Raw genomic sequence first — 144,179 nt, 5'->3', positions numbered from 1 at the left:
GAGTCATTGCCAGGAATAAGATGTTGAAGCAAAAACTTTATTCTTTTATTAATTTAGTCTATATTTGATGTCCTGAAAAACAGGATGACAGACTGACATTTCTCCAAGAATTAAAGTCAGGATTTTACCAAATTATTCTGTTGAACAACTATTCTAAAATATTCAGATCTTTGAAAAACAATAGGACAGGAGCTGAGTAAAGTAACTCCAGCCGTGGTCATCCTTCCACAACATGTAAACCCTGTGTCAGGTGAAACTCAGGTGGTTACTAACAGCATACCCAAAAGCATCTTGGTCAGAGCATGGAAACCTAATTATCTGTGTTAATAGATGGGACTTTTCGATAGCTTAAAAATATGATCCAGTTCCTGTGGCACAAAGGTTCTGGCAAATGTTGTAGCATTTCTGATGCAAATATTGAATTTAATTAATATATATTAGTTCTAACAGCTAAACAAAAATTTACACTTTTTTTTAATTACAGCTCATTTTTTTTTCCCTAATTTCTCAAGATATGGCCTGTCCTTTCCTCCAGGTGACCATATTACAGAATTACATTATCCATTACTGAATTCTCTTTTTCCTTTCATTAATGATTCTTTTTTCCAAACTATCACTCTTCTTCAGACATCACAGATTTTGTTAGCATGGTTCTGTCTGCTGGCAAGAGTGTAAGAGTGTCACAAGCAACTATTTTCCTCATTTTTCCATAAGTTTTCACCCAGAATGTTAACAAAACAAGATTTTTTAATGACATTCAGTGGCCATGTAGACCAGAATATGAAATAGATGTAATGCTACATCATTAAATTTTCAATAGGCTGCAATGTTAGGGGATAGGACACAGACCTGTCATAATCGACATTCTGCCTAACCCTGAAGAATAGTGGGACAACACGCAAGAGTGCCCCATACTTACTGCACAGGCCATTCCCATCCTTCTGGTAGAAGTGTTTGCATACACCAAGAGGAGTCTTGGTCATCTTGTACCGGAAAACTGAAAATTAATCATCAGCTCTACTTTTATACCTGTAATTTCACACCCCTTGGAGATATGTATGCATGTTTGTTGTTTATTGTAATGCCTACTAAATCTAAATATTTATCATGGAATGGTGACCTGAACTGCTTCCTTAGGGCACTGCATCTATTATCGGTTAACAAAACAAGTCAAATATATAGAGACATATATTTAAGACGCCAGTCTTAAATCCCTTCTTTTTGCTTTGCAACACAGAGATACTCAAAGTGAACCACCAGTTTCACATCAGAAGCAGGAGAGCTGTGTTTCTACAGTGCCATGCTCAGATCAGCAAAGTACTCTGCTTGAAATGCTCTCAAGCTGCTCCTACCTCTTTTCAGAGCTTTTTTTTCCTCCTTAGACATGACACCTAGACAACATATACACATGTAGACAGCTATGATGGAGTCTTTCAAATATTAATTGAGTGACAACACATGGTAATGATGTTGGTGCAGATACTTAGCTCCTGGAAGTCATCCTAACTGAGGCAAGAAAGCCATCTCAGTCAATGCTAAGATGTCAGCTCTGTCTGTAAACTGTACTTTTTGGGTACTCCTCCAGCTCTCTTACCTGCTGGAATAACAATTGTAACTGGTCTTCCAATTTCCCCAAAAACTGTTAAGAGATAATCTGGCTATAAAGCTTAAGTTTTCTAACCCCAGCAACTTATTGGTGGCACATCCCATGAAGCAAAATATTTTTTTCATGTGTTAAGAAAAAAAAATCATAAAGCTGCAACATTTATTGTGCTGATAAAAACATTTTTAAAAAAACAAACAAAAAAACCTCCTTAATTCTTATGCATAATAATATCTTGTAGTAGAGAATTTCAAATGTTAACGTGTAAGAATAAACCAAAATTCATTTTCTTCTTCTTATCTTACTTTCACTTCAAGGGATTTGCATGCCAATATACAAAAAATACACTAGATTATGGAATCTATCAATACGTGATTCTTTTTCAAAATCAAGGATTCAAGCAGAGTAAACATCTCACACAACTTAAGGTCAAAAGTGAGTCAAGTGACATAAACAGTGTGGTATTTTTGAATGCATAGCTGAAGTCAGTCTGCTTGGTTTGTTTATGGTAATAAATTCACAATAGAATTGAAGAAGAACAAAGCATGTAAGCAGATCACTGAGATTAAAAAAACAAACAAACAAACAAACAAAACAAAAAAAAACCTTTCCTAACATCAGAACAGTTGAATCCCAGATTTTGAAAGCCAGTCACATGTTGATAATGCAAACTTGATATCCATCTGCAGATTTATTAAGCAAATCTATAAACCTTTAGATGTCTATCAAAACATATAGACTTCATCTCAGATCCTTTTCCTATGAAAGAAACCTGCTTCAGGAGATAAAATTGATCTTATTTGTGTGAGAAATCGTCTCCCCACAAAAGCCAGGGCATTATATCATAATTAGCAGAGTACTCCAGCAGTAACTTCATGTTAATAAAGGACAGCCTGGCTGTAGAGCACCCCTAAGATGAAATTTCCCCTTCTACAAAAGCCTCAGGGACCATTGTACATGAATATAGAAACACATACATAATCATGCTCTACAGCACTATTGAAGACAGCTCAAGATTAGCTAATTCAAAACTGACCTAGTTCTAGCACCAAATACAATAAAGTGTCTTGCTAAGTCCTGACCATTTGGTGATTTACCAGCCTCAGCTTTAAGCAAGGTAGTCCAAGTATCGTACATTAGGACCTAAGGCTTAGACGCCTGCCCAGAACAATTTGTCCTGGCTCTCAGATCGCTTCCTAAATGCGGTGACCATAAGCAGTATCTAGTCCTCCATTTCATCATACCATCGCCAGGATCTGTCTACATCGCTGGCAAGATGCAATGCTCCATCCCAAACCTGCAGCTTACGAGGCCTAGATTTCCCTCCATTTGAGATCCCACAATTCAGCCAAATAGTCCCAGCTTCTCTTCCCCCATCAAAGATGGGGAAGATATTCCCAGACATCCCCAGCCTGGTTTTCTTCCTCATCACCCTAAGTATCCTTTAACTTAGAGCAAGATTTTTCTCTCCTTCCCACACCAGTTCACATCTCACTAGATTCTTTGCCCTAGCCTGCTCCTCTCTAATTTTTTTCTTAATTTTTCTTTGCTCTCCTTCCTTTTTCTTGATCCTGGATGCCAAACAAAGTATCAGTCTATGCAGTAGAAAAAGGGTCACGGTTATGTTGCCAACTTGTCTTCACTCTAGCAGTCATTTCGGAGAAAACCATTTTAGTCATGCTCAGTGTGATAACAGTACGTGGACTTTCTGGAAAACAGTAAGAGCTAGGAAAAATGTTCAGTGAACAAAATTTTCAAGTCTCTCTTGAAAATGTCATTTTGTGGCACTTTTAAAAGACAAACCTGGACAGATTTTTAGTTATGGCAAGTGTCATGCGCCTGACAAAGACACACTGACACAGTTCAGGTTCCCAGCCCAAAGCCTGAAGGTGTGGTAGCATTTTCCAAAGCAAACCCATCCATTTGTTTTTTAATGTAGTATAACAAACAGTATTTTTCCCTATTCTCCTGGACAGAAACAGTTTAGTCATTTGGGGTTTCCAGAAAAAAACAAGCCGAAACACTTACCTAGCATACAAAACCTCAGCCTAACCATGACAACAGTGAAACAGTCTTGCAAGATGTTAGACAGCAATTTCCAGAGTTTTAATTCTAAACAGCAAAGGCAGTGAGCCATAAGATAGAGTCCAAGCAGACATATTTTATGTAGCCTGAAAGAGCTCCATGGCATAACAGGATACGGCCATGTAATGATGTGCAGACCAGGTCCCAAGATGAACAAAGCAGCTGAATCAACAAAGCACTCCATATTTTTCTGCTCAAACCCCTGCACAGCTCTTCTGTGAGTCACACACGTTCACCAAGGCTTCCCCAGGCAGTGCCACAAGCACACCCCAGCACAGCCCTCTAGTTTACCCAGACTGATACAGTTTTGTACACTCTGCAGCTTAGGGCTGAGACAAAATTAATATTTGTCCCAAGTGCTTAGGAGACTGTAGGCAGAAAGGCAGGTAAAAACAGCCTGCCAGTGGTGACCCTCCTGGCCTGGACATGAAGGAGTAGAAGTCCGTCCCTCCCTTGGGCTATCAACCACCCTGACTGCCAGCTGCACGAGCCACGCTCCACCACCGTGTCTGCCCATTTATCAGTCTTGCCTTTCCATAACCAGTGTTTTTCCCATTGTTCAGCCTGCTTATCCCCATGAAACAGCTCTCAGCCCTCTTCCTCATGGTATTTACAAGCTCAGACTGTCTCCAGGCTATAGTATCATGGCCTCAAAGTACCATGTGAGGGAATGAGTCTGCTCCAGGCTCCAGAAAGCCTAAGTCACAGCCAGCCTCCCCTTCCAGCATGACACAGCAGGCTAGCAGCGTCTTCTCAAGCCCATCTGTTCATTACTGGTGAGAACAACAATATAAGAGTAGAAGAAATTCCTTCATTAATCATTCTGCCTTCACAATTCCATTTTTCATAACAGTCTGTTGAGAGTTGTTTCCCATAGTGTGTGCGTATAGCAGAAAAGCTGTAATTTGCATTATAAAATTAGACTTATTTCCATTACTGATGAAGAAAAAATAGGAATAAAATAGTAACAAAACAGATTTTTAAAATGTTTTGTTATTAATGAGCACCAAAGCGAATGTAAAAGAGAGTGAGGCAACAGATTAAAGCAGCACATTATGTTGACTAATTTAAGTTCCTAGACAATAATAAAAATTAATGTCAGCTTGACATTTTAGGGATTTTTTTTTTAAAGTAATTTCATTAGGGTTTTAAAGGACAGTAAAATGGTTGTCTCAGTACCAACCTTATTAGAGGAAAAGAAGTTAAGAAGTATTGACATCAGCAAAAACATGCAATTTCACACTATTTTCAAGGTTTTCAACAAATTATGATAGCCCCCCCCCAAGGCACTCTGTTCTTCATACCACACCTCCTGGTCTTTTAAAATAAAGGAATTAGTGTTTGTAAGGCTATCCTGGTTGGTTTTTTCTATTAATTAGGATAAAGTGTTGTGGCTAGTGTGCAGTCTTTGGTAATACTGCTTAAGCACAGCACAATTTGTAATGGGTGCATTATCCCAGGGCAGTACAAAGTAACCTACAGTTACCCAATTTTTTCAGAAATATTTTCAGCATACAATTAATTACTAAGATAAGCTTCCAGCAGGGGAAAAGAAGAGAGACGTAATACACTTTACACAAACTCTTCCAGGGTGAAGTAAAAATTATTTCTCACATACACTCTTATGATTGCTGTTTGATTGCTCAGTAGACACATAAAATACTAGGTGTTATTTGGAGAACCTGATTTAACATACATAAAATTTCCTACATTATATGTAGGAGAGCCATATACTATAATTAGAACTTGAGTTGTGCAGAACTATCATGTAGCACCAGTAATATTAAGTGCATATATGGAGTTTAACAGAAATTTTTTAGCAAGGAATATGGTAGTTGAGCTCATCTGAGAGCTAAACTTCTTACTATGGTTTAAATTTTATTCTTACTTATGCAGAACTTTCATTCTAATCCACCAAATTTTACTCTTGGATTAGCAGCTAAGCTTCATAGTCTTCCTACTAAATAAAGTCAATTTTTTTCCTTGGTTTAATGCTCTGAGGCTTGGGAAAGCCAAAAGGACTACAGAAATGCTTTCCCCAAGAATTCCTTTTTAATTTTTAAAATCCTTGCACATACATTTCCTTACTTGGTTCTTCCCACAACATCTGTATAGTTAGCACTGACAGTTCAATTCTCAATCTTCAATTTTATAAAGTATTGAAAATAAGAATGTTATTATGGCTTGGGAGAAGCCAGAGTGAAACTGGTAAACAGACACACCTTTCATCTGAGCCCAAGGGAACAGTGAAATGTCCCTTTGATTAGAGATGGTGAAACAACAAAAGCCATCACACAAACTGCATGACACACTGAAAGTCCTTCAGGAATTTGAATTATATGGGTTGATGTTAAATGCCAAAGTGGGAGGACTGACTTGGTTGCAGTTTTCACATTTGTGCACATGTGCAGAGAAAATAAAAGAGATGCAGTAAGAAAAGAATAAAGCACAAGGCATGTCAGAAAAGACGGGTGGAGTAACTCTGAGGAACGTTCTGGTGCTGAATACTGGTTGACTTAGGTGTGGAACGTTGAGAAAAATTGAATTATTAATTAACTGTTTCCTGGTGTTTCATTCCTATGTGTTTTGAGGCGCTCAACTGCATTTATTTTTTTCACATGAATAGGATTGTATCTAATACCTGAGTACACCACCAATTCCTCTTAGCCAAAAAAGTATTTGACCACATCTTCTAGGCTACATGTGAGATCAGATTTTAAAAAGCCTCCTCTCCTCATCACTTTTAAGACCTTCTCTGGAGGAAAGTGAATGTCAAGTCACATAAAGCAACAGCTGCCAAGCACTTTCCTAACTCTTTGATGTCCATGAGCCAGAAGTAATGGTGTGAAGAGCACAGAAGTGCCCATGCAGAAAGGGGAACCTCTCCAGAAAGCAGAGTGTTGGTCTGCAAGAACTAACTGGAATTAACACACCAGAAATAACAGGATGCGAGTTTTCACTTTTTAATATATTCACAAATGCAAATGATGAAATTACCCCATTACAGAAAACAGTGCAGTGTAACCCAAGCAAAGTGAAAATCAAACAAATCCATTTGGGGTGTCAGAGGGAATGACACTGTAATTCTGAAATGTTATGCAGAATCTTTTAAAAATTTGAAATACCATTTGGGATATCAAATCTCTGCATTAGAAATATATTGCAAAAGTGTTCACAGCAATGCAAGATTTAAGACAGGTTTTCCTTAGACAGGCACAATGCAGTACAAAACAGTACATCAATGGATCGCATTTTGTGATTAGAAACCTCCAAACTTTCTGCATTCTGTCATGATACAAGGAATTACTGCCAAGTAAGCAAATGTGTTCATGTACTCAATCTTCACCGTTTTTTCTCCTGCAGTTCAATATATCTCCCCCTTCAACAAAAGAGAAAGGCTGTTTTGTGTACTGTCTCCTTCCTTACAGTGACTTTCTGTGCCCAGCATTTCTAACAGGGAAAACAGCAGGGACATTAACAGGATCCATGGCTTGGTCTGAACGCTGTAAACTGCAGCCAGTTTATCTTGTGGCACTTGGTCTTTGTGGTCTATTTCTCATCTCTCCTGTCAAATTCTTTGCTCAAATCACCCCAAACTTCTCAACACAGTAGTTTTTCGTTAGCCTGCCTTTTCAACATGCAGTCATCACTCCAGCATGCCCCCAAATGTCTCCTTTACTTATTTTTTTCCCTTTTGCCTGTTTCTTTCCCTCACTAGGAACTCCAACACCCTGCTGCTAATTTCCAGCAATCTTTCTCCCACAACACAGCATATGCTTATCCAGAAAATGACAGTGGTATGATACAAATAGCCTCCTCCCAGTCAGTGCTTCCTCCTTAAAAAAATCTGCTGACTACTCTTGTTAAAAAGCCCAAAGAAGCCTAGGCAGTTAGTTCTTAACTATATGAAAAAAACACTTATAGAAACGTCAGCTTGATTTTCTACAAGCTATGACCATGTCTAAGACTAAAAGCAGATGATCTCTTGTGATCATGTCGGCATGTTTCAACAAGGCCATTATTTCACAAAAGGCTTAAAGCACTGACCTAAGCAGCCCAAATTAAGCACTCAATCAGTACGATCTCACTCTATCCAAGTTTCTTCAAAACATTTTGAAAGAGTTTTGACAAAACGGTTGCTTGACAAGTACTTTCTTCCAGCACGTTACCTATTCTCCCACAAGCATCATGGTGTTACTTGAATTTTTGCATAACTTATAGGAATGTAGCCATGGGCTTATGGCTACATAAACCTAATAGTGCAGCCAGGTGACCTACTAATGCACAGACCTGATATTAATAAGGATGGAATCATAGCCTGTATTACCACCTTTATGCCAAAATGCAGTGGCAAAGCATTGCACACTATCAAAACCGAATTACATTAGTGAAAGGACCTGTCTGTTTGTGCCATTAAACTAAACTCAGAACAGTTTTACAACAGTTTAAGTCAATATGTTGTTACTTTTCTAATTTACAGCTGTTCTAAGGCCAATTTTAAAACACCACTAAGAAGAAACCCACAAACATTTTTTGGAACTGTATATTGGTTTTATTAGTACATTTGTATAGAACACGTATTTCTAATGTTTTCCCATGTCATCATACAATAAATGTTACACAATAAACATCATGCAATCATTACAGTCTAGCAGAAACAAGTTCCAACAAAGGCAAGAAATACGCAACAGCTAAATATGAGATTCTACTTTGATTTTGCACACTAAATGTAACAACTCAGTATTTCTTGAAAGAAAGTTAGAAAAATGTGCTGATAGTAAAAGCATACCTAGAAAATAGAAATGGATTCAGGAGTGAAACCAACAAATGATTAAAGGAATTCACAGTATACTGCTAACAGGCAGCCAAAGGAACAAATTGTTCTACTAGTGCAACAAATGCAAATAGCCACTATCCCATTAACTGCTAGTCCTACTATAATATTATAGCTTTCTGTGCCCTTAGTACAAATTGATCCTAGTGGTTTGAGCATCCTTCACAGAGCTCAGATAAAATAGTGTGGAAAATGGAGGGCTGCAAAAATGATAATGTGATAATTCAAAGCATCTGTGACTGAAGATGCATAAACAACAGTAAAATGGCTTAGAAACACAGGCTGCCAAGCAGCTCTGAAGCCAAGAGAAAAGAGAGGAGGAAAAATCTCAAAAATATGACATGTCTTTTTTTTTGCCCATAGTAGGGACTCAAGTGTTCTGACTACAGCTGTACTCCTACAGGTTTGAGAGCGCATTATACTTTAAGCAAGTAAGAAATGTTGCTGAAGTCAAAATAATGGATTGACTAACCTAGGCATCACTTAAGAGGTAAAAGGAAGAACTCTAAGTCTAACAAAAATTTATGCAAAGCCAATTCTGTCCAACTACAAACATCTTATCTTATAATATTACATATACAGCTGATATAAGTATGTATTGGGTTTATGTTGCAAGGTTTTGGTAGCGGGGGGGCTGCAGGGGTGATTTCTGTGAGAAGATGCCAGAAGCTGCTGCTGCTGGCCAAAGCTGAGCCTATCAGCAATGCTGGTAGCACCTCTGTAAAAACATATGTAAGGGGAAAAAACTGCGCAACATCAGCTGGCAGAGAGGAGTGAGAGAAAGAGTGAGAGAAACAACCCTGCAGACCCCCAGGTCGGAGAAGAAGGAGGGGGAGGAGGTGCTCCAGGTGCCAGAGCAGAGATTCCCCTGCAGCCCAGGGAGGACCCCACGCTGGAGCAGGTGGGTTCCTGAAGGAGGCTGTGACCCCGTGGGAACCCTGCGCTGGAGCAGGTTTTCTGGCAGGACTTGTGGCCCTGTGGGGGACCCACACTGGAGCAGTGTGCTCCTGAAGGACTGCACGCCATGGAAAGGACCCACACTGGAGCGGTTCGTGAAGAACTGCAGCCCATGGGAAGGACCAACGTTGGAGAAGTTCATGAAAGACTTTCTGGCATGGGTGGGACTCAACGCTGGAGCAAGGGAAGAGCATGAGGAGGAAAGAGCAGCAGAGACAACGTGTGATGAACTGACTGCAACCTCCATTCCCCATCCCCCTGCACCGCTCAGGCAGAGTAGGTAAAAGAATTTGGGAATGCAGCTGAGCCTGGGAAGAAGGGAGAGGTGGAGGGAAGCTGTTTTTCAGATTTGTCCTTATTTCTCATTATTCTATTCTGATTTTCACTGGCGAGAAACTAAATTAATTTCCCCAAGTTGAGTCCGTTTTGTGACAGTAATTGGTAAGTGACCTGTCTGTGTCTTGACCCATGAGCTTTTCATTATATTTTTCTCCTCTGTGCTGTTGATGGAGGGGGAGCAGTAGAGTGGCTTGGTAGGCACCTGGCAGCCAGCCAAGGTCAACCCACCACAAAGTAATATCAATGCAATATAACTAGACCTTTTGTAAAACACCTAACATAACACCACAAAAATTCCAAACTAAGAAATGAGAAGGCGATAACATACCATAACAGAAGTTAAATAGATGAAAAATCGAATGACAGCTCATAACACCATGGAGAAAACATCATCATGTAGGAATGCCTCATCTTGGATTGCACGAAATCACAGAGTGTTTGCTGCCACAGAGACCGCTGCTACAGTCTGTGTTTTATATTACCCCAAACTGAAGCAATGTGAGAACACAGTAAATATTTACACAACGGGGCATCATCCTGGGAAGATGCAACTCTAAACAGGACTTGGGAATCATGGCAGGTAAAAAGCTGAATATCAGTTTCTAGGTCAAGAGGACAAGTCCTCTTTCTGATTGGATTAACAGAGAAATCCCGAGGACTTCAATCTCCCACCGCAAGCACTCTACAATTACATTCAAATTTGGTGTCAACACTTGAAGATGAAAGTTGATAAATCAAAGAGAAATTGAAAAAGCCACCAAAAAAATAATAAAGTTGTAAAGCACATTTTATGAGAAACTGCAGAATTTCAATCTCCTTTACTTCTCAAACAGAAGGGTAAAATGTGATAAGTACCTAACAAAACTTACATAATCTCCATATAGCATAAACAACATAAACATAACATCATCAAGTGGATGCAAGATGAAGCTGTTTAAAGTCATATCAGACAGTACACAACTGTGTTACAAATCATGACAGAATCTCCCTGGTTGGCCATTTCAACTCAGAATCAGGTCTTTTCCCCTAATATTTAAATTCTAATTCAGAAAATTACTTTAGTCTACACTGAGAACTGTTCAGGCTAGATGATCAAATTTGCCAAGGTCTTACAGGCTGTAAATCTACAAAATTAACCATGTGTCAGTGTTGGCAGCTTTGAGTTTTCAATATGCTAACATTTAGGATGCCCTGAAAAGTGTAAGAATGTGCTAAGAAAATAGCTATTTATTTCAAGACATTTTCATATGACCTTTTCTCAAGCATTTTTCATGCAGGTCTGACAAAATATATCTTCCCCCTTGGCTTTCTTATAGACAAACTTAATAACACACGCTTTCACTGTTTCATGTGTTTCATTTCATTTGCAGTTCTTGCTCATCTTAAAGCATAAAAAACTCCAAAGATTTTGTCTCCAGAAAGAGGCTTATTGAAATTTCAGTGTGGAATACTTTAATCTTATTTTTTTTCTTTGCTTTTTTCCCCTTCTTTATTTATTACCCCCTGAAAAGAGGAAGAATGGTCAGAGTGAGCACTTGAGGGTGATGGTTTCTATATTGGCAAGAGGCAGTGAGCAAAGATTTGAAACTGAGGGGGAAACGTGCCAGCTGCAGGTTGCTCTGATAGGAAATAAGAAAGAGCAGAAATGGACAAAACTCCTTGTGGGGCTGCTCAGATGCTGCTTGACATGTCTGGCTCCTGCTCTGGATGGGCAGAATGTGGCATCAGCAAATCAACCAAAATACTGAATGTGGCATCAGCAAATCAACCAAAATACTGAGAGCAGATAAAACACATGCAGTTCAAATGAAAAGGACCACAATTTAACAATATTCATCTCTAGATTCAACCAAGGTATGAATGAGGCTTTTCTGCAAGGCAAGTATCTTCATTGATTCCTAATGAAAGCTTGACAGAATAATGGTTCCTTTTATATGCTTTTAAATGTATTTAAATTTACATCATGAACTTGGAATTTTCTTTTTAAAGTTATAAAATGAAGTATAAAGCAGAAAACACCCCCTTCCTAGTACAAAAGAATTATTACAGGAATCTGGTATTGGTCAAGCAGTTAAGTAAAAAGCAAACTTATAACAGCTCTCCCACTGTTAAAGTTAGCATACAAAATAAATCAGGCTCTGCTTGGTCTCCGGAGTTGAAAAGAGAAATCTGACAGAGATAAAAGCAGCTGTAGGTCAGATCTCTTCTCTCCAACTTCAACCCTCTCTCTGCCCTCTTGCAGTTGCTTAGATAGATGATCTTCAAAGTTCTGCTAGGGCCTTGAAAGACAATATCTTGCTGGGCAGCGCAGCAGAAACAGATTTTTTCCTGTCTTGTTATACTGATGGGGGATATAATCCGGGAGTAATATTTTATAATCCCACTAAAACTAGTAAATCACCTTTGTTGAAGGTATTTACATGAGTGAGAACATTCACAAGCACTACCTGCAATATAAGGTAGAGAATCAACACTGATACAGAGAAGGCAGCTCAAACTGGCCAAGGATACAATTTTTAAAGACAAGCCAGAGGATGGCAGAGATTACAGACACAGAAGACTAATACCTACTGAACAAAAGGTGAAAACTAACGAAAACTTAAAAGTCTTAGAAAGAAACTGCTTGCAGTAAATTTTTAAGTCCCCCAAAAGCCAATAAACACACACACAAAAATATTTGGAAGGAGATCAAGTTTCATTTATAAACAATGAAACCAAAGTAAAAAAGGCAAAAGGATGGAGGCTCTAGACTCCTAAAATACTTTCCATAGCTCAGAGAGGTTATCCTTCCTGAAGCAGTCCACTCTGTCATTGATCAAAAGCTACACATACATCCCCTACTAAGCTTGAGGAGTAAAGGGTCACTGGGCTACAGCTGATTGATATTCTTCACTCTCTCCTGCAAAAATCCAATCGCCCCAGAAAAATATGGCTGACATTTAGCGTATACACATACTGTGGTATTTGCTAAGGTTTTAAACAGTTATGAGTCTCAAATTCTTAGAAGGTGGCTTTTTTTTCTTTTTTTTTTTCTGAATGCCTGATTAGCAGACAGAGGAAAAGCTGTATTCTGAAAACTTCTGGACATACTTAAACACTCAACATATTCCAGGGCTCACCTACTATACAAAGAAAAAGTGATTGCTGCAGTGTTCAAGTTCAAAGCAACATCATTCCCCCTCTGCACAGCAGTCTAAAAGGGCAGATGCTGAGAAGCACTTCTCACCCTGAGACTTGACTGTCAAATCTAAGACTTGGAAAGGAGCCAGAGGTAAAGTGGGAAGACACTGCTCAGCTCCTCCTCAAGTTTTAGGAATTTCATCTTTTCTTTCATGTGGCTTTGGGTAACTTCCCTGACAAAGGCAGGCAGTAGAAAGGTCAGGTTTTTTCTTACAGCATTGGCATTCAAAAAAGGATAGTCAGATTCAATGGCTGTAAAGCTATTTTATGTAGCATAGGAAGCGTTTTCAATCTATTTAAAGAAAGCTTTCAGTAAGATCTCTTTAACTCCACAAATTTTTACACTGTATTGTTAAATTGAGCCTCATGAGACTAAAGCTGTTGAATTATAAATCTGTAATGTCCAGAACAGGAATAACAGTCAGTCTGAAACAGGCAGGAATGCAAAGTTGGCTTCCTTAAGTGTGGACAGTGGGAACTACTGTGCCTTCTGCTTTGCTCCCAATTATATTCCTCCAAGCATGGTCCCACAGGGAGCATTAATTACAGTGTGTTCGCCACAGCTGACAGAGAAGGAGCATGTCATGAAACATCAGGTTTGAGGGGGAAGGGGAAGGGGAAGGGGAAGGGGAAGGGAAGGGAAGGGAAGGGAAGGGAAGGGAAGGGAAGGGAAGGGAAGGGAAGGGAAGGGAAGGGAAGGGAAGGGAAGGGAAGGGAAGGGAAGGGAAGGGAAGGGAAGGGAAGGGAAGGGAAGGGAAAAAAGAGAGAAAATAGGTGTATACTGTGGCCATGAATTTTAAGACTTTGCTAATGGAGAGAGAGAGATTTCATGTTATGAGATAATTAAATGCAGTCAGGCTTTTTCTCCAAACTGCTCCTCAGAACTTGATCATGCACTTCACCAGTTTTCCCCTCTTTGTCCCATTGTTTTTACTATTCTTTTTAGACACTTTGTCTTTAATGCCTTCAATCTTGTTTCCTGTTTACTTATTCTGTTTGCTTTATTTCAGTTTACTTAAAAAAAAAATACTGTCGTTACATCATAGATCTAGAAATCCCCATTATAAAAGCCCGGACTAAAACCAATCTACAACCTTCTGCTTTTAAATCTAAGGAGAGATAATGTTTAAGGTTCCCAGATAGTTATATAATAATTTCAGGGAGTAAACACCAAGTATATAAACCTCCTGCTAATTTATAGCTCAAAACTGATCAAGAGACGATTAAAACCTGAAGATCGTTTCTGGTTTACGACATTTTTTAAGTTCCACTGAATTTCCTCTCTTACAGATGTGACTTCACAACATAGCATGATCATTTAAAGGGAATGCAAGGACAGAGACATCTTGTGGTAATAACAAGAGGTATGCAAACAAATGCACTTTTATATACTGAAAATGCCATTTAGATACATGAAATAAACTGGGTTTACTATAACTTTTCTAAATAATTTCTAAACAAAAAACTTTCAAATTAAAATATCAAAATGTTTCACAGGTAAAAAAGTTTATTATTTTAAAGAATTGTTTTGAGGTTTTATTGACCAAAGCAACATTATTGAAATTGTATGTATGGTAAAAAAAATCTTTAAAAAAGATTCAGCTCCAATTGCAGTAAACACAAGCAGCTTCTATAATTTCAAATTACCTAGAAAAGAAATTTAACCAAACAAATATAAATGAAATCACTGTCCCCTTACAGAAGAACACTTCAAAAAGTCCCTGGTAGAGGGGAAATGAAATGGTGCCTCTAGATTGCAGCAAGGAGTAGTCAGGACAGATGTTGTTTGTCCCTGTGGTGGTCTCTAAAAAAGACTACGTCAACATTAGAAGCGATGGCTTGAAGTGATACAGGTATATCAAGACAGTGTGGAGTGTCCTCCTGTGGTTGGTCTCCTTGCTGCTTTTCTGTCACTCAGTTTCTTCATCTTAAAAAGAAAGGTGCTTCTTATCACCTCCATGAAATATTTGGAGTTTCTGCTGGCATCATTATCCTTTACTTTCAACACAAATGGGATCCAGAGCACTATGGAAAATACCTTCTCGCTGTTGAGAGGCTTCAGTGAGGTTTCTCAGGTAAAAATGGATAAATTAAGAAAGGCATTATTTATAGGGATCCATGACAACATTGAATACCCTAGAAATGCGAATGATTACAGCATTTGTAAATCTCCAGGAATCTAGATGAGCCTGTCCTGTTGGTAAATAAATGGTGTTGATCAATATTCCTTTAATTGAAAGGAAAAAATAAATATATTAAACCTGGAGGATTACAGGAAAATGTTTCAGTGCTACAAAACATTTCTCAGTGCTGAATGACTGAGGGGTCATGAGGTTCAGGGAGGTTAAACACTTCAGCTATGATCACAGATGGAGGTCAGACAACAGCTTTGGAAAAACCTCTCATACCCCAAGCTGCAGCTTTTAACAGCAGCTGACATAGTCTTATATAGGCATATTATCCGTTAGTTTACTGGTATAAAAGCATCCATGCAGGAGATGCTAATTGTTACAAGTTACCATAAAAATAGAAAGGACTATGTCCAAAAATATTTGAAACAGATGTTGAGAGCAATGTAAGACATAGGACTATATTGCCCTCTGGAATGTGAGAAAACAAATACGGTAGTGTCTTCAAATAGAGTACTAAATACCTGTGAGTGGATTTACCACACCTTATCAAAACAAGATCTCTTGCATGATACCAGATTAAAAAAGGACAATATTGGGTCTGAAATGCTGAATGACGTTGCAGAGTGACAATGGAGGAGGTTGCTATTAACTGACCTGGAAGACATCACAGGCTGTTTGCCAGCCGTCTAGAAAGTCAGACATTTATGTAACAGGCAACATACAGTCTAGGAAGTGTGCTGGTCCTGTTGCCATTATTTTTTATTAATATTATTTCCTGTCTTCTGAAGACAAAAATCTTGGTCTAATGCAGCTTTCTGAAGATTGCCGAGGACGGAGAAAACAGATATGATCAAGATTACTCATTTCTGCTTTCATGAAGTTTTACCACAGCCATTTATATTTTTTAAAATACTGTTAAAGGAAACATTTTGGTTCACCTCTAACCAGGAGACAGTAATTTTTCATATCAACAGCTTGATAGTTTTAACCCAATTCCCAATTATGAGTACAGCTTCAAGTCAGAACACACATATTGATTTTTTTTAAATCAAATATAACAGATTTAAAAAAGATAAAACTTTGTACAGAGAAGGCAGTCATCCTGTCACCTACTTCAGGCTGTAAACTATGGTAACAAGGAAGAATGAAACGTAACAAAAAGTTCTGAGATCCACCATTGAAGAGATAATTAGTAAGGAAACAAAGCCAAATTAAACGCTGTGCTTGTGACACAGCAGGTTTTGGAGTCATGCTCTCCTCTCTCACAATTGTTTTCGGCTAAGCCAGAGCTTTCACATTAATCATAAACCAAAAGAATACTGCCTAGGAAAAATAATGGAAATGGAATAAGGAGGAAAATAACTGATTAATGAAGGGGTTATGGAAGTCAAAAGTTCCTGAGGAGTGGTGACTGCCAGTGCTGTCGATGGCCAAGGAAGCTAGAAGAATTCAAAGGTTTTGCCAGGAAGCGCTGCAGGGATGGCTAGCAATAATGAGCTTCTCACCTGGCATGAGTCCAAGTAAATGCAAAGTTTCAGCTAAATGGGGTAAGAATAATGATGCTGCTGTTAGTGATAGAAACATTACATGCCTGTGAGTTTGAAAACTCAGAATACAGTATATACATCCTGCAAGGGAGTTAAAACAGTGACTAGTAACTCAGACATGTTGAGATGCTGTAAAATTGATGGAATTGGGGTGTTCTGGCTGTCTACTTTTCTACTGCAGAGATAATCAAGGAAACTAATCTAACTCACCGCTCTTTCAAGGTGACAGAATTATTTATTTGTGTAACAGAAACACAATACACACAGTATGCATAGTGGAAGACAGTTTAACTCAGATCACCCGTGCGATCCAGATGTGCACACCTGCACACAGAGGTGCAGACCCAGCCAGTCACCCTTCCAGCATGGGGTGGTTGTGACCTGTAATCAGTACCCTGAGGGCATGTAAGGTGTGAAACAGTCTCTCTCATCCCACCTCACTCACAAAATAACCCTTGTCTTTGCCTTCAACAAACAGCTTCTTTAAGATGGCAGAAAGTAACCCGAGGAATAGACACACACTTGCTGCTTTTTGGCCGAATGTCCTGTTACTGCCGGCGCTGCACGTCCCATTCAAACTACCCTATGTCCAGGAAGCATTTTCCCCCTCTGCCACATTGAAATGTTGAGTCTGTCTTTGCTTGGGAACCACCTTCTTCAATGACTGTGTCTCAGATTATCAGTTTTTCTCTTGCCCTTGCACCAAAAGAAATCCAGAGGGACTTGCTTCTTGCTTCTGTTTGAAGACAGGTTTAAGAGTAGATGATCTGTGTCCTTTCACATTTTCTGTGTTCATCTGTGTTCTCCCCTCTCTAAAAGAAATAATATTCACAGTAACAGCCCAGTTACCTTGCATATTTTTCAGATCAGCAGGGAGAACAGTATTGTGCTGCAAGAACTGGACTTGCCCAGGGTTCAGAAGAAAGCTAACTTAAAAGACTGTTCAAACAGAATTGATTACATTTACATTTTACTGTAGATAAGAAAAATCTCCTTTTATGTAATCTCTCAGGAATAACTAAAGCATGAGGGAAAAAAAGCAAACTGAAAGAGCCTAATAGGGTCATCCATACACTTCTGCAATGGTTGTAAAGGAACACAGATTTATCCTTGGAAATCTATAGCTGGGCCTATATTAAAAGAAAGCTTTCCATGCTGATATTTTGTGCTGTCACAGACATATCGTTGAAAGCAGAATATTTTAACAGAAAGTGCAGATATTATTCTGTGTCATCGTCTTCCTTAAGCACACCCAATAAAACACTTGCAGGGACTTTTTACAGGGGTGACAGAAGGAAAAAAATCTGAAATATTATTATGGACCTTAACAGTGTACTACTTAGGTAAGTACTAATAATGCTTATTCCCTCACAGATGGTAACCAGGTGTGTTCAGAAAAATAAACCTGCTAGCATTTCAACAGATGTATATATGGAACAACATCATAGCACTGTCAAGGCTGGAGGGAGTAAGAGAAAATTGAGGAAAAAAATGGTTCAGGCAAGAGAGAAAAGCAGAAGATATGAAGAAGAAGGAGAACATAGAGGTTTAAAAAAACCAACCTGGACAAGAAAAAATACCTCCCCTCCAAATGTACTTATTGCTATTGGCCTTCAGGCAATGTGTCAATATTAAGAGTAACCTCTACCAATACCTTTTTCTCCTCAAAGCAGTATTTTATCACTAATGCCCCTGCTGCAAATATTGTTTGATATATAATCACTTTGTTAAGCTTTTCAATAAAATACTGGCCATTCTGGGTGGAACGAGGTATTAACAAATTTTATGTCACAGCTACCACAGTAATCCTACAACCAGCACAAGCCTACACACCACCCCTTCTGAGGCCTTACAAGAGTCAAGATAAGATAGCCGTGCATTGCCTAGCAGTCCTGCTTACCCATACCAGGTGCCTAATCACCTTTTTACAGCAGCAGCATCTCATTGGCTAATATTTAGTTAATGGCTTATTACATCCAACTCCTTTTCTGCCATATGGTTGTCTGATGCTGAGTTTAGAGACAAGCAAAGCAGAGGACTGCTGGCTGTGACTGTATGCCAGGGATGGTGAAATAGACCCTCTTACCTTCTGTTGCCTGGGTTGTCTTGCAAAGGAAAGGATGACTGCATGTTCCAATGCTCCCAGGTAAGAGAGGGACTTAGGATGACTGTATTTGTATAAAAGATCAACCCTAACCATGCACAAGTATTTAGAGGGCGAGTAGTGAAAACACAGCAAAAATAAGAAAGGCTTTCACCTGCAACAGCTGTGCAACTGGAGACAGCATTGAATGTAGCAGCTGGCCTGGCTATCATCCACTACAGAATGACTTCTACAGCCTCTGTAACTGCATAAGAGTGTTCAGAGAAAGATATTTAAGACCAAGCTTTTGCAGAAGCTACATTATCCGAGCCTTGTATGAGTTATTCCAAATACCAGAAAAGGTAAAGTGGTGGATGAGGAAAGCATCTGGTATCTGGCTCTGCACTCAGATCCTTCCTCCAGGCTGAAACATCTGCTTCACTCTTGGCTGGATAAATTGAGCAAGATTTGGCATAGAACTGAACTAGCACCACCACCTCTCTGCTGTGAATACAGTGAAACACAGGCTGTGCAGGCTGTAGACAGACTTTACTCCACTAATGGGTTAGAGTACCTGCATGTTTTTCCTGTCACTAAACACTGAGTCTTTCACATCATATGTAATTGGCTACTGAGGTACTACTTATTTAAAAAAAACAACCAACCAACCAAACAAACAAACAAAAAAACCTAGAGAAAACCACAACTATAAAAACTGCCTATCCCATTGTAAGAACCAAATTTTTAAGAAGCATAAAGGATCCCAGCTGAATTTTTTTCCCAAGCATTTAAGTTGTTGAACAATTCATGTTACCTAGCATCACTCAAATACTAGTTTATCCTACATGTCATGCCAAATTCCTTTTTAAAGTGTTTTGAAACCTTCAATTGCTTAACATGTGCTTTTGCTTTGTAAACAATTACCATAGTCTGGATAATTCTTAAGTATTTTTGACAGCCAGAGCGACAAAATGTCTGTATCAATCTACATGCTTTTACAGACCCTTTTTAATGAAGAACCTGTGTTTAACTGCTGTTTAAAACTTACATTGTCAAAAAGCACAAGCTCATTGTGGTAGGCACAGGATAGATATTTAATAAATTAAAAGCCCTGCACAAATGGATTTAATTTTAACTCAGTCAAATATACTGGATAAATGACTTAATTCTTCTCACTTTCTCAGAAACTGTTTCTATTGTTCTACATATACCATTGACAGAACTGCTACATAATGCTATACTTGATTTCATGAGGTAAACAGTTGCACAGGACTACTCAAGTAAATGCACCTAATTCACAAGACTTGAATTTTCATTAATTATTCTAAACAATTTTTATGTTCATTTGACCTTGGAAGCAAAGGTCTATGCTCTAAGGTATCCACACATCCTGCCCCAAATAAACAGAGACATTTTTGGAGAAAACCAGTTTGGAGGACAGAAAGCAAACAATTGTATCAAAAATACCAACACTCAACAGGAAATGCCATTAATTTCATTCATTTTGAGTTATGTTGGGTTACACACAATTCCCGGGCATGGGTAGATGTTGCTATGTGCAGGGACGTTCAGATATCTCTGCAACACAAGCCTGAGACCAAAACCAACTGGAGGCATGTGGAAAAGACCTAATACTATAACCACACCTTGTACTAGTCATGAGTTTTAGCTGGACTAACCTGGAAGTAAGGTGGGATCACACAGACATAGGTAGCAACCAGATCCAGGAAAAGCAAGCAGAGAGGAGCTGGCAGCCCTGATGAGTAGATGGGGTGGCATGAGCTGCAGCTGCCAGCAGCCTACTCTGCTTCACTAAGATGGAAGGGGCTGAGATTTTTGAGCAGTTTTCACTCTCAGGCCAGCAGTCTGCCCACAAATTAAGATGCTACATGGACTGTCAGTTTGCTCTTTGGCTCTCTGAGCAGCTATGGTATAGCTCAGTTCACTGATAATGCATATTAATTAACAACTGGAAAATATGCTGTGAATTATTGCCACTGTTGTATGAAATCTTACTAATTGTTTCTAAATCGAAAGACATTGTCCAGGTTTACAACAAAGCAACAGTAATATGTGCTATTTGTTATTGTTAAATACCGCCAACCTACAATTACATTGAACTCAATGTGCTTTACTTCTTTGACTTAGAGGAAACAAATTGCCAACATACTTGCCACCAAACGACATTAATCTGAGTAATATTCAAGGGGCGATGTTCACTTTGTGACCAATGCTGATCTAGTCATTATGTCTGTTGGGCTTGCCCCAAATGTTTTGACAGTTACATCAACATCTCCCACAGTATGATGCCATAGTTAACCACTTCTCTTCTTGACATTGCCCTAGGTTTGTATGACTTACCTCAGCAGCAGTGCTGCTGGAACATTTTGTCCCTACTGCTCTTTAAGAAGCAAAATTTTCATCTCCATTGTTTAAAGATCAGAAGACTGAAAGAGACCTTTACATTCATCTGGTCAGCAGAATGCAGGTAGGGAATTTCACCCAGTAAAATGGTCCTACCAAAGGCTTCCTCCTTAATGGTTAATGTCAAGGAAATCATTAATAACAAAATTGGACAGTTAAAAAGTTGTAACAAAAAACAAAATTAGCATCATGAAAAACAACCTGTTCTTCCCATTTCCAGGTCTCTGAACAAATACCTGACTGTCAGATGACATGCTGACCATTCCATCCTCTGAGTAGCAAGTAGTTCACAGATACACGGGTAGCAAGTAGTTCACAGATACACGGGTAGTATCTGAGACCCACATTAATGCTGAATGGATGAAACTGCAGTTTCCATAGTCAAGCAGCAGAGCAGAGCCAAACCACGCAGCTAATGCATGTAAATCTCATCAGCTCCACATAGAAAAGCTTCGTTGTGGTTTCAGAAGCCTCCACCAAAGCCAGTAGAGCAACTGCAGTTCAGCGAAAAGACACCAAGTTAGCTTTAACCAAGATGCTGCAGGTGCTTGCGAAAGCACAGTGCTCAGCATGAGCTGCACGGCCCACTCTGAGCTCTGCTTCCCACCACCCCGCCATGCACTGCTCTGAAGTCCCTGGAAGTCCCTCTGCCAGGCAGCTCTGCGGCTGCAGGAACGACTGCAGAGCTTCACCCACTGAAACTGAATCTGGTCTTCCCACAAGCCTAGTAGTTCAAACAGAAAACACAGAAGAAAAGGTTGCTCTGAATGAAAGATACCAAAAGACATAAGGAGGTCTGGGGCAGCCAACACCAATCTCACTAAGGCTCCCTCCCAGTATGAAATAGCATTAAAATTTCAAAGAGGTTTCCTACACATTCCTTAACTCTAATGCCACAGCTTCCTCCTATCTATCTAGTGAGTTAAGCAAGCCTGAAATAATTCATCTTTGTCATCTGAGTCATCTTTGAAGTAAATATCAACAACCAAACTGCTTGGCAGTGTGGTGTGACCGCAGAAATCAGCATGAGAGAAATGCATTTTACAGGCAGAGCAGATGCATCTTCAGATTTAGACTAAATAACCAGAGTAGTCGACACATGAAAGCTATTCAGAACACTAGTTGTACATACCCAGTTACCATGTTGAGACTTGCAGGAAAGGCAGAGACGGAGAAGAGTGCCAGGTAAGCAAAAGAGAGTAGGCACAAATAAATTCTGTATGTACAGTGCCAAGTTGACCAATAATCTTGAAACTCAAGACATTTGTGCCAGATCCTGAAATGAGTGCCTTGAAAAGAAAGAGCACCACAAATTGCTAGCAATTGCTATTGGATATCAGACTTCATTGCCGCATAGCTGCTACTATGCACTAGGTTAACACTGAGGTGTTGTTTTGCCTCTCAGTCAATTGACAGAGCTTCACTTCAATGTTGAGATCATATGGATGTGTGTAAGAAACATTTTTTAAAAATCAACTCTGAACTGATTTCAATTACACTTTTCCACATCCAGAAAATACAATAACAAGGAAAGAAATGTTACTAATGAGAGAGAGACTTACTTTGTTGGCTTACAAACTTGGGAACTTCTGACTTGCAATAGCATTTAAAAACACTAATTAATTTTAACACACTCAGTAAGAAGATTAATAGGCCCATATGCTTGTATCAGAAATCGTGTAGCCAGCAGGAACAGGGAGGTGGTTGTCCCCCTGTACTCGGCACTGGTGGGGTCGCACCTCGAGTCCTGTGTCCAGTTTTGGGCCCCTCACTCCAGGAAAGACATTGAGGTGCTGGAGCGTGTCCAGAGAAGGGCAACCAAGTTGGTGAGGGGCCTGGAGCACAAGTCTTATGAGGAGCAGCTGAGGGAACTGGGGCTGTTTGGCCTGCAGAAAAGGAGGCCGAGGGGAGACCTTATCGCTCTGTACAACTACCTGAAAGCAGGTTGTAGCGAGGTGGGTGCTGATATCTTCTCCCAAGTAACAAGTGATAGGATGAGAGGAAATGGCCCCAAGTTGCACCAGAGGAGGTTTAGATTGGATATTAGGAAAAATATCTTCACCAAAAGGGTTGTCAAGCACTGGAACAGGCTGCCCAGGGCAGTGGTTGAGTCACCATCCCTGGAGGCATTTAAAAGATGTGTAGATGTGGCACTTAGGGACATGGTTTAGCAGCGGACTTGGCAGTGTTAGGTTTGCAGTTGGACTTGATGATCTTAATGGTCTTTTCCAGCCTAAATGATTCTATGAGTCTATGATTTTGTTCATATAAAGAATGCAAACACATTAATAAAATGCTGAAAAAGAGCCACTAAAAAAATTGATTCATAATCCAGATCAATATGTCAAAAAAATATTTCTAATGGCTTCCAAATTTTTCACCAAAGTAGTGCAGAGACACTGGAAATATCTCTTTGCATTTGGAAATGATTCATTCATAAAGATCATCATTTTATATGACCTAATGTTTTAAAAAATTCCTGCATTGAATATAGATCCATTACACAAAAGTTTTGAAATGACAGAATAGAAAAGCATGCATAATACTGCGATAAAAATATGCCTATCATCTAAAGACTTTAAGGTCTTCTTCATGGCTGCTTGGATTTTCGCAGCAGTGATGAATCATATTCATTCTCCAAAACCAAAAGCAGAAAATTTTCCCTTAGTTGTTAGGAGCTTGGACAGGTATATTTTAATCACACCACTCATTCCGTGACACACAGTCACGTGTCTAACCTTGTTCGGTAGAGAAATGTTCATCATGACCAGCCAGGCTGCAGGTTCAGTAATACTTCAGATGAAAAATACAATTCCCTAATGGAAGTATTTCAAATATGAAAGGGAAAGGCATTAAAACACAGCATATAATTTTTATGGTTTCTTACTCCTTCAGATAAGCACCTTTTCTTTCAAGCAATGATGATTCAAGTAATTTAACAGTTAACATAACAGTAATGTTCTATACATCACTCTGAAGCAAAGATGGCAAAATGTAACCATTTCTCTATCTTCTGATATGGTTAGCTATGGGAAATGTAGTGCCTTTAGTAAATGTGATTATAGCAAAGCAGAGGATGATAATAGCACAGATATTGTTACCACAAAGCCACACAACAGTTTTAACTTGATTGTTTCCATTTGCTCAACACATAAGTCAATTAAATGGATGTTACTGGAGTCAGGGATTATTAATACTTTTCATGTTAGAAGAATAGCACCGTACAGATAGAACCAATATGTTGTGGCTGCACCTGGCAACTAAACACCATCTCATGACAGCTCATATTATTATATCCTCATCTAGTTTATTTTGGGGGTTTCCTAATTTGATCCAAATTTGGATTTGTCTCTCCTTAATTTAAAGTGCTGGCTTACCACTGACCTTTGGAAGCCATGAACTTTCAATGACTTTAAAGTCATCAACATAATTCTTAATCCTTGGCTTTTATCATGATGAGAGAAATCTTCTATCAAGATACATCAATGAGAAAAGTAATTATTCAAAAGGTTACTTGCAGCTTCATAAATCTGAGAATTACCAACCTAGATTTTGCTCTGGAAACACCTCAGCAAGTCAAAAAAGTGCACCATTATCTCCTTATCAGAAAGAATAAATATCACTTCAAAAGGGCAGTGTTAAATGTTGGTAAGATACCCCCAGAGCTTATTGGCATAGCTTCCTCGGAATAAAGCACCAGATATATGATTTGCAGTGTTCACTCTAGGAATAAAAAGGCCGCATCTCAAGTTCTCCCAGTTAGGAGATAAAAGGAAAGAGAATACCCAGTCCTGCTCTGGAGATTAAGACACTGTGGGATTTGATACAGTATGTCTTTAGTATGACATTCACAATTCTGCAACAGAAAGGAATGTTGTTATTAATGGAGGATATTTGGAAAAGTGTAAGGTTGTATGTTTGTTTGTTTTCAGGGCAAGATTACTCATTCCCAATGCAGCTTCTACCTTACTCAATTTAGTGCAATAAAATTATAGACTGGTTATCAGCAGATTTCTCTCATACAAGCACTGAATCTTAAGTAGGCAAAACTGGATGCCTAAGAAGACAAGACAGAAATGCCACAGACTTTATAAAAGACACTATAAAAGTGAAAATCTTCCCTCTGACTCACAAAGCATGTAAGCTGAGGCTACTCAAATTTTACCAAGATCTAACAGGGAATTCTTCTGAGCTCAGCAATGTGCCAGCTCCAGTTCAATCAGATTATCTAAATTTTATTTGCTTTGTGTGAGTGCAGATGGTGGCAGTGCACTACTACTGTTCACTAAAATCTGGAGAACAGTGAGAAATGTTGAATTTCCTGCTGATACGCAGGGGGACTTGCCAAGATCCAGGTAAAATTTACATAACGTGCACATCTCAGTGCACCATTTTAACACTCTGGGTTCAGCTGTAAAATGAAAGTAATAATTGATGGCTGCTTCAGTGAGAAACTGACAAAAGGGAACAATTTGTCATTATCGCCTACTCATGGCACCTACAATACCACTTGAGAGAGGAGAATCCAACAATTATACATGCAGCAGGAAGAAATCCTGGGGCTCTTTAGCACCAAGACAAACCAGTCATCTTGACTAATACATGTAGATTTTTGCAAATTGATCTATCATTTAAATTACTCTAGAATTGTTAACAAATTAGTCTTTCCAACAACGTAGTTATCATCTTTGCCTTTGCTAAATAAACACTACATTCATGCCTAATGAGGGAATTTCCATTTTAGCTCTTAGAGGATACGCAATGCATTCATGTTATTAATGATTTATAACACTTCCCTCAGATTTCACTCATTCTGCTGCTGCAGATTCTCTTTAAAATTACTTCTTCTGTGACAGATGTCTATGCATGACTTTAAAGAGACATTCAGGGGACTGCCATCAGCATATTGGGGAAATATTTTAAATATTTAAGAAGCATTATTAATGCAACAAAGAAGATCAGAATAATGAATGAAGAAACACAGCATTGGAACCAAAACCTAATTTTTTGTTATTAGAAAGAAATTCCAGTCCAAGCATTCCTGATATTTTCAGACGCTCTAGACCCAGTTTTATAGAAGTTATTACATACCCTCAGACTTACAAAAGACTGGAATTCTTACACAGTTCTGGTTTGGGTACCTTTAGACTACAGCTCTCCTGAGGAAATGGGAAATGGAAAGAGAAAGGAAACTTCCAGTTGTTTGCACAGTACAATAGGACTTTGGAAACTTAGTTTGAGACTCTGCTCTACTCATCTGTTACATGTCCATGAGAAAGTCAAGTAGCTTCTGTGTGCCAAATTTGTCCATTATTCTGATGAGTTTAAGTTATGAAAATGGAGGCTATGTAAACAATACCAGCAGGTAGATGAGTACTGGGCAAGTACTGTCCAAGGAATATATCAGTACCAAATCAAAACCAGAATCCCCATGCAAAAGCTTTTAAAAAAAATCCACCAAAAAAACCTAGACACCACTCCTCTTTAAGGTCTTCTGAAACCAAATACTGTAGAAAATTTAGGATGCAAAATAACTGTTTTATCCAGTAGTAACTTTAGCCTAGAAAAACAACAAATATTGTGGTTTAATTGCTTCATGTTAAGAGGTATGCATCTGCCACTTTTTTTTCTCTCCTTAAAGTTTTTTGTTGCTGTGTTTGAATGAAAATGAAGTTTACCATAATCACATATAGAAGTACTGGAGAAAGATACCGATGGTTGAGCCTCCCAATGAAAGTGTTCCATCTGACTGTATTGCCAGAATGGAGTTAATATTCACCTATGATCTGTAAGAAGCACTCTACAGAATTGTTGATGATTTCATTCTCCTTCCTGTCTGGCTGGATTTTCAATTAAACAAAAACTTTCAAGGAACTTACTATCAGAGCCTATTCTGGTTCTCTGAAATGATTGATTAGCATCACTCCACTTACTTTTTAAGAGTACTAGCAATCAATGAAAGCAATTATGCTCATAATAGAGTACACAGAGAAACATAAGATTTGATGACCCTTTAAAACTGCAATTATCCTTGTAGCTAAATAATATTGCTAAAACACTCCATCTATATTAATGATTTATACTGCTGACCAGTCCTACCGTGCTTAACCACTTGCTGTGCTAATTAGACAGGCTACCTGGAGTTTCTGGCTTTTGCCTCATTTTGGATTACAGAACATTACCTTCACATAACAGGTTTTTCGTGGGTAATGATAGGTAGTAATGTGCCTGCAATTTTGGTTTTATCAGAACATTGTTTCATTATCTGGCTACAGAGAATACTATGAAAACAACATTGATATTCAAATTGCACAAGACATAAATATTGCTTGACAAGCAACACATTTTCCATCTTCATTTAAATGTAAACTAGCAGTTACACACAAGGCAGCATTGAGATGTATGTTCATCTGAAAGATCTACATCTTAGAGTACTTTTGTGATGTTTTTTACCACATGGATCTTGAAAGTTTAAGCAATGTATTTGTTGCTTTCCATACATCACGAACCTGTGGTAGGACCATAGCAGAAGCACTTAATTTCCCATGGACAATAAATCTGTGTCTGAAACAATGAAAATTCCAGCTTCATTTGTTGGAAGAGTATACCCTCCTTCCTGCCAGCTCCTTGCCCTTGCCTCATAGGCCCAGAGGAACTCCCAGATCATTGAACAGATGAACCAGAATGGGTTTTAACTGGCAGCCTAAACTGGAGATCGCCATCCGAGATTATCAGGACTCTTTATATATATTTGAATGCCACTTCTTCATATTATAAGTGTCAAAGGAGGAATCAGCAGTTTCAAGAGGCAGGGTGTGCACAAAGTTAATGTAGTGTTTAATTAATTCCAGTCTACATAACAATGCTTGTTAATCTAATCAGAATTTCAAACTGTGTATGCATTTGCATATTCCTTCAGGACCACAAAAAAGAAAAATAATAGATTGTTTAAAGGTGCTTTGTTGCTTGGAGTTAGAGTGATGATACAGTGTTTGTGATGAGCAAACCAAGCATTATTGATAGCACTGAATTTATTAATTACTCATAACATCCATGCCCATCTTTCTATCAGAAGAATTTCACTAAATATGAATTACCTTACATATTTATTTGTCAACTGAGAAGTTTTAAATTGGTGTTTCTCAAAGTGCAGTTTCTACTGCCATGGTGACTTCAGCTACTTGATACAACATTTGTCTTGCTCCAAAATAACCTTAAAAACCCACAAAAATGCTAAAAATCCAAGCAAGAAAACTACCATTATGAAGAAGAAACTAAACAGAACAATTTCTATGTCTGCTGAAATCACTGATTACAGGCAGGAAACATAGCAAAGCTGCTCTCAGGAAGACACAGCTACTGACAGTAAAATGAAGGAGGCTGGAATGCATATGCAGCACATCTGAAAACACAATTCACAGTCAGGGACACAAGGGACTAGTGAAACAACTACGTTGACACAGTGTATGGATAGCATCTTTTCTTTTCAGTGAGAGCTTTCAATTTCCATAAAAGGCATGTGCTAAGGTCTGTTGCAAAATGTAGTTAGAATTGCTAAAATTCATAGATTACTTTTCCCTAAAAATAAGATTTTCATATTTGTTGCATGTAACATAGGACAACTACTTGTGAAAAAGGACAAAGAAGAGATCGAAATATGAAATTAACCAGCATTTAGCAGCTAAGGTTACTAGAAACTTTGCATTAGTCAACCAATATCTGTAGTAAAAGCCAGAAATATATCCCAGCACATTTTGCTATTTCATATACAAACCAGGAGTAATTTCGAGCTAAATGCAGAACATGAATAATTATTCTGAGTTAATGCAACCACGATAATTAGAGCACTTGAAACAGAATGGTGACTGTCACTGCCAGAGCATAAAGTGCTAGTAACAAACATGGGAATTCATTAACTCTGGTGGGAGGGAGAGACACAAGTAATTACTACCTGCAGATCACTGAGGAACTGGTTGAGATATATTGTGAGGGAAAAGGCAATGTATTCCAAACCCAGTGTTTTTATTAACTCTATAATTTCAGTATCCAGGGTTACACTCCAGTCTGGCTGGAGTCAGGCTCTCCACTCCCAAGCATGCCTGCAGAAAGTACTGCCTCTGCAAAGTCCTCTTGGGGAGCAGGACCAAGAGGCCAGGAACCACACAGCTGGTTTTAAGACAAACATTTCTTCAGTCCATTATCAGTCGTGTGCAAATTCATTAAGAGTCACGATGATCTTTTGTGGTCTGCTTTTATTTGCTCCTCGTAAAACAACTCTAAGGCAATCAAACCAGTGACTACACCATTAAAGTACAGCCTGGTTCCTTCAGGAATTACTTAAAAATAAGTGAAAAAGCTGTAATGTAGCACATCTTTTGGTTGTTGTTCCTGTCAATCATCTAGCAACAGAGTGACAGAGTGTTCCATCAAATATACATGTTAAAACTCTTGGAGTACAGAGAACAGTAAAGATGTTTACAGCCAGACTCTGTTTTCATGATGGTTAAATTTATATGTAAAGAACAGACTCTGCACCTACCACCTAGCAGTGTTTCAAAACCTAGAACCCCACTGCCGCTTTCATTTTTGGCCTCTTCTGAGGGAGAATGATTTGGCAAGAGAAAACTGTGTGGGAGTACTGCTCTCCCCAGCTCGGTATGGGTTAATGACTCCATTTTGGTCTACTTAAAATACTATTTGTACCAGCCCACGAAAACAATGTTTTATGTAACTTTTCCCCTAACTACAAAATCCCAGTAACCACAAAAGCTCCTTAAAGACTTCTGACATCCAGAAGGCACTTTAAAAAAATTACTTTCTAACTAGCACATGGCAGCACACTTACTGGCAGAGCTTTGCAAACAGGTCTAAAGAGTTGAAACACACTTACATATATTTTACTACAGTCTTCTGAGTCCAAAGCTACCTGTGGCTCTGTTCTATGAGAAAAAAAAAAAAAAAAAAGTTAATTTTTCTTAGGTCTCCTTGATCTTCATTAGAAAGTTTTCCCAAATACCTGTGTGCTGCAGACTCTCAAAGTCTAGCTTAGTAGGCCTGGCCACTATGCTTGTGGGAACTGCCATAAATAACCGTAAGAATTCCTTCACTAACCACAATCCTGCTAGGAAATAGCAAGAGGCCATCATATGATCTCACATCATCAAGCAGGCAGCTGTTTAGCAGAGCACTCAACCTCTGAAGAGCGGTTTCACCATTCCTTTTGGAATACTGAAAAATTAAATAAAAGCATGCCATTCTGACTGTACATTAGTATTTCCTTTCAAAATAAGGTATTTTGATAATAAACAACACTGGCCTCTGCTTTTAGGCTGACCACGAAAGCTACTGAAATTGCGGACTCATTAAGTGGCCTGGAATTAATCACCAAGCTTGAAGTTGCAAAAGGCACACAGATAAAGACCTCTTTTGAAAACAAAAAAAAAAACCCCAAAACACCATGCTAACTTTGAATGACTGCAAGTGATCAGATGTTTGATTTTATTTCAGATGTGAATAAGACGATCTATCAAAAGAAATTTCCTAAAGCCAAACTGGAGCTTAGTCAGTGTTGACCATTACCAGCCTCACAGATAGATGACTTCTGGGCATTTGCTTAACCCAACTGAATCGGTGATGTGGGTCACGAACCACACAAGGAAGATACTTCCTCATTTAAAATTTTTGTTTTCCTCAGAAAATGAAAAATAACAGACAGTGGTTTTTTGTTCTTTTTTTCTTCTTCTTTTGTGCATTTATAGTTTTCCCTGCTGCGCTTGGTCACATATGTGAAAAACAGCACTGAAGAACCAAATAAACACAAATTCATTTAAAATATGTTTTGAGCTAGGAAGGTTATGTTTTCCCTGATATAGTCCTCAGGTGGCCTCATTTTATCTTTATGAAAAAAGAAACACCTAAAAACCCACATGTATTACATTCAGTCAGAAACTTTGCTACCTTTTATCAACTGTTTTCTAACAGGATTACAATGCTCTCAGCACCATAGCTATTATGAGCTCTGATAAGGTTACAGCAGATACCCAGAATTGCATTACCCATTGTTCATAAAAATCAGGCCGAGCTTCACACAGCAGAAGGCTGAACTGTGCAGAGCACAGACCAGTTTTGACCAGAAAAGAAACAGACACAGGGGAGCAGAAAACAGGAGGGTCAGGCAGCTTCATGAAAAGGTCGAGCAGCTTCATGAGTCTCATGCACTTTACCTCAGTGGAGAGACTAGCACAAGTAAAGAACAGTACACAAAAAAGCAATGTAAGAGCAAAATACTTGTATAGTGCTTTGAGATTTAACCTAGGCATGTTGATTGATGTAAGCAGCAATTCAATTTCTATTTTCTATGGGAACCTGCTGTCCTAATAACATTGGAAACACTAACCAGATTGTAGACTCTTACACTCTAGTATGAAATTAATTCATCCTTTTCTTTTTTTTTTTTTTTCCTAATCCTACAGAAACAGGAAAATTTTGGGGTAAAGTTAGAGGATGCAATCAAACCTCAGCAATTCACTGTCATTGGTTTTTTTTGAGTGGGCTGCAGATAGCAACTTGGATAGAAACACAAACGCAAACTTATATCTAGTTATTCCATTTTTTACTGAGTTCACAGAAGCCCTGGAAACACAACTGCAAGACTTTTCTGGCAGCTTCATTTCTGTTCTGACTCTGACCAGACAAAATCTAGGTGCCACAATAGACTGTTCTTTCCCATTCCAAATCCAAGTCTTCATAAACTACCGACATTGCTACACTAACCTATGCTTGCGGTCCTCCTGACATGCCTTCACAAAAGAACTGGAAAAATGGGAGAGGCCACAGGTAGGGAAGGGGAAAGAGGAAGTATTGCTTAAAAAAGATGATTAATTCAGTACAGTGACTTGCTGAAAGTTTTAAAAAATGTTTTAAGATTGTATGAGATTATATGCCTCCATAACTAGAGATTTTAAAAAGTTTAACCTTAACATAAATCAGGTATTTCTTTAAATTTGGGTATTCTCAATTGCTTCAGCTTATGAGATGCCCATTTTTGATTAAAATAGTATTAATTCTAGTGAAAAAAGGCACTCATCATCATCAAAGGCATATGTAGTGTAGGGAAATGTAAGAGGAATAATGTTCTAACATGGCTCTTAGCAAGATGCATAGACATTACATAATATAATTTGGACAACTTTACATATTCTTGTACCTTGCTTGGTTCTAGCTTTGAGACACAGTGACCTTAGAACATTTGATTTAATTTAGCAGTCTATGTGAACTTTGACAGTGAGAGACACAAAGAGATCCACTTCTTACAGAACTCAGCCTATCCACTGATCTAAGATCCTACCATGTTAATGCACTGGTTTTTAGACGGATGACACATTTGAATTGTACGATGAGGGTAATCTAGAAGTCATATACATGCAATCACGTTCATAGTCTACTATATTTTTCCTAATTGACTTCAGATCTACTGACGTCCGATGCTGTCTAGCTCAGTCTGCTGAAAATACAGCCAATGGCCTAAAGAAAGGAATTTCTACTGAAGAATCCTCATGCAGAACTCATTCTTACGAGGGTAGAAAGATATCTGCACCAACTGAAGTAGAAGAAAAAAACATTGCAGGAATTGGGAGATATTAGTATTTCCTTTCTCCCTTTGCCCTTTCAAAGATTATGATCAGAAAGAAAACACTGCAATGAGACTTGTCGTTTCTTTACACAGATCTTTGTTCACGCTAGAGGGAGGCAATGTTATGTAAAGACAAAGTCATCATCCTCCGAATGCTGCTCTGTCCCTACGGTTTGTGGAGGGTAATAGAAGATATAATTTCAGTGACATTGACCTCTGTCAGGGTATATTGCATTATATTAAAGAGCCTTATTTACAAAAAAAGAAGTACAATAAACTCTTTAAAAATGTTTATTTATCCAGCTTAGAATACTTTATTTGTTATACCACTGAATTCTTCCATTTTACAAAGCATTTTAATTTATCAAGGTGGCTCTTGAGCAATGAAGGACAGTGGTTTTTACAAGTAGCACAGCCCAACAGACTAGAATATAAATAACCCTTAGGACTGTGGTGCTTGTAGGGAGGTGGGAATAAGCCTTAGAAGAGACAGCATGTAAGTTTCTCTGTCTGAAGTTGCTCAAGTTCACCTCTTCGCATACCTCCACTCCTCCCCCATTTTACTTATTTTAATATCCTCTGATCAAGAATGCACTTGTCAACATTTAAAGAGCTGTTATCTGTAATTATTGATGACAGCTGGAAGGCGTATTGAACTCCTCTGAAATAAACTAATTAAGAACAATTCCAGTGACTAGAAAGCATAAAATTCAGCACAGGCTTCTCTGAAGCCAATATGAATAGACAGAAAGCTTATATAACTTTCCCCACCCATTATTACTGCTCTCCTGCTTTAGAGGAACCATAAATGACTGAAGAGGACATACGTCAGTGGAACTGCAATTTACTTGTTGGAGGATGGACATAATTGCAAGCCAGCAGGAAGACTGTAATGAATGTAAGGAGAAGGAAAAAGAGAAATAAAATAATACTGTACGATGATTAAAAATCACACCAGTTTACACGACCAGGTTTAGCACTAATTCAATTATTCCAGAAAGACAAACAGCTGAACTCTTACTTACCTCCAACGGCTACAAACTCTGATGTCCAGACTTTACACTGATGTCCAGACAGCACCTTATTTACTTGTATACAGAATTAATCAAAACACCATAAAGCACACATGGCAATAAACAGCAGACAATGTTGCTCTCCTTCACATTAAATAGAGTATATGCACCATTAAGAATTTTACTGCTAAGATGCTTATAAAAGCGTCCTTATTTGCTAGAGAATTTAGCAATATCACTAAAGAGCTATCTGAGATGTTTGGCAAACAAGTGGGGCTTTGCAATCCAAGGTAATGGCGCTTATCCCTAGCAAAGAAAAAACATTCAAAGCAGCAGCTATCCTGAAAAAAAGAATGTGGTGTGTTGCTGTTGCATGTCTCTAGGTCCTCTGTGGAAATGGATGCAACACTATACTGATACTGTTGTGGCTGGATGACAAAAAAGGTCCCCAAAACCCCTTAAGATGAAAGAGGTATGGACAGGTTTGAAACATAAGCTCCCGAAACAGAATGACGCTGTTCTAGATGAAAGCAGCTGAGAATCATTCAGACTGAAACTGATACCAAACTGGCTAACATTCCCTTGCATGGATTCTCCTACACATATTTGATTTTATTACTTGCTTCTGAGAATACTACTCTTAAAAGCTAGCAACAACGAACAGAAGGTTTTTCACATACTAGGAATTAAACAAAACCCAAAAGCTCCAAATCACTTCAAGTATATGTTCAACATAGCAAAGTGACCTTACCTTCAACAGTTAAAGGTTAAGTTACTAGTTAGCGGGAGCTAACTAGAACATTCTGAAGGTAAATACATTGGGGTAGGGATGAAACCAACATGCCAAAATCATTAATAATGGCTATTCAGGCCACAAAGCAGATGAAAGACTTAAACACCTGAATTGTGCTCCTAGAAAAGAGCCTACCACAATACTGAGAGGTGTGCTCAATTAGCCTGGAAAAGGAGAGCAAAAGGAAGAGCCTTTTGCAGTAAATTAGGGAGGACTATCTGTTCCACCCAAGATTAACACCTATGACCAAGTCATAGTGCAGGAAAAAGCTGAAGTCAGGCTAAAGTCTAGGATGTATATGTCAAACATCAGTGTAACTTTGGGGTGTATCTTCCGTGTTTTTAAGGCCAGTATTGGGGATGTAACTGAAGCATGTGGATTTTGTGTTCAACTGAAACCATGCAGGATATAAATCAGCACAAGAGTACCTATAATTGATATGATTCTTGGGTTATTCTTTCATCCTCACCCAACACACTTAGTAAACTGAGGTTCTTTACTAGACTGAACTCCAACCTGTTAAATCACAACAGTTTCAAACATACCAACTTCCCTTGCCTGAATATTTTTGCTTTCCACTTCCAAAGGGGAGGAAAAAAACCCAGTCTGTTCCCTCCTTGCAGAGCAGTGCTTTAAGGTTTCAGACAACCTATGGGGCTGAGAAAAAAAAATCACCTGTTGTGAATTTTCAAGACCTTGTGACCTACAGTAAATACCATATTCTTAAATGGATGTATTGATAATTGCTTTCCTAGACTCAAAGTTAGTTCCTCACAGTTCCCTTTTCTTAATACACATATTTTTATGGCATTACATATAGATTTATAGACAGGAAGGATATATGTAGTAGAAAACTAATTCTTTTTGGTGTAGCATGTGTATGTGTAAACATACAAAGCTGAAATCAATCTGTCTTTCTGATACAGTTTCTTAAGAGAAAGTAATAGAAGACAGCTTTATCTATTTGTCACAAAGTTGCTCGGTAAATAGAAGCTGGGCAGTACAAGCAATGACTACGTCCTACTTATATACAGCAATGACTGCTGCAGACACAGAACAAGTCTGAATGAGGAAAAAAAGACACTGAGCACACAAAATGTTGGTCACACTGGTGAAATCAAATTTCCAGGTGTTCATGTGGCAATCAGTGATTAAGAGCATACTTTCTTCAGGAAAACGTATGGCCACAGCTGCTACCTCAGTTCTGGCCATAGGTACAAAATGAGGAATTCACTCTTACATCTTTCCCTGCTGCCATGATGCTGGCCTTCATGAGAATGAATCTACATGAAAAACAATTTGGCTACAGTGACAGCCTTTGGTGCAGTGTAATACCTCTCACATGAAGAAGTTTCCCCTAAAGAATTAATGCTTACCACTTTCCATGTAATTAATGAGTAACTTGTATAAAAATGACTGTCTAAATAAGGTGGGCAGAGCTAAAGTTCAAAAGTTTTTTCCTGTACAGAAAAAAACCCCATAATGACAAGATGTAAATAAATGGAACTGACTTCCATCTTCCAGTTGTTTTAATGGGATCATGAGAACTTAAGACAAAAAAAAAAAAAAGTTAGTTTTAATAACATACCAACTAGATTCATAGAAATTAGACAGTCTATCTAAGGCAATATAAATGAAGACTGACAGACACAGAGAAGGAGATATCAAAGAGGTGTAGTGGTTTAATTTTCTTCAGAATTAATATAGAAATATATGCATCTTTGTAAGAACTACATACATTTTATTTAGATAAACATGTGCAATGAGCGAAGTATGATTCTCTACCATTGCTGAGAAACAAAAAAGGGACAATAGTAACAGTTACATTCATTTCATAACTTTCTGTCTACAGCAATTAAAACAGCTTGTATATTAGCAGTATAATGAATCAATACATTGATGTTAAGTAGCCTGCAGATGTTTCAATCATTCATTCTGAACTAATTGGAAGTTTCTATCTGCTGAAGTTCTTCACTGCTGTGGTAGATGATCAAGCAGTTCAGAGTTTGGCATAATCTTTCAGGATCGTTTCCAATTTCTGGCTCAGCATGATGTTCCCCTTCACTTTTAGTTTACCAGAGAAGAATGCCTACAAAAAGCAGAGGGGGGAGGGGGGTGGAAAAAAAGGGTATTCAACTGTTCCTGCCACAATCCACAGAGCTGCTAGAACCAAACAAGAAGCCAAAGATAAGTGTGGTTGTTTAGCACTCAGGAAAAAGCCTTCAGTGCGCAATGCCCATTGGTTATAGGTTATTAACAGAAAACCATCCAAGTTCAATTTTAATAGCATCCAGAATCACAGTTTTCTATCTAGGGTGCAGGCACAGCAAAGTCTATCACTCAGGGGAAAAAAACCATAAATACAAAGCAACTTCAGTGGCCTCCATTTCTTTTCTACATGTAGCAGAGAGGACTTCTCCTGGGATAAGACAAACTTCTTCACAGAAGTTGATGGCAAAACTTACCGGGCCACAAAAATAAAGTTCCCAGTCCTCCCCTCCCTATGCTCTAGATATCCCTATATCCCTGTATGAAATGAGAAAATGGAATGAAAAGGCCATTTAATGAAAATTAAAGGCCTAATGAAAAGGTCAGCTACTCACTCGATTCATAACAAATCCAAACAGGAACTTGCACAATATAGGTACACACATCTTCCAAAGAAATGCACTGGCTTTATACATAGCATATTACAACAAACAGGAACTAAGCAAGATTTTGCCGCATTTGCAGAATCATAGATCAACCAATATTTTCACTGAAATGCTGGTATATTACATTTTTATTGTCCCTACTTCAAAGAGCTGTATACCCTGTTTCAATCTAGCTCAGTATTTTTTTAAAACTAGTTTTGCTTCACTGTGGCTTTGCAATTTGAAAGCTCTTTGAAAGTTCTCAAACAACATGCTTTTGCATAGTTCCATTAACTTGAAATACATTCAAATAAGGAATAGAGAGAGCCAGCAGAAAAGAATCTTAATAGATGAAGCTTTGAGCTTCTTTATATGAAAAACTTCACAGAAACTCAAAGGAAATATTAATGTCTAAGAAGAGATAATGTTCCTGAATTGCAATCACTGTTCTTTAGCATTCTGAGGATTACATGTCAACATCTTGTTTGTTTATGCTTTATGCCTGCTATATACAGAGGGTCACAAAGGATTTTACTCATGTGGTATGTAGTACTTATAACAAACATTTGGCATCATCGCTAGTCTCCAATTTTACAATCGAAGTCTCCAACAATGTCTGCTTTGGATGAAAGAAAAAGAACTGTTTGATATATGATGAGTTTAATTAAAGTTTTCATTTGCTCAAGCTTTAATCTGTAAGCTGACATATTAAATTTGTGACAGTTTAATTGACTTTTACACAAGGCATTTTTATTAGTAAAATTAGTAGTTTTAAGCAGTTGATTACTCCAAGAAGCTAAAAATGCAGACCCAGATTACGTATCTTTCTTAAATCTTTCTTTCCCTTAAAGATCTACCTAGTTTGGGTGAATTTTGATTAGTTTCAATGGATCTACATGCACGCATTGTCTGAGATTTCTCTTTGCTGCAGTAGTAGCAGTAAATCAGAATATTGCAACAAATACCAACTTCCTGCAACAGGACCAGTCAAAACAGCCTGAATCATCAAACCAACAAACCTTAACCTTGCAAATCTTATATTGTGAAGTCCCAGGAAACAAAAAACTGACTTCGTACTGCCAGGCTTTATGTCATTTGAGGTATCTTTGTCTCAGGATGATAAAGATGGCATAAATTCTCCATCATGTCTACTGACTAATTAAGTATAAGGTAACAATGCGCTTATATCTCATCTGACTCTCGTTTGCACTGTCAAAATATCCAGTGTTGTGGATTTCGGAATGCAAACAGTCATGAACCAGAGCTTAATTTAAGGCAAATGTGTCCCCATGCAAGTGAGTATGTCTGTGATGCACGGATTTTTACCTTTTGGGGGTTGGTCTTTTGTTGTACCACATCCATGAAATCCTCGTCCGAGAGAGTGAAGGTGGTATCAGCCGAACTTCTTGCAGGTCCTTGATACACTGCTCCAGAGCCATTCTTTAAGTCAATTGCTGAGAAGAAGCAGCAAAGATAAGTTTTATTTCTAAATAAAGATAAAATTTTCAGTCTAAAGAATACTACTCTCCTTATCTATTTTTATAAAGCATCCAGTCTAAATGTAAATCTTGAGCTAACAGCCACTTAGAAAATGAAAGTGGTTTAATTCTTCTTCTTTAATGAAAGAAAGTAATTGAGATTAGAACAGAAAAAAAAACCCTATTCCTGTACTAAGGGGGAGGGTGTTTACAGCAAGGACTGCCATTTGAATATTCTTGTATAGATGGCAAAAACCACTTTTGAACAACACATAAGATTCACAAGATATTAATAGTGCAATTACTGCAGAAATGTTAAAGTTAGTAATAAAGCTCTGATGTTTTAAAACAGCATCCTATGTTCAGACAAACCAAATGTGGTAGTGTTCAAACATGCTGCTACATTTTCCCTGTTCTGCCCCACAGGCAACATAGGCTGTTCTGTTTCATGCAAAGAGCATTCAAAGCCTTGCCAAATATCTGTCTTTCTCTTCTGGAAAGCCAAAAATTCCTCAAAGTGTCTGGAGCTTCAGAGTGTTCTTTTCCCACACCAAATGACCTGCCAAAATATTCTACTACAAGGCTAACTCTATCAGGTATTGTGTCATTTGTTTAGAAGAATATTAGAAGTATATTTTGACAAGATGTGCTCTGCCAAATCATTCTCAGATCTTGCAGATTACCAGTCTTCCCCTTTACATCTTTTCCTCTTGGTCCTCCCATGCTTTTTAAGCACAAAACAAAATCATTACTCAAGTGGATGTTCCCGTAAGGACATGACATCTCTAATCACAGAATCATGGCTGCCTAGCCAATACTAATACTGTCAGTTGGTTTCTCTTAGTTGACAAATTTTAATACACTACCCTAACTATGGAGACTTATTTCTGCATAAACTATCTCATGTATTTTTTTTCCAAATAATTTTTCTGAAAGGGTAAGGTGAACTATACAGACTGGGAACACCTTTTGTCTGTTTGTGTTAAGTCTTTCATTTTCTGAAATGTGTTCTAAGTAATATTCATCCAGTTATAACAAAACTAGAAGGGGAATTAAATGTACAATGATGCTCAGTGAGAAGTGACATACTGGATTATTACTATCCACTTGATTTTAAGGTAAATTATAATTTCAGGAACAGGTTTAATGGACATCACTAACTTGATGCAGTAAAAGAAGAAAGAAAAAATAAAATTGCTAAGCACCAGGTGAACAATCTATACCTTCTATGTTTGTGGGTAGGAGCTGCGTAACATTCTTTTGATCCAAAACAGCTACTATATAGTCTAACATTGTAAGGGAGCCTTTAAACATTGCTTCTGTAGGTTATGCAGGCACAGACTATTATTAAAAAAAAAAAAAACAAAACCAAAACACCCCATATTGAATCATGAAATGCAAGCTTCACAGTGGATACCAGCTCCTCTGATTATATTAACCAAGCTTAACTGTCAATGTGCTTCTAAAATACACCTCTACTCAAATGCTAGCAATGTTACAAACCATACCAATGCAGCCAAACTGAACTCCCTTTGAGCCAAATAGCACTGGTCAGCAAGCCCCATGACTAAATTCACAAAACACACACATTGTTTTCTAGGTTGCTTACAGTTCTTGATTATTTATCTTTAATTAGTTCTGAACCTTAGAAATCAAAAGAGCAAGAGTCATGAGTCCCTTCTTGTGCCTCAGTTTGCATTCATTAATTTTTTTGGCTGTCCCTACCTCTCCCAGACTGTTCCAGAAGGGAACCCAGATGCTGAAAGGCCAACATAACATCTCCCAATACACAACAGACCCTATTCTTCTCTACTAAGCACTGGCTGGAAAAGCAGTTTTGATATATCTCATTGATAATACTCATCCATCACTCTCAGCAGTGTAAAGTTTAGATGACAAAAAGTTAGAATTAAAAATGTGTAGTGACTCAGGCAAGTTCTAACAACTCCTAGATTTTAATCTGAATATAGTACATACTTAACATTGTTACAATCCCTGTTCTCCATTTCCTATCCAAGTCTCAAGAGCATCGCTTATCAGTTCAGGTCTATAATTAATTGTAAGCTCTCAAGGCACAAATATGCCTGTAAACATTGCATAATCATGGTACCATTGGCAAAACTGTTATGTTTAATCACATCAAATCGTTAACATATCTCAAATTAAAACTTATTAGAAATTCTGAAAAAAAAAAAGAGGACCAATCTAATAGTATTCTCTTTTCCCAAAAATATGAAAATACCATTTCCATTTCCTCTTTATTCTTTTTAAAGAGCATTAAGATTTTTGCTAAGGAAGAAAAAAAGGGAAAAAAAAAAAAGAACAGAGCAGCCACAAAAGAGAAGAGCTCTGTGACAACAAATAATGTCTTTTTCACAAAAACATGAAGGACATTCTACTGTTACTTGACCCACCCCTTTTTTTAAGCTTTATCATAAATGAGTTATTACATCTGTAATGCAAGCAGTCAAAAAAAAAGTAAAAAAAATGCCACCCAAAACCCCAAAGGAACTAGGAGGCAAAAATGAAATCCCAAAACTTCATATGTAAGCCCTAGTGGGTAAATTCTGGTGAATCACACTGGAGAAAGAGTGATCCAAAATACACCATATGTTGGTATTTTAAAGAGGGAAAGGAACTCTCCTCCTTATAGAGAACGGAAAACTACCCCCAAAACTTGCTCGTTCATCTTTTTGCGGGGGGGGGGGGGGGGGGAGAAGAAGAAGGATTAGAAACGTATACGATCATTTTTCTTGCCTCCTGAAGTACACCTAGCCTAGAGTACTCAGATGACAACTAAGACTAAACTACAGCACTGGCACACAGACAAATGGATATAAACTAGCAATGAAAGAAATGAGCCGAATACCAGAACAGATTCCAGCCTTCAGAGCAGAAAAATTCTAGCTTTCCAAAATGACCAGAGAGGGTGCCTTATTGTAAAATATGTCTTTATGAGATAAAGCTATGTAACACAGCTGCCTGCTGTAGCAGGAAACAGTCTTAATGCAAGTCTCCTATACATGCCTTCACATATCTCCTGGATACACATCTCTATGGTTATAGCTACCATCTCGCCACTGAAGCTTGCACGCTGCACTACAATTGCAGCAGCCAGCTTGATAATGACTTGGTACTAGTGTAGCTATTTCAGTGCTCAGGTGGCTGGTGACCTGGGCAGCTCCCAGGCAACTACCTCGTGCACTGTTAGTGTGGCTTCACTGTTAGCAGTAACAGATGAGTAGCCTAAAGGTGTCTCTGGTGCTCTCTGTTCCTGAGAACATGTAGCCCTCCATGGCTGCTACAGATACAGCTCTTCTCCTAGCCATTCACATGGCTGATCCACTCCATACAAAAACAGACATTTGAAACACAGGCATGGTACTCCTCAACACTGTGTGTCACAACACAAATTAAACTGAACACAAATTAAGCTGAAGTCCCTCTTAAAAATCAACCAGCTTCTTAAATATGTAAAATTTTAGTATTACACACCTAGCAGAAAAGCAGAATCAAGCAGTTTCAGTGGATGAAACAATAGTTATCCTTCAAATGTTTGTTTTTACTTGTACACATAAGTGTTATATTACAGTAATTAAATATCTATGAATTATTATCATCCATAAGATGCTGTTGTCAGAGACATAATAAAAAGATCAAAAAAATCCTATGTATACAGGCTAAAACACTAGACATTGACATTCCATAGCAGGTAGCCAAATAGCCTAAAAATCTAAGATTTGGGGCACAGGTTTTGCTTTGCCTTCGAAGAGTGCCTTACCATTTCTAGGAGAGAAATATTAAGGGGTCAGACTATTTTTTGTTTGGTTTGGTTTGGCTTTTATTCTGCTTTACAGAGGGTAAGTAACTGCAATACAAGACTCCTCCTCAAAGCAAACGGAACAACATGTCACCCACTCTTCATTGCCTGAAGTCATATCGCATCATAAATTATTAAGCATTTTCCTCGTCATTTGTCAGATATTCATAAACAACTGTACATAACAATTTCTCCCCAGTTCTCCTAACACAGTTTTATTCTTCTGAGAACTGGAAAGGAACAGAAGTACCTTCTGCCTTCAGCAGTGCCTTCAGAAGCATGATGAAAAGCAACAGATGGGTAAACTCTTCTGAGTACTGTTCTAGAGAGCCATTAACTATCAGCCAACAAATCTCAATGGCAATGTCTTTTCTCTATGGAAAGCGAAGTTGAAATGAGGTAGCTTAATGCTATAAAAAAAATAAATATTTTATACCCATTGAAAACAAAGGCAACTGTTGTACAGTAATAATAGGCATCAGAGAGCAAAGTATGGTTTAGGTAGTGTAGACAACTGGAGAAGTCAAAGCTGAGGGGTCTCAATTAAGAATTTTGTTAAAAAATAACAGAAGATAGCTCAAGTACCGCTATGCTTATTCCTTAGGTTTTGATACTGCCAAAATCTGTATTGCTTTATCTTAAGAGGATTTTCAGCATCCTCTTAAATTAAACAGCTTGCTTCTATAAAGAAATACCCTAATTAAGACCCGTTGTCAGTGGCTACAGTTCAACCTTGTTTAGACAGTGAATGAGCTGTCCAAAATTTCACATCTTGAATCCAAGATCAATGGTTCTACTCCTCCCCATGGCTTCACAGAGAACTACATAAAAGTAAAGATCATCACTAATTAAACAGACTAGTGTTACTAATATTAGTGCTACCATCAAGAAGTGTCTCTGTAACAACAAAAGCTAAATCTAATTCACAAATGCCACTCCATTTAAAGTAATAAACAAAAATCTTGGCTTACTGCAGAGAATAGAGATCAAAAGATTACAGTTGTAATTAAAACAAAATACTAAAAAATAATACAAATTTTAAAAAAACCTTTTGGTTCCTGAAAGTCTGGAAAACACCAGCACAACTGCGTATATGAGAACGAATTTCACACTGGTCCTTAATACTGCTGCTTTCTCTCATTTGCTTCCCTCCCAGCCTCCTCCCAGATCTTAACAGGCTCCAGGACATTAGCAGAAGAAGATGGAGCTACAATCATTGAGTAAGACAGCAATGAGCTGCAGGGCTCAGATTGTTTCTACTGCTGTCAATTGCTGCAGTTTTCACAACAGCACAAAGCTGTGCAAAACTGACAAGTTAAAAAATTAAGAGACAAGCCAGCACAACTATGTAACAAATTTAATAAGGGAAAGAGGCCTAGCAGGTAGCGCAAGAGAACCACAAACACTGCCTGTAAAGGGCTGGGAGGCCCTTAGAGAGAGGCCTAAAAAGAAGATAGATAATGAAACAATTAGCATCAACTCAAGGCTTAAATCAAAACAGAAAACTCCTCCAAAATAATCTACCTCCTCACATTTCAGTTGTTTCAGTGATACCATGTCAAGAATTTGACCATACATGGTCAAGGAGTATGTAATATTTATCCATAGGAACCAAATTCTAAATTAATTTTAATGTCAAATTTTCCTCTTTGCTTTATTGTAGCTATGTACTTTGCTTTATTGTAGCTATGTATGTTATGGGATCTAGCTCTCAAAACAGCAATTTTACTTCATGAAAAGAGAGAAAGATAACACAAAATTGTTATAATCTAACTTAGCGTAACATTTACAAAACTGATTTAAATTTATTGTACGCAGAGGATCAACTAATAATCAGTGGGCCAAATTTATATGTAGTGTAAAGAAGTACGATTCTACTGGCAGAGTTGACAAAAATGACACATAATTAAATTAAAGCTATAGCAAAACTAACATCTTACTATCATCTTCAGTTTTTAAAGGAAAACACAAATTTGTCAAAGGCTAAAATTTTGAATTATGTACAGAAGCTTCCATTCCATTAAAAACAGAAAAAGTCAAGCATTCAAGTCAGTAAATGGCATTGTCAATGTTACATATTCTAAATTGGCTGTCATCGTTCACATGCATTACAGAAGCCTTGGTGATGACCATATAAATATCTGTCAGAAATCTTCTGGGTTATTGACAATACCTTAACTGCAAGAAAGCTGTCTTCCTTTGAATGCAAAGCCACAAACTACTCTCTTCTTCCACATTCACGATGCAAAATGAATTATGCTAGCATCTGGTAGAAGAGGCAATACATGATGATGCTCTTGAATACTGAATAAAAACTTACACAAACAAGCAAAAAGAATTAAGCTGGCAATTGCTTACACTTCTTGAGTGCTTGCCTGTGGAACGTCTTTTTTTTGCTTTGTGTTTGTTTGGGTTTTTTTTAATGACCAGAATAGTGTTTTAAAAAATCCCCAAAATAAAAATTCCATCATGCATATACATACACCTTGCCATTAGAAATCTACCATTAGAGTTAAATACACAGCAATAGCAGCATGCTATTAATCCACATAAGGACAAACTGTGACAACTACAGTTGTCACAACCGCTAACACTCTGTCAGTGAGTTTACATAACTATTTTGATATTCTAATATTACAATTTAATAGTTAAGTTATTAACATAATTAATTTTAATTGGTTTATTTTAATATTAACCAACCCCTGCTTTCTTCATCCTTAAACCGCTTGAAATTTCAAAGGCACACAAAAATATTCAGAAAACCATTAGATGTGTTTTTGGTTTGTGTGGTGGGGTTTTGGTAGTGGGGGAGAGGCTGCAGGGGTGGCTCCTGTGAGAAGCTGCTAGAAGCTTCCCCAGCTCCAAGTCGGACCTGCCGCTGGCCAAGGCTGAGCCCATCAGCGATAGCGGCAGTGCCCCTGGGAGAACAGATTTAAGAAGGGAACCAGTAGTGAGTAGTGGGATTGGAATGTGAGAGGAGCCCCTCTGCAGACACCGAGGTCAGTGAGGAAGGAGGGGGAGGAGGAGCGGGGGAGGAGGGGATGCCCCTGCAGCCCATGGTGAGACGGCAGGCTGTCCCGCCCCAGCCCATGGAGGGGAGCGGGGGACCAGATGCCCACCTGCAGCCAGAGCAGGTGGATGCCCCCAAAGGTGGCATGACTCCATGGGAAAGCTCGCGCTGGAGCAGTCTGTGACTGAAGGACTGCAGCCTGTGGAAAGGACTCACATTGGAGCAGTTCGTGGAGAACTGTCTCCTGTGGGAGGGACCCCACCGCGGAGCAGGGGAAGAGTGAGGAGTCCTCCCCCTGAGGAGGAAGGAGCAGCAGAACTGACCCCAACCCCCATTCCCCATCCCCCTGCACCGCTGGTGGGGAGGAGGTGGAGAAAATCAGGAGTGGAGCTGAGCCCGGGAAGGAGGGAGGGGTGGGGGGAAGGTGTTTTAAGATTTGGTTTTACTTCCTATTATCCTTGTTTTGATTGGTAGTAAATTGAATTGATTTTGTTTTTTCCCCTAGCTGAGTCTGGTTTTTTGCCTGTGACCATAAGTGGTGAGTGATTCCTCCCTGTCCTTGCCTTGACCCATGAACGTTTCTTTATATTTGTTCCTCTTCACCCCACGGGGCGGGGGGTGACATGAGTGAGTGAGCAGCCTCATAGTGCTTTGTTGCTGGCTGGGCTTAAACCACAACAGATGACACGGAAAGTTCTTTGAAAAAGTGATATACAAAGGGAGTACTTGCATACCAATATTCCTGATGAGAAAAGTAAGGGACATATTCTACAGACACCCTTCTTGTCACCTAGATATTTACATTCAGCCTCATATATTTACTACACCATAGAGACTACAGTAATTCATAAACACTAGCCACTGTTTTGACACCTAAGCTTGAAGGAACTGACCACACTATACAAAAATTAGCAGTAACTTTTCAAAGATTTTGGAAATGTTTCATTTAAGCTCCTAATAGTAGTCAGCAACAGGAAATGTTTAAAATATTAGATTACCTCCTCCACCTTCCATACCACAGGGAGCTTTAAGTAGTTCCAAATTCATATAGACGTACAGATATTGTTCACTGCAACAGAAGCAGAGGGAACAGGACAAAGAAAATTTGTCTATTTAATCCCTTTTAGCTAGGGAAACAAGCACTGGAAGAAGGCACTACTTTCCTCCCACTGCTTCAGTAGGAAACAGAAGAGAGGACAAGCTTTGTTTGAAAAACAGGAAAGGCTGACTATTTATTCAAAGCAGGAGTACTTTCTCTCTCTGGATACAACAGCAAAAACATCCACCAGTTTCCCCTCATGAGGCAGGTAAGGCCACTGCTCAGGCCTAAATCTTTACGTGTGCCTGTTCTGTGTTCAGCAGTTTGCAGCTTAAGGTCTTCCTGTGCAAGAAATTTTATTCATGTCTTGAACACTGCACATCAGATTTTTCTTCCATTGATTTTTCCCCTGCATCCTTTGAACACACGTAATACTGAGTTTAGGTGACAAATAAAGCAGTTCCAAAATTAAAGACAACTATAATTCATCTTGAAGATAGTTTTCTGGTTGTTATTATAAACATGACCATCACTTATATTACATTTAGTTACACATGAAACAACAGACATGACTGATGTAGTGTACAGAGTGATTCTCTAACAAACACAAGTATTCACTTTAAGTGTTTTGGACTTTAATCTATGTGCTTCTAATATATCTTCTAAAAATGTAAGCAAGAACACAGGAAAGACTTCATAAGCCTTCTGTCCAAGTTATAAGCATACTCATAATTTAAATTACTGAGTGTAAAAGTGGAAAACTGCAGACGGTAGGAATGATTAAGAGCAGTAATGAGTTTTAAGACAGATCTTCTGAGCTGAATTATGCAGTATTTACCCTCCTCTCATTTTGATGTATAGGTACTCAGCCTGCATAATCTACATGGGTATATTCAACATATCAGTTAACTGCTATCCAAACAGAAATCACCCTTTATCCCTCAAAAATTGCTTAAAATGCAATACAGGTAAAACAGAACTATGTTAATCAATCTACATACGGTATTTTTCCTGAAACTTAACAGCAGTCTTGCTACTCAGAATCTCTGCTGGTTAACATTAGGAAAAGAGAAAGTGTCGTTATAGGTTTCTAAACCACTCTGTAAAAGGAAGAGCAGTTTCTTAAACACAATAACCGTTTATTGAGAACAGACATTGCAAAGACCTAACAATAGTTTAAAAAAGTCAGTCTATGTGACAAAGCACAACACAGACCTCATCTGACCTGCCAACATGTCAGTCTCTCCCCTTAGCCTGTCAAAGTGCAGCCCACCTCATCTGTATCTCCCCCAAAACTGCTCTGACTGGATCCAGCCACTGAGACCAATCAAAATGAGGCAGTCTAAGTGACAGACTTGACTGGAAGACTTGCATTTCTCCACAAAAAAAGCAAAGGCCTGGAAGTTACAGCCTGACTAAGGTTTATCCCTTTGGAAAAACTTTACATTCCACTAATAGACCATTTAGGACACCTCAGCAAAAAAACCTGAATAAATCCAAAGACAGTGAAGTATATCCAATTCCTAAAATTAGACTGTTTTTTGCAAAAATACATGTCCTCAGAAACTGAGCACAAGAGAATTTAAGAAGAGAATTTTTTTGAGGAAGCAGTTTTGCCCACGTCAGACCATTTCACACACTTGTGTAATCTGCTTTACCAGGAAACACCTCCCCTCTGACCCATTGCTATTACAAGCTTTAGCCCCTCTTCATCAACCCAGTCCCATGCTTAAACTGGGGGTAAGCACCATTATACCTTCATTAAACCTTGATCTCTGAAAATTTGAATGGAAACAAATTGGGCTATATTTTCAGTAAAGTGACAAAACCAATGCAGTAGAAATAAATACCTATTTGTTTTGGATTAGTTCGCATGTATGTCACCAGCAGACTAATTACTGTAACACAGAGCTCCTAGTAGGTTAATTTAGCCTGCTTTTCTAAGTGCAGTGGCAATCCATTCTGGAAAATGTGAATAGAAATGAAGTTATAGAGGATTGTTTGCCTATGCCTACATCTAAATAGGCAAGTTACAGATGTATGTTCCTACAAAGGTTAGTAACTGCCATTATGGAATGTTATCGGACCTCCTTGTCACTGGTGCATTCAGTATGCTTTCAGAATTTTAGGTCCAGGTGAATATTCATCTACTACCTTATACTTATTGTCAAGATATCTTTTTAATTAGAATGAGTATAATTATCTCACTTCATTAAAAAAATGCATCAGGGCATTATATAAAAGCTACAGCTTACTCCACTGCATTGCTGTTTTCCCATCTTTAGTGATGTCCCATTGGAATACGGCATTTACTTCCTTTACCAATTTATTTCCAATCTCTTTTACACGACGACCAATTTCTTCAAACACAAGGTCACTCTGCAGCCCTGCAGTCTTAAAAAAAGAAAGTCAGTATGAAGAATTTAAAACTGAAACTCAGTTAAAGAAGTACTAAATATGTCTATTAGTTCAAGCACTGTGTCCAAGAAAGTCTCTGTTGCAGAATTATTAAATGCAATTGAGATTTCTTCCACCACAAATAATCACCTCTAGCAACTGTCAGCATTAAAGAGTACATTCAAGCAGAAAATGCTTCGTGGACTCTTCCTTGAGAATTATTTCAAATCTTGCTTTTGCAGTTTTTGTCATTTATCACTACAATTCAAGATATGTTTTATAATTAGGGCTCTAAGGGCTTCTAAATTGCCCTTTGTTCCCTCTGGAGGATAACCATTGCCACTTTTTCCATGGCGAATGGCATGTTGGTTTTTAGAACACAAAAATATTTTTATGAGTACATTACTTTATCTTGACATGGAAGATGTTCAAAACATACTGCACTACGAACACAGTCAGAACTCCAGTGTAGACACAATGTGTTTATCATTTAAGACTGGGATTAGCTCCATTTACATTTTCAACTTTTCCAAACATGTATTATTTTGCAAGCCTTTCACTGTCTGTCTTTAACAAATATTTGTACTGGATAAAATGCTACACTTCAAGAAGCTGCTCCAGTGACATTTTTGATCTAACTGGAATCAGAGCAAAGAAGCTGTCATAGTTTTAGTTGTTCTGCTGCACCTACCTCTACACCAGAATGCAATACTCCTCACACTGCTCTCTTGTCACTCTCCTGTTAAGCCTAACATTTTCCACTGTATAACAGAGTTCCCAATGACATCTAAATTTGCCAATCTTCACTCACTCAGGCTAGTTTCCCCTGGTGGATGTCTGCCTGTGTCAGCAAAGTTCTGCCAAAGCACCTTAATTTCTCATAGTAAGCTTAAAGAAAAAAAAACTTGTTCTGCCCATATTAAAAAAAAAAAACACAACAAAATCTCTGTAATTATTTCACTGAAAGTTCTAATGCTTACATGTTTCAACTTCAAATACAGATTTGGCAACCGTTCAGAATGTCAGAGGACTAAACAGAACCAGCAAAAAGAAACAGGTTCCAGGAATGTATCACAAGCTTTATATGAATGTCACTATCTCAGTATTTCATAAACTTCAATGCATTAAAGTTTCATCCTTCGCAGGCAGGAAACAATGGGGAAAAAAAGATATAGTTTATTAAGGCAATGCACTGTGCACCTGTGTCATTTAGACCACATTAAGATCCCAGGACATCCTCAGAATTGCATGTATCATTCTGTCTTTTGTGGCAAGTCCAGTACCCAAGGCTTAATGCATGCTTGCAGAGAATTTTTTAAAATATACATAGTATAAAGTGTGTATCATGTCTTAGGCCTAGCCACGTGCAAAAACAGCTGCCAGAGCCTTCTTGCAAAATGAATCAATGACAAAACTGTTCTTTTCTATGAGTACACTATCTCATTTTCATTTGTTCTGTTCTTCAAACACCTTCCTGCCACTCTCCCCACGTCTCTCTGAAAAAATTGAGAAACAAAGGTCACACACTTTTACAACTTATATTGAGTTTGATCTTCAACATGTACAAAATAAAAAAAAAATGCTCCTTTCACAGGTACAGCCCCAAATTATAGGGACTAATTTCAATCTTAAATTATGCAAGTGCTCAAAACTTGTGGCCCTTACTGGCACATGCCTCAGTTGTTTTGTAACATACAGTGTGATGCTTATCCTAACAGTTCAATTGGCATCAAGAACTTCAAACTTCATCAGCCATCTTGTTTATCTTAAAATGTCTGTATTTTTCCCCTCAAATAGATGAATGAACCTCTGTACCTTAATGTGTGTGTTCACGTCTCTGAACTCATATACTCATCTAAGTACTGCAAATAAGACCGGTAAGTGATCTAAGTATTTTTCCTGTGTTTTTCACAAGAGTAAAGCCTAGCTATGCTGCTTTGAAAGTTAAGACTTCTACTGCTTCCTCCTACCTTCATAACCTCCTGAGCAGAAGGCTTATCCAAGGCTGGTACTACATCCACATAGCCCCCTGCAATAGCAACTTCTCCAGTCTCTTTGACCTGTGGTGGGGGAAAAAAATTACATTAAAAAGGTCACGTATTTGCAAAAAAGTCACAAAAGAAGGGCAACAAAGGAGTATTTCTTACATTTTAAAATCAGAGATGAAGAAAAGAGAAAACGTAAAAGTTCCAGAGCAAAAAAACCCCACCCCATAAATGCATTGTAGTCTTGAGACAAGTTAGTATACTATGCTTTGCAAACAGCTCTTCAAACAGAATAATTATTTGCTTCTGGAGAAATTATACCAAAATATATTGCTGATTTCTGTTCACAAAGTGGTAGAAAAACCTTATTTGTCTGAAAATTTACCTCCAGTGTTATAAGTTACTGTTAATGTTACTTCATAAATAGTTCTGAGAAATACATTGTTCTAGAATGTTTTTCCTTGAGGTAGAAAAGTAGTTGTCAAGAGTTCATCTAGACAGTTTCACTATGTCCAGGTGCCTTACACTGCAACTTGTACTAGAAACAATTTTTTTAAGCATTATAAAACCAGAAAGATTATAAGAAGAAAGATGAAGAATACCTGAATTCCCTTCTGTTTAAATTTTTTGAAATAGTTAAGTCAGAGAAGAAAATGGGTTTCATTTTGGCATTGTCTATTTAAGGGGTCTGACAAACCGTTCTGACTTATGGCAGCAAACAGAAGATGGCAAAATGATTCACTGACAATGCATATAGAGTTATATGATTAATAGCCAAAGCAGAGGAATATGCAGTATCACAACCTAGCTTACTGCACAGGTGAAATTAATACAGAAAAACTACATAATAATGATTACTCAAATCATGCCTAACAGCTTGTCACCTGCTGCCACTGCACTTCAGACAATGCTGAAAATGGATTTAAACCAGCATATCAAAGTTATATGTCTACATATAGTTTGATTTAACCAGAGTTTATTACAAGTACAAAGATGGCTTTACTTCAGACTAATCCAACATGCAATAAGAAATGGAATTCTGCACAATTCATAACTGTTGAAACAAGGTGGCTTTCTATAATCCTGTTAAATATTGTAATTTCTCTCCAAAATAATTTACTCCACACTTGTGGAAAAAAAAAACTGTAGCAAAATCTCCTCAAACTCTACATATTACAATGACTAAACCAAGCATAATAACAAACCCAGCCTTTAAACACAACAAAACATCGCACTCTGTTTACAAATTCCAAAGGGCTTGGAAGCGTATCCTGAATTCTCTTAATTGACACTGAACATGCAAACCCTCAAAAGTAAATACCTGAAGTCTAGAAATTCAGTTAGGACTGAGTGGTAGTACCTTTTAAATATAGCTACGCAATCTCCAATACAGTAATCTCCAAAGCTCATTTGAGGCACCAAACTGTCTTGTTTACTACTAGTAACCAGACATGGAGAGTTGCTACATCGTAGCCTCCATGTTGTTATCATTCTGAAATTCTACAGCTGCTAACCCTTATCAGGTCTGCAAACAAAATTTACCTCCTTCAGTCAACATTTATTCCACAAAGCTGTACTCCTGTGGAAACAGCAATCCTATGTCTTTATGATGACTCTCATTTGAGCCTGCCCAATCCTCCCTGCAGCTGTAACTATCCCTGCTGCTGTACTCACTAATCAACAGCTGGCTAGCTTTTTACAAAGATGGGGTTGCAAAACTTTGGCCAGCCAAAGCAATGTAAATTGCATCTGCATAAGCCAACGCGTATCGACAAATACCGGTAGCAAATCATAGTGTCGTAGGATGCTACAAGAGAAGTGATGAGAATTTACTTTTTGCCTCTAGCTGGAGTATTCTACCCTTAGCTTCCAGTAAGTATCCTACCAAAGGTAGGAGAGGATTACAGGATGCCCACACAAAATGCTAACAGCAATGACAAAGAAAATAAAATAATCCAAAAACTGCATTTATAAAAGTGTAAACTCTGTTTCATTGTAGTTACTATGTCCAACTGCTGTGAAACTTCTATTTTTAAGTACGTTGTTCTGTCTGGACGCAGCTTAAGTTTTACTCAATTTAAGCTAAATTTGTAGTTTACCTGCATAAACTAACTGTCAAGAGTTGATTTAAGATAAACAAATGTTAAAAAAGGATGCATACACAAGGTTATGATTAACTGCAGAAAACAAGTACAAGCTATGCTGACCTGTGAATGACTGCTTTTTGCTCTTCCACAGTGGACAAACACAGAAAATGCAATACAATGAAATGAGTTCTCCTATTATTTAATATAAGGAGTGTATTAAGTCCTATGAGTATAATGGTATTTTTATTAGAATTTTAGTGACACCATAAATAATTAAGAATACTTCATTCTATTCACTTAATTTCTTTACAAACCCTTCTTCAGTGGTGTGCTTGATGAACCACTTTTTTTGCTTCCCCTTAAACCACCAGTCTTTTAACCAACAGATCTTTCTCTAAAGCCCACAATGGTGAGTGTTTTCTGACCTTGGTCTGAAAATGGATTCTATTTTCTTCCTTCCACATTTCTGTTTGTAAAGTTTGCCCTGGAAAGACTGGTTTCACAAAGCGAACCTAAAAAGAAAAAAAAAAGTAGGGGTGTGAATGGATCTGTCATACGTACACGCAAAGCTCAAAAGCATAGGCTCTACGAAAATGAGAAAAAGCAAAGAGAAAAATCAGTCAACTAGCAACGTAGAAAGCCTTAATATTTAAGTAAACATACTAGATAGAGGCAATAAAATACATGCAGCAATAAGTAAAAGCAATTGTGGCAGTTAAGACAGTGCAAAAGCCTTTTCCCACACTAAAGATTTTTTTTTTTGGCACTAAAACCAGAAAAATCAAGAAAATTAACTGCAACGAATGAACACACAGACCTTGATCGCCTTGAATCTGTTCACATCATTATTTGCAAACTGCTTCAAAACGTTTCTAGCAGCAAACCCAAAGGAGCATAGTCCATGAAGTATAGGCTTCTTAAATCCTATTTCAAAAAGAAACATTTTAGCATTTGTAGTATTAAGAGTTTGCATGTTGCTTCTACAAATATCTATATTTTATTCATAGTATTTTCCTCCAATAATATCATTAATCCTTTTTCTTTTTAACCTAATTTATGCCATGGAAAAAGTGTCTGTTACCACTTACTGTTTCCTCTTCTTTGAGGCAAAGGAAAGTGCTCACTGACAACTGGCACTCCAACACTGCCTATGCTATGTAATACAAGTAAAATTAGCCCCTGTCTGTAGAGGTGACTGTCTTGGTTTCAGCTGGGATAGAGCTAACTGTCTTCCTAGTAGCCGGTACAGTGCTATGTTTTGAGTTCAGTATGAGAAGAATGTTGATAACACTGATGTTTTCAGTTCTTGCTAAGTAATGTTTAGTCTAAAGTAAAGGATTTTTCAGCTTCTCATGCCCAGTCAGCGAGAAAGCTGGAGGGCACAAGAAGTTGGGACAGGACACAGCCAGGGCACCTGACCCAAACTGGCCAACAGGGTATTCCATACCATGTGACGTCCCATCTAGTATAGCAACTGGGGGGAGTGGGGGCATGGGGATCGCTGCTCAGGAACTAACTGGGTGTCAATTGGTGGGTGGTGAGCAATTGCACTGTGCATCATTTGTATATTCCAATCCTTTTATTATTACTGTTGTCATTTTATTAGTGTTATCATTATCATTATTAGTTTCTTCTTTTCTATTCTATTAAACTGTTCTTATCTCAACCCACGAGTTTTACTTCTTTTCCCTGATTTTCTCCCCTATCCCACTGAAGCGGGGGGAGTGAGTGAGCGGCTGCATGGTGCTTAGTTGCTGGCTGGGGTTAAACTACGACAGTGACAAAATGGAAAATAATGAGATTGACTGTTTTAATATACATGCACAGGCACACCAGATACACAGTTACATGGAAGTATGCATATCAAGTGTAAGAGGTTTTGTAATGATTAAAAAGTGGTGATACTAAGATTATTTGATGCTTCCCATTTTTAACTCCTATTCATGATTGCCAAAAGTCTTCAAATACAGTGCACACTTCAGGATTAACATTTTTTTATTTAGAAGTGGAAAAAACCCTGAAAAGATTTCAGGCATTTTGAACACATCTAACAAAAAAGAGAGAAAAAAAAAAATTACAGTGTGTTGTTTATACTGACATTTTTGGTCAGATTTCCTTGCACTTCTATGCTTTGGAGCAGGAACTGAATCTTGGCAGAGGATAATCTTTGTATTAGCACTGAATCTTTTTCCAGTCCTGTCAAAGTCTGACAACATAAACCTTTGAAAACTGGCCTGAGATCTGCTAAATGGCTAAGGTTTAAAGATGCAACGGTTAAGTTTTAAAGATGCTGCTTGTACTGAGTATGTTCTGATCCCTTAACAGGTTGCTCTGACCTGACAGGGCATATGAACACTAATTGATCACACTTGCAACAGACCATGGATTCGAGACAGGTCTGTCCAGGTTTGGCTCTGAAACCAGTTGCTTTGCCTGGAACTCATTTGCCACTCTCAGCTGCCAGAGTCTGTTTTTCCTGAGCTCTGAACAACTCCTCATAGCATGTACACAGCATGAAAAGTTGTCCCAAGGTACAACACCTGGGAGAAAAAAGCAAAAGCAAAAGCAAAAGCAAACAAACAAAGAAGAGGAGACAGGTGAAAGTCTAGCCTGCAGAGAATCAGGAGATGTAGAAGAAGAAGAAGAAACGACCTTCAAGACAGAGACAAAAAAGCCACTAGGACTCAATGCTGGGAAAGATGGGACTTCTGAGACATGGCCCAAAGGGAAGACAAGACTAGCAGGAGTAAGGATGAGAAACAGAAATTTTGACTCATTAAGTTAGGAGAAGAGATGTGGCATGAGGACAGGCTAAAATGAACATGAGTCTGTTTTCTTGCTGCAAGTATTCCACTCTGATCATTCTGCCATTTCTTTCCTGTAAAATATTTGAATATACACACTTTTAATAGCACTTTCTTTTTTGTATGCTTGTACAGAGTATTTCTGAAAGCAGAAAGATATGGTACAGTCAATTTTTAAACAGATTACGGGCATTATTGTAACAATATCAGTATTCAGTATCTCTCTTACAGAATGTTATAGTGACATTTAGCTCTTTAAAAGCTTAGCTCAATTCACCATACAAGAACCAAAACCCACCACTATTTTCAGAACTCAGAAACAGACAAATATATACAGTCATGTTCTCCCCAGTATTTTCTTTATAGAACTTATGCATACTCAAAGAAAAATCCATAAGGCAATCAAGTTACTTTTTATCCAGGCTAAAATGAAAATAAAATCAACGTTGCTTTCACTTTCTAGTATCTTGGAAATACTCACAAGCTACAGGAATAAAGGCACAAGAATATAAACAGGTGTTTTCATGTAGTATATCTCCTCTGAAACATTATCCACAGGAAGGCTTAACAATAACCCTGGAACAACCTAAGCACATTACCCTGAATGCTTACTTCCAGTGCACACTGGTGAGAGCCAGTCAAAGAGAACATTTACAGAGATTAAAGACAAGAAGGTGTGTGAATATGTGCAAAGAAAAAAGCTATTGTATAACTAGAAGAAATACTTGTGGAATATCTCTACAGTAATTTTCTTCTTTGTTTGAACCTACATTTAGTATAGGTATTTGTGTATGAGGCTGCCACAGTTCCAAAATCCAGTGCAGCAGTTTTCTGTTCAAAGAGACTACCTCACCTACAGAGTTAATTTCATTTTTCACTGTGTCTAAGTGCCAGTGCTCTTTGTGTGAGCAGGTAGAAGATTTCTACTCCTCTTCTTTTGTAAGGTTTTCATAGGATTACCATTATTATTTTAAACACTGGGGTTTCAATTATAAACATGTATTTTTCTCCTCCAGCTCCTTCAAGAGTAATTGGGTGATTCCCTTGAAATATTTATCCAAAATCATCAGCTGAACAAACAAACAGAATGGTTTAATAAACTGGGGAAATCTCTTTATGGACTCTTGTATTTGATTATCATTATTTATTAACACAAATTTACATAGAATCATACAAAACAGAGTTAACCAAACAATTGGTATGTATTTATGAAAGGAGACAATTTGTGGAAGTATGTTAAGTGTGATCTGAACAAGGAAGTATAGCTCTGCTCTATTTATCTTGGTAAGAACACCATACAATGAAACTCCTACATTAAAAAGAAGTCACTGGAAAACTGCAGACCAATTATTACAGACCAGTATTTTCATGTAAACTTTATGATGATAGCATACGTATTCAGGAAAATTTCTTAAGTAAATGAAATTGCTGTCTGCCTGGAGTAATCACACCATACTACTAGCAAGGCCTGAAAAGAACTCAAAAAAATACCTTTAGGACAGAAATTTAAGAAAACAGACCCTTCTTTAGTAATTACATCTCTGCAAGAGTCAGTTAATGCAGCCTATGGTCTGTTGCTTTGGCATGTAGCATTACATAAATGAACAAGCTACCAGCAAGAGGTGCAGTTAGGCAATTTTATAGGAAAGAAATGCTAACCAGCTCCCTCTCTCCCACCCTCCTGAGATTTGTTGCAATTGGGAAGACTACACAGTAGCACAAAAAATTCCACTGAGACCAACATAATCTCAAAATCATATAGATGAAAAGAATTATCTATCAAGGAATTTATGGAATTCCTTCTGAAGCTTTTGATAGTTATTTATTTCTGCTTATGAAACAGAGATTATAAAGATGGGATAGAGGCAACAAATAAACTCTAAAAGGAAAATGGGGTAGGAGGCAGGTTTCTGTTGTAGGTTAGGTCCAAGAATCATTCCGCATTCCTAGCTACAAGAAGCAATGCTTTTAAGTGAAGTGTCACACAGAACTTTGAAGACATCTAACGGTGACTCTAAGAACAGCAACAAAAAAGCACTGTTTTTTCCAGCTTGTTAAAGACGTATAGACTAAGTGCAAAAAAGATTAAAAATACATTTACATCATCCTTCATCCAAATATTAATACAATGGCATCCCTCAGCTCACCTCCAAGAGCAGCAAAAGTGGGATCAACATGTAAAGGATTCCAATCCCCACTCAGCCGATATAAGGCAGCCTACAGAAACAGAGAAAGAAAAATGGAAGGCTATGCTTGGTAGAAATGAGCAGGAGTCACTCAAAAACTTATGACAGATTAACAAACTTATCACAATCTATTTTACTAGTCCTTAGACAACATACTCTACAATAAAGCAAGTAAAATAGAAATTAAATGTTATTGTGCAGACAAACTGCCAAAGCTCCAGGGAAACGTGCCAACAACTGTGTGTGGTGGTCTTGGTACATAAAAAAATAATACAACTGCTTAATGGGAAGAAAAAACAACATACTCTGCCGACATATAGATCCACCTTCAGTAAAATTTGGCAGCAGTGAAATAATGCATTTTCTAGAATTTGTCCATAGGTTCTTTAGCCTGAAGTTTCATTTTAAAGAGTCTTCTCCCATGACAGATTCATCCACAATTTTTAAAAAAATTATGTGTGAAAACTTTTTTTCAAAATACACACACACTACCATGCTTTTTCAACATTTGATTCATCTTACAGAGATGAGAAATATCCTTATCCTTCCCTTTTAAGAGTAACATGATTAACTTAATTGTGACACACTTCTCTTAGCAGCCTCATGGGTAGCTGGTCCCAATATTAAAAACAAACAAAACCCCAAAGTAAAAGGCCAAGCTTTCTAGAAGACTTTTGCTTCATGTTGAATATTCTCTTTCACTAGTAAAAAGTAGAGAAATACATATTTATTGTATTGTATACACTATGAATGTGAATAAACCTGAGAAATGATGAAGAATATGGCTACTGTACTTCAGTTTTCTGTCTGTGTGGCCTTAGCTTTTTCATTATCAAACCTTACATTTGCTGTATGTGAACAGTGGCCAGCAGTCCATAACACCAGAGGCGTGACAAGCCAACCTGTGCATCTTTCTGGACTAAAAACTTATTCCCTGGTCATCAGATTCCAGTGAAATCCAGTGACTAAATGATTGTGGAGTACTCTCTCGTACAACATTCCCAAAAGTACAGAGAAAATAAGTATCCCGTTAACCAACGGGTGTGAAGAGTTCAAGAATTTAGTAGTTTTATATGATAGCATATACAAATTGAACATTAATTTAATTGAAAAGAGCTTTTAAATTGAAAACAAATTTTATTTTAATCAAGCACACTATTGGCCTTTGGAACTCCTTATCGCTAAACATTTTCTCCCAGGGTTTTGGACTGGGATTGTAAAAAGTGGTATGTGTTTATCCAAATGAGGGTAAACTGCACTAAATTCTGTTTGGAGGAAAGAAGCGAACAGATTTCTCAAAGGGAAGGGAAAAAAAAAAGAAAGATTCCCCAAAATAACTATTTTCTGATATATGTCTAACACCATTTCTTTTATCAAATCTGAAACAAAGGACAGTGTAACTAAAGAGGTTCTGAATTCATATTATCATTTTAATCCATAATCCATTTGTTTTATTCTTAATGTTAATATTCAGGTCCATTTCCTCAAGTATATACAGCTTTCACACTAAGCTCTAACTCTCCTTTCTTTGTCCTGGTAGCCCTCAATCAACACAGCAAGTGTCTCAGTTATGGTGGAATGTGGAAGAGCTGGTCACTGCTCTTCTCTGTGAGCATTGGATACGCACATTAAAAAGGGCAAGAAGAAAATCCTAAACTGCACCAGAGTTAAGCATGCAATCTTAGAAAGCCAAGTACTAAGCTAATACTTCTCCATGGCTGCTTACATTGTTGTTTACTCTTTTTGAAACCCTTTTCCTTTTGAAAACAAAGATGTATCAGTAAGATGGCATCACTGGATCTGAAATTTCTAACTGTAATTCTACTTTTGCATTTATAATTTTTTTTTAATGATCTTCGAATTGATCCTATGAATTCTTAGGAAAATAGTAAAGACTGGTAAATAGTAAAGTTACTAAAATAAGACTATAGTTCAGATGGGTCCGAGTTTGACCTTCCAAAAGGGACAAAGGAGAGGGCAAATACTTTGCTGAAGGAACAGATAACCTTAAATTAATCTTATGGCATCACCAAGAAGTAGAAATAGCTAAGATATCTCACCTGGTGAGAACAATAAAGTCAAGATCTCCTAAAGGCAGTATCCTCCAGTGCGAGGACCCTTCAGCAAGTAATCTATGAGCCAAATCAAGTTCAAAAGAGCACGCCAAATGGACTGCAAATGATCCCACACCACAGAGGTCATTCGATAGGGGGCACCCAAGGAGTGTGTGGTGAAACACACCACACAAGTGCTGGTTGAGTGTGGAACAGGGAAGCAAACTGAAGTAATGCAAATATTTACACTCTACTACACCACTAAGGCAGCTGAAGTGAAGTCATGAGTAGGAAGAGAAAGCTGGAAATGGGCTAACGATTATCATCCATGGAGAGCACCTGCTTCCTTCATTTACTGTTCTCTCTTATCTCAGTTCTCACACAAATAGAAGAAAAATGGGGAACTAAGAGTGCCACCACACTCCCACTCGCACACATAAAAAACCCACAGCAGCAGGGGTTCAGAGAAGAACATGCACATGCTGCTTTTCTGACTTGCTGTGTCTTCATTTGCCCCCACTCTTCCTCTGAGTAGTTGTTAAAACTGTGTTTCCACTGTCCAAAGGTAGAGATGAGCAGCTCTGATGTACCACTAGCTTCTTTGCTAAGAGCTGTCTAAGGCCTTAATGCTACCAATATCAAAGTTATAGCACTATGAAAGAGACTTTTCATGAGGAACAGACCCTTAGTTCCTTTTTTTTTAAAAAAATGAAAAACTGACAATTTAAAGATTTGCTCTTGACAGAATTCTACAGAGTATCACCCTTCATTACTGAGGTTTTCTTTCAAAAGTCTAAAATCTAACAGCAAATCTCTACTCTTGAGAATGAGAAAATAAAAATTGCCAGATGTGAAATAATTAAATTAAATAGTTAAATAACTTTTTAACTAAATTAAAATTTTAAGGTCTCACTTTCATTCTTCCATTAATTTGAATTTTTACAAAAGCTGTCAGGAGGCTATTTTACAAAGGAGCTGTTGTAATACATTTTAATTCAAACTAAGTAACACTTAGTTGTAGTACTGGAAAATTTATTTATGTATGATAAAAATAGACAAATTTCTGTTTTAAGCTCAAATCTCAACTTAAATCTAGCAATGCAGCTGTTGCTTACTAAAGATGTAAAAAGAACTAGCCATTTATTTGAGGTGATAATAAGTACTACTTGGGAGACAATACTTCTACCAAATGCTTTTAAAAATTACTGCAGTAAAAAATACTTGTCCTTCACTAACAAAATAAATGTAACATTTAGGAAATAATTAGGCTCAGAGAATTAAATGTGATCAATGTATTTAACTAAAAGTCTGATACATGAATATGGGAGACAATGCTTGTCTTTTTGTACTTTCAACAACTAGACTGGCACTGGTCACAGCTAGAAAACATGTAGGCTGAACTGAATAAAACAGCTACCCAGCAGGTTATTTCAGATTCAGTGCAGCCAAGTCAGATCTGCCAACAAACTTCTTTTCATTTACCACAGTCTTTGGTATTACTTCATTATATAAATTACATTCCACATGAGAACAGAATTGTTTTAAAGTCTTGTTGGCTCTACTTTCTATATTCGTCGAATAATGACATTTCCTGAAGTCTTGAGTGATAGCATTAAAAAAAAAAAAAAAAAAAAAAAAAAAAGAAAAAGTGATGCATCCCTGGAGGATGACAACAGTCAATTGATGTGGGGCATTAGACTGAAGTCAGTCATAATATGGTTAGATTGTTCTCCAATTAATAACACAAACTGTCAAGTCTCATTTCCTAACAATTTAGGAGTTCTGCCAGACCACAAAAGAAAAGGCGATATCCAACCTGTCTGTGCCAATTTTTCAATCTTGCCTGCAGACTGCAATAAAGGTCAGTGGTAAAGCTAATGAAAAAGGAAGCCAAGTATCCATATATTTTCCTTTCTAACTGGGGAGAAAAAGAGCACTTCCCAAGAGCTTATTTTACGAATTATGTGTATACGTATACATGTACATATGTGTGTGTACATGTATGTACGTATACTTTACCTAACAGCTTAAGTACAAGCAAGCAGTCAAGTAATCTCATGAAGAAAAAACAGCTACAAATCTCTTCTACACATTTCAGTGAGCTATGACTTACATTAAGAACAATGAATGTTTCCAGTTAAACTGGCAGTGCTGATGCTTCAAGGGCTCAAATATAGCACAGCACTTAAGTAATTCACTGTACTTAAAATTAAGCAGCTACTCTGAGATCCCCATTTGCCATATCTTCATTTTTAACTAATTACCTCTGTAAGGCTAAGGAGAGATATTGGGAAGGAGCAATTGGTAGAAACCAACACACAGAAAGATAAAAGGGTTTATTTGTTCCTCCAGATAACTATTTTTCTCAAAGTAGGCTAACATGGAAAATAAACAAAATAGTTTACGTTGCTCATAATAGTTTCCAATGCCTAAATATATTTTGTGGAAACCTGGATCATACATGACTCTATTTTTTAACAAGACTGTAGTTAATAGAAGTGTACAGTTTCCTGGACTACCTTAGATTTGCAATTACATGTTCTTAATGGTCTGGACTATCCAAACACTACCTATTCCCTAAATACCTTTGACTCCCTCAAGAATAAGAACTACTAAAATGTCCAATTAAGATACCTTCACATACACAGCTATAAACAGGAATACCTATAATAGGTATAAAACAGCATCACATCTTTTCTCCTTCCTCATCCTACATTATTCGTGTCTTTACTGTTTATCCCTACCACATATTTTTCAAATTTAAAATCAACTCATATATTCTGGCACAGGCTTCACAGAACATTAGCCATTTTCCAGTAGCATGGCAAATCTACAAGAAGCCTTTCCTTTAACAGTGCCTCTCTTAATCAAAAAGAACAAACCACTTTGGTCTGGGGAACTTCAAATCGAATAACAATTTTATATCCTTTACTAAGACATGCATAGATAAAGGGAGGAAACAAGATGAAGAGCATCTTGTTTAAACAAAATGACTGCCAGGCTAGTACCTTTTCTTCTTTAATCGTTTTACCACACAAAATTCTAGTATAATCCAGGCCCTCAACTATTTTTTAAAATTGCCTTGACTAAAGAATCATATTCTGATCCTCCCAACAGGAATAAACTTGGGGGGGTTGGAGGGTTGGGGGCACAGGGGGGCTGTGTGTGTGTATAAATCTTGAAATTAGCATCATAACATGAAACAAACTTTTAAAGTAATTACTATTACAAATGCTCACTCACTATACAATTTCAAGGGTTCTCAGAGTATCTTCTGCATACTAAAATCTCTAGACAAATTAGGAAAACATTATCAAATCCTTGGAATAGCTTCACATCCCTTTGTTTTGCTTGTATCATCCTTTGTTGTTAAGCACTTTTTTTCTGGCATGCTCACCATATCTGTGAACCTACTGCAGCACTTCATTTTCTCTACCATGAAACAAATTACTTAAGCTACAAACAGAAAAAAAAAATCACCTGAGGCTCTCAGGAGGCTCTCTTGTACTTTCTCTGAAGTTAATTTAAATTTACATGTTTTCAGGCAATGCTGTACTACAATCTTTACAAAGCAGGACATAAAAAAAAAGTCCTGTAACCATATTTTCTCCATCCATGCACATGTTTTCATCACCTTCTCTCTCACATGACTTTAACGCACTCATTCAAAAAATGACCTTAACTCAAAACAATCACCTTCCTATAACTTTTTTCTTCTAATCTGTTCAAAATAAGTATAAAATCTCTCCAAGGAAGCAAACATAAGATGAAAAAAAACAACTTTTTTTTTTACCATATAATGTTAATGATTACTTATTCTATCTACGCATGTGTTCTCTAAAAACACACACAAATATTTACATATGCTTAAAATGAAAACACAAATGAAATCTGTGTAGAATAAAAGATGACTTTCCACAGCTAAGTATCCACATCCCAATTACACAGAAGCTTGTAAAGGTCTTATCACACCATCCTCAAAGAAAGCACTGACTCATAGTACTGAACCTGTTGACAACAGGCAGAAAATATTTTACACTAGGTTTTAGTTTAATAATTCACTAGGCTGTTAAATGTTTCCCATGCACCTCTTTCCTTCCACGATGTCTTTTTAATAAGTTTTTACAGCAAAGTCCACTCTTTTACAACAAACTAGATCTAAGCATAATGGTCTTCACAACTGTTTCTTGTTACATTAAGAACCGCAATTTTAGCTGAACTTCACACAGTGAAAAACTAAACTTGCATACCTAGACAGCAGCAGTAGGAGCAAAGAGCATTGCAGGACTGAGAATGACTCAGAAAGGGAAGGACACTCCTGCAGTCTGCTGATGACACTACTCAAAACACGGCAGGTGCCAATTATTTTCTCCTTCTTTCAGAGAAAATGGAAAAGGACTATATTTTAGAAAAAACTCAAACCACTAAAAAGCAGCAATTTCTTCAAACCCTGTCAGTCAATGCTTGATCTATACCTGGAACAGAAGGCTTTACATAGCTTGTATATTTAAAATCCTATCAGATTAATCTGGGTATGAATTTACTGAATCTCTCTAAAAATCTCTGAATGAGTAAAGAATCATTATATTCCCTACATTGGCTTTATTTTTAATGCTGCTCACTGTATCACATTCTCAAAAATCACCATCAGATGCTACACACCACTCCTTTAAACGCTCTCTGTACAATTAAAATGCCTCAAACATTTATAAACATCCTTACTTTACAGACTGGAAACTGTAAGACAGCAGAAAAGGTCATAATTGTCAGCAGCACAAACCAATTCCAGCTCTGCAATTTAACATTTGAAGGCCTACGTCTTCAAAGCACATCACATTTTCAAAGTACACTGTACAAGTTCAGAACAGAGCTCCTATGAATTTCAGTTTCAGCCTGTGATGCTCAGACACCATCCTGCTAGTCCGACTCCCAGATTTCATCATCTCATCCTCTCCTATGAGCCATTGATTAGGGAGCACCCATGTCTGAGTACTTTGGGATAGCCAGGTAACAGTTGCCCACAGACCGTAAGAATTTTATGGACAAAGCAAGAAAAATCCATTGTCGAAGAACTGCAGCTCCAACCAGTCACTAACCATGAGATCATTTTCTTCTCATTACTCCTTCTCAGAACACAACTTCTTGCAACAAGTAACATTGGAAAACTGACTTCCTATGTTATCTCAGTTCATGCATAAAGCCCTCTCTGCCTGTGGAAGGAGTTCTTGAAGGAGAGGGAACAAACACACCATTTATGCCTGCATCACTGAAAACTGTATCATAAAGCATTGCACACAAAGGGGATTAAGACTACAAACAAAGGAAGCTTTATTTGGAATTTTTATCTTTTTAGAGACTGCAACATTTAAAACATTATCGTAGTTTTCCAAGTGAAAGCAACTTAAAAATGACAGAGTATCAAAAAGCTGTTCCTCCAACAGACCAGTATCAGTCTCAGTTTCATCAGCTCTAAAAAGGAATTTTAAAATGCTTGAAAGCAAGGATGGCTAATTTTCCTAACAGTGGAAACCACAGAGCAAAAGTATCATGTGCATGAGATACCCAAGTTACATGGAAAAGTAGCTCTGGCAGAAAATCACGTCATAGCTCACATGACACTGCTCTGCAGGGACTTACAGGGGGCACAGCTGCATGTAGACAGCTGGTCCCAAAGCATGGTAGGCTGAGACACCATGTTTTTCAAAATCTATCTAAATGGTCTTTTCTACCTCTTTGTCATGACTATTTCTCCCTATCAATGTAAGTAACTGTCGTGGTTTCAGCCCAGCCGGTAACAAAGGACCACGCAGCCGCTCGCTCACTCCTCCCGCCCCCTCCGGTGGGATAGGGGGGAGACGGAGGAGAGAAAAGAAAAAAAAACTGGAACCTCGAGGGTTGGGATAAGGGCAGTTTACTGGGACAACGCAAAAAAAGTTACAACAACAACGACGGTACTAATGAAAGAGTATACAGAAAAGAGTGATGCACAGTGCAACTGCTCACCACCCGGGACCCGACGCTCCGCCACTTCCCCCACCGAAAGTCGAGAGCCGGAGAGCCCTCCCCCCGGCCCACTCCCCATGTATATACTGAGCATGATGTCACATAGTATGGAATAGCTCCTTGGCTAGTTCAGGTCAGCTGCCCCGGCTATGCCCCCCCACCTCCCAGGTTCCTGTAAAAATTAACTCTATCCCAGCTGAACCCAGGACATTATCCACCCCTTATTCTATACCATTTACATCATGCCCAGATCTTACATTTTCCAATCAACCGCTACCACTTTCCTTGTCTTATATATAGATATATATGTATATGGACACCCCCCCCCCCCCCACACACACACACATACAAATAGTATTCCCTTAGTCAATGGGTTATCCCTCCAATGTGTCCATCAATTTTATTTAGTCCATGACTTTGAGGCTCCATCTGTTGTAACACTTCTTCAGGATAAGAGAGATGGTGTGAGGTGTTGGGTTGTTGTATGCTGTCTCTGGAACTTCTGGCTGGTACATTTGATGCAACCCACACCCTTGGTCTGCAGGTCGAAGAGGTTGATCTTGAGGAAATTGCTGAGCGCCAGTTCAAGTTCTATCACTGTTGTTCTTGGCTCAGTTTCAAAGTCCATTCTTCAGTCATTTGGGTAATTCTTACAGTAATACCCTTGATATGGCATATAGACACTATAGATACAATGACATACATTGGCAGGTTATTTAGCAGTTAAATATCATACAGCCTAGTTCACTGGCTATTCTCTCCCAAAATCAAATCTCCCTGAGGTACACATCGAACTTCCCCATCCTTCTGCATCACCCACCAGGTGTACCCAGGTCCCTGAGCAAAAACCACCCCTTGGATGGGTTTGTCTCTGCGTGAGGGAGGACTAACCCAGACTGTCTTTCCTAACATACTCCTCATGTGCACTACAGGAACTTTATCCCCTTCTACAGTATGTGGAAGTCTTGGTTGGGCGGGGCCCGCCCGATTGGTGGATCCTCTAGTATTAACTAACCAGGTGGCTTTTGTTAAATGTGTATCCCAATGTTTGAAAGTTCCACCCCCCATTGCTCTCAATGTAGTTTTCAGCAGTCCATTGTATCGTTCGATTTTTCCGGAGGCTGGTGCGTGATAAGGGATGTGATATACCCACTCAATGCCATGTTCTTTGGCCCAGGTGTCTATGAGGTTGTTTCGGAAGTGAGTCCCGTTGTCTGACTCAATTCTTTCTGGGGTACCGTGTTGCCATAAGACTTTCTCTTCAAGGCCCAGGATAGTGTTCTGGGCAGTGGCGTGGGACACAGGATATGTTTCCAGCCATCCAGTGGTTGCTTCCACCATTGTAAGCACATGGCACTTGCCTTGGCGGGTTCGTGGGAGTGTGATATAGTCAATCTGCCAGGCCTCCCACTGTTTATATTTCAGCCATCGCCCTCCATACGACAGGGGTTTCAGTCGCTTGGCTTGCTTAATTGCAGCACATGTTTCACATTCATGGATAACCTGTGCGATAGTGTCCATGGTTAAGTCCACCCCTCGATCGCGAGCCCATCTATATGTTGCATCTCTTCCCTGATGGCCCGAGGTATCATGGGCCCACTGAGCCATAAATAGCTCACCCCTACGTTGCCAGTCCAGGTCCATCTGAGACACTTCAATCTTGGCGGCCTGATCTGCCTGCTGGTTGTTTTGATGTTCTTCAGTGGCCCGACTCTTGGGTACATGAGCATCTACGTGGCGTACTTTTACCACTAGCTTCTCTATCCGAACAGCAATATCTTGCCACAGTGCGGCAGCCCAGATGAGTTTACCTCTGCGCTGCCAATTGCTCTTCTTCCATTGCTGTAGCCACCCCCATAGGGCATTTGCCACCATCCATGAGTCGGTATAGAGATAGAGCACTGGCCACTTTTCTCTTTCAGCAATGTCTAACGCTAGCTGGATGGCTTTCACCTCTGCAAACTGACTCGATTCACCTTCTCCTTCAGCAGTTTCTGCGACTAGTCGTGTAGGACTCCATACAGCAGCCTTCCACCTCCGATGTTTTCCCACAATGCGACAGGACCCATCAGTGAACAGAGCATATTGCCTCTCATTTTCTGGCAGTTTATTATACAGCGGGGCCTCTTCAGCCCGTGTCACCTCCTCCTCTGGCGACATTCCAAAATTTTTGCCTTCTGGCCAGTCCATGATCACTTCCACAATTCCTGGGCGACTGGGGTTTCCTATGCGAGCCCGTTGTGTGATCAGTGTGGCCCACTTACTCCACGTGGCATCAGCTGCATGATGTGTAGAGGAGACCTTCCCTTTGAACATCCAGCCCAGCACTGGCAGTCGGGGTGCTAAGAGGAGCTGTGTTTCAGTACCAACCACTTCTGAGGCGGCTCGAACTCCTTCATATGCTGCCAATATCTCTTTTTCAGTTGGAGTATAGCGAGCCTCGGATCCTCTGTATCCCCGACTCCAAAACCCCAGGGGTCGACCTCGGGTCTCCCCAGGTGCTTTCTGCCAGAGGCTCCAGGTAGGGCCATTCTCCCCAGCTGCAGTGTAGAGCACATTTTTAACATCTTGTCCTGCCCGGACTGGCCCAAGAGCTACTGCATGAACAATCTCCCTCTTAATTTGTTCAAAAGCTTGTCGTTGCTCAGGCCCCCATTTAAAATCATTCTTCTTCCGGGTAACTTGGTAGAGAGGACTTACAATTTGACTGTAATTTGGAATATGCATTCTCCAAAAGCCCACAACACCTAAGAAAGCTTGTGTTTCCTTTTTATTAGTTGGTGGGGACATAGCTGCTATTTTGTTGATCACATCCATAGGGATCTGACGACGCCCGTCTTGCCATTTTACTCCTAAGAACTGGATCTCCTGTGCAGGTCCCTTGACCTTACTTTCTTTTATGGCAAAACCAGCCATCAAAAGGATTTGGATTATTTTCTTCCCTTTCTCAAAAACTTCTTCTGCCGTGTTGCCCCATACGATGATGTCATCAATGTATTGCAGGTGCTCTGGAGCTTCACCTTTTTCCAGTGCAGCCTGGATCAGTCCATGGCAAATAGTGGGGCTGTGTTTCCACCCCTGGGGCAGTCGATTCCAGGTGTACTGGACACCCCTCCAAGTAAAGGCAAACTGTGGCCTGCACTCCGCTGCCAAAGGGATGGAAAAAAAATGCATTAGCAATGTCAATTGTGGCATACCACTTAGCTGCCTTTGATTCCAGTTCATATTGAAGCTCTAACATATCTGGCACAGCAGCGCTCAGCGGTGGCGTGACTTCATTCAGCCCACGATAGTCTACTGTTAGTCTCCATTCCCCATTAGATTTCCGCACGGGCCATATGGGACTATTAAAGGGTGAGTGAGTCTTGCTGATCACTCCTTGACTCTCCAATTGGCAAATCAGCTTATGGATGGGGATCAGGGAATCTCGGTTGGTGCGATATTGCCGCCGGTGCACCGTCGTGGTAGCAATTGGCACCTGTTGTTCTTCAACCTTCAGCAACCCCACAACCGAAGGGTCTTGAGAGAGACCAGGCAGGGTAGACAGCTGTTCAATCTCCTCCGTCTCCAATGCAGCTATACCAAAAGCCCAACGGTACCCTTTTGGGTCCTTGAAATATCCCCTCCTGAGATAATCTATACCAAGGATGCATGGGGCCTCTGGGCCAGTTGCAATGGGGTGTTTATGCCAGTCATTCCCGGTTAGACTCATTTCAGCTTCTAATACGGTTAGCTCTTGGGATCCCCCTGTCACACCAGAGATACAGATGGGTTCTGCCCCTTTATAACTTGATGGCATTAGGGTGCATTGTGCACCAGTGTCTACTAGAGCCTTATATTCCTGTGGGTCTGATGTGCCAGGCCATCGAATCCACACTGTCCAGTAGACTCGGTTGTCCCTCTCCTCCACCTGGCTGGAGGCAGGGCCCCTCTAATCCTGGTTAGAATATTCGTTACTCACTTTTCGCACCCGTGAATCAGAAGTCCCTTCAAGAGGATCAGAAATGTGATCAGCCCATCTACTGCATCTGGGGGACTCCTCACAGGAAACTGGAGCAGCAGTTTTCCAAGAAGAATCCTCTTTCCTGGTTGCTTTTTCTCGCAACTCCCGTACCCGTGCATCCAGGACTGAGGTAGGTTTTCCATCCCACTTCCTCATGTCCTCTCCATGGTCACGCAGGTAAAACCACAGGTTAGCCCATCGTGTGTACTTTCTCTCTCCTCTCTCTTGGGCAGAGGAATGCTTACTCCCAATAGCTGCGATGCGGGCCTGTACAGGTGGGGAGGAAGACATATCCACTTTGAATTGCTGGAACTCTCGGGACAATTCCTCTACAGCCGAGACACAGGCCCGTAGGGAGGAAGAGAGACTTCCTTCGTATTGCCGGAGTTGGACAGCCAATTCATCCACCGTTTGTCCATGGCCTTCTTTCCAGGACATTACTGCCAATGAGTTGGCATAGGTTGGTGGTGCACTTCGTAGAAACTTCCGCCACATGGGTTGTGTGCATTGGACATCATCTGGGTCTATGGGTGACTGCGCATTTTCTGGATCATTATAAATCACCTCCAGCACGGCTAATTCCCTCAGGTACTGGATACCTCTCTCCATGGTGGTCCACTTGCCTTGGTGACATGTAACTTCATCCTTGAAGGGGTATCTTTCCTTTACACCTAACAGAAGTCGCCTCCAGAGGCTGAGGACTTGTGTTTTTCTCCCAATCGCCTTGTCGATGCCCCCTTCCCTAGACAGAGATCCCAACTGCTTGGCTTCCTTACCCTCTAATTCCACACTACTAGCCCCATTATCCCAGCATCGGAGCAGCCAGGTAACAATGTGCTCACCTGGGTGGCGGCTAAAATCTTTTCGCATGTCACGCAACTCACTCAGGGATAGAGATCAGGTGATTATTTCAGGTTCTGCCTCTTCCTCCTGTTCTCGTGATGACCCTGGTTCATCTTCATCTCTCACTGAGCGAACTGATTTCTTTGTGTGTTTCTTTTTCTGTACAGGGGCGACTGATACCGGCACAGGTTGGTTCTCTGGTTTAGCTGCAGTATCCGTCACTGCGGTTGGGGTAGCCGCGCTGCCTGTTGCCGGGGTAGGGGTAGCCACGGTGCCTGTTGCCGGGGCAGGGGTAGCCACAGTGCCTGCTGCTGGGGCAGGGGTAGCCACGGTGCCTGCTGCCGGGGCAGGGGTAGCCACGGTGCCTGTTGCCGGGGCAGGGGTAGCCACGGTGCCTGTTGCCGGGGTAGGGGTAGCCACGGTGCCTGCTGCCCTGTTTTCCATCTTTTCCCCCTTTTCTCCCTGAGGGTGCTGCATAATATCAAGCAGTGTTTGGTAGATACTGGCCAGGGCCCAGCACAGTGCAGCGAGTTGTACGTCTTTGGAATAGCCACAGCATTTTTCTTTCAAATATTCTACCACTTCATGAGGGTTCTGTAGTTGTTCGGGAGTGAACTTCCAAGCCACTGGGGGTGAGAAGTTCTCTAGATACCTGCCCATATCCTCCCACATGCCGTGCCACCCATGAATATCCAGCTTTGGGGCAGATCTCTGGGTGGTACTCTTAAAGAGCCTTTTTGTAGCCCTAAACAAGACCTGAAACATATTCAGGAGGCATAGCACTAACAGCACAGTGGCTTGTGCATCCCAAGGATATTCAAAGTTCTCAAAAGCTGTTGTAATTAGTCGGAAGGAGAAAAGGGAGGCGAACGGACGGGGGGAAGTATCCCCCCCTAACTCCCCCATGGATTGGCTGTAATTACCAATAAAATCCGATAGAAGGTGCCCAAAGTATGGAAATGATATCACTGCCTCATACAGATACCAGCTTAACCTCATGACCAGTGATGTAATCATTTCACAAGTCGACATTGCCCAGTACAGCAAAATGATAATCCCAATCACTCTCCCAGAGGTGAGAAACGTAACTACAGGCAATACATAGAGCATATAAGGACCTACAAAACGCCACCATGTAAACAAATTAATCAACATTGTGACTAACATCTATTTATCTAATATAAGGAATGCGTATGACAAATTTGTTTCAACACGCTCTGGCCAGATCTGTCGTTATCTCAACCCTTCTTGCCCCACGTTGGGCGCCAAAAAGGACTGTCGTGGTTTCAGCCCAGCCGGTAACAAAGGACCACGCAGCCGCTCGCTCACTCCTCCCGCCCCCTCCGGTGGGATAGGGGGGAGACGGAGGAGAGAAAAGAAAAAAAAACTGGAACCTCGAGGGTTGGGATAAGGGCAGTTTACTGGGACAACGCAAAAAAAGTTACAACAACAACGACGGTACTAATGAAAGAGTATACAGAAAAGAGTGATGCACAGTGCAACTGCTCACCACCCGGGACCCGACGCTCCGCCACTTCCCCCACCGAAAGTCGAGAGCCGGAGAGCCCTCCCCCCGGCCCACTCCCCATGTATATACTGAGCATGATGTCACATGGTATGGAATAGCTCCTTGGCTAGTTCAGGTCAGCTGCCCCGGCTATGCCCCCCCACCTCCCAGGTTCCTGTAAAAATTAACTCTATCCCAGCTGAACCCAGGACAGTAACAAACACACAGAGTTAGAATTTAAAGAAATAGACTGCTTTAGTGAAATACAGGATACTTTTGCAAGCAAAGAAATTTTTCAACTGGCAACCATTTCTTAAAATTATTAGACATTTTACTGACATGAGCTGACATTAACACAAACTTGGAAGTCTTGCAAACTCCACATGTTACAGCTTTATTTTTTCCATATAGGCAAACAGGACAGGTAGCTTTCAGATGAAAGCAGGAAGAGACATGGAATAATAAAACTGAACCAACTTCTTGAAAAATTCCATTTTATGGGCTACTGTTATACTGTTTATTTATTGTCACAACATTGTGTATTCTGAATATTAATTCTGATATTTGAAGATAGAGAACAGTTTATTTCTTGGGAGGCAACCTGCACAGTATCAGAATGCTGTGAGTTTTCCCACAAGCAAACAAAAAAAAACCCACAGAAAGCCTCCAACAAACTGAAGACTCCGTATTTGTTTCCTTCCTCAAAAGTGACCTGCAACACTTGGACATCATCCACTTTAAATACCCACTGCAGCTTATTTTGTGTGTCATCAGAAAATTAATTCCCAAGAAAACAACACATTTGGGAAGGGACTGAAAAGAAAACTCTACAGAGACAAAAGTCTCCAGACATACAGGTCATTCACTGCCTGTGGTTCTTAATTGCATTGGGAACCATTCAGCAAAATCTGTTTGTTTGATTAATTTAAACCCCTGGTTTGAAAATCGACAGGACAAGAGTAGCTTGGTGATACTGAAACTCTGTAACTATATTAAACATTCCCTACAGGGCTGAAATTGAATGATTCATTTCATGGTAAATGGCTAGTAGTCAAACACCCTCTAGACTTCTTGATCTTCTGTCAAAAGGTCTATTTTATTCAAAAGCTTTATGGCAGTATATCTAGTAAAGCATAGCTCAGGTTACACGGAGACAACAAGCTAGAAAAATATCACAGCATATGCACATCTCTACAGGGCAAGTTGGAAAAAATGTCACCTAGTTCTTTGCAGAAAATTCATGAACACACAGAAGAAATATTTTATGTTCTTCTTCAGCAGGATGCAAATTTTAAGCCTTAAAGCCTTTTAGAAGGGCAGATACTTCTTCTAAATTTTTCTTAACCATTTTTCATCTTTAACCAGCTTACACCATGGTACTGCAACTCATTCATAAGCACTGGTTGGTGTTTAAAGAACTTCACAGGAATGGGTACAGATTTGAAACATTTATTATACTGCCTGCTATTAGTCTTTGATACCACTAACTAAAAGGATTAGTTTGTTCTGTCAATGGTCACTGGCATAACACAATCATTTTTCAAGGAACTGTAGGTGGCTGTACCCTCCACTCTGCTGAACACATGGTGAAGGGCAAAAATGGTTATTAGCCCTCTGTGCATCCTCCTGTTTGAAAACATGTAAAAAACATTCTCCCTCTTGGAAAAACTTAACCCAGGGTAGTTGAGTTAGAACTGAATGTAACTTTCAAGATAACCACAGTCATTGACTTCTGTAAAAGACAGGAGTCATCACTGTAGACATTTTTAAAATATGCATGATGGTCTACTTATCAGAATTTCATTACATGATCATCCTATGAAAAGTTAAGGGGGGAAAATTGCTAATTATGAAAAGCAGTTTAGACATGTAATTGTGGTAACACAAGAACTGAGTGGTGAATGTCACAACTATCATTGAAAATTAATACAGTTCAAGATAACTCAAATGCCGTCTGCAAACTGACTCTTTCAGTCTGTCTTGTACTCTATACTAATTCAATAGCTGAATGGCAACAGTCATTTCTGCCAACACCTTTTTCATTTAAACACGAAGAAAAAAAAAATTTCAGAAACTTTGATGCAATTTGTGTGCCAGCTTCCATTTTCAGAAGGCATTTTAGGCAGTTATGTGTCATTCCACAGACACATAAATGTAAAATCTTGCTAACATTTTCCCAAGCTGTCCTTCACATGAAAGTCTGTATTCCTGCCCATAAAGTTCCCAAGTTCTACACATTTCCCCTCCTGTACACAGGCATCATCACTTAAGCACAGATGCTACTGAATAATTTGGCAGATAAGCATTCTTGCGATTCTCAAAGTCCGCTGGCTGTGGCTCCTGCAAGATCTAATTGGAGAAGAATTCTCTTTATAGATCCATCTGTCACAGTAGATCTTAAAATAAAACAAGTGTGGTGGCCACTCTGTGCCACTTCCTTTACTTCCAAAAACCAATTTTGCAGTAGCAAAGCTTCCCAGCTTCTGTCTTATAAGGTCACTACCATCTTCTTTTGTCTCATGAACTTAGCATTTTATACACAGTAACAATTCTAGACATAAGAGTTTAAGGCTCAGAAACTAAGATTACCGTATGAACAACGGGATCATAAATGTCATCTGAAAATTGATGGACCTGGAATCAATTCCAATATAATCACACAGAGGAGCACCTGAACTAGTGTTCCAACATGCAAAGCAAATACTTTGAACTACTGGGCCATTAGGGTTGCCGTATCTTATCTAACAAAGTGCCAGCTGCTAGAGAACACGTTGCACTACATTTAACCACCTCCTAGGAACACAGTACTCTTTCACCATTCCTGGCTCCTTGCTTACCTTGCCAACTTTCGATGAAGCCTATTCTGAAGAATTAGACATCAGTACCTCCTAGACCGATGCTGTGAATTTTAGGATGCAGCAAGTACATCAGTGATAGAAACAGAAATGGTAATCTAGGCTCTCTTTACTGGTTTAAGTGGGTAGGGCTAACTTGGACCTCAAGCACATGAATCAGCTGGATGAGACTTAAGTTTAATTTGTATATAATCAGAGGCTAAGCAGACATCACAGTTACCACAGTTCAGCTGACGCTCAACATTTTAATTGCAACTCCAAAAACTACAGCCTCCTGCCAGGACTAAGTTGCTTTTGAAAATAATACTCAGTGTCTTAATACTCGTAGCTCCAGACTTTCCTGTCCTATTTGTCTGACACCTGCATATGATTACCTTCAGAGGAGAATATTTATTTATTCAGGTTTTTTCTTATGGAAAGTAGATGTCTGTGAGCCAGTGGGACTGTGGACAGATGGAAACACACTTGGACAGGCATCCGTCAGTATTTCAGCTTTCCCTGACTACTACTACTAACAGAAAAATTTAACTTTTTCAAAACTGTGAACTTTAAGCACTTTTTTTTGTCACATTGTGTTTGCTTGCACAATTTGTTGTAAATTTCATAGATTTTGAACCTCTTTTTTTTAACTACAACAGAATACAAATGTTTATTTCCTCCTTCTATGCAGAATTTTGTAATAAATGATTATAAAATTGCATCAGCCCTATGAAAATAATGTTTTAGATAGTACATTGAACACAGTCATAACTTAACCTAGCACAAATTTTAGCTTCACATTATACATAAATATAAACACACACACATATATACACCAAAATATACATATATAAATACCTGAGATATATCAGAAAATTTGAATTATTAGTGAACATCATATAAGACTCCTTTCTCCAAACAAAACAAACACTTCCACACCTAGAGCATGCAAAACTTTACCTGATCAGCTGTTGTGACATCAGAAATTACAGCATCAGGGGGTCTCTTGGGTGGATTCACCGTTACCTAAAGCAAAAGCAGTAGTATTAATATTTCACTGCAAAAATCTTTTATTCATACCCATGCCAGAATATGTGTGGTATGTATAAAAAGAAACAGCATTTACAAAGCTGTTATGGTTGCTCCTACCCTTTCTACATTTAAAGACAAACAGAAAAAGATATTTAGGCCAGAAAAAGTCTCTTATCAAGGTTAGCTTTACAAAGATAGTGATCCTGAGGCATCAGATCTGGCTAACAGTTACATGTTATAGCTGACCAGTTTGATTACATTCGTTCCAAACTATCCAAAAAAGCTCAACCAAGAATTATTCACTCAGATAAAATAGTTGTCCCATAGAACATTAGTGTTTTGGAACACAGAAACGAAAATGAAGCTTTTAAAATAATACTTTAAAAAGCTCAATGGAGTACAAAATTATTTACTATCTCTCTCATGGACTACATCACTTTTGGCCTTTAAGAGCTTCCAGCTCTTTTTTTGTTTTGCACTTTTTTCTTTTGTTTTTGCAATTACATGCTGCATTATTATGCCCCACATTATTGTAAAAAAGCTGTTCCTTGTGCAATCTACAGCTTCATTGTTCAGTTTTGAAGATAGAAACTTTACCAACAGAGACTGTCAGAGAACATCCTAGATCATGATAAACACAAAGAACACCATAACCAATTCAAAACTATTAAAGTAGCTGAAATCTTTTTTTTCCTCTCTCCTTCTTGGGTTTTCAAAACAAATTAAAAAAACCAAAGAGAAACTGACATAAGCTCTAAAATGAAAGGAAGTAACTTGACTCTCACCTGTAGTAATTCTACTTAAACTTAGTTTGTGTAAACTCTTTACCAAAGAAAAGAGAAATTAAAAGAAACTAAGTGCTGTGTAGTTTCACATTTAATAACAGCAAAGCCACCTTCCTGTTTATGAACAGCAGAGCAAACCCACCTCTTGCGTGGAAGACTTGATAACATCACTTCTGCTTTTGTCACTTCAGAGAACCGTAATGGACCTACACATTAATCAGCTTGATAACAAGGACACTACCTAACATGCTTTCAAAACAAGAATGGCTTGCCGATCCATTTCCAGTTGGTTCAAAGAAACTCAACCTGACCTACAAAGCCATTAAGATGTTAAAACTAGCCAACATATGAATAATTAAGGAAACTCCTCTGCCAGTAGGGCAAGAAAACCCCAACTCAAGAGCAGAGACATAACTTACACGATGTGTTCCTCACCATAGACCTCAACTTGGAAATTTGTTCTCCTTAGTTTGCAGAGATAATAAATGTGCAAAATGACAAAGACACATTATAAAATATGTCTGATCAGCTTGGGATTTCTTTTTGGCACAGAGGGATGTGAAAGTCTTTTTAATTGGGAAGGTTTGCAAAGTCAAAGCTGGAAAATTCATGGTTTGAAACTGGCCTCTTGTGTGCAGAGGCCTCTGTTGAATTTGCTATCACTATGTTGTCTTAACTAGACTACATTTTGTTTTCTTCTATCACAAGAAGGACTGCTGCCTGAAACGGGCATTCTTCTTGTTTCAAAATGTAAAATCATTTATATAGCTTTCTCATACTTCACTAAATACAGTGAAGAAGCTGCAGTTGCCTAAAGTGCAATGTTTAACTAAAAAATGCCAAGGCACTACACTGGACTCACTGATGCCACCACTATAGATTAGCAACATTTCCTTTGAACCACTATTTTTTTTTACATGCACTATTATAAAATCTGATTACAGAAGAATTAAGAATTAAGGATTCCATCAAGGGCCTTTATACACTGTCTGCAACAATGCTCTGTGAATTTTTTATACTATACAGAGGCTTTTCCCATTTCTCTTTGAAGCAGCAGGCATTTCAAGATTTGATTTTAAAGTTATGTATGGGAAAACTTCTATATAATTAATATAGATTTAAGTCAAAAAACCTGTAAGTTTACATACAAAAATCCCAAAGAACATTACATACAGTATTACAGACCTACAAAACCTAGGTATTTCATTATAAGTTTTCAAAAATACTGAGCTTAAAATAGCCTCTATTCAATTGACTGTTTATTACTGTAGTGCCTCAAGGCTCTAGTTCACAATAACCACATTCAGTCATAGCTGGCGCTACCCTTAAACATGGTATTGAAGTAGACAACAGTTATACGTCAGGCACCTGAATAGCAACTTCATGCATTTGGACATACACACTACATGTTCATTGACATTGTTTGTCATTTGCTAACTCACTCTCAAAGTGCAGGAGTTCCACTCCACTGGAAGTGAGAAACTATAATGCTACTTCTTTCTTTTCTTCTTTATGCTTTCCAAGCCTGTTTCATGCAAACACATAGATGTATAAAGAGCTACACCTAGAGATCTCTTCCAGCAATTTCAAGTTCAAACCTAAGACCACACATCTGAGTACTTCTCAGATTTTTACTAAGCTAGTCTTTTTACTAGAGCAACAACTTGCAATATTAACATATGATCATACCTATTAGCACAAATTTAACACATGAAAAACAAGTTACTAAACTAAACATGAACACTCGCTGTATACATACACATGAGATTATCACTAAGTATCAATTTATTTTTAAGTATAAATAGCCGTCTCCACCCCTTTAAACAGAAGCAAAGAAAATCTCTGAGGTGGAGCAGCAGAACACACTGTAATGCTCAACAGACGACACACAGACCATGTATTCCCAATTGGAGATGTGAGCACTGAGGCAGAAATTGAAATGTGATCATGACGGCAGAGCTGAGACAGGTTTAAATCAGGACTCAGTTATAAGTCTAGTTGGCATAATCCAACAGCTCAGTAGTAGGCCCCTAGACAAAGTATCTAAAAATCTCAACTTCTTTGTGTCTCCTTGCTGCCCATGCTCAAACAAGAGCAGCCAAAAAATCTGCTCTTAAAGCTACATATAAAAGAGGTAAAGCTCCCCAAATCTACTTGAGAAAACCAAGACTTACAAATAAAAGCCACTTCTCTGTTCTTGTTCTGAACCAAGAGGTCTCTAAAATTTTTTCAGATCAAAAGTAGATTGAGAAAACAAAACCTTTCCCAAGATAGGTTATAACAAGAAATTAGTAACTTTCCTCATCTGTTCATTTATGCAAAGTGTGATTGTGAGTAACTAAGTACATAAAATCAAGACACATAAAGTTTCTTTTGTTTGCAAAGCTTACATTTGGGCTTCATGAAACCAAGAGTCAATAAGACTCTTGCCAAATTGGACAGTTGAACTGATAGCATCTTCCATCTGATCTACAGAAGTAGGATTTTAAGGAATTTAGCACAGCCCAAAGTACAAGATGTAGCAGATTTTACCACTTCCATAGAATTAATCGGGTCAAATTGGGTCCGATTACAGTCTGCTACACTGTCGACTTCAAAAGACCCTCTTCTAAAAGATTTAATATGAATCCTCTAGAAGAGCATTCTGTCCACATCATCATGCATTTTATATGATTTTCAATTTTATTTTAACTTCAGACACAATTTTCTAATTCCAAGTCCACAGAATTTAGATTCTAAACACTTTCCAGAGAATCCCCTATTCTGTTTTCCATTACAGTATTCCATACCTGTAATTTCAAATATTTGGATATAGGAATATCTCATCAGTTGCATGTTTAGCAGTTCACTTTCCTCCCTAATTGTCAAAAAAACCCGTTGGTTTCCCACGCCCTGAACAGTACCTTTTAAGTCAGGCTCTTCAATGAACCGAAGTATTTAAATTCCATTTGAGTTTGTACCGTCACACTGCTCAAATGCTAGTTTATCCTTCCTAGTTGATATAGCAAATATTTTTCTTGCAGTGCTGAGAGAAGTTTTTATATGCTTTTTTCAAATATAAATATGCGTGAATTTACCTTGGCCTTTTCTGATGTTCGTTTTCCACCAAATCCTCCAGCTCCAACGAAAAACAAAGAGAACTGATTATAACACACTAGGTCCTTTCCACAATAGGTATTCACTGAAAGACAACAAGAGGAAGGTCATATATTGTCTTTGATCTCCTTTTTTATAAAGCTAGCATGTGTTGTTACAAGAGAAAAGTTCAGCTTCAAACATGACAAAGCTCATTCTAACAACTGAAAGGACAATGGTCACACTTTCATGTTGCACTGTTCAAGTCAATTCCTGACTAGTGAAAACTAATGATCTGTTTCAAATAACATTATAATGGATTTTATCTATATGAAAGCATTAAAATTAAAAAATGAGCTATCAAAATGCTGATGACATTCAAGGTGCTAAAAATATTTGACAACACAGTGCTGAAATTAGTATTTATTTCAGGATCTCACACTGCATTACCAATTTATTTAAATATGATAGAATTGTGCCATGAAATATGATGTATTAGGAGCCGTTAAGAATCCCTAGTGTGTAAAGCACATTACTAACTCATACAAAAAGCGGTACTAATACCTTGTATGAAAAGAGCTCCAGAGCAAGCTTTAGTTTAAGGTTACCTGTTCCTTCTTTTGAAGAAGTTAAACTTCTTACACTGAATCAAGATTCAGCTTCCTATTTCCAGTTCATGCCTATTCCACTCCCTTACACCTTAGACTGAAATTTACAGTACTGCTAGTAATGTTCATTTCCAGTTCTGGAAGAAATTTAAAACCTACTAAGACTCTGCTCACAAAAAGAACTTTTGCATATTGCAGAAACAGACAGGCTTAATGTTAGCCTGGTATAAAAGTGAAACACAACTAGGAGGAACAAAGGGACAGTAACGACCTTTTTACAATTTTATCTGTACACTGAAGGAAGAAAAATTCAAGAGTGTTTAGAGATTCACTGCCTATTAACCTACTTTTGCACTCCAATTTCCCAAGAGACCTTGGTATAACCACACCTAGAGATATCAAAGTTCTGAAAATGACAACTTATCAACTTCTGGAGACATTCTGATCTTTTAACTTGGATACAAGTGGAAGGAAATGGGGCTTTGTTTTGTTTTGTTTAGAAAAGAATAATGTAGACATAAAAAAAGAACACAGGACATACTCTTAAAGATGGCTGCTTTGCAGATGAGTCTACACAACACAACATACACATATGACTGACCCTTGCAAAACCATCCCACAAAACACACGCACACATGTGCACACACACCCCCTTGCTGAAGGGTGGCAGAATCTAAAATGGCTGTCTTCAGACAGGACTAAGTCTTATTATTAAAGAGCTTTGTTCAGTTTGCATAGTGCACTATTCTACCTACATAGGAAAAAACCAAACCTTCTCTGAAATCTTTTTCCAAAGAGAGTGTTCTTATTTCAGTACGTTAATTGCCCAAGAACAATTACATTATATATTTACACAGCTATTGCTAATTAGCTCATTTCTCAGATCTCATTGAAATTTAATAAGCTAACAGTCTTTACTGTGGAAAGGCTGGCAGTTATTGGTACAGCTCGTTAAAAACTGAGCCTGCCAAATTTTACTGCATCCCCTTCAAAAATTACAAACCTTCTTACCGTCTATAAGCAAGACTGCTCCTGATCCTTTGTCGAGAATATCGGCAATGGTTGAAACTGAAGTTAATTGCCCTGTAAGAAAAGAAGAACACATACATATTGTAAGGTTTTGCTTCAGGAATGAAGTCCACAGATCACTCTTTACACTTTCTTACTAACAATAATAATAATGGTAGCAATAATCATAGTAATAGTCATAGTAATCACAATCATCATTATTATAATAAAAGTGTCTGGGAATCTTTGCAAATCTTGGGTTGCAGATGTGATGAATTTTTTTTTTTTTAAGTTTTGTTGTTCTTTTTTAATAGAAACTTGCTATAGTTTATGTATTCAGAGCTAAACACAAATCACATTTCAGACTCAAACACATCACTAACTTCAAAGATAGCTCCAATCACTTAAGGATTGTCCACAAATTTCAAGAGGGCTGAGGCAACTACAGTTCTACAGAAGAGAAGCTCAGGTCAGGGTCAGGGCCTGGGCCTGTGGGTTTATGAAGTTTGTCTCTAAAGATGTTATTGCTCTAGAGAGATATGTAACCATATATGTTTATATAATCAGCCTATGGAATGGAAAAATAAAAATCTTTATGAAGTCCTGGCAATCCCTTATTAATTATCAGACTTCTTTGAAGTTAATATAACTTTCACACATCTCCTTTTTGTTTCAACAACAAATTATCCCATTTATCTGTGGCTTGCAAGATTTTTTCTTCCTTCTTCACTCTGGAAAATTTAATTTTTAAAAACTACTGATGAAGAAACCCAGACACATGCATGCATATCCTGAATGAGTCTAATGAGCACCTCTCAAGTGTTGTAATCTGGGAAGCTTGCTACTGTAGTAACTAATATATTGAGAATTTTGACAGGAAGAAAAGTAATTGGTTTTTAGCCTCCTCATCGAGATTTCCATTCCTCCTTTACATACATAATTTAAATCTTACCCTCTTACAGGCACACAGAAGCAACCAATGTTGAAGAATTTTAGGTAAACATCCCAAAAGTTCTATGATACAACCTTACAGAAAGAATTAAAAGTTCTGCTAGTTAGTATCAAATTATATGAGTAATACACCAGCATGTAGTGTATTTGCTTATTACCTCAAAGATTAGGCATGAGTTTACTAAGTACACTATAGAAAAGCAACACCTAATCCCAAGAATTCCTTTAATAATGCAACAGGTTGCCTCCTTCTCCCCTGCCTCTTGTAAAAAGAATATGCAAAAAATCCAACTGGAAACAGACCTTCCCTATTTCCATTTATAATATGGCTACAGGAACTGTTGTCATAGTGAAAAGTGAATCAGCAACACAAAAGGACTGACCTGAGGTTGGTAATGGTTTATACAGTTCCAGATATTGCTCACCATGCAGCATCTATGTAAAGAAAGGCAGCACTATAACAACAATCAATATATTCTGTATCTTCCCCCATCACAATTGCAAGGAAATATACAGTTATTTTAGAAAGTGTTCAGAACAAGCAAATAAAAAACACACCACCACAAGTTTTTTGTTTTGATTTTCCAATTTCATCCCCAAAGGAAAATATTTATAGAGAAAGTTTTAAACTTTTGTGGTTTAATAAAAGCAAAGTGAATACAAATTAAAATTTAACAAAAAATTGATCGTTCATACCATCTTAGGAAAACACAGGTTATACAAGTGAAGTAAATGAATAATTTCTTAGGATGTAAGAATACAATACACTGAATTTTCCTTTTTAAGAATAAAGGGAACTTATTAATGTTATACTAATTAATGTCACCTTAGAGTTACATAAAGCACAAACAAAATTAGATACTTAACTCTTCCATACCTTTGCAAGATCAATATTTAGTCCTGGAAGAGCAGGAATACCATCAAACATTGAAGTCTGAGCAGGAATTACTCCAAAGCTAGGTAAACAGCAGAAGTCTTCACTTCCTTCAAACAGAAATTTTAGATGATCTGGATCCTTAGTTGACATTCCCACACCAAGGGCATATAGAATAGGCTCTAAGTGAGTATATTTATACACATTGGTAGCCAATTCCCGGCCAACAATGCTTGCCTGGAAATTAAAAGTCAATATAAAATGAAACTTCGTAATAGTTAATATTGCACTTGCATTCTCTCTGTAATTCTCATATCAAACAAAATTCATGTTTGAGCATTTTCTTTATAGTCACATGTAAACTTAAAGTACGAGTAATAAATATATCATAAAATATTAATGTATTTGTTGCAGTACAAGCAACCCTAATGTAGTGCATTATATCTTGCTGTAAGCAGTTCAAGAATTAAGTAGTATAACTTCATGCAGCTCCACTCCCAGGAATGCGTAAGATTTTTTCTAAAACAAACCACAAATGAAATAATTAACACTATAGTAAGAATGAAACGAGGAAAAAATATCTATTTATAGAGAAGGAGCCAGAGCAAAACCATGTTTTCCAACAAGACCCATCCCCTGCCCCTCTTCTGAACAATACCCTAACTAAAGAAGCTTACTGAACTTAACAAGTACTTGCATTCTCCATTATTCAGTCTATTTAGCCTTAAGGTTTCCCATCATCAATAAGAAAAATAAAGAGTGGAGTCTGGAGATGTTTCTTGTTCTGCTTCCTCACTTCAGAGTTTAAACCCCACCTTTCCTTCTGCAGACAGCAAGCCAGAGTAGAAGCTGATCAGCAACACAAGTCTCTCTGCTCAAGGTTTTCACCTAACTTGGAGCGCATCTGGTAGTCAGAGGTACTTACTATGTCAACAGATGAAGAAACCACTGATTCAGAGCTTGCTGAATTCATAGAAACATTCCCTTGAGACTCTATCTGACTTAGAGCATCATTCAATACACTTATGGACTCTAGAGAAAGGAATTGAAAGAAATCACTTACAAATAGCTGTAAATGAGACATTCCAGTTACACACATAACAAACATGCTCGCAAATGGTACTTCTCAATTCATTTTTAAACACAATAAATATACATCTGCAAATTGAGCACAGTGCTGCATTTTACAGGCATCTACACAACAGTTCATAGTAAGTGATCTCTACACCAGTTCCATCAGTTCTGCACCCAGCAGTCAACCTTGACACCTATCTAATTCAAATGCCTGAAACACAACTGTTGTTATATGCCACCATTCAAGCCAAGAGGAGTATGTCAGTAAATATTTTGTTTGATTCCCTGAACCACAATGTTAAGGAGAAGATAATGAGCATTATGTTTCAACTGTCTCAGAAGTAAACATCTGAAAACTAGTACTGCTTTTCTTATCTTGAAAACTATTTGCAATACAAGTAACAGGTCTCATCTCCTGGTGGTTACCCTCTTTCCCAAGTCACATAAATAAACAAACAAACAAACAACTGAGGCTTGAACAATGCCAGGTTACAAGTGAGATGATGTGTGGCTGAGACACAGAACTCAGCTATGGTAAAGGCAGGCCATCAAGAACAGTTTGCTCCTTGAAGCTCAATATGGCTAAATGGTGTGTTAGAAAGAATCAAACAAAAAGTGGTGAGAATCATGCCCAGAAAAATATAAAAGTGTTTAAATCAGAGGAGCACAACACCATTATTTAAATACCTTTACCTTGGAGCCACTCCCCTCCAATTCAAAACCCCTATACCCATACTGACTTGCACCGTTGCTTGGACTAACACCATGTTCCTCTATTGCACAGCACTCCCCTAAATATCCTGCAAGTTAGCTGCATACGCTTTTGCAGAATCTTGATTTTCTAAAATATTTCTTGCTTCCCAGTGTCACTGCTAGAATCATCATAACATTTTATTTGTAGCCTGAATCTTATGAAGAAAAAGGAACATCTACAAAACAAACCTATGTTGTCACCTCTTCTGCCAAAGACAAGATTTCCCTTTGGGTACAAGCGCTGTCACAACATCACATGAGGTTATGACATTTACGTAATGTGAAAATGTGCAAAACGAGATTTGTAATTCATAAGAACCCTTTAAAAGCTAATCCCTTTTATCCCTTTTTCATTCATGAAATGAATGAATGAAAAGCAACACTGAGCTGCTGGAGAAGTTGCAGACTGTTTCTATGTTTCTTGCATGAACCAAAGAAAGGCTTTCATAATCCTTCAATATCTTAAAGGGAAAATAAGCTTTGACCTCCAAGTAAACCTGAAGATTTCCTCAACCTCATGTCCACAACCCATTTCCATGCAGGACCATAACTATAAATCTTAATGGTGAAATCTGAAAAGACAATTACCAACATGTATTTTACATGCAATAACATCATTAAGACAAACAGTACAAAGGCAACCTGTAATTTAATAATGGTGCAGAACACTACCATCTCCTTTTCAAGGAGTCTTTCTTCCAGAATATATGATACAACTGGGCTGTCAAATTGGTGAGCTGGCTAGTGTCTGGCTGAACACTAAGGAGATCATAGAATCATAGAATGGCTTGGGTTAGAAGGGCCCTTTAAAGGTCATCTAGTCCAACCCCCCCTGCAGTGAGCAGGGACATCTTCAACTAGATCAGGTTGCTCAAAGCCCCGTCCAACCTGACCTTGAACACTTCCAGGGATGGTGCACCTACCACCTCTCTGGACAACCTGTTCCAGTGTTTCACCACTCTCACTGTAAAAAATTTCTTTCTTAAATCCAGTCTTGACCTGCTGGCCACCCTTCTTTTGATGCAGCCCAGAATACAGTTGGCTTTCTGGGCTGCGAGTGCACATTGCCTGCTCATGTTCAGCTTTTCATCCACCAGTACCCCCAAGTTTTTCTCCACAGAGCTGCTCTCAGTCCCTTCATCCCCCAGTCTGCGTCAATACTGGAGGCTGCCCCAACCCAGGTGCAGGATCTTGCACTTGGCCCTGTTGAACCTCATGAGGTTCACATGGGTCCACTTCTCGAGCTTGTCCTGGTCCCTCTGCATGGCATCCCTTCCCTCAGACATGTCAACCGCACCACTCAGCTTGGTGTTGTCTGCAAACTTGCTGAGGGTGCACTCAATCCCACTGTCTATGTTATTGATGAAGATATTGAACAGTACTGGTCCCAGTACAGACCCCTGAGGGACACCACTCGTCACTGATCCCCATCCAGCCTTTGAGCTATTGACCACTACCCTCTGGACATGACCATCCAGCCAATTCCTTACCCACTGAATAGTCCACCCATCAAATCTGTATCTCTCCAATTTAGAGAGAAGGATGTTGTGGGGGACCATGTCAAAGGCCTTACAGAAGTCCAGATAGATGACACCCATAGCTCTTCCCTTGTCCACTGATGTAGTCACTCCATCACAGAAGGCCACTAGGTTGGTCAGGCAAGATTTGCCCTTGGTGAAGCCATGCTGGCTGTCTCGAATCACCTCCCTGTCCTCCATGTGCCTTAACACGGCTTCCAGAAGGATCTGTTCCATGATCTTCCCAGGCACAGGGGTGAGGCTGACAGGTCAGTAGTTCCCAGGGTCCTCCTTTCTACCCTTTTTAAAATGTGAGATGTGTTGTTGTTCACCCTTAACATCAAAGCCCTCACCAAAATTGTTTTTTTAAACTTTGGCCTACTGTTATATTTGTAATCAGCAACAGCACTTGACCTGGATCATACCAGAATCATTTAGTAACACTTTCACTGATTTTTAAGCATATGTATGCAGAAAAAGCTGTCTTTAAGGATGGAATGTTCTTTCAAGGACTTCTGGGTTTATTTCTTTGTATCTATGACAGACATCAACTGCATGAGATATGTCTATGGTTCCAGGCCCAAATTTCTTGTATGTTTCAAGGTGGCTTTCATCCTTTAATATCAAAGCTACTTTTAAGATGCTACCTTTTTGGATTGCCTGAAAACCTTAAGCTAGCTATTAGAACATCACTAATTACAAGCAGCAAAGCTTTTCTATTTTTTTTTTTAATAAAGGGAAAAGAATGCTAATTTCTTTTTTTCCCCCTGAATTACTACATCACAGAATTTTTCCAGTTAAGAACCCCAGTGCTGACATATTCTTTTCATCTTCCAGGGGCTGCTAGAGCAGCATGCAACTGAAATGTCTCAACATATTGATTTATTTCAGTCTTCACTGCTCTTCTGCTGCCTGGTATGAGAAACTGGACTAGTGTAGCATTAGATTTGCAGTAATATTCTAGCAGTTGACCAGAAATTAATCTTTCACAAAGCAGGGTTACCCCTTCAAAGAAAGAGTAAATTAGATTATTGCATTAAGAAGTACAAAGGTTATGATCAAATACATTGTTATGAGCTAACAATGCAATAAGATGTTGCCAGAAAAGAAAGATGAAACATTACAAAATCACTAATAAGTGAGGTTTGGACAGCGATAAGGATGGTTTCAACTGTCTTTAATTTGCATTCATTCTGAGTACTGAAAAGAGATTGGAAGGGAAGCACAGAGTGGTACATGAGTTTTCAGTCATGTAAATACACAAGGATGTCTGAAATTAATGTTTCAGCAGTAGACTTAACTATGACAATTTGTACTTTCTAATACATGACTCTACAAGCTGAGTAAGGTTCTTCTAAGATCCAAGAAACAGCTTGAAGGGTATAATTTTGGCAGAAACAAACCCAGCAGGAAACCTTTTCATTAATATAATTATTTTTAATAATGGTTTGGGGGTATTTTTTAAGTTGTTTTACTGTCAGTGAACTCTAAAACCTAAAATGTCCACTACCCCAGCATTGTCTGCTATTATAGAGGAAAAGATTAGCAGACAGCAGGGAAAGATTAACCTGAAGAGCAAAGGGTGAAAATAGTCACAGCAAAGCCTGTTTCCAAAAGTATTCCTCTCACTTTCCAATTACAGAACATTGCATGTGAACCATACCCTTAACTATGAAGGAAACAGCACCAGTGTTTAAACCCTTTTTAAACACTTAAGAAGAAAGCTGAAATTAAAGCTGGAACAGTTTTCTTCCTATGCAAAACTTTTCGTTATATACAAAAAAAGTACACATACATACATACACACCCTCCATGTGTTTTATATTAATTTGCTCTATACCAGAAATAAGCTTTTGAAATGTGCCAAAAGTCAGCCAGTGAGAATACTCAAGTTGTTTTCTGTACTGTCCTAGTTTCAGCTGGGATAGAGTTAACTGTCTTCCTAGTAGCTGGTAGGGTGCTATGTTTTGAGTTCAGTATGTGAAGAATGTTGATAACACTGATGTTTTCAGTTGTTGCTAGTAGTGTTTAGACTAAAGTCAAGGATTTTTCAGCTTCTCATCCCCAGCCAGCGAGAAAGCTGGAGGGACACAAGAAGTTGGCACAGGACACAGCCAGGGCACCTGACCCAAACTGCCCAACGGGGTATTCCATACCATGGGACGTCCCATCTAGTATAGGAACTGGGAAGTGAGGGCGGGGAATCGCCGCTCGGGGACTAGCTGGGTGCCGGTCGGTGGGTGGTGAGCAATTGCACTGTGCATCATTTGTACATTCCAATCCTTTCATTATTGCTGTTGTCATTTTATTAGTGTTATCATTATCATTATTCGTTTCTTCTTTTCTGTTCTATTAAACTGTTCTTATCTCAACCCGTGGGTTTTGCTTCTTTTCCCAATTTTCTCCCCCATCCCACTGGGTGGGGGGGGAGTGAGTGAGCGGCTGCGTGGTGCTTAGTTGCTGGCTGGGGTTAAACCACGACATGTACCTAGACAGCTTCTAAGAGAATTAAAAACACACATGAACGTAAGAGCAGATTACAGACCTCTAAAATACTATATTTAGCTGAAACTGGCTTGTATCTTCAGAACCAAGGAGGAAATCGAGACAGAGAGAGGTTGCCTCATATGGGTGACAGACATAATTAATTCTGTTTTCCTAGATAAATAGAACAACTAAACATACTAACCTGTGCAATACATACTACAGAATGCTGTATACAGTACATCATCTGCAAGACAGGGATGGTTGTCTTCCACCTATCTCACAACACAATTTGATTTCTCCTTTGCCTAACAGAAGAGTCAGACTAGGACACAAGAGCAAGCAGTGCACTGTGGAGGCAACGGCTACTGGATTTAGCTTTGTCTGAGGGAATATGAGGAGACAACACACCAACGTGCCATGCAATGTGCAACTGTGACCTACTGCACATGCACCGCATATTCAGAAGCTTCTGTATCACATTTAATTTGGTCTTTCTGCTTATGCATATACACAGGAGCCCAGGACCTCTCAGTATCTCAAAACACAGAATCATGTTACCATGACAAATATGTCAGCTCACTAGATCGAGCTGCAAATGAGACGCTGAGCAATTCTTTTCTAGTACTAGTTAAGCCAAGTCACATTATTCTGCAACTGCTACTGCCTAAGGGCATAGAGGGAGCTGGTTACAGTGACTCACTGATGTACACTGTAAGTTCATTCTGTGTCCTAACTTTAAGCCTCTGATTATGCCCTTCTTGAAAGATTTCTAGCTTGTTCCGAAGTGGTATAAAGTAAGCTAAAACTATTATTTCACTTTAATCATTAGTAAGAAAATAACATCATCATGGAAATTAGGAAAAAGCTCTAACACAGAAGTCACTGCAGATTCACTGCTGCCTCTGAGGCAGTGACATTTTCATGTTGCATTAAATAGATGGTTATCTTCCACTCCTGGTAAAGGGAATGTAGAAGAATACACGCCAGCAAAACTACATCTTCCACTTCTTCAACTTCCTAAGCCCTAAATTCTCACAGAGCTTCTTAAAAAGAAACCAAAGAAGTCTGTTCTCAGATTCTTCCATTGTTAAAAAGACATCATGTAGTGAATGCACAAGAAATCGTATCTTCTGCTAGTTAACAGGACTATAGCTGAAACTGTGTGGGAATACAGAGGAACTGCCAGAACTTCTCCACGTACATTAAGGACTAAGCCTGTAAAGCTGGGGAATAACTACAGTAACACTTCAAAGACACTTGAAACATTAAAAAGAAAGTGAAAAGGCAGGCATAGTCAGTTACACTGACTGTGTCAGATAGCTTTTGGGGTAAGGGGAGGAGTTTGGGCAAAAGACTGTACTGCACAATCACCAGCTGCTCATCTAGAAAGATGTAGGGTAACAACCAAGAAAGACTGCTTTACTGAGCACGTTATCAAGGTATCTGAGAAACTTCAGTGGGTTACTGAATTAATATAAACTGCCAAATCAAGTGACAGTTAGCTATTTCCTATTAATTAAAATTGCAAAAACTCTATGAAGGCATATTCTGGTACACAAGCAAGAGTTTTTTAGCTTGATTCAGTTTATGTGCCAAGAGAACAAGTTAAGCCTACAAACGGAAGAAGTGCTTAAAAAAAGTCCAAAAAAGATGGAAAGAAAAATTTGGATCTTTTTACTTAAATGGGTTTTAAGAAAAAGAATTCAATGTTTTCATTTCTTAGAAAAACACCACTAAAACGTAAAGATGAGAAAGTACTTCCATTTAGTCTTCAGGAGTTCAGCATCTCCAGCAGAATGACCTTGGCTAAAATATACAACTATGAAAGTGCTCTACTTAAACATCAAATGAGTGCTTTGCTAGGCAGGGCTTTAAACACATGATTATTCGGACAGTAGGTGTGGAGCATTTACTTTATTTATCTTTAAGAGAATGACTTCCCCCTGTGCTTGCAAAAAAGAGAATTCCAAGTAAAAAAAAAAAGTACAACATGAATCAAAGTATTGTGTTGTATGATTGTTACACATGTAAGAAAAATTACTTTAAAAAAAAAACAACCCGACCAACCAACAAATGACACTCCTACTTTTTTGTAATCTAGAACGAATAATGTCAAACTACTCTTATCAGTATGTCCAAATTATGAAACAAGATTAACATCTCTGATTATGGGATTTTCTACTATATTACAAGCAAATACTTTATCTAACTGGTATTTTTTTATAATTATACATAATGGTTAGTACATGATTGCTCTTCACAGCATCAAATTACTTCAATTAATGAAATCTTCTGGGATAGTTTTAACTTGCAGATATTAGGTATTGTAGCTTTTCATTTTTAATGCAAGTACTCTAATTAGTTTCCCTTATTTAACAGTTGAATACCTTCAAGCAACAAAATGGAGACTTTAGCAGTAGAAAAAACTTCTAATATAGAACTGAAAATTCTATTCAGCTAACTTCTTCAGAATTTTCCTCAACCCTCCTGCTGATTCTCACATACGACAAATTAATGCAAGACTTTTCATTCAGCCTGGCAGTATCTATGGCTTGATGTCACTGAAAGGACAATGCTGTATTTTGTCTAAGTTCATAACAAAACGGAAGCTAAGGTATGTACACTGCATGGGACTCATGCTAATATAATATTTACAATTTCCTGACTGTAGAAACCTGCTATGTTGTATCATAAGCAGATTTACTTCAGAAGTCCAAAATCTTGTCCAATTTTTTCTCCTGATAGCATCAAAAGCAGATGTGGAATATCATATGTAACACTGAAGAAACTTTCAAAAGAAATTTCCATCCACAACTTTTTTTCTACAACATTTTTCTGCTAACAACCCATAAAAATAACATAGTACATGTGACAGGTTGGAGAACAGATCAGAAGCTATAAAGCTGGAATTACGTTGTTATAAATACCATTCAATAGCAGGACAGAGAACATTTATAAACTGACATACATTTGGAAATGGGACATCTGTAAGCCAAAGATCAGTGAAAACAGTCAGTAAGGTGATATAGAACTACTGTATGGCTGGTTACATTCCTCTACCAAGATCTGAGGGAAAGGACAAAGTGTGTCCTACTCTGGTTTTGGTTTAGGCACCTAAAAACATATCCCTAAGGTTTTAACGAAATGCCCTAATGGATTTCAGGACCAACAGCTTAAATGTCTGCCGTGTATTTAAGTACCTTTGAAATTTATCTGGCATTGTACATAAGGATGCCTCTTTTCCTCCTCCCCCAAACACCTAAATATTGGCATTTCCTAATTTGACAAATATTCAATCTTTGACCTAAATAACGACATGCATAATAACAAAACAACTATCAGTGATACCAAGCACATTAACAAACTAAAGGTAACATCTTGAGAAATCTTAGAAAGCAATCAGCAAAATTAGTCTGTATGGTTCATTTATTAACTATGACAACTATGGATCTAAATAAAGGGAGGTGTAAGACAACAAAGAGAAAGCTTGGAAGATGAAAGAGAAGCAAGTACAGCAGCAGGAAAGTTCAGAGTCACCTTGGCCAAAAAAAAAAAAAAAACAAATCCCAATAAATAATGGGAAGGAACAAAGAAAATAAAGAAAACATTGGAAGAGACAGTCACCCTGGTCACCAGCCAAGGGCATGATGTTACCCAGGAACACAAGGCAGTAAGGAAGAACTTCTTTGCTGTGTTATACCAAATGACTTAATCAGAGAGCTTTTTGGTATGGAAAAGTCTACCAAAACCCAAGATTCCAGGACTGAAAAGAAAATACAGTCTCTCTATTACACTGCTACTACCCTTTGTACAGGTGCAATCAAATAAAGTACCTGGCTGTAATACATAAAATGACAGTAACGTCACTTCCCTAGAAACTTCTGAGAAAGATAAAACTGTCTTAATTCCACGGGTAAGAACACAAACGTTTCCTTAAAAAGAACTGAATGTACTGAAACAGTAAATTATCAATGTTACACATTTACAAAAGAATTTGCTGGTTCTCTAGACTTCTGAAGTAAAGTTTCAGAAAACGTCTGACAAGAAAGCATTCTCTTCTAAGCTTTGCTTGCCCAAACTACCCACATTATCAAAGTCTCCTTTACCTTGGATACTTCTGGGTTTGCTGGCATTATCAAAGTTACAGACCTTCTCCCATTTATCTCTCACTGCCTCAGGCGTCATTGGCTGATTCTTTCCTCTGACAATAGCACCCAAGGATCGCTCCCAGCGCACTAAAGGGAAACATGAGCCAGAGAGTTCAAGTAACAAACAAAGAAACTTTTAGTTTCTTTAGATCACTTTCATCTAGGCCACTACTTTCAAGATGGTGCAAGAAAGGAAACTTTATAAGTACTCCAATTTAACTCACCAGTATAACTTCAAGCTGGACTAAAAGGGCTTACTGCTTTTAACTAACATTTAGAAAAGGAATGGCACTGGTTTTAAATTTTATTAAAGCCACAACAGACTGATTACTCCCTGAAAATATTACATCAGTTTTAGGATTGTGTCTAGTGAAAAGTTGTAGCTAGTACGTATCAACAGACATTCTCTTCTGACATGATTTTGGCTCCTAATGCTTAGCAATCTTCTGAAAGCCTCGGAAGACTATAGAAGAAATGTGAAAACCACTTGTTATCTACGAAAGAATGTTAATACCAGTAGACAGCATCTCCAAATGGTCCCTGAAATTTTATTTCAATACCATAACTTGAGAGAAACTGGTAAGGCTAATATGAAATCAGTTCTGGAAGGATACAGGCTTCCTGGATTGCAACTAATCCTTAATCAGTCGTGTTGGTTTTACTCTTAATTATCAATAGGCAATGAATAAGGCCATACTGATATCTCATTAACAACCGCTTTCATTTTACAGTAGCCATTACAATGATGAAAAATGGTTATTTTCTTTTGACCAGAGAGAAGCCACAAATTTTCAGCTGTATTAAAACTCATCTCCTTGTGGAAGGCAGCAAGAGGTTTTATGCTGCTGCCCCAATTTGTTTAATCTGTAATACACTACCTGGGAAAAGCTATTCCAGTGCCACCAGAACATTTACAGTTAGTTAAAAGTGTACAAAATGTTTACCAAGTGGGCAAAAAAATGTTTTGGAAGAAGGAGGAACCACTTTTTGAAGTAACGACCCTGCTTCCAACCCACTGGTGATATTCACGTAGGCTGCAAAGTCCCTGAACAGTTCAGGAAAATAATGCTGGTACTAGGTTCAACATATTTAGGAAAAAAGTTAAGACATTTCACACACTGAATTAAGTTTTCCATCTCATAAGCCCTCAGTATTGTCTGTGAGTTTTCTTTATGTTCATATTTAAGCTAGTTACTGGAGTCACTCAAGGAAAACACTTCGTTAGCATAGGTATTGGTTATTAAGAAGGCTAATTGCCTCAACATGTTAATGCATATCACTAGTATTTTTATAGAAGTATACATAAAGGTGGAAAGCAACTAAAAAGCAGCCTGTCTACCAGCATGTGCTACTTTTATACCATGAAAAATTGGAGTTATCAAGAAAAGGCAGCAACATATACTTGGCACCAAAAATTGAGATTCTCCTTGACTTCAATTATAGCCTCGGGATCCAAGAGTTAAGGTTACTTAGGCAGATTTTCAGTTACTATTAGTCAGCTCAATAGCATAACAAAGGACATACCTAAGTTACCAGTTTCCCCAATGCATAGTGAAATTTGTGACTTTTACTTAAAATAAGCAGTCTCCTCAGAACCCTAGACTTTTGCTAATCTTCTCTCCCTAAATAAAAATGTCTTGAGCAGAGGTTAACTGCAAAGATGATTTGCACACTTTTGTTGTAAACTCAAAAAACAAAATCAATCCTGCAACACAAAGTACTTACATTTTCCAATCCATCCAGCTCCCACCTGCCAAGAAAAAAGAAAATCATCAGCTCACCACGTTACAAAGCAAAGTTTTGGTAGTGTAGGGAAACAAAACTTCACTTCAGAACAAACTCAACATAACAAAAATTTCTGAACTACTGCTGGTTGTATTTAACAGTTTAGTTAAGCACTGGAACACGAGCAACTTAAAACCCCCAAACCAAGATAACAGCTTCCATCCAGTTTGATGACAATACCTAGAATATATTCCACAAGTAATTCACCCTTCCTGCAAGTTGCTTTCTGTGTTTGTAAGATTTACAAAACAAAAACTTATTTTGAAGCAGTTGCTTTGGTACCTTTTCAAACTTGTAAAGGTACAGTAAGAATTGTAACAATCAAATCAGTAGTATTCTGAGCACACAACAGAATTTTACAAGATTGTTACTGCCTGACGTACTTATCACATACAGCACAACAGGGTCAACATTTCTTTTGTCTATGCTAAGAATGTAGTACCTCACATGATAATTCAGTTTTAGCAAAAAGTTTAAGACTGAACAGGCTAAAGCAAATGACTGATTTCAGGGGAAGGGGCAAAGGGAGGGAAAGGGGGGGAAGAAAGGGAAAATAAAAAAAATTACCTCAAATAGACTGCCATTCTCCACACAGCTCTCGTGGCAAAGCCAAACAACTAACGGAGCAACGTACTCCGGTTTGAAAGCATCGACAAGATCTAGAGCAAATTGGAGGGGGGAATCATAAAATAGAAATACTGTAAGATTTCAGCAAATTATTCTTACTCTAACACCTTCTGATGAACAGCAGAGCCAAGGACAATTTAACCAAGAGTGTTCTGTCATAAAAAGAAAGGTCAAATTAAATGAAACGTTTGAAGATTCATTAAATATGAACAACTTATGAGATGTGTGTATGCCTCCAAACCCAATGGCATTGGTTCTCAGCCAGACAGATTAAAGACTGTCTAAATCTTGGGAACACTGTAACATGAAGACTGCAAAGCCAGGTACCTTCCTAAATTTCCATCTAACAGGCAGCCTGAAACAAGGACAAGCCACGTAGACGTAATCCTGATGGAGACGTACCTGAGCAATTTCCCTTTTAATTTGCTAGTCAGTTATAAAGAAAAGACAATATGAAAAGAATTGCAGCTGCTGAATATTTGAGAAATATTCCATTTGGAAAGGATGGTATTTCCAAATGAGATATCGGGAATTATCAGCCCTGCTAAATTTATGTATCAATTGTATTTCGGGATTTTCATTGTCATCTGGCACAAGAGAAAACTATCTGAAAATGGAGATACTGTCATAGAGTAGAGTGTGGTTGTCCAGGCAGCTCTTGCCACATATTCTATCCACTGTCTGAAAAGCAAAAATAACTTTGTTTAATTTAGTTTTTCAGCTTTTAGAATATTATTCTTTCAACAGCAATAGGTACATAGCTGTTCCTCAGCTAAAGGTCAGCAAGCATTTTCGAATATACCCCGACAGGTAAGAGCTGGAAAAGTTTAGCATTACAGGTACTTCTTTAATAGCCAACCTGAAGTAACAGAATTTCATTTTCAGAAGTTCCACAAAAGTAAAAGGAAATTGAACTCCATTTAATATGTTGTGTTGTAAGTGCACAGAAAAAGCCTTAGGCTTTTCTGAAGTATTCCACTTCATGTCACACACCATTTAGTCTCAAAAATTAGCACTAGACTGTTATCACTAATGCTATTAATACACTATTAAATGAATTAAGAAATAGGTGGTAGAAGATTAAAAGTACCACACAAAAGATGCAAACTACATTTAGAGTTCTAGCAAGAACAACAATAAGTGGGCCAAGTTGAACATACATAACTGGGGCAATGCTAAAGCATAGGTGCTTGCAAACATCTGAAGATGAATAGGAAAATACTGACTAAGATAACAAGGATAATTTGAAAAGACATATGAAAACGTTTTTAAAATTCTAGTGTCCAAACCTTTTAAGAGTATTTGAAAAACTGGACAGGGAGGGAGGGAGGGAGGGAGCAAGGTAAGAAATAAATGATCAGAGCTGTAACTATCTTATAGGGAGACCAAAGGATCTCACTCTTTTTTTTTTTTTAAATTACTAAGAAATAAAATTAGGAGGTGGTTTTATCACTCTATGTAAGTATCTTCAGGAAATTCCAGCTACTGAACTCCACTTTATGCTTCAGGAACACATGGCTGCAAGCTTAATGTATTTGAATCTTCTGTAAGTAAGTGAAGTAAATTCCTGGAATCTACAGCCTATAGAGGTGCTAGATTTCCTGATCACTTGCATTATTTAGACCTAAACCAGGATACTTTACACAGAACTTAATTAGTCAAACAAAATTAGGCATTCAATCCATGCATAACTGTATAAAATATATTACTTTTCAATATCCTGTATATCAGTCTGAAAAATGTAATGATTCCCCTGGCTTTGAAATCTGCCCATCACTAGGGAAAAGAAGGGTAGGAGGGAAATGAAATGGGCTGATTCTGGAAGACTTTCTGAGAGCAATTTCCTTTCACAGACTTTTTTTTCCTAATTCTTTTTGTTTCTTTGGTCATTTGCCAAAGTAATTAGTCACTCTATTCATCCTAAATTTACACTTTACACAGAGCTGTCTCCTACAATGTTCTTGATACTGACTTCCCAACGCAGTGCTCTGTTAAAACCTGTTCAAGCATTCAAAGATTAGTAACTGTGCAATAAAGAAAAACATAATACATTAGGCAACTCAGCTCATTCTTCTGCTGATCATGGAACGAAGAAGTACACACATGACATGTTGTGCAAAAAACAGTATTTTGCAATTAGACAATATTATAACAAGTGCAGACACCTTATGCACATACCTGATTCCACATCTGATGAAATAAACAAGCCTTCCCACTACTGTAAGAGGATCTTGGAAAAGACTATAATTACAGAACCTTGCCACATGAAATTACATTTGTGAATTACAAAAATTGCTTCTTATCTTGTGGCAGAAAATAAGAATTCCTTACAACAGCCAAAATAAGTTGACAGTTCAGAGACAGAAAGACAGTAGGAATAATGAATTAGCAGCATACGAAGAGTAAAGGATTTGTATTTTCTAAGAAATAAGAAAGTTAGCTGTGGTTCAATTCACTGAAAAATATCAGTACATGTAGACCTTAAACGATTCACCTTGTGGCATGACAGTCTGGGTCAGTCTGGATCCAGCAGTAGGAGCAATTGTGTTGCAGTGGATGTTATACTTCCGGCCTTCAATTGCAATTGTGTTTGAAAGACCCAAAAGGCCAAGTTTTGCAGCACTGTAGTTTGCCTGACCAAAGTTTCCATATATTCCAGCAGCTGACGAAGTCATAATTATTCTTAAGGGAGAGGAGAAAAAAAAAGTTCAATGAATTCTTCAAGTTGTTTAACTCTAGACAACAGCATTTTCCAGCTTTGGCATTATATTCTCCATATTACACAAAACAAAAGTGTGCAAATAAGAAAACATTATTTGTTGGTTTTGCTAATAAACAGATGCCTTTTTTTACGCTTGATTGATAGCAAACATCTGACAAATCCTGAAGCAGTGTCATAGTAGCAGAAAATTTAAAAAGTCATGAGCCTTTTTGAGTTATACTTCAAAAATAGAACGGGCATTGTGTGACAATGGGATACGGTGTAGAGAAAAGTATTTTCTTTTCATGTTCTAACTGCACTTCAAGTGGCATTATTCTTCCAACTAACTAATGGCTTCAGCGGTCAGAAGAAAATTATTTTATGGAAAATTACTTCACCTTAATATCTACCTGGTAATATGTGAAGACTCATTATAACAGGATTCACATTCAAAGAATCCTAACGTGTGTTAAACACATGAAGGAAGAAAATAGTAAAGTCTTGCCTTTTGCTGTCCCCTAACATTATTGCTGTGGAGGTGACTGAACTGCTCACAAGAAGTCTCTAAAACCACTGCAGTTCTCAGCTGGTTTGGGGCAAGAAAACATGCTGCATGTCTTCTCATAAATTGGAATTCAAAAGAAAAGGGTCTACACCTTCAATTTTAAACAAAGCCTTATCAGAATCTGTTCAAATCTACTGTAAACGCACTACATAGCTGGGATCAAAATCTATTTCATTTTTATATTATTTGCCTCACTGACAATAAACCAATGTTTTTAATCTAAATAAAGAGATGTGTTAAAAGTACTGGCTCAATATGATCAAGAGGAAAAAAGGCTACAAAAATCTATACAAAGCAGGCATTTTGCAGATGGCACACATCTATACATAACCTGCAGAAGCATTCACTACCATTGTTATCTGAGCAACTGCAGAAAAGGAGCTAAGGGAAGCATTTTCCTAAATGGATGTAACTCCTAGACTTTAGCCATGTATTCTGCCTGCTGATCTCTTCCCTCATCCTTACAGTTCAGTACCCTGGATGAGAATGAATGTCAGTTTGGTCACAGAACGACAAGAAGCTCATACAGCTTTCAAGATGTGGGTATGGTTGTCAAGATTAACATAATCACATCAGTGTTTTGATAAACAACAAAAGTGAAAAAATTTAAAGGTCTGAATTCACTGCACTGTTTCAGTTAACAGTAACACATACCAAAATAGACTAACACTCCCACAACTTCCAAGACAAGCACATTTGTCCAAAGGGGAAAAAAAACCAAACCAAACAACCCCAAATAAAAAAAACAAGACCCAAAAGCAGAACTGCATGTACCTGTCATTTGAGTAAGGAGCAGGGGAAGAATCCCTTGGACTTGTAGTAACGTACAAGTAACAAACATTTCTAATCAGTTCTCAGGAAAAGAAATGGTATTTCTATAACCCTACAGCTCCTGTCTGCAATATTTGCATCTACATGGAAAAAAACTTTAAACATTTGGCTGGGGAGGCAGAGAGGGGAGTAGAACTGAAAGCATAAGGGCGTACACATTTGGACTGATTTTGTTTCATCCCAGTGACAGTGAAAGAAAAGGATGCAAAACTCCTCTTTCACTGCCAGAGCATGCATCAGTCTGTTATACCCTACTGAAAAAGCAAAAAAAAAAAAAAAAAAAAGACAGAATTTTTACCTGCCAAATTTCTGATTTTTCATGTGATTCCATGCAGCTCGGGTGACCAGGAATGATCCCCTCAAATGAATTCTATGAATTATATCTAGGAACAAATTAATGTCAGTTTAATAATTCCAGGATTTTTTCTCCCAACTTGAAATACACCATTTGTTTTTTCTTCATGACAAAAACTGCACTCTCTTCACACTCTCAAACTGTTACTAAAAAAGTGGTGGGCTTTTTTTTTTTTTCTTTTTTATAGATCATTTTGAAACCGTTGCCTGAACATACACTGATTATCTCTTTGGCCTCTTGGATGGGGTTCTCCTGTACAAAATTCACAAGCATTCAAAATTCCTGCACTTAAGCACAGCCAAACAAGGATTACAAAAGCTAGACCATCTTTGCAGAAGTCTGCTCAACTGGCTTATCACTACCTACCATCTCACTAAAGGTTCCCCCTGTTCTTCTGTCCCTTGGCACATCAGTTTTCTTTCCTCTGTTGTTAGTTCTGGGTCTTCTAAGCCTGTTTAGTATTCAGCCAGTCAGTGCTGGCGCTAGGAATGTGTTCTGCTCACAAAATCCATTGTGTGTGTTTCACATGGCTCTTTTTGTATTCCACTCAGCAACTAGGAGTGGCAGCTAGGGCCTTTCTTCCCCTTTGGAACTACATACTCCTACCATGCACTGCAGCACAGATCTGGTTTGCAAGCTGAACACAAGGCAGCTTACCACAAGCAGCTTACCACTAAGCTTTCAGGGAAAAAGATAATTCTCTGATTTGGCACAGACAGCCTGTCCCGTCTTCTCTTCTTCCTTTTACCAACAGGAGGGATGTACCTTTCATCTTCCACACAGAAAGTACATTTTAAAGTTTATTAACTCACCCCAATCTTCGTCACTTATCCGAACAAATGAACGGTCTCTTAGGATCCTAAAATTTATCATTAGGAGAACAAAACAAAACAAAACAACAAACAAACAAAAAGATGAACAGGTTTTCAGACAAAAGTGACAGCCCACAATCAAACAGGAAAAAACCTTCAGGTTTACTCACCCAGCATTGTTTATAATGATATCTGGAAAAAAAAAAAAAAAGAAAAAGAAAATAAACTAAGTGAATGCACTGATAAAATACAAGCTTGTTTCTATACTTCTCCCACTTCTAAAAATATATATAGACAAGAACACTGCACACATATATCATATTACTGTTCTATAGCTCCTTGTCCCAAATAGTGGAACTCTACTGTTGGACAATAATTAAGACAAGACAAAATACTTCAGCACGGGCAAGTCTCAGCCTGCCAAGAGAACAAAGCCTGACAGGGAGGTATAGCTGAGAACTGCTGGCTACCTAGGAACACAATACCTGCAGGGTGCAGACATCCTGCACAGTTTTGCAACTTGCTTTGAATTCCAGAGTGCTCCCAATCATGCGGTTTGTGCCGCCATCTTTGTTGCAGTAAACCCAAATGATAACTGGAAGAACCATAGAATCACAGAGCCACTTGCTGAAAGCACTTGCTTTAGCAACTTGGATCATAATTTTTTGTGAAATATTTAATTTGGATCCTGTTGGCTTTGATCCTGTGTACTTTTAGCCATTTAACCCTGAGTTAAAATCACATAAACTTCACAATTAAACAGTGGCAATCCTATGATAAAGAGGGACATTACTTGTTAGATAAAATACCTCAAGGTTTTTGGTTTTTTTTCATTTGTGTTAAAGCATTTTGATATTCACATAGGTAAAAGAGCTTCCAAAACATGACAGAGCATCTCTAATTTTCCTGATTTTATGCAGCTAGTTATAATAATTGATGAATGCTGTGCTTTGAGACAGAAATTGTTAACCATTACTGAGGTTCTAAAATTCTGAAGGGCAGGCAGGAAAACAAAGAATCATATGCTGAGCGTTAAACTTCTGCTAAAAAGTACCAAAAAGACAGAAAAGTTGCCCATTCAGACTTAAAGTAGAAAGTCCCTGATTTACGTTTCACTAAGGACATCAAGGGTTGGGGAGTTCTACTATTGTCACAATGTAATTCATACACTTGTTGTCAATTGTACTGTTTATAATGGCTCTGCACTTGCAAACAAGTTACAATAAGAATTAAACAACTGTACCTATCCTCCCAAAAGCCTCAAGTGCTGTCTTCACAAGCTCTTCACCATCTTCCACTGAATCTGTAAGAAAAAAGTATGAATTTTCAAGTAAAATGAACTGGTTACACTGCACTTCCATGATATTAACAACTAATTCCACGGAGCTAGGAAAAATAAATTGTGTACAACCCCAGTATAAAATAAATTCAAATTCAGTCATTATTTGCATGTGGCCTAAAGCAAATCACACACAGAAAGTCCAAATGGCACAATGTTTGCCATGGTAAGAAAAACAAAAAGCAAAACAAGTAAGAATCATCCATTCCCATTTTGTCTCTGACAACTGCAGATAGACAGTTTCTTCATATTTCAACGATAAGAAAGCATATGAAAGAAGGGGGCATTACTAGACAAGTATTAATTAAAAAATCAATTTATGGACTTGCTTTTAGCATCTCTGTCTCCCTACTCCACATTATATTACACCTACTTATTTATATGGTATTGGCAAGTTGGCAGTAGTCCTTTATTAAGCAGTGTCAACTTTTCATTCAAGAGGTCCGCTATTCCTATAAAAAAAGCATTACACTAGTCTGGAGAAATAACATACCATAACTGGGGACTGCTTTCCCTCCTTTTGCTCTGATTTCGTTGACAACTTTGTCAGCAGCTGAGGAGCTCTTGCCATATCCCTTGAAATCACCTCCAAGATCATTCACTGTGCATCACAAAGAAATGAATTTTTCATTGTTAACATTCAGACTTCATGGTCTCTCCTTATCTCATTATCACGCTGGAAGTTACAAGGAGTATTAATACAACCTGCTGCATCTGGATCCTATTGATGATTAGAGATTATTAGAGAAGAACAGTAGGTCACTATTACTTTTTTTTAAAAAGTAGTATAACATACATTATCATTTTTTTTAAATAACATGGGAAGCAGAACTTTTTTTTTTCTTTTTTCTCTCCACCATGCATTTAACTTGCTTCCCTGCCCAGGCTACCTCTCTAATAGTGTTATTGTAGTTCAGTGATTAAGATCAAGATTACATACCAATCATAGGTGATTAATTCTGGTCTCTTGTCAAACTGCTACAGCTACTGCATGAACCATAAACAAGACTGAGAAGACTTTGTTCCTGTTAACAGAGTAGCTAAAATGTTACTAGTAAACTTCCTTATAGAACAGATCAAGCAGTCTGAACAAATGGAGAAGAGCCTGCTCTGGAGCTTCAGATCCTACTCCTGTGGGATAAGAGGGCCACATGACACAGAGACCTGCTTTGTTTCCAAGCTGCTCTCTATACTGGGCCATGCATCATTAACGGTAGCTATTCATCACCACAGTTTGCTGCATTGCTGTATTTGCATGTCCCACAGTTTCACGGAATTCATCAGTGGAACAAAAACACCGCCCAAAAATCCATACAGACTTTATATTTAGACAAAGAATTTCAAAAAATGGTAAGAAGTATATTTAAGTGGGTGCAAAAATGAAATTCTAAGAAAAACCAGAATTGACTGTGGATTTACATGCAACATTAGTATTTTGCTAAAAAGTCTTTTGCTATGGTGAATTCCAGCTTTATGCCTTCTAACATTTTAAAGTCCTCAAGGACCCAACCACAGTAAAATTCACAAAATATGCAAGATATTCTTGCTGATCTTGATGATAAACAGCAACTCTAAGTATGCAGTATCATCACAAAAGGCAATAAAACAGTATTATGCTCCCCCCCCTTTTTTTTTAAACTTTTCATGTAAAGAGGAACATAGCTTGCAGGACACATGACAAAATTGTTCTCTATTACTGAGACCAAGAAAGTCCCATCTGTATCACAGATGTTGATATAGGTTCTACAGGTTGAATCCTGTATTCAACTTTGTGTGCAGCACTTCCAGAGAAATGTAGAAACACTGCAGAAAATCCATTTTGACTAAAATGTGAAAATACATTTGAGTAAAGGAAAATGCCAAAGCCCAGAAGAAGTGAGCCATGTAACGGGGGGTGGGGAGGTGGGGTGGGGCAGTACAACAAACCAAACCCAAGGACTGCCTAGCCTGAAGCAGGAAGAATTAAGACAGAACGTGATCATATGCTGAAGTATATTAACAGACTGATGCAAAGAAAGAAAGGAGACAAAATCTCCAAGCTAAATAGATCAATATCTAACAGTTCAAACATGCAGCTAGCACAATTCAGGTGAGGCATTAGAGCAAATTTCCAAGTGTAGTGAAGCATTAGAATGGGCAACATGGGCAGGCTGCTCAGTCTGCAACATGAAAGGTCTTTAACATGACATTAAATAAAAGCCAGTCAGGAAAAAGCACTAGGATTTCTAATCTATCCTGGGAAAGAAAAGTGGACAATTTTGTGGTAAACATTTACACAAAAACATTCAGTTAGTCTTGTTAAGACACTACAACTCTTTACCTAAGACATGCTTATATATGTTTATCCTTCACTTCAACAGTGATTTGCTAACAAAAGCTTAATTAAAGAGTTGGGAAAATTTCCAGAGGCAGCAAAGCACCTTAGGCTGACTGCAGGCACTAACAGAGTTGAAGCAAAGATGAGTACACAAGAAAGAACAGAGCTATTCTAGGCTTTGAAAATGATAAAATACATCAGCAAGTGTGACAGAGTAATTTAAAAACCAAAACAAAACAATGGATAAATAACATTACTTTAAGCTCAAGCTTTACATCATATAATTTCCAGTTGAAAATATCCAGTAGAAAAGAGCCAGAGACTGCGCCAGTTGTGACAGAGCACAGTTATTGTCTGAACCGCAGAAAGGAATTCCTCCAAGACTATGAGTGCATTATTAGCAAGTAGTGCAGAGCAGCAGAAGCAAATCTGTAGAGTAAAACAGTTGGTGCTGAAGACCTGACATCTACAGTACCTGTTTTTTTAAAAATAAACCTGCTTATTTCTTGCTGTAGTCTGGTGCCACAAATGAAACACACATTTGGAACAATTTAGGTGCACTGCTAAATTGCATCTTCCAGTTTGGTTTTCAAAGGAACTCCCCTCATGCACTTCAATACCATCCCACAATGCAAACAAAAATACAAATAGATACAAATCAGTAGAGGTGCTTCAAAAGCATGACTCTAATCTAAACTAAAACAGCAACACAGAAGAGCCTTCAGGTAGACTGAAAAGGAAGAAACAGTACAGTCTGGACATAATACAGGTTGTAAGACAAAACCAAAGCATTCCCTTCCTCCTGCTTTCAACTTTTTTTGATGGGAAGCATGAAAGAGACGACGCGTGACAAAAAAGGTGGTAGCAGGCAGCCCTTGGGTGATAAGAAAAGGGAGATTTCCACTTGGGTCACACTGGTCAGTCTAACCACGCTGACAGCAACTCACTCAACAGAAGGTTGTACTCAGAGAGAGATGTGGGACTGGACAAAAAAATCTCCCATGCTGGGACCCACTGTTATTCCTCCAACTAGAGTATTTGATCACTGTTCTTACAACATACCTTCATTTCTATAACTTAAAAAAGGGAACTTGTTTTAAAGGGACAAGACATGACTCTCATATCTGCTTGAGTTAAAAAAATTCAAATCTTTACACAGGTAACTTCTCAACTCTTTGATGTCAGAATCATAACAGAACAAGAATAAGAAAAATAAATACAAGCATGTAGAGGTAATTGCAAAGCACTACTGTTAGAAGAGATGAAGTGAGGTGCAGTTTCCAGAGGGAAACAAGATGTTTCCCTTACAGACAGTCAATTTTTAACTTACTGATTTAGCTATTGTGCAATAAGGCCATGAGATAAAGCAGTATTAGCTGTGGTCAGGCAATACAATACATTTTCTTTTAGATCATTCTGGAAAATCAGAATACCACTAACTACACAGAGTCAATACAATTAAACATTTGGGCTGCTTTAGTGACCTAATTTTTGTTAAATAAGAACTTGAGATAAAGTATTTATGTTTCTAGTAAAAAGATAAGTGTCAAAGGTGGTAACTACCAGAAAATAATACCTAGATTTTTTTTAAGTTGTCTACACATAGACTTCTCATATTTAATCAATAAAGTAAAACCAAACAATTTTAATGAAATTTTGTAAACTGAGATTGGGATTTTTATTAGAAAGCTACTAAAAATCAGTAAGTAAATTCTTGTCCATAATCTGTTTAAACATTTAACCTTGAACTCATCAATAATACTTGCACAAATTAATTCACAGGCAGTCAAATGGCGATGCCAACTGCCAGACAGTGCCCAAGAACATAACTTAACCTTCAGAATTAGCTTGTGATACAGCATTTTGCACAACTAAATATTCCCTGAAGAGGGTTCAACCAAATGACTACAAAACTATCACAAATCCTTTACTAAGAGCTATTTGGCACTGTTATTGAGACCAGATGGCTCTTCTGTGCAATGCACTGCAGAAAGAAACAGTGCATTGCACTTTCAGCACATTCTGTGTTTTCTGGGGCCTACTGATACTGCATTACATTCCAATAACTTCTTTCCTGGGAGAAGGTACTAGAAGATAACATATTCACATTTTCAAACAGTCATATTAAAAGTTTCTGAACAGTATTCACCCAAGACAACGCCCTCTCTGGCCACAGCTCACAGTAAAGATTGGTACGCATGGATGAAATCAAGTCCAGGAAATGATATGATTCAAATTGGCTTTCCAGCAAAGATAAGCCCTTGGACAAACTTGGGCGACTTTTTTCATAAGAAAATAAAGCTTACAAGCAAAATTTAAATAGTAAAAGATAAGACAGAAAACCATTAAATAACAAAGGTTACTGTCTAAAAGGGCATGGACTGTTGAATGTGAGCTATGTGAAAAGGCAAAGGTTATTGTCTAGATCAAGTTAGTTAACATAAAACTTACCAACTACTGAAGCTCCTCTTTCGGCAAAAGCCAGAGCATATGCTCTGCCCAAACCTAGTATAAAAAAAAAAAAGTTTAAAAAAGAGTCAATTTGTCTCCTGGTTCACAATTCAGAGAAAAAGCTAGACAAAAATGAACTGCATTAAGAAAAACGCATCAAATCAACACAAACACCTTGAAGGTTCAAAGTAAAACACTATTTCCCCCAGGAGTTAAAAGTTTCACATAAGTTCAAAACATAAATGTAAACAAACAGATAAATCGCAGACAAAACCTCCAGCCAAAAAAAAGAAAAAAAAACAAAAACAAAACCAAAAAACAAACCCCCATGCTTACTCTTTGTTATTGCACTCAACAGAACCATCAGGGAAAGCTGTCTGCTGCCGAGTTTGTGCTTGTGATAGAAAAACACATTTGTAAGGCAGAAAGTTTAATGTCTTGATGTAACCTTGAAGAAGGAGGGGATGTTTAAAGTTAATTAATTACATTCTAAGTGAATAAGATACTTCCCTGGTTAAAGTTAGTCTTTTAGATTTGAAGAAGAAATGAAACAAAATTTAACTGACTGAAGATGTACTGACGAAACCCCTGCAATTATTTCAATGTAAAGCAATCACTTAATACCACAGTTAACCAGATGCAGCCATAGTCTACCCGTTACAACAGAAGACTGTCATTTTTGCCTCACATACAAAAGCAAGACTCTTGCACCTTTACTCTGGCTTAGATTCTAGGTGTGCAATACATTAGTTATTTGTTATGACAAATGATTTACAGAGATATTACCCCCTATACCAGTCAAAAGTTATTGAAATCAATGATAATAATGCTTTTTTTCATTCCAAAAGAAACTGAGACTTGAATGATCAAAAGATGATCCCTCAGAAAAAAGTTTCTCAGAGTGCAACAGTATCTCTTTGCCCCTCAGCAAAACATTCAAAGCTAGCTCTCAGAAGAAAAAATGGGGGGAAAAAAATATCAGAACAGTTTAGCCTGTTTTGAAACACACTAACCTCACACCAACAAATCAGAATTTTCCTTAAGACTTCTACAAGCCTCTGCAATGGAGAGTATCACATGTGAGCTGCATATACATCCACTGTCTGACGTAACATAAGTCCAAGAAAACTTTTTTTTGTTTTGAAAAGCCACACAACTGAGAAATGCACAAAACCCAGACCATGTTATGTGCCAGTATTCTCAACTGGCAAGCAAGGACTGAATGCTTAAGAATCAAAACTAGTCTTAAAAAAATTTTTTAAAAAATTAGCTGAATTGCATAAACAATGACAATGCTGCATGACAGGCAGGAACAATACTTCACAAGGGATTTGCCCAAAGTGAAAAGAAACTGCTGTATTTTTAGGTGCCTGTGTATGTGAAAACAGGTCTCACTTTAAAACAAATTAGTGATCCATATGTTGCAGATAAATTGCCAGCTCTGATCTGTTCAGCAGCATCCAATTCAAAAGTCAACATTGACAAACAATGCTATTAGCAGTAGTCTAACTACAGTGCTGTAAACCAAATAAAAGCAAAATAAGAACTAATCTGAAGGTAACAGGGCTTCCCTTTATTTTGGCTTAAATTTAATCAACCACTTATCAAAAAACTATTGTGAAATAACACATCCAAGGAAAGTTTTCTCTATTAACAAAACATTTTTAATCAGTCTAATACTAGAAGCACAAGGCTCACTGTACCCATGCTTATGACAAGCAATTTTTGCTCCATGCAGTGCTTTTTAGAAGCTTTGTTATTGCCAAAGTGTCTTTGTTTTGCTATTACCTGTTCTTCAGTGAGACTTGTTATACAGAGAGAAGCACATAAATATAGGTCTGGTGAAAGCTGAAAAGCACCATACAAAGATCTGGCCTCAATTATTCTCAGGTTTGTCACCTTCAGGTGACGCGAGTGGACTGTTCAGTGCTTTCCACAAAATCTCATATTCTTGGTGTTTCTCCGCAAGACATCACATAATCTAGGGCCCCCAAATGACTCCTCTGGCTATGGCCAGCTCCACAGAAAAAGAGCAAAACTTGACTGTGGGAAGGCAGAACCTTCTTAGTGGATGGCAGAACAAGCTCCTTTAGCAGCTCATCACAGCTACAAACTTTGCCTCTCTCTAGTCCACACTCACAGCTCATACCTTCCTTCACTGGAAGTACCAGAGTAGGCGAAGGTCAAAGCACGCATTCAGAGGAAGAAGGAAAAAAAAAAAACCAAAACAACAAAAACACGCACACCTCAACCAAGCCACACCACAACAGCAAATACAGAAACATCTCCTGGCAAAACCAAGCATTCCACTGCAGAACCACCGCCCCTGGAGAGGCCAGGCCCGCAGCCCGCCAACAGCACAGGCCATCCCTCCTGCTGAAAGAAATCTCCCCCCAGTCTTTAAACTCTCCGCAGCCCTCTCTCCCCTGTGCCTTCAGCCTGCCCCCCAGGAGGAGGCCAAGGAAGGCAGCAGCAGGTCAGAGGCTGCTTTCCACAGCAGCGCTGGCCCATGTCAATCCCCTGCTGAACAACACTGTGCCAGACCACGCAGGTTACAGCGTCAATCACTAGGTCCAAGGCAAAACTAGAAGGAATTAAGATACCAAAACAGTGCGTGGAGCAGGACACCCATTACTGACTGCTATGAAGTTGCGATACTCCTCCCGGGTATCTAAGGAACAGAAAGCACGCATTTGGAGGCAGTGCTAATTTTCAGCAGTATTAGCGCTCAGATCGAACCGCAGTAGCTCCAAAGCACTTCAAGAAACACGGCGGTAACCCCTGTACAGCCTTGGCACTGCCACGGCGGCCCTGACGGGCGAGAGCCGGCACCTGACAGGGCCGCCGCGGGGCCCGGCCTCCGCCGCTGCCCCGCGCCTCCTGCCAGCCGCCGCGCCTCCCTCTTCTGCGGGGGGGGGGGGGGGGGGGGGAATCCGAACAAACACAAAAGCGTTTTCCAGGAGCAAAGCCCTCACTGACGTCCCCGGCTGCCACCGGAGGGCACGGGGGCACCTGTCAGGGCCGCGGGCAGCGGCGGCTGCAGGGAGATCGCCTCGCCCGGCCTGCCGCGGGAAGCCCCGCCACGCACCCAGCCGCCTCCTGCGGAGGACGAAACCCCTCGCCACGCCGCACCCTGCTCACCTCCTCCAGCGCCGGTGACCAGCACCACTCTCCCGTCAAACCTCAACCCGGCCGCCATGACGCTCCGCTTCCCGGCGCTCGACTGCCCGGCCCGCCGGCCCGGTCCCCCGCTGGCAGGGCAGGACAAGGGGGCGGGGGCGGCGCGAGGGCCCGCACCGCGCATGCGCCGCCGCCGCCGCCGCCGCCGCCGCCGCCGCCGCCGCCCTGCGGGAAGCGGTTGGGGGCGCGACGTGGGCCCCGGCGGCGCCGAGCCGAGGTGGGGAAAGAGCTGGGCCCCGCGGCGGGGGGAGGCGGTTGCTTTCGGGCGCCGGCACCGCCGGTTCGCTGTGTTGCCATGCCTTTGCAGGCAAGGCGGGCAGCTTGTGAAATGCGGGGATTTTGACAGGCGAGCTTGTCTGTCCTGCTGCAGGGCAGGCACATCTTCACAGGTGTCTAAAGAGGCCACGGCCGGGTAGGGCGGATTTCAAGATCAGGCTGCCTGAATGTAGACATCACACCTCCGTTTAAAGTTAATCTTGTTTTACTTCTTTCATATTAATCTTATGCTTTAAGTTGTGTTATTTTTTGCTTTAATTGCTATTTCCCAATCCAGATCACTGCTTTCAGCTGTTGCTTCTCTGGTTGTGGGAGTTCTTTGGATCGAACAATTAATGTGAAACATGCTGCCTTTTTTTCCCCCCAGATTTGCCTTTCCATCTGTGGAAGGCTGTACTGGGTGTCCGTGCCCAGGCGCTGGCAGGGGGGCTGCAGGAGTCTCTGTGAGGGGAGGCCGGGGCTGCCCTGTGCCAGACACAGCCAGCTCCAGCCACCCCACCACAGGGCACGGCTGAGCCCCGCAGCCAAGTGGTGGTGCCTGCGTGAGAACGTATTTGAGAAAGGGTAAAGAACACCGCGTGGCAGTTGTGGGAGAGCGAGAATATGTGAGAGAAGAAACCCTGCAGACCCCCAGGTCGGTGAAGAAGGAGAGGGAGGAGGCGCTCCAGGCGCCAGAGCAGAGATTCCCCTGCAGCCCGGGAAGCAGGTTTTCTGGCAGGACTTGTGACCCCATGCGGGGCCCACGCTGGAGCAGTGTGCTTCTGAAGGACTGTGCCGTGTGGAGATGACTCAGGCTGGAGCAGTCTGTTTCTGAAGGACTGTGCCGTGTGGAGAGGACCCACTCTGAAGCAGTTCGTGAAGAACTGCAGCCCATGGGCATGACCCTATGGTGAAGCCGTGGAACAGCGTGAGGAGGAAAGAGTAGGAGAGATGATTGTATTTTGTGGAACCAGCCAGGTTAAGTAGGAATTAACATGCCTGTTCATTATATCATGGCAGGCATGGTGTTGTGTGAGATGGTGTCATTCAGCATGTAGTTCTGTTGGGAGTTTTGTAGGGCCACTGCTCTGGATCTCAGCAGTAGATCTAGTTAGGATTTTCCAGTATTACCTACCCAACTCAGGTGATGACAAATTTTATCTGAACTATGGACAGGGATCTCATGAACCTATTCCTTCTTACTTGCTCACTCTCCTGGCTGACTGAGAGCACTATAAGCCTGAGCCTCTGGGAGCTGTAAACTCCCTGCTTCTTTGCATTGTCTGTCTTAAACCTAGGAGGTGCTCAGGGAACAGAGTAAGGAGTGCCCAGAATTCAGAGCAGCTGACTAGCTTATTTTACTGTGGAAATCATCGGCATACTCCCTCTGCACAGATGAACTTTAATTCATTATTAATATTTCTTGTACAGTTTGTAAAGTTTGGATTATTTCTGGAGTTAGTAGGAAAAAAAAAAAATGGTTTTGCTGCAGATTATCTCCTTGGCTGTTAGTGCATTACCGTCTAAAGAGAGGTGATAGTTACCCAAGTGATAGCTATTTGGAGACTTCCAAACTCGAAGAAATTAGCATTTCTGACCTCAAGTAGTCTGTAACATTCACTCCTTTAGAAGTATTAGGAATAAAGATGTATTGCCTGTGATTTTATTACATGCGGTTCAGTTTGAACGGAGAAATTGCATCGAATACTATAATTGCAGTTTACAGTTTGGGCACTAGAGGGAGCATTGTGATACAGTAAAAGTGACTTCGATATCTACATTTACAGATACCACACCACAAGTAATGAAATTCTGATACGACGAACCTAAAAAAGGCTTACGCACAGATCAGGTCAAATGGACACTGCTTTTAATACACACTGGTTTTACTTAGCCAATAGATTCACTGGGATGGTGGCATTCTTCTGGCTGTGTAGGCAGTTTATATGTATGCATTGGAAACTACGAAAAATTGTTCTGGAGGCAGGTAAAGGGAACACAGGACAGACAAATAGCCTACAAAAAAATCACAGGTTTTAACTACGGGAAATATTGTTGAATGTGCACAGAAACAAGCCCTTGCACTGGATGTGTGTTATTCTGGCACTGGTATTAATCGGCACAAAATATCCTCGCAACTAATTACACTTCCAAAGTTTGCCTATTTCATTTGAATGCAGCTCAAGACAAGAGCAAATTTCACACCAGTGAGAGGCCCTGTGCAGTTGGCTGTGTATAGCAGAGAGAACATCACTGATGGTGATTTGTCTGTGCTATGCCTGATGGCAGGAGGAAGTTGTTCCCTGGGAGGGCAGAGCTGTGAGCCAGTTTGCGATTGCTCTTCCTGAGGAAGTAACAGATTGAGCCCATAACCGTTTGTGAGCTTTAGTTTAGCCTCAACACTCAGTATTTTGGTTATTGTTGCTACACTGTGGGATGGGGCTCCCACCAGGGAGACGAGCGGAAAGTCTCCAGGATAAGAGCGGTGCTGGCTGCTGCGAGAGCCACCGGGCTGGCCCCGCCACAGGCGCAGGTACAGTGCACAGAAGAGAGCCGTGCACCGATGCAGTGTGTAGCCAGTGTACTATGTGCTGAGTGTTATGTACCCTTATTCGCTCCACGCATTTATTAGGGGTGTTGGGGGCTTGGGTCTGTATTGTCCAGTAAGTTTAGGATGTAGTTTGTTAGGGTAGGGGAATGCATGCAAACTAACAGCACAGATACCCAGCTTAGTCAACTGTGCATACGCTCCTGGAAACTCTAGTTCAGACAGGGAATGCTCGCAGGAACTAATGTGGTCATCCTTACACCACCAATTTTATTTGCATAATCCCTTACATAATCATATCTGTCTAAAGCAGCATAGTTCTGTGTGCGTGGCTATAAATGAGTCCTATGAGAATTTCATTCATTTTTGGTGCTGGTTCTGGCCTCTTACATGATCTTGAACATGCCATTTCAGCTCTAGCCTTTCAGATTCCATAGTCTTCTGCATCCTGTTTTTTTTATATCATTGGCTATTCAAGGAAAGGACTCAACTCTTGGAATTTGCCTGGAAGCTAGTGGTTACATGCCCCAAGTAAGATCAGACCCTGAGGTACTTCTATAGCATAATTTGTTCTTTAGGTAGCTAACCAACAGGCCTTTTTAACAAACCAGGATCTTCTACAGCTTTCTCATTTTGGTGCATAGACTGGGATTAGAATCAGCAACGAGTTCACACTTCACAAAAATAAATAAAATTGGAGTTTCCTCAACTGATTTTTTTTTTCTTTTTTTTTTTCTGGAAAACACAACAGAAAGTGCACTGGAGTGAAAGTATGTCACTTTGACATTTTATGTTTTTAAAGTGAAACCTGTCTGTATTAAAAAGATCCAAAAGAAGAACCACTCAGAATGGAAAGGGTTTTGATGGGTTCCCTTAACAGTTGGAAGTGATTTCTTCCAAAAGTCATCCAGCTATCAGAAAATACTTGCATCAGTCTGAAATGAGGTACGAGGGCAAAACACTACCACTGTTAACCAAAGCAGGGTGACATTAGGTGGAAACTTGAATGGAGCAGGTGTCAACCCACAAATCAATAGCAGGTGTCAAACTGCGTTTTGAATGAGTGAGCCTTAGTGGGAGATTAATAGCAGGATATCCAGATTCCAAACTCAGCCAGACAGGGTGTAAAGTGGTCGAAACTGGTAATGAAATAAGTGAGTCAGAAAGGAAGACTTAATTAAATCTGCTTTATTTTTTCTCTTAGTGAGCACTGTGAACTAACATATATTTATCATTAACTCTTTTACTGACATAGCAGGCTTTTTACACCACGAAAAATTTGCCAGAAACCCCACGCAGTACCCTGTAATACTGAGTACAATCATGTTTTTTTCTGTTATGCTTCAATGCCTAGACCAGGTAAGTTCTTCTATAAACAGTGAATGTTCATGTTGTGCACTAAAACAAATTTGATGTTTGTATGTTGTAAAGTCATTCTTTCGACTAACAGGTTAGATAATTGGGTTTTTTTTTTTTGTCTTTGTGTCTTTTATAAACTTGGGATTGCATGTGTTGTGGATACTGTAAGAGTCTTAATCCCATTGAAAATGTTTTCTATGGTGAGCACATTTGAACCTTTTATTCAGGGGGAATAAATGAATTGACGGACTTGCTTTTACTCTGTATTTTTTAATATTGCTAAAAGATCTGTTTGGATCATAAGACTCATTTTCAAGTACTTTATTTGCTTTCTAAATGGTTTTGCTTATGGAGATTTGTAGAGGCCTATTGACTGGGAACAAAGATTTCTCTACAAATGAGAGTGAAGGAGGCAACCAGATGTTTCTTGCCATGACCAACAACTAGATATTAAATCCATATTAAAACTGTGGCACCCTTCACTGAACACTACAAAAGCATGGCTTACAACAGATGGTACCTCCGCACAGCCTTAGTGCTGTAGAAGTCCCCGGGGTTCTGAAGATAGATGTTTTCTGCTGTGACCAAACAGGCCTTGCTTGCAGCCAGGTCATCATCCCCATTTCCCCTCTCTCTCTGCAGCCATCCTCTGGCTGCCAGTGCAGAGAGGTCATTGAGAGGTCTCAGCCCTCAGCTGCTCACAAATGTTCATCTCGTAAAAATGAGCTCTATAGCCCAGCTCCCTCTACTAATTACTCTCTTAGTAAAAGTGGTTAGAGAAAACTACTTATTTTGATTAGATATACAATTTCATGTGCTAGAAACCACTGCTAAGGAATTCCTCATAGCTAGCGTATAGTTTTTCTATTGATTTCTTTCACCTGCAGGAATAGCAAATAGTATTATTTCCATTCTAACTTGCATTCTGTTGTGTTCTTTTATTTTTCTGTGACCCTACAGCAGTTAGTAAGTGGAGGTTTTCTTGCCATTGAATCCATTGTTTGTCACCCTCAGAACTTGAAAAGCAGCTTTCCTGATGTGATGTTGAGGAGCAGCCTACTGTGTAGTTAACAGTGGATATATTCTTATGAACCAACTGCAAATGTAAATGCAAACATTTTTATAGCTCTTGTCAACAACCCCACATCACAGGAGGTCTCATATCCCTGTTTTGGCAAGAAACATTAATTTTGGCATTTGTTGCACATACCAGTCAATTAAGTGGAAAATCCATGCTGGGGCACAAGCAGAGCACCATGGAAGCCCTCCATTTGATTCCATCAGAGACTTAGGGTTTAAGGGAGACTGAAGCCCTGGGTCAGTCAGGGCTTGGTGGACTGCTGAGCTGGTATGTAGTAATGCATTAGTAGAACAAACTCATTAAGCAGAAACTAGTTGCTTGTGCACATCTACAGCTTTGAAAATACATCCTGTGGAGAGATGTTAGTGAGGTGCTGGCAAAAGGTTATGGTATTGCTCCTGTAACACAACCACTCCATTCCATCCTAAATGATTCTTCATGAAAAATCCATTAACTTGGCCTCCTTGAAGGGGAAAAAAAAAAAAAAAAGAATAAAAACCACATGGACTAAAATAAGAAGTTAAAGACTAGCAAATAACCATATGTCGCATTCTGTGGAAATCAGATGCATATTGAGACTACTACCAAGTTAAGGGTAAATAGATTCTACAGATGAGCTCAATCTCTAATGAATAGATGGAAGGCTCGAAATGACTCCTGAGAAAACTGATTCAGTGCAGTTGCTTCCTGAGTTAACGGCCATATTGAGCTTTAGAACAGCCAAAAATTCCAAGAGGTTCTGCTCGTAGAATAAATCCAGGCAGCTCCTTTAATAAACAGAATATATGCACAAAAGATAAGCTACTTTTAAACTGTGCCTCCTAAAATGGCCTCTTCTCTCAAGCTGCCACCGAGGACATTCTAGAGTTCTTAATGCCAGTGTTACAGAAGCTTTCTTTTTGCACAACAGCACACATGTATTAATTCCCCCCAGAGAAACAGCAGACTTCCAGTTGTCTCTCAAAAATACCCACTCCACCAGCTTCCACCCCAACCACCCCAAAAATGCAAATGAAAGCCAAACATGACAGGTCCAGATTGACTATATTCTGTGGTGAGAATTCCTCCCCAACCTGCAGTAAAGAGCAATTTTCATCAAGAATACATGAATTATGGAATAGCCCACTACCTTAGAAACAAAATGGATAGATGGAGAACAGCCAATCAACTAAGTAACAACATAAACGCCTTTTCCTGTAGGAGGTTGTACTCCTCTTCAGCACTTGCTTTGCTAATTGGGAATGAGGTGGAAAGTCTGAATTTCCCAGGCAAGCTTCTCCCAGCTCCAAACAGTAGCAAAGACTAATTTTCATCAATACTGTTTTGTAAAGGGCCTCCTTCCCTGTTTCCATACTTTGTAGCATAAGCTACTCAGTTCTAGCTTTGGGGTAAACAGTTGATTGCAGTGTCATAGGATACTGGAACTGTAAGCTTAAACTTAGCCAAAGTCAAATGCCTATCCTTACAGTAGGCAGTAGACCTTATCACAGTGAAGATGGCAAAGCAAACTTAATGAGATCTTTGTCTCATCACAGCCCTTTCTCCCAGAAAAGTGCTGAGCTATCCACTTTTCCCTAATAGTTTCTCATATGATGGCACAGCAAATGCACTTTTGGGAGTGTCCATACTGTTGAAATCAAGTTAGGCAGCCTGTAACTGAGATAGTTTTCAGCTGGGCAAAGAGACTCCCTTTAGTTCCAACGATGAGATCATTTTTCTGTTGCTGTATTATCAAGATCCTTGAGATACAGAACCAGCTTTCTTGAAAGTAACAGCTGATGTCATGTCATGTCCTGGGACCAATGCACTTATTTTGTCCCTGGCTTAAAGCACTGCCTCAGTCTGTTTTATTTCTGAAATCTCCTAGCAGGCCTAGCAGATGGGACACAGTTGTAGGTCTTGACTCTCCACAAAATAAAACTGAACCCCAAACGAACACAGCAAAAAAACACAGTATCTCATGTCCAGGCAGTGAAGTAAACTGAAAGCATCAGCTAAGTGCTTCTGGAATGGGGAAAGGCTGTCCTTTCATGTCACAGGAACCCTTAATTAACAGCAGTCTATGAACAGCCAGGGGACTTTCTTCTCAGGACCTAAGCCAAGCCCAGCTACTGAAATAGATTCCTCAAATGAAAGGAGACTAAATTCTCCTCAAGAAAGCCAAATAATTTTTCAACAGTATTCCATAATGGAGTAGAACTGGTGCATTGCCATTCCCATGCAAGAAAAGAAGGACTGGTGGTATACGGACCCTACTGGGGCTGATTTATTCTATCTACACCATCATACTCTCGGTATTAAAAAAAAAACTCACACAACTTAAATGTGACAATGTTTTTCATCTCTATTAGCCATGGCTTGGCTAGAACAATCAAGGATAAATTAATTCTGAAAAACGTAATTCAAAATGTCCCACAAATGTGTTGCAAATTAAGGGCTTTAGGTTGCCAAGTTTAAAGACCAGTGGGGCTGATACTCTGAAAAGGTGCCAGCAGGAACTGGAGAAGTGGGTGAAAAGCCAACAATTTTCTCTTGGAACAACCTGCATTTATCAAAATCTTCAGAATTATATCCACTAAGAAGTTTCTTTGTAGCGCACAAAACACATAGTGACTGAAGAAAGAAACAAGGTATCTAGGAAGAAAGATACTGTGCAGGAGGCTGACTTCTATTTTGTTTCAGCTTGTATTTCTGTGCATAATAAAAGCACATTTAAAACCCGAATATTTAATACAAACTGAAATAGGAATTAATTTGTCATTAAGCCAATGGAAAGTATGATTTTAAAATCCAGTGTTAAGATTTTTAGAGTAGACAGTGGTGGTGATGGTAAAAGTAATTTATAGCTAAATCATAGCAACTGTAGGAAGCTCTACCTTTGTCCTCCACCTACCACACCAAGACTCCCACAGGGGAGAACAACAAATAGCAAACACGTTTCTGTTGCTTGGGAAAGCTGGGCAAGTAATGTACCTCCTTAATTCTGTTATTCTTAATCATTATAGTCCACTTCTTTGCTTGATGCTGTTTAATCATGGGACATCCCAAAGCTATGAGCTGCATTTATTTTAGTTTGCTTCCTGATAGAAACGAATGCTATAAGGGACATTTCTGCAGAAACTGCTGTTGTGATAGCAAGTAGAATTTTACAGACTGTTAGAAGACATACGTCAGTTCCTGTATTTCCCAAGATCGCAAGAAATAGTGGGTATTGATTCAGGAATGTCCTGCCTGTAAATGTCAGCTTTAAAATTGGAAACCAGAACTCTAAATATTAAAACTGAGTACTAAGAAAAGAGAAGTCCCTTCAGCAATTTGTGGTTTAAACATTAAGAAATCTTGATTTGTGATATAGGCCAAGCACTACTGTAACAGAGACAGCTCTTAGACATAGCCTGTAAGAAGATACTTCTCCTTTATTTTCATAGAGGGAAAATAAATCACATGGTAACCTAAAATATTTAATACTAATGCCAAAGTTGCAATATAATTTCAGCTCCAGTATGCAAACTTCAGCATGAATAGGTTAGTAACTTACTATGTACTAGTTTTTAAGAACTTCTTTCTCTCTCAGAACAAATGCAAGGGTTTTGTTGGGGTTTTTTTTGAACAAATTGAAATAACAACTACATTACTTAGCCTAAAGTTTCTGAGTAGTAGCCATGGTGTGGGTTTGGGCAGCAATTTTTTTTTAAGATAGATAGGAAACTTTCCTTTCCCAAAAGAAGTTTCATTTATGTGCAAAATATAAAAAAACCCAAGATATTACAGAACTTTTCTGGACAAATATGATCTCCTTTGACAGTTGTCTTATCCAAAGCGCAGATGTTTGCCACTTAACCATGAATGCTGGCTGACCTGCCCAAACCTCAATGAAAAACAGTTGTAATAAGAAGGTTTCTCTGCAAATGGTTATGCAAACGGGAATCTTAATTTCATGTTCATGCTGAAGTATACCCTCTGTAATGCATTCAACAGCACTAGGGTTTCGTGTCTGTGTTTGTTTTGTTTTGTTTTGTTTTTTAAGGCTCAGAAGTACATGTACTGAAATCAAAGCTAAATGCTTACTAAAGCGATGAGGGTATACACTATATCAGAAACAGTATTAACAACTAAATCAAGATGTAGATTATTCTTTCAGATTCCAAATTACATTGGAAAAATCCCCAGGAAACTGGTAGTTAGCTCTGGGTTTTTTTCATTAAGCAAAGCGGGTAACATGTTCTATCTACTGTTCTCCTTAGATGCATACACAATGTAATATAATTTTGGGGCAAAAATAGTAGCAAAGGAATAGACCTGTCTGAAAAGTAGTTCTGCCACTCAGATGGGCAGGAAAAGCATGGAGGGCCAAAGGAAAGCTATGATAGCAGGTCGTCAGATGGTGAACACTCATCATAGAGAGACCATCTAAGCCCATACAATGTGCAACTTACCCATCCTTTTAATAACACTGTCACCTTTGACAATGATGGACTTACAGGTAGTGTGGATTCCTCTGCTAGACCATGAAAACAAGCATGTTCTAGTCCCTTGAAGAGATACATACAGAATTCCAGTTTACCTTTAAATAGTCACATTCTAGCTGTTACAGCCACAATAAGGGGCTGGCAAGCAACTGAGGCCAACTTCCATCAAAATCAGTTCACTACTTTCTTGGGAGAATGCAATCTTTTTAGGGAGAGATTTAAGAAAGCAATTGGCCATCTCCTCACTCCTTTATTTTACAGGAATTTGCTTTATGGGTGGGGTTGAATCTTTTTGTAGAAGAGACATGATTTGGTATTTTCCTAAAGAGAAAAAAAATAGTCCCACACCAGTTGCTGAAAGCTTCCAGACTCCTACTAATCTCTGTGCCTTCTAAATGGAAATAAATCTCAAAAGAGCTTAAGGACAAGAATAAGGTTTGTAACTTACCCAGTTGTGTCTTTTTGTTTGTCTTTTTTTTTGTCTATGCATACACACAAATGCATACAAACATCATTAAGGGGTGGTCAAAAGGTTTAGTGAATCCCTTTTAAGGTGGCACACACAAAATGGCCATGATTACCTCCCTGCATCTTGCTTTCTTTGTACGGCTGAGATCACAGTTGTTTGCTATGTCTTGCAAAAGGTATCCAAGGTCTGACTTGCTACTTTTTCAGTGCCTCTAGAAGGCTGTAATACTAGTTTTAACTTCCACAACTTCACCAACGTACATTTTGATGGCATTTGGCACTACATTTTAACTAAACATTGAATGGGCGTTACAAATAGGAAACACTTAAGGTACTGCAATTTAAAAGCATAGTGTAAAATGAATCCATGATTGGACTTTAATGTATTAATGATTTTTATCCTATTAAAACACAATGTTGTATCAGTTTTACAGCACAGAATAATGGCATTATCCTACCCATAATTAAACAGTACTAATGTAATCCTTTTTAAACTCTTGACTATGCCAAGTTTCTGCTAGAGGGTCGATGCTTTAATATGATAAGTGTATTAAAAGGAAAAATGCTATCAATTTATTTCTGAATTTTGATAATTAAAGCCACTATTTATGTATGCTGCAGGAAAAATAAATTAACTGTGAAAGTATACAGCTTGAGTGCTATGTTGTGTTATTTATAAAGGTAGGTCTTTGGAAATCCAGTACAATTTTTTTCTTTCATCATTACAGAAGTCACTTCTTTGTAATTGAAAATGAATGCCAGACAAGAACTATTGTTACAGCATCTCAGAAGAATGCAACTACATTGTAAGCTACGTATAACTTCTCCTAGTTGTCAAGTTTTTATGCTTATAATCCAATCTCCATGAGCTATTTTCACTTCTTCTAAAAAGTGAATGGCCAGATAATGCAACTGAGTAAGAAGTTACTGTGTTACTGAAAATATACATAGTTTGACTACAATATGGCTCATATATATGTGAGTAGGTATTCATTAACAATGTACAAGGAACATTTAAGCAATTTTTGCCCCAGAGAAAATTCAAATTTGAGCAGTCAAAATATTCTGGGTCATGGCTCAAGAAAATCTTTCATGCTTTATGTAGCACATGCATATATTACATCTTGTTCTAAACAAGGTACTGTCCTCTCCTCCTTTCAGTAACTGTTACCGTTCATTATAAACTATGCTATTTTGGAGAATCAGAACATGATTTAGAAAAAAGGATTTGTGAAGAAAAATGTTTCAATTTCTAGAAGTCAAGTTCCTTTTTATTCTCACCTCAGAGAGAAGAATCGGGAAAGAAAACAAACAGCTTTCTCTTTCTAGGTGGGAAAAGAAAAGAAATAGGTGGAACAAATACATCAGAAACTATACTCTACAGTTTGTGGGGTTTTCCTCATGATATTGCATTCCTATACATGACTTCAGATGGACAAAAGTACAATGTATTTACTGTTTAAGTAAAACATGGGAAGGGATCTTAAATGATATTCCTTCAGATGTCTAACCTAATAATCTATTTCTTGGCAAATTCTGGTGTACTATCCTTACATCAGTTCCCAGTTGTTCTAGCCTAGTAGTACATTAATCATCTCTCTCTGCTGGGCACTAGTGGCTTGTATAAAATGAGTTCACATTTTGAACACACATTTCTCTGGCACATTTCTGGTACCTTTCTGGGAATATTCAGAGCCTAGTGACCAAACAAACATGAATAAAAGTGCATTTTCGCTCTTAAAAAATCACAAGTAATGCTGAAGCCATATGTCGGAGGCTGTGATGCTTTCATTACTGGCACAGGCCAAGTTTGCTCTCTATAATTTAAAACGCAACAAGGGGAAAAAAAAAAGGCATGAAAAGTTCAGAGTGCAAATATTCTTTGGTTTACTCGTTACAACAAAAGGACACAGCAAACAGCAAAAACACTGGCAATTAAATAAACAGCAAATTCTTTATAAGCTTCCTAACAAAAATGCTTCTGGTGTTTGAAATGTATTAACTTCATGCTTTTAAGTACATTACAGTGTCTAGAAAGTCACATTTTTTTATCCCCCAAGGGCAAGGCAGGTAGAAGATGAGAGAAAAAGATGGATGAAAATAAGAGGGGAAAAAAGAAGAAGAAACAAAATTTATCCAACATTCCATTTTTTCATTAGTTAAATAGTATATAACACAATACAACTAATTGTTTCTAGTTTCATTGTACACAAAGCAAATTGGCTTGGAATTTATTTTCAGCAGATCAAGCTTTCTCAATTCACATCATCATACACATCAGCCTAGTGTATAAAATATACTGCCTCACACCTTTTCAGAAAGAATTGTGACTTATTAGCAGGATTCTAAATATCTTAAGGAATTGCACAGGTAAGTCACTGTGTTTTACCTTACCATAGGTAGAGTTAAAATTATGTACCGCAGGTGGTTTCTAGGGAATACTCTTCCCCAGTTAGGCTATTTTACTGTAGCTTATTCCTCAAATAATCCCCATTTAATCAAAGGAAGCAAGCATCTGTGCAGGTCTATAAGGATCTATACTTGGTAGCCTTGCAGACAGGAAGTTTTCACCACTGAGCTGGAGATGAACAAGCCTGTTAAGACTCTACATGACAGCATCACTGATATTATTTGAAACTGAATGCTTCATAAGGGCAACATTAGGAAGTTGTGATCTGTGCAGAGAGCATAAAAGACTATAAATGAATCAAATATATCTATTTTACAAATAAGTCAGAGAAATTATAGAGTGTACCATCACCATGATAGTCTGTTACCGACATTACTGGACTCTGATAGTTTAGAAATAATTCTGTAAATCTATGAAAGATGTGGATTGTCTGACAGCATATTGTTTTGTTTTGTATATCTAGCTTGCAAGACTCTTACTCTACTCGGAGTGTTCTCTTTTATTGTCTTTATCCAGCTGTTTCCATAGGCAAAGCACAAAAAGTAAAAAAAGTCATGTGCAGTCTTTCTTCCAGATGGACTATGAATAGCAACAGATAGCTCATAACAAGGAATCAATTTAATAAAGATATTTTAGAAATAATTGTCAAAATGTAAAAAAACATTTTTGCATGCTCCCTTATTCCTTCATAAATCAACAGTGTTTCATCTACAAGTAACGCATAGGCAGTCAACATTAATACAAGTACCTATATGTTCCCCTCATCTAGCATTTTGTTGACACCATCACAAAGCTTCTGCAAATGGAGTTTATAAGGTCCAAAGGGATTGTACAAGGCAGCCAAAAATTCACAATCAGAGAAGTGATCAAACACATTGTTGATGCGTCCATGTGACTTTGCAGTTAGGTGACGCTGAATGATTTCATGAAGTAGCTCTCTACAATCATTTAACAGTTTGGACAAAAAATTCCTGTCAAAGGTATAATCCACCTGATGGAAACTGACCACGGTCTTAGCCAGCTGATGAACTTTCTTCTTGAATTTCTCCATCAACGCTATTTCATCCTGATTAAATTGGTTGTTCCTGTAGAGAATTGCCAATTTGAGGACTATTTTAATGAGGTTTTTGATGATTTTCTCTGCTTCCTTTTTATTTTGTGTATATTCCTTTGTCACTCTATAAAGCTCATCTAAAACATCACTGCTTGTATCATCGATCAAAGTAGTTGCTATTGATTTGGACACCATTTTTCCAAGGATCTTCTTCTGGGCCTGAATGGCCAGACTTTTGGAGTTGAAGACATCTGTGGCCACTGGGGGGAGAAAAAAAGTATGCAGTCAATACTACATAACAGATGTACTAGGGACAGTAAGTTGAGGAGTAGTTCCATGTCTATCCATTCATATTAGTCTTACTAACTGCCACAAAAATAATGCAAACTTACGCATGCAGTTGCAGAAAACCCCACCTTTTCAATCACTAAAACTGTTGTCTCTAGGTTTACATTCTTTTATACTGTTTTACTTTTGAGAAAATACAAAAACAAGATAGAACTTGCTCAAAAATGCTTTAAAATAAACCTGCCCTATTTGATCAGATGAGTCGTAAGTCTGATCTGATTCTCATATTCATAATGAATTCTGAAACCATGACTATCCCAATGTCATGACAATTACCACTGTTACTTGATTAAAGATAGTAATTCAGTGAATCAACTATTGTAAAACTTTTTCGTGCTTAGCATGACATGATCAATGATCTCAGATCCCACACATCTATTATATTTATATATATATATTTTATACATATATATAGCTATATATAAACAAATACAATATAAACACAAAAATCCATTATCAGCAAACAATACTGAGATTCTCTGAATGCAATCTGAAGGAGCTAATTTTCTGAAGAAAAGCAAGTATAGATAGATTAGCAATTCTATGTCCTATACTTAATGCAGAAATAGACAAAAAATGAACAGTCTAGGGATTGCCATCAACATTTGCTAGCATAACCTTATAAAGAAATCCTTGTGACCAACAAACTATATCCTAGAGCAGATTTCCACCTCCAAAACTATGCTTGCTTGCACCAATATACCTAATGACTGGTTTGTAATTTCTTCAAATACTTAAAAGACCCCAAATGCTCTTTCAGAAACTTATTTTGTGAAATGTTACAGCTCATGTTCTGTTGCCAGTGACAACTATTTACACCACATTGCCTTTGCAGCACCTTCTCCAGTAAGGCACATGTGAATTCATATTGAACCGTCTGGGAGATGGCTGCCTTTATGCTGTAGCTTTCCTGGAGTCTCAGACAGGCTGAAGGAAAGCTTCATCTGTTTACATTTACTTCACATATGGAAGGTTTTCTTTGCCAACACAGGGCCTGGAAATGTGGGGTTTTGTGGCTTCCTCCTCCCCCCCCCCCCCCCCCCCCCCCCCTTTTAATGAAAACATAAACTCTGCAGATGCCAAACAGTAAGTCCCTGAATTTGGAAAAGTTTTCCTCTTAACTGTTCGTATTTGGGCAGCTAGGTGTGTTCAGACACAGGGTGCCTCTAGAGTTCCAGCAATAAGAAGAAATCTGTCCTTCAGGACATGAGACGCAAATCTGTATTTTTTCTTCAACTCTACCTTTGAGAAACTTGGTAACAAGCTCTATTTCGGTCATCTCAGAAACTTTCAAGAAGGTTTTGTTTCTTAAGCCTTTTAGTGCATACCTGTATTTTGTTTTGAAGCATGAAGTATTTGAGTGCATTTTTTAGAATCTTCACTACATGAGGACACTCAAAAACCAGAGAACCCATTGTTAACCATCTTGAGCAAAGCACTTGAGATCACAAGACAGACATGTTTCTCAACCACAAAGATACAGGAAGACGTTAAAGATGCTAAGCAGTCAATCTGAACTGAAAGTATTTGATTCACTTTTCGTGTTTTTAAATGTAAAATTGCAACTGTTGCTATCAAAAAAAAAAACTAATCAAAGTATTTCAAAGGGTGGTCAAACACTAGAACTCAACAGCCAATGCTTTACAAAGATCTACAGATGAATGATAGCTTTTTTCCCTCCAAAACAACAATATTGATTGTTCTTTCATAACTTTTATTTTTTAAAGCCTTCCAATTTAGTAATTGCTCATGATGTCTTCTTCTGACACTCCACAAAGATATATAGATGTTCGTACTAAAAATTCACTGTTTCAAAGTTTCTTCCATAAATTTGCAGAGAAACCCCCCCACAATACAATATATATGTATTTTAAAATGTTCTTTCCCAGGGTGCTGTAGGTAGTCTTATAAAATGCTATCTATATCACACAGAATGCTCCACGGTAATTGAACAGAAATCCCTACAACCTGCCTCCAGCGAGTCGCACAAACAGTCAGGTATGGTTGTAAGAATTTACCTGCAAAGCATCAATTTCAAGAAACTGAAAACATGGCAGTTTTCAAAAAAAATTACAGTTTTTCAACAAAAACCCCATTACATTACGTAATTTAACATTTGACAAAGTGGAGCTCGACGTGTAATTGCCATTGCTAAGCAAAACAGGAATTGCTCACTTACATGAGGTGTTAAACTCTTTATGGCATTTCTCTAAAAACTGTCCAAGTTTTGGGACCACCCAGCATGGCCTATTTTCCATCTACTTTGCAATACACCAGAAGTCAGCTTCGTTTTCCCTGTGGTATTACATGGGTTCTAATTTAATTACTAAATACAAAACTTTCAGACTTCAGTATTTCATTTCAGTTAATCCAAAAAGGAACTTGCAAACTGTATTTTATAATCAGAATTTTTCCTCATTACCAATGGCAGAAAGACCTAAAATGTATTTCACAGTCAATTGCTTAAATAAAACTGAGTTTAAGCAGTAAGATTACAGAGCTCCTTCAGACCGAACATACATACTTCCTTAAAAAACAGTAAAATTATTACTTACTTGTTCATCAAATGGAAGTGCAATTGTTAATGCTGACAGCAGAAAGAAAGGCAAAATATCGGAGGTGAAGACTGGCCTGGGGCTTATTTATTCCGCTAAATCCAGCACACACTTTATCATGCGCTTTGAAATGCTGTCAGAAGCTATCACAGAGCGAACATGGGTTTTTCCCCCTCACCGTACCAGCAGCTCTTCTCAGCTACCTTTTTGTCCTGCCCGTGGTGCTTCATTTTGCTTTGGCACCTCAGAATGCAAAAATACATCGTGATGGTTTCACTTCCTTGAAAAGAGAGCTGAAAGGAAATTGCACTGCTGAGCAAGCAGGGCAACACCAATAGCCGTTATTACTAACTGACAACTGGTACAATTAGCAGAAAGGGAGGGAGAAGAAAGGTCCTGTGACTCGAAAGGGCAGGGGACGTGTCAAAAAGAGGTTAAAACATTAACCCGGTATCTGCAAATACAGATACTCGCGTGTATGGCAGATGCCCGATTCATGGGTCACAGGGTGCTGGTGAGGGGCGGCCACTGGCTGCACGCATCAGCAGCGCCCCATTCCCAACGTGAGGACAGCTGAGCATCCCCTTTCAAACCTCTGACTACAGATTTCAGATGCAAGTACCTAAAAATAAGCCTGTAAATCCACATTTAGACAACTACTTAAAGCAGCCTCATTTTCTCAGGGCTGATTGTATGTAGTCACATTTTAAGAGTGATTACAGTAGCGGGCCAGGATATATAAATCTCTGACCACACCTATTGTATTGACAGGTCCCATCCTTGCACTTTAAACTGAAATAGTGCCATTTCTCTGGAGGCCTGCAGCACACCCAGAATCTCGGCACGTAATCCTACTAATTTTAAGCATCTCACAGTTTTTCCTCATGACTGCTCTTTATAGCTCCTATTTCTTTCCTGTGCAGTTTTACACGTCACTTTTGAAAAGCGTATCATCAAAAAATACCCCTGTGAAATCAGTGGAATGTAATTTTCTGTACAATCTATACAAATAAACATGATTATGTTCAGTAGAGCCACGCCTCCACAGACGAGAGCAGTCCAAAGGGAAAGGCTCTCAGAGGAAATCCTGCCTCCATTGCTTCGAAATTCAGAGGATCTTAGGGATTAATGGGGACATCTGCAAAGTCTTCTTATTTACGATTTAGAGGAGCAAACACATTGCTAGAGACTGCCTCCTGTGAAAGCTGGGAGCTTATTAATTATGAAACTTCTTAATTTTTGCAACCAACAGTATGTGTGTTTAACATTAGTATTTTGTGTGTTAAAGTCAATAAAGATTGGACATGTAGCATTCTGGATGTCTTTTCCCCAAAATATTTTACTTTACACATGTTTTCCTTAAAACTGTGGTGGAATTATAAACTTTAGGTGAAAATTTAGAATTGTGGGTTAATAAGGTATCAGGAGACTGGTATAAAAGTACAAGCAAGCTACTACTTATGGCTGCGATGCTGACCTTTCCCTGACGTGGAAGCTAGTATACCTCCCTCTGTACTGTGGGAAATGCCTATTACCAAATACCCTATTTCTCAACTCTATTTAAACTAAAAAAAAAAAAAAAACCACCAACACCCCCCCCCCCCCCAAACCCCAACGTAGTATTTGGAAAAAAAAAGTTGAATCAGACGATTTCACTGCCTTAAATCAAGGCAGAATGTTTTTTCCACAAGATAAGTAATATTGAACCTACCATTGAATGTTGAGTTGAATGTATTCAATCTCATGTACATTGACAATGAATACTTGAGTCACTGAGTATTTTTAAGCTTGTTGTAATAAAGAAGGACCATAAAAAAAGCATCCAGTAAAAACTTCCAGTGAACCATGTTAAATTCCATGAGCAAGTCAAGAGTTGAGCATGCTGACATGAGTTGCATTTCTAGTGTACGTACTCAGTATGTTGATACAACAGTCCCAGCAGAAGAGAAAATGTGACTGTGCAGCCATTAATAACAACACTGCTGCGTGAGACCCAGTTCTCATTTTAGTGACTGGCATACCATGTACTGCGCTAGTACCTGGTGAGTACAAGGTCCAAAAATAACAGGGGGTTGGGGGAAGGCATGAAGAACACTGACACAAGATTAGGAGGCAAGAGACAGCATGGACTGAGTGCTTCAGGCAGCATTTCAAAGACTGTATCACATAGCTTTGAGAAATGTGGCAACCGATTTCCTGCCAGGCATCCTGTGTGGACGAGTGTGTTTGCCTCTCTACAGACTGTGGGTGAGAGCTACAGCTAAAAGCCCGTGCATGCCATATGAATTACATGTTCAGTCAGACTCCTGGAGTGAAAGAGCATCATTTCCCTGGAGGGAGGCAAAATGAAATCAAGCAGAATTGACAGCACTACACTCTCTGAGTGTATGTGACCATGAGTCATGCACCTCCAAAATCATGAGATCGCCTAGATATCAAGGGATAAAAAAATTACTGAATTTTTACTTTTTCTTGTGCCTTCTGCTTTGTGGGTCTTTACAGGGCTACCCTTGTTTTCAGGAATGATAAAGGCCAGAAACATTAAAAAAAAAAAAAATACACTGAGGCGTATAAACATATGACTTCATGTATAAACACATGATTTCAGTAAGGTAAAGCTCCAACGGTGATAAACTGCAAGAGCTAGCATCAGTGAACGAACAAGTCCTGAAGTACAGAACAGCCAGAAATAGAGTCATAAACCTGTTACCAGGGCTGTAACAATTTTCACAATGTACTTATTACATGACGATAAGATTAAAAAATGAGTGGTAGGACACAGACTATGAATTCTTCAGATATGAATAAGGTAAGCTGATTTTTCTAGCAGCCACCATGATTTATAGCTTCTTAATAACCATCAGAGCGAGTGAGTCATGGTTTCAAAGAACATTTTTTGGTGGTGTGATTTTTTATTTTTTTTTAAAAACAGAAGCGTCAGTATTTTGATTCTTATCTAAGTGCTTCAAAGTTTCCTGGGTGAAAGGTGTGTAACAAACTTTTTAAGAGCACTGATAAAGTCCTTGCAATGTACAAATCCTTCCAAAAATGCAGCAGGCCCCAGATGGTCACTTCAGCATATTGGCCGGTCTCTGTGTTTGCAAGTGTTTGTTCACTTGTTGGCTTTTCAAAAGCTGATGAAAACTGAAGCTTGTACCAGACATGCAAGACCAGCATGCTTGTACCAGACAGTGCTCTGACAGCTTTCACTCTTCAACCTCAGACACTGGGACTGCAACTTCTAAGCTGGCTGATGGCAGGGGTGAGAAGACGCCAGGGCAGCCACAGAGTTTATGAGAAAAGGACTGCAACAGGACAGATAGCTTGGGCAAGCATCATCAGGCAGTGGAAAACCCAGAGGGCAAACAGCTAAGTGCAGAAGGAGAAAAAAAAAAAAAAACCAAACAAAACAAGGGCCCTATACAGTTCTTATTTCTTCCATATACTTCTCTACTTTTTTGATTCAGGTACACAAGGTCCTTATTTGAAAAGCAAATATTTTATTTGGCACCTTGTTTTTAAAAAGGGAGATTTATATATGAGTAGCAATTTTAACTAGAAAACAGTTTAAATTAAAATTTTCAATGCATACAAAGCATTCATTCATAAAGGTAAGTAACCTTTGCCTACAGTTCTCTTAATAGGTACAGTAAATTGCACTAAATTCTCACTCACCATAACTTTTATCAACTGAGCATACTATGAGAATGTTAGTTAGTCAAGCAATGTGTACTAATTTTAACATTCACACTGGAAGACCTTTAAAAGAAAAAATACCCCATCTGAAGCCAAGCCTAATGCATGGCAAACACTGCATGAGCAGGCTTACTGGATTTGGAAGTCAGCTCTGCAGCTGCAAGTCATTCTGAAGCAAGAGTTAATCAAGCAATATTGAAAAAAAATCTGGCTAATGAAGCGTTTTTTTGAAATATACAGTATGTCTAATCTGCATACTCATGCTGAAAGTAAGCATACATTCAGCAGGAGCAACACAGGAAAGAGAAAAGCTAGAAAAACACCATTGAGAACACCTTTTTTTACTCAATAAAGTGCCAAAGAAGTCATTGTCAATAGGTTTGCAGAACGCATACAATATTGCTATATGCTTCCTGATTTTTCTATTTAATTCTAGCCTTAGTGTATTAATATGTCCAAAATTTGACCAACAGCAAAAGATGACCTACATTCTAGCTGCAAACCCAAAAACAAACCATGAAAAAAAAGAAAACAAAATACTTTTTTGATCAAGAAGTGAGAAGAATTGCCAAAAAAAGTACCTGGAAGTTAAGGCTGGGTAGCATGGCAAGGAAAGATGCTATTTCCAACAAGAATGTATGTGCAGAGTTTTGCAGTCCCATGAGAGCAGTCCGTGCCAACAAGTTATTCTGGTTTTACATGCCTGTGCTTCCCACAGCCACCCTGTGCATCACATGATATGTATACTGTAGCTGATTTAGAAGTTTAAAAAGCCTTTTTAAAAGCCCTTTTTCCTAGAGCCTCTGTGTGTATTTTAATTAACAGTGCAGATTTACTAAGGAAAAAAAAATTCAGATTAACTTCTGATGACTGCTCTTAGAGAAGCATATTTTAAAATAAGTTGGATATTAAACAGAGAAAATGACAGTTGCACAGAGTAGGGTCATGAACTTAATCTGGTATTTCACTCCTTTGCCACCATTTGTTTTCCTTGCTGGAATGTAACAACAGGTGTTGTGGTATTAAATATGCAGCCTGTATATTTCAGCTGTTGGCCATTTCAGGGCTACATCAAGTTCCTGTCTATCTACCAGGTGTCCATGCACACTCAACAGTAATACTGCACAAATCGTTTCATAGGAAATAAAGTGTATCTTAGGTCACTCCCTTTGATCAAGCAAATGCCATGCAGGTACTGTATTTTTTGTCCAGCCTTAGAAACATGTACCAAACTGCAGCAAGGCAAAGTGCCAAGCTCCCTGACCCAGGTGGCACTTCCAGTAAAACAATCTGGCTGTTACAACTGAATGTTTTACCAAAAGTTAAAGTTTAAAAAGAGGTATCTAATTGGTCTTACAACCATCCAGGCAAAAGGAGTGTCTTCTCACAAGAAAATGTTAGCTGTAGTCACAGGACCTAGAGTATAACAGAAGAGCTTCTGGCTTGAATGCAAAAGGAAAAACACTGAGACCAGTATCCCTGGGGAACTCTGAATCCATTGGAGAGACTTAAATTTGACTGGGGACGGGGTGTGGGGGGAGAGTTAAGAAGAAGTTTAAGATACATGTGGCAAAAATACAATGAACTGGAAGGTCAAGACAAGACAGCAACCTGGCACAAGAGGCAGGGAACTCAGCTATAAGGACAAAGTAGCAACCTGGCTGTCAAAATGCAAGGGGCACATATTTTGAATGGCATGTAAAGAAAGCCACAGCAGATGCTTCAGAGAGTTCAAATGACAGAAAGGTTTGTGAGTGATCTTACAATGGCTTTGAAAGTAGCTAATAATGTCTTTCCTGTATTTCCAGTTCTGGTTCTCTGTTCTTCTCAATGTTGATCTGTATGACACCCTGTCTGTTCTTTGCAGACAGAACAGGAATCCTTCGGTATCTCTCACTGTAATGTTGAAAGAAGGCTGGATTGCTAGCTTGCGCTTTGTTTATATATATTACCCCCGTATTTTCCACTGGTTGCCCTGAGAAACTAAATGACACCTGCCCTCCACTCACATAATTTGATTGTTGTTTTCTCCTTTCCAAAGAAACTTCTGAAGCACTGAAGATTGCCACAGCTACAGGCCAGACACCAATTCTCAGGCATCTGGTTAGTATATTCTTTTTTCAATATTAACATTGAAATGCAGATTATAAAACACAGGAATATATGCCATCTAAAAACTTTACTTATCAGATCCTGGCTGTTCATTAGGCCTGGGACACTAGTGGCACACTTCATCTCTTTTGCAGTTCTTAATTTTTCACTACCTGTTTTCCTGTTTTATAGCATAAAGGATAAGTTTTCTGGCATTAAATGAAAGGCGGTACATAGAACATATGCTTTGTCTACTCTTCCACACAAATCATTCATGGTACCTGCGATTATGGAGTACTACACTTGGTGGCCGTAGTGGTCTTTTTCCATTGCCCCTGCTAACATGCATTTCCCTTACTTTCCTTTTCCACAAGAAGCAAATAAACCAACACCTCAGTTTTAATTTTTTCTCCCAATATTTAGTAGCCACGGCCTGTTCCCTCTGTATCCAGACTGCAACTACCAGGACTTTCATCTAAACTTCCAGCCATGAAACCAATGATTGAGAGTATTTTCTTTCCTTCATTCCCTTACTCCCTTGCTGTCAGTCCAGAACAGGCTCCCCAAGACACAAATGCACTGTCTATCTTTTGGAGGTTTTGCTTTGACTTCTGTTTCCACTTGGTTTGCTTTATTCCTGGCATCTCCAATTCAAAACCAATGCTCAAAACAGCTGAAAAAGTATGCAAAGTATTTCTATACATAAACACTTACTGGGGAAAAAAAAAAGCAAAACACACCTTTAAAATCTTTGACTTAACAACACTTAAACTCTCAAGCTTAAATTGTGACTGTCAAAACACAGGTCCACCTCCCCACATATCTTAAGAGTTTGGTTTTGCTTTCATTAATGTCATTAAATCCTAGTAGAATATAAAGCATAAGAGAAAAATTGGGTCTTTAATACTGTTAGCAACTTGTTCTTCTGTAAAATTAAATCTTCTGGTTAAACATCATGTGTGTGACAGTGTAATTTTCTTTTATGTCAGGAAGAAGTATTATTCAGATACAAAACTTTGATACCTAGTAAAGCACCAGCAATCCTATTTATTTTTAAATGTTGCAAATATATTTACTGACTAAAACTAGACAGTCTCCAGAGGTCTTTCAGCCTCAACTGTTCTGTGATTCTGTAAAATCTGCATCTCTTTTGTATTTCACTCCTTGGAGCAAGGCGTAGGGGATGGAGAGCACTGTTTTTTACAGCTGTTAACAACTGTAGAATTTAAGTGTCCAGCTTCTTTACTTTGCACTGCCATCAAACGGTATTTTTAAGTAGGCAACGAACAGCAACGATCAGCTATGAAGGGATATCCACCGCCAGGAAAGGTTGTTGTAGCTTGAGATTTTCAGGATTATTACCCAAAAAGTAAGAAGGAAGGAATGCAAATTTCAACCTGGAGAAGGAAAGGCCTGAAGTGGTCAAAATAAACACCATCAATCTAAATTTCAAATTAGTTAGATTACATTTTTGCACTGAAATAAAAACATCAACAGTTTCTCTTTGCCTCACTGTGATACTGCTATCCACTCCTCCCATACTGCATGGTATTACGTAACAAGCCACAACAAACTGATCAACATCTAAATCCACCATAATTTACATCTCTTTCAATTGATTAGAATACCAACTGCCTGTTGCAAAGAAAGGTTAGTTTAAACATACATCCAGGACAGTGATGTCTTGCATCACAGACTTCTAAATCTCTAATCTCCAGCATTGAGGACAAGGCTGTGAGCTTGGACATTTTATCACAGATGTAGACACCAGAGCTGAACTTTATTCTTACCTCTTCCTGAAGTATCCACTATTTCTGTTCACAGCTGCTCAAATTCAAGATTCATTGTTTCAAGTTCTTTGTTAGTTTCTGAAGTAAAGTCCAAGTCACTGTTTCTCAGTGAATACTTTTAACATAAATGTTTTTAAGTGAACAGAAACATTAATTCATTTTCTCTTTTGCAAGTAGGAAAAAATAGCCCTTGGAATCAGTAGCTGAAATATTCACCAGTATCATTTACTTGCTTTTGTTAATATTAAACCAAAATTTTCTTCCTCCTGTAAAAAAAACCTATCTTTGTAGAACAGTTTGGTGAAGCGGACATAGTAAAAGCAAAAACAAATCTTATGAATGCTTTTAAGTTTTGAAACAATGGAATTTCTGCATTTTTCAAAGTCAAAGTTTCCTATACACCTCGATGAAGTTAATTAAGTGCCAGCTTGTCTGTGCATGCACTGATTCAGTGCTTTATTAATTCCTGTATGAAATGAAATGTAAACATTTTGGGATCACAACTTGAGGGTATCACATTCTTAGAGGTCCACTGAAATCGCAGGTCAGCTCCCAATGCCTTAGAGAAACCTGCAAGCACTGACCTTCATAGATACATAAAACACATCTCAGAGTATGTCCCTGGATTTCATATTACAAACCTTTCATGGATAAACACTCTGAAATAAATGAAATGCTAACTTCCACTTTACTGCAATTTATTCTTATTACCGTAAACTGCCGGCAGGAACAGGACTCTCTGCAGACACCCCAGCATTTGTATATTGTAAGTCAAACTGAAATGTAGGTTTCCCCTATTACTATGCATAACAGACTCTTTGATCTTTCATTGCTAATCTGTATAGTTATAAATATTGATACTGAATTCAGCAAAAGGTAGGGAAAAATAAATTAGTTTATACAGTGTGTATTCAGTCCTCTACATTGCTTCTGCTGAAACAGATCTGTGGTGAGGATTTTTGGATCCCAAGTTCCCCAGACCAAATCTACCATGCCATGCAGAGGCACGGGCTCTCCATTTCTCATTGCTAGCCAGTCAAGCACTATAAATCAACCACAAAACAGATTGTGACAGGGAATCAACTAATGAAACTGAAAGCCACACCCCAACCCAGGCAGGGAATCTTATGAAGAAAAACGAAATGTATCAGAAAACATCCCAAAAGGATGAATACAGAATGAAACTCTCAAAGGTTAGGTTTCCCAGTTTCTCTCCTCCTCGCTCAAAACAAGAGTCTGCCCAACTGACAGCAGATTTAAGGCTTGTGCTTTTGGTGACATTATGGTTAAAAGAACCAAGCTCCTGGCAGTCACTAATCCCACAGTATCCTGTTCAGTAGTCATGATGGAGGTGCATACACAAAAGAAAAAGTGTACACCTACCATTAAAAAACACAACTAACTCGGCAAATCTACTGATTCAGACAGAGAAAACATGAAAATCTGTGACTTCCAGATTTCCCAGAGTACAAAAAAAAAAGTTAATGTCAATATGTATAAGACTAACATTCAGATTGGTGCTATTGATTAATGCAGAAACAGTCAGTTTAGGCACTCAAATTTCTGCAAAGACACGTACAGCAACTGTTACTAACAGTACTACTACTATGGGATACTACTGGATCTATGAAGTTATCTACCCAATAAGCAAACATGAAAAATTAATCCTTAAACATGAAAAAAAAGACATTTTAGCTTTAAAGACATTATGAAATAGATTAAATTATTTTTAGCCCACTAGTTCTTCTATTGAGTGTGATGTACGGAAAAAGAAAAACAGAAGTTGTTTCATAAAGTAGCATAAAAATCAGTAGCTCTTTCACACCTCTTTATGAAATGCTCTCCTCTTATCAAATTTTGTAATTTAATTGTAAGAAAAAAATCAGTCCAGAAGGTTGAAATAAACACCTGCAAAATAAAGCAAATTAAAACTATATATTACCCAAATGTGTTTATAGAGACTCTACATGCCCGAGGAGAGAGGGGGGAGGAGAACCAATTTGCTTCTCAAAAAGCAGTATTTAAGAACCCTTATAAAACTGTCACATTTAACAGAAGATTTGACCAAATGATAAATCATTACTGATGACAGGGATGACTGAATAAAAATTACAAATTACAATTAGTATTTGATTGTTACATTTTCCTTATGTTATCCCTGGCACACGTATTACAAAATACTCATTATTCTCAGAGGCCATTCATTTAGCCTGTTGCTATACTTGGAAATAATACAAACATGGAACACAGCCTTCTCAAATGTAGGTGCAAGGCCCTTCCCTTACCCAGATACTTCTTTTGATTCTCCAGAGATTCACTGACCTTTGCTCCCTGATCTCTAACCTCTGTCTCATTTATGACAGCGCATAGTTTACAAATTCCCAAAGAAAATAACCTGATGGTCTAAGTACTATAACTTAGCAAATGGAGTCAACAACAGGTAAATGGAAGGAAGACAGCGAAACTAAGTCTCCAGTACAACATCAATTCTGTAGAATGGAAAAGACTGGTAGAATTTCAAAACAAAGTACTATCTTCCCATACGTGGAGTAATTTGTCCAGGTTTGGGCTCCCAGTATCTCTCCAAAACAGGAGCTGACAAACTGAAGCAAGTCCAGCAGACAGCCACCAAGATGGTTAGGGAGCTGGAGCATGATACAGAGGACAGGCTGAGAGCACTAGGTTTGCTCAACCTGGAGACTACTAGCGGACCTAACTGATACAGCTAACTTGTTACTGAATAGTTACAGAGAAGATAGAGCCACACTCTCTTTGAGGATACACAGCAAAAGAACAAGGGGCAACCAACACAAGCAGCAGCAAGGGGAATTCTCATTAGGAATGACCACTTTCATAGCAAGGGCGGTAAAATATTGGAATATGTTGCTAGAGATGTTGTGGGAAAACCACTCTTGAAGACACTACAACTTGAGTGGAAAAAGCCTAAGTAACCTCATCCAACTTTGAATCTGGATCCAACTTTAAAGCTGGCTCTGCCTTGAGTGGAAGATTGTGCCTGATGACCTCCTTACAGCCTCAGCTAATCTATGATTCTCTCCATCAACCAGATAGCTCAAGGGACTGTATCTTATTTGAAATTGAACACGTGAGTCTTGCAGTTTGCTATGGATTAAAAGATTTGATTGCATAAGTATAATTATATTAATGGAATTTTCTCAAAGCAATCTAGCATTCAACCCAACAATTGCAGCTAAATGATTAACCTGTTAAGAGTTTCAGTGATTCTCTTAAGTAACCTAGCAGCTACAGCTAGTGCTTATCCCATGGCCTCTGCTCAAATTACCACCTAGCTTCCTCATCTGCTCCAACTGTACAAGGAAGAGATTGCTAAATGCATGGGGTACGAAGTGTTCTGCAGAACACAACTACTCCATAGGGACTTCCAAACGTGGTGTACAACAAAAAACACCAGTTCAACCCATTCAATTCTGAGCCTGTAGATGAAGCAATGAGAGGGGCCACCTAATTTATTCACAGATTATTGTAAAGGTTACCCTGATTTGGCCAGGAAACTAAAACCAACCATTCTTTTGATTTTTAAGGGGAGAGATGCAGAGCTGCTTCCAGAGTCTTACAGTTTAATAGCCTTAAGTCAGTGCTCTTACAGAGAGATTCAAGTGCCCACATCTAGATGGAGCTGCAGCAGCTGTACTACAAACCACAGCAGTTGTATTCCTGTCCTCAAGGCCCTTTATCAGTTTCCTGTATCTTGTTTCATTAAATGCACAATCCTCCAAACTACATTAAAAAAATCTAGCAGTTCTGACTTGCTGGTGTACCGTGGTCTTGTTTCCTCCAAATTTCCCATTGCTCCTTCTTCATTAAGGTGTTAGCATGTTGCTTTTCTTTCCACCCCCACTATTTGCACCTCTTGCAATGCCTTCCCCATGCATATGTGATATAGTATTACAGTGTCCGGTTAGTAATAATTCTTGCTAATTTCTCATAAGCTTACTTCCTTTTTTCCTTCTTTCCTGTACTAAAGTGATATATTTTGCTTTTATCTTCTCCTATTAATCTTGAATTCTAATAATCTATAGAAGGGATTACATGAAATGTCAAACTGTTAAGCATTGCTCTGATTTATAGAGCTGCGTACATGATATGTATGACCTTAGTAATCTTCTAATTCTTTTTATCAGCAGTAGGCAAGTTATCTGTGGAATAAAAAAAAAAATCCTTAAATTGACTAATCTAGATCTCCGACACATCCATTGGGGCCAGATTCTTCCTGCTCCTGAACTGAACTTTTCAGACTACTCTCAACAAAAGGCCCGTTTCACTGGCCTTAATGTTTTATGGAGATTGTTGTTTTGACAAGGGAGGGTAGGCAAAGAGCAGGTGAAACAAAGGAAGCCCACATTTTTTAGTCTTCGGGGTGAGGGCAGAAGGTGGGTCTAACAAGTGGAGGTGAGTACTGATTGTCTGGATAACACTCTACTTGTAGTTTGGATCTCCTCATTCACTGTTATAAAAGCATAAAAGGTTCTAACAAATGCTAGTTTTGGAGACAGTGGGATGGAGAATCTTACATTACAGACTCCCATTGATGTTTTGGAAGGAATAAGTGGCCTGTAGGAGCACAGGAGCAGACTTTTTGTTATCTAAATGAACACAGTTCTACCCTGGAAAACTTTCACACAATGAAAGGTGACTGCAAAACATCAAAACAAATCCATGACTACTTACAGGAGGGAGTACTGACTTCTCAAAACAGTGAGTGCTCTGTGATTTTATAACCCGTGTGCCTCTGTTCTGAGCTCTAGAAGGAACAAAACAGGTGAGCTCATTTCTCAGTAATCTCATTTAGATTAAAAAATGTTAATTGTATCTAAAAAAGCTTGGAGCACTTGTAGGAATGCAGAGATCTCTCTGACCCCATGAAATGTGGTACTTCAAGTATGATAAAGGGGCAATGCAGGCTCTCACTACTTCCAAGTTTGTAAACCAATATCCACTGTTTCATAGGCTATGTACTACATTCACTCTGATATGTTATTATTTTACTTTTCCTTTGAGATATTAGATTTATCTCCTGTTGTTTTCTAAATATACAACATAAAACCTGTAGAATGAAGCTGAAGTTTTCTGAAGCTTTATGTAAATTACTATTTCCTTCTACTGAAGAAATAGTATGTAAGGAATCCATTAACACCACAATAATTTTAACCAGTATTGGCATGTATTTAAAAAGGCATGTTCATGATACATACTTTTAATATGACAACATTAAGAACGTTCCTTCAGATCTCAGAAAGGAATTAAGTCAAATAACAGCCTGAAACCACTTGGTACATTCCTTGGTACATGACATGCCACCACGCAACACCAGATTGAAATTATGCCATGGAGTTAAATGCTATAGTCATCTTCTTGACTTTACCATGCTCTTTGTTTCATCCAGGCAAAAGTAACTACAAGAAAATGTGCCAGGGTTATTTATATCATGACAGTTTTTGGAATCTGTAAATGCAATACGGATTGATGCCATACACACACAAACACACACACAAACACATATTTACCACAGCACTGTGGTATACAGATGAATACAAAGATTGTTCTAATGTTACTAAGCAGCATGATGGGAGAAAAAAAAAACCTGTTTCATGTAACCATTCTAATACGGACCATGCAGAGATCGAAGGCAGAGGCTGAAAAGCCTAGATACACTGCTGCATACCCCATATCCAGCAATTAGTACAAAATACAGCGAAGAAATGATTGTCTTCTAGGAATGTCTTTTTACTCCCAGTTCCTGCTAAAAACATTAAGATTTGACTTGAGGTCAAAGACTCTACCTTTATTCTATTAATTATAAAAAAGAAAATCTTCAGGAGTTCACCATTCAAAATTGACCTTGATTTTGGGTTTCACGGTAACAATGGGTATAGTTCATTTTTACAGTAGTAAAAGCTATGGTCTTTGATCTTGTTATGCAGATTTTAAAAAATAATCCATATTAACCCATTAAATCTATTTTTATAGAAATCCCAATGTTCTCCAAATACTGCGATTCAGTTGTATAAAGTAGCTGGAAGTGAAGTATTGCTCACTTCAGCATCAGATCATTGTCAGAACACACATGATGTTCGATGCTATTACTATGCCCTCAACCCTCCTCTTCATTCAGGCTGATCTTCCAACACACAAGAGTCACACCTGGAAGTTGCAACTGAATTTCAGAGCTCCTTATATATCCCTTCACTAGCTCCAGGCCAGTGATGCTTCCCTGGGTACCTGAGCATCTCTGCTTTAAGAAAAATAGAAAAATTCTGCCTTTGCTTACAAACAACATTAAAACAATATTTTCCTGTAGCTTTCTCCTCCTTTCACTTTTTAGCATGTAGCAGTTCAACCACTATGCTTTCATTGCCAGCTTTGGCCTTGAAATTTACAGAATCTGGTAAAATAACTATTTTATAACTGTCCAAGTGTACCCTCTACCCCTTCCATAATCAGTCACAGACTTTTACTTACTAATTCTCTGTCTGGACCTCATAATTTTGGGGTAAATCAGAATTTCTCTTTTAGAGTGACATTCAGTCTTGCACCTAAAAGAAAAATCAACCACCCCCACTTTGGTAAATCACTTAAAAGATTATATATGCTCAGTGTCAAAAGCCTGAGCCCCAAATTCAGTTTGGATTTGTGAAGCATTTATTTTCTTTATGCAAAAAGCAGTTTCTTGATGAAACAGAGACAGTTAGTTGAAAGACTACCTCTTCTGTGCCACACACACTGGACGACTACAAATCCACAGGTATTTGATTGTGTTTTTCAGTATTTTGATTGGTGATCTTTCATGCCATGTTCAATCAGACCAGGCAAAATAGTGTAAAAGCTGCAGTTCCACATATTCACCTGTTAATCTCAGTCTTCATTCACATACACACTCATTCCCCTTTTCTCATGCATCTTCTAAATTATTCCTTTACAGATGGGAGTATATTACCAGGAATACAAACTGACTGACTGACTTTACAGACTGACTGAAAAATCTCAGTGACATCTGTACCTCATCTTCCCACAATGGCTACTGGTTTTATTTTCCATTCTAACCTATTAAAATCACAGGCCAGCAAACCCCAAATATTTTCCCAGCTAAAAATAACTAAGCAAAAAGCTACCCTTTCTTTCCTGTCTCAGCCACCTGCTCCAAATGCTTTTTTCAGCATGAAGATCCTGGCACCTCAAATTGTTTCAAAAGAAATTCACAGAGACACAAAAATATTTTCAGAGGACTTTAAGAATCTGAGTCATCTAAGAAGACAAGAGGTTTCTTTAAACAAGTAAATTTACATTTCAACTATGGCCAACTTAGTAAAATCATCTGGAACTTCCTGTATGAAACCAGAGGATCTTTCATGCTATGGCATGCATGCTGATCTCTCCTGCCCTAAAACTGAGGGAGAATGCTTACATTGCCATACTCACATATTATCTTTTTCAAACAGTTTCTATAGAGAAATATTTTTTTTCAGTTCTGCTTTTCAATAAAACTGTCTTACAGAATCTTCTTGCAAAAAAATAGAAAAGCTGCCTTTTTAGGTCATCTGCTCATTCGATAAGAAGAAAAAAATAAAAAGAAAATGACATTGTTGTAATTCTTATCAAAACACAGACTATTGTGCTTCATTACTAACCAGGTTCTATCAGCATTATTAGCATTAAGTTTGATTCAGTCCAAGCTGACTTTTCTGCAAATCAACAAAATACTCTTTTATGCAAGTAAGCAGATAGAGGTCCCTGGAAATGTTATTCTTCAAGTGGGGGAAGCTGTACGGAGTGTGAGGGGAAAACCATCTGAAATATTCTGAAAATTTCTTGTTTTCACCAAATACAAAATGCTTAGGTTGCCTTATTGCTTGCGTATCTGTTGGGTTTTTAAAATTATTTTTCTGAGCCATACTGGACCTCTGTAAGTCTGAGTCTCCCTATGGACTATGTGGAACCACGAAACATCAATTCTGTTCTAAGAAATCCAGCGTATAACCCCACCACTGCCCTGTTCCTTCTTCTGTATAAATGCTCTTTTGTATATAGGCACTTTCAGGAAATTGCCCTCCTCCTCCCCCGCTTGCTCCCTACTGTCCTACTCTGGCTCGCACCCCCTCCCAATCAACACTAGGGAATAATTGTATTTTTGTTGGAGCACTTCCAGCTCCTCCACACGTTCCACTCCAGAAGCAGTAAATGAAACCCTGTAGCTTTGGCACACTCCTCTAAGCTTTAACACACACACACACACACACACACGTGCATCCACCATGCTCATTCAGACAGGGAAGTAAGCGGCATCAAGCTTATTCCCAAAATAAAGACCTTTCACTTCTCCCTCATGCAACTTCCTCTTTTGCTGAAAAATACAGTGCTTCCAAATAAGAGAAAAAAACAAACAAAAAAAAAAACAAAAAAAACCCTTCCTCTTTCGATATTCTGCTACCAGTGTTTTGAAACACCCCTTCTTCCACTTATCAGTATTCCACCTGTGAGTAAATTACAGTTGCAGAGACAGACAGATATCCCTGGGCACCAACATTTCAGTCATTTCACATCCAGTGAAATCAGCAGGACTTGGGATGGTTTTGCCAAGGCATTTTCCCCTCCCCTCTGAACACCCGAGAGCCAAAGACAGCCGAAACTCTCCCCTGCGCTCACAAAACTGGCACTGGCGGCGGCAGCCTCCGCCTTCCCTCTCCTGCCAAAAGAATTAAAAACTGTACCTTCCTTGGGTTCGTCAGCCTCCGAACTCATGGTGTCAGCTCAAGGCACTGGGGACCAGATTACAGCTGACGTGCACACTGAGAAGCAGGCGCAAGTCAACTTCTCAAAAAAAAAAAAAAAGAGGGGAAAAAAAAAAAAGAGAGAGGGTTGGGATTTTAAGGGGAAAAGTCTATGAATTCAGCAAATCACAACTAAGCTACTTGAAAAGGATCCCGCCCCTTTCTCAGCTGCACACCAGCAACTGTCTGGAAAACCAGCACCTTCACAGAAACCCTCATTTTACTTGCCAGCAGTCGCCGTTTAGGCATTTTATTCTCCCCAGTCTGTAGGAAGGGTGGAGTTTTCACTTGTTGCAGCTTGCCAACATGGTATGAGAAAGCAAGCATGGGAGACCAAAAAAGCCCTGAGCACGGAGCAGTGTCTGACTGTGGTAACTGACAATCAGATTGGGGCTTTCTTAACTTGCAGGAAAAACTAATTTAAATCAATTATTTTTTAAGCCTAAATTGTACATTTCAACACTGGTTACTATCTGGAATTAGTTCTGTAGTCTCCGTAATTACACTGACTAATACAGGATGACTAAATACATGCTTAAAGGATGAGAAGCGACAGCTTTCTTTCAGGTAGTTTAAACTAAAGAATTATTTTTTCTTTCACTCACGCTCAGTGCATGGTGCCGTCTACCCTGAAAGGAGTAATTCACCTTTCCTTCTTGGAAAAACTA

At 38.6% G+C, this 144,179-nt stretch overlaps 2 protein-coding genes across 8 annotated transcripts; both read right to left on the bottom strand.

Moving 5' to 3' along the window:
• Positions 1–36,286: 36,286 nt before the first annotated feature.
• On the bottom strand, positions 36,287–110,673 carry HSD17B4 (hydroxysteroid 17-beta dehydrogenase 4). 2 transcript variants are annotated; one of them, XM_030003691.2, is made up of 24 exons: positions 110,542–110,673; positions 107,401–107,454; positions 103,126–103,233; positions 102,537–102,596; positions 101,464–101,485; positions 101,294–101,340; positions 100,425–100,509; positions 98,524–98,711; positions 95,970–96,061; positions 95,343–95,367; positions 93,576–93,704; positions 84,564–84,670; positions 83,642–83,875; positions 83,148–83,199; positions 81,817–81,888; positions 80,200–80,303; positions 76,266–76,331; positions 58,023–58,092; positions 53,889–53,995; positions 53,497–53,583; positions 50,970–51,059; positions 48,858–48,996; positions 38,582–38,709; positions 36,287–36,711 (listed from the first exon to the last, which is right to left on the bottom strand). In XM_030003691.2, exons 1-24 carry the CDS (start codon positions 110,597–110,599, stop codon positions 36,622–36,624), a joined length of 2,214 nt encoding a protein of 737 aa, XP_029859551.1. In that variant the 5' UTR covers positions 110,600–110,673; the 3' UTR covers positions 36,287–36,621. The 2 variants fall into 2 exon arrangements, with proteins under 2 accessions (XP_029859551.1, XP_040976652.1); XM_041120718.1 differs by lacking the exon at positions 110,542–110,673 and adding an exon at positions 107,737–107,755.
• An 11,950-nt stretch (positions 110,674–122,623) lies between these two features.
• Positions 122,624–143,734, bottom strand: TNFAIP8 (TNF alpha induced protein 8). 6 transcript variants are annotated; one of them, XM_030005571.2, is made up of 3 exons: positions 143,452–143,734; positions 139,415–139,487; positions 122,624–124,484 (listed from the first exon to the last, which is right to left on the bottom strand). In XM_030005571.2, exon 3 carries the CDS (start codon positions 124,417–124,419, stop codon positions 123,919–123,921), a length of 501 nt encoding a protein of 166 aa, XP_029861431.1. In that variant the 5' UTR covers positions 124,420–124,484; positions 139,415–139,487; positions 143,452–143,734; the 3' UTR covers positions 122,624–123,918. The 6 variants fall into 6 exon arrangements, with proteins under 6 accessions (XP_029861431.1, XP_029861432.1, XP_029861429.1 ...); XM_030005572.2 differs by lacking the exon at positions 139,415–139,487 and having other exon boundaries at positions 143,456–143,734; XM_030005569.2 differs by lacking the exon at positions 139,415–139,487 and having other exon boundaries at positions 143,452–143,730.
• Positions 143,735–144,179: the final 445 nt, after the last annotated feature.

Source organism: Aquila chrysaetos, chromosome Z, assembly GCF_900496995.4.
Source record: "Aquila chrysaetos chrysaetos chromosome Z, bAquChr1.4, whole genome shotgun sequence".
NCBI classification, from domain to species: Eukaryota; Metazoa; Chordata; class Aves; order Accipitriformes; family Accipitridae; genus Aquila; species Aquila chrysaetos.
This window is presented reverse-complemented; position numbering and strand designations above follow the sequence as displayed.

Excerpts from the sequence above, each read along its gene's own strand:
- HSD17B4 (XM_030003691.2), bottom strand. The coding sequence starts at position 110,599 with ATGGCGGCCGGGTTGAGGTTTGACGGGAGAGTGGTGCTGGTCACCGGC. Across the intron at positions 93,705-95,342 it reads AGCTGGATGGATTGGAAAAT|TGCGCTGGGAGCGATCCTTG; the intron begins GTAAGTACTTTG and ends GTTTCCCTTTAG. Across the intron at positions 38,710-48,857 it reads GAAAACAGCAATGCAGTGGA|CAATTGACTTAAAGAATGGC; the intron begins GTAAGCTGTAGC and ends GCTTCTTCTCAG.
- TNFAIP8 (XM_030005569.2), bottom strand. The coding sequence starts at position 143,482 with ATGAGTTCGGAGGCTGACGAACCCAAGGAAG. Across the intron at positions 124,485-143,451 it reads GGCTGACGAACCCAAGGAAG|TGGCCACAGATGTCTTCAAC; the intron begins GTACAGTTTTTA and ends TTCTCCCCCCAG.